We start from the raw sequence: 144,179 nt of genomic DNA, 5'->3' as shown, positions 1-144,179 counted from the left end.
AGAAGAGCAAAACAGTCTTGAAAAAGAAGAAAAAATGAGTACTAACAATTTCTCATTTGAAAGCTTACAACAAAGCTACAGTAATCAAGATAATGTTGTAGTGGCGTAAGGATTGACAGCTGGATCAACGAATCCATTCGAATTCAGAGTCCAGAAATAAACCTTATATTTATATGGTCGATTGCTTTAGAAAAGGCTGCCAAGACAACTCGGGGGAAACAATAGTCTTTTCAGGAAATGATGCTGAAACAAGTAAACAACCACATGGAAAGGAACAAAGTGGACCCCTTCCTCACATGATCTACAGGTATTAATTCAAAGGGATTTAAACCTAAGAGAATTACAACCACAACTAGAAGAAAACACAGAAGCAGATCTTCATGACCTTGGATTAGCCTAGGGGTCTGCCAAAAGCAAAAGCAAGAAAAAAAGAGATAAATCTGACTTCATCAAAATTAAAAACTATGGAGCTTTAAATGAAAACATCAAAGGGACAAGACAACCCAAAGACTGGGACAAAATGTTGGCAGATTTGTATCTGAGAAGGAACATAAAACCTTTTTACAACTCAATAATAATTGATTTTTAAGAAATAACCCAATTTGAAAAATGAGGGTAAAGGATCTGAGCAGATACTTCTCTGAAAAAGATATGCAAATGGCCAAAAAGCAGACAAAAAGATGCCTAACATCATAACCATTAGGGAAATGGGAATCAGAAACTTCACAGGAAACCACACCCAACCCTCCAAGATGGCTGTGGGCACCAAGACAGAGGACACCCAGTGTTGGCAAAGACTAGGAGAAATCAGAACCTTCGTGCAGTGTTGGTAGAAGCGTGGGATGGATCAGCCACTTTGGAAAGCATTCTGGCAGTTCCTCAAAACGCTAGACACAGAGTTATCATCTAGCCTGGAAGTTCTGCTCCTGGGTTTCTACCCAACAGAAATGAAAACACAGAATTACCAGAAAAAGAAACTAGGAAGATGATCCCACCTGAAGTTGCATCAAAAAGAACAAAATAACCCAGGAAGAAACTTCACCAAGAGGTGAAACCCTATATACTGAAAACTACAAGACATTAAGGAAAGAAACTGAAGACAAGACACGTAAATGGAAAGACATTCCATGCTCAAAGATTAGAATAGTGTGAAAATGCCACACTTCCCCAAAACATCTACAGATTTGATGTAATTCCTATCAAAATTCCAATTTCATTTTTCACAAAAATAGAACAAAGGATCCAAAAATTTGTATGAAGCCACAAAAGACTCTGAATAGCCAGAGCACTCTAGGGAAAGAAGAACAATGATAAAGGCATCACACTCGCTGATTTCAGACTATTACAAAGCTAGAGTACTCAAAACAATCTAGTATTGGCATAAAAGCAGACACACAGAGCACCAGAACAGAAGAGAGAGCCCAGAAGATAACCCACACATCAGTGGCCCAGTAACTTCTGACTAAGGAGCCAAGAATATACAAGGGAGAAAGAACAGTTTCTTTAATAAACGGTGGTGGGAAAACTGGACAGCCACTTGCAAAAGAATGAAACTGCACCACTATCTTACACCATACAAAAGAATTAACTCAAAAGAATATAAGACTTGAAACCATAAAACTCTTAGCAGAAAACACAGGGAAAGGCTACCTGACATAGGTCTTTGTAATGATTTATTTAACCTGATACCAAAAATAAAAACCAAAAAAAAAAAAAAAAAAAGTGGGACTACATCGAACTAAAAAGCTTCCAAACAGCAAAGGAAACTATCAACAAAATAAGGCAACCTACTGTATGGGAAAACATTTGCAAATCATATACGGGATAAGGGGTTATTTATCCAAAATATAAAGAACTCGTGCAACTCAAAAGCAAAACAACAAAACAAAACCACAAAACAAAACAAAACAACAAAAAAACCCACAAACAATCTAATTTAAAAATAGGCACATCCAAATAGACATTTTTCTAAAGAAGACATACAGATAGGTCAACATGAACATGAAAAGTTGCTCAACATCATTAATCATCAGGGAAATGCAAATCAAAACCACAGTGAGATACCACTTCACACCTGTTAGAATGGCCATTATTAAACAGACAAGAATGAACAAGTTTTGGTGAAGATGTGAAGAAGACGAAAACTCTTGGGCATTGTTACTGGGAGTATAAATTGGTGCGGCCACTATGGAAAACAGTACAGAAGACACTCAAAAAAATTAAAAATAGAACTACCATATGGTCCAGCAATTCCCCTTCTGAGTATTTATCCGAGGAAACTGAACACACTAACTGAAACAGGTATGTGCACCCATGTTCACTGCAGGATTATCTACAACAATGAAAATATAGAAACAACCTAAGTGCCCATCAGTGGATGAATGGATAAAGAAATTGTCGTAGGTAAACACAATGGAATACTACTCAGCCAGAATAAAGAATGAAATCTTTCCAGCTGCCAAATGGATGAACCTTTAAGGCATTCTGTGAAGTGAAACAGGCCAGACAGAGAAAGACAAATACTATCCATCACTTACTTGTGGAACTTCAAACAAAACCAAAACAAAAAACTGACCTCCTAGATAGAACAAATGGGTGATTGCCAGACGTAGGGTGTTGGAGGTGGGAGAAATGGGTGAAGAGGTTAGAAGGAAAAAGAAAACAAGCCCAATTACATCTTTTTATTGTAAGTAAGCTGAACCCACAATGTGGCTCAAAGTCATAACTGTGAGATCAAGAGTCTCATACTACACTGACCGAGCCAGCCAGGTAACCCAAATTATAGCATCATCCAAAGCGCAATGATTTGAGAAAGGCTAAAGTAATTTAATCTACAATATTTTGAGGGTTATGTATGTATTTGGTAAACTTAAAAAAGAAAGAACACAGACTTCAGAGTCCCACACTCAGGTCTGTATCTGGTTCTAATATTTACTATGACATTGAGCAAGTCACTTAACTTCTTCTTTTTGTTATTTTATTTATTTATCTGTGAGAGAGACACATACAGAGAGTGAGCAAAAGCAGGGGTAGAGAGAGAGGGAGAAGCAGACTCCCCACTGAGCAGGGTACCCAACACAGGGCTCAATCTCAGGACCCTGGGATTATGACCTGAGCCAAAACCAGAAGCTTAACCAAATGAGCCACCCAGGTGCCCCTACTTAACCTCTCTTGTGCCTGTGTTTCCCCAGCTCTGAGGATAATATGAAAATTTACTTTTAGGATAGCTTTTGTTTTTAATTTTCTTTAAGAAAAAATTGTTTTTAGAATTAAATGAGGTAGAGGTCACATAGAATACTCCTACAACAGTAAGCCCTCAATAAATATTATTATTTTTTAAAATCTTATTCTGGGGGTGCCTGGGTGGCACAGTCAGTTAAGCAGCTGACTCTTGATTTTGGCTCAGGTCATGATCCCAAGGTCCTGGGACAAAGCCCCACATCGGACTCTGCACTCAGCAGGGAGTCGGCCTGAGGATTCACTCTCTCCCTCTGCCCCTGCCCCTCCCCTCTCGCATACATGCCTGTGCATGCTCTCTCTCCCTAAAGTAAATACATGTGTCAAAAAAAAAAAATCTTATCCTGATCATTTGGCTGTGGTATAATCAAAAGCAGTATAACTTTTCATATTTGGGTGTTATCTATAGTTTACAAAGCACTTTTATACACATTCTCTTATCTGAGTCATGAGATGGTCCTCGGAGAAGAATTTGTTGTTTTTATTTTATAGAGGAAAAAAAAAAAACAGACTAAGAGAAGGGGTATGTTTTGTTCAAGGCTGCAGAGGTAACGCATGATCTTCTGATTCTCAGTCTAACCAAGGAGAAAAAAAATCCAAACATTGTAACAAGAGCCAAAGAAGGGAATTACATAATGATAAAGGAATCAATCCAAACAGAGGATGCAACATTTGTAAATATTTACCCACCCAACAGAGGAGCAACTAAATATGTAGAGCATATATGAACACACCTCAAAGGAGAAATCAGCAGCAATACCATGGGGGACTGTCACACCTCACTTGTATCAATGGATAGACCATCCAGACAGAAGATCAATAAGGAAACATCAGCCTCAGACAACTAGGTAATTAGATGGAGTTAAGAGATACATACAGAAGCCTCCGTCCAAATACAGCACATGGGATACACTCCTCTCAAGTGCACATAGAACATTCTCCAAGCTAGACCATATGTTAGGCCACACAAGTCAATAAATTCAAGAAGCCTACAATTTTCCAAAATGATGACTGAAATCAAATCAAGCATCTTTTCCAAACACAGTGGTATGGAATGAGAAATCAATTACAAGAAGAAAACTGGAATTTCACAAACATGCAGATTAAACAACATGCTACTGAATAACCAGTGGGTTTGTGAGCAAACCACAAGAGAAACCAAGAAATACTTTGAGACAAATGAAGATGGAATACAACATAGCAAAATTTATGGAATGCAGCAAAATGGGTTCTAAGAATGCTGCACTTGGCTGGCCTAGACGGCGGAGCATTGGGACTCTTGATCTTGTGGTTGCAAGTTTGAGTGCCCCATTGGGCATGGAGTTCAATATATTTGTTTTTAAATGTTTCATTTACTACTGGATCACGAGGGCAGAATTCGAGATAAGCGATACCGTAAGACGAAACAACATTAGAATTATTGGGATCCCAGAAGAAGAAGAAAGAGAGAGAGGGGCAGAAGGTATACAGGAGCAAATTACACCAGAGAACTTCCCTAATTTGAGGAAGGAAACAGGCATCAAAATCCAGGAGGCACAGAGAACCCCTCTCAAAATCAATAAAAATAGGTCTACACGCCAACATCTAATAGTAAAATTTACGAGTCTCAGAGACAAAGAGAAAATCCTGAAAGCGGCTCGGGGGAAGAGATATGTAACCTACAATGGCAGAAACGTTAGATTGGCAACAGACCTATCGACAGAGACCTGGCAGGCCAGAAAGGACTGGCAGGATATATTCAGAGCACTAAATGAGAAAAATATGCAGCCAAGAATACTCTATCCAGCTGGGGTGTCATTGAAAATTGAAGGAGAGAGAAAAAGCTTCCAGGACAAACAAAAACGAAAGGAATTTGCAAACACAAAACCAGCCCTACAGGAAATCTTGAAAGGGGTCCTCTAAGCAAAGAGAGAGCCTAAAAGCAACATAGACCAGAAAGGAACACAGACAATATACAGTAACAGTCACCTTACAGGCAATAACAATGGCACTAAATTCCTATCTTTCAATAGTTACCCTGAATGTAAATGGGCTCAATGCCCCAATCAAAACACACAGTCTATCAGATTGGATTAAAAAACAAGACCCATCGATATGGTGTCTGCAAGAGACTCAATTTAGACCCAAAGACACCCCCAGATTGAAAGTGAGGGGGTGGAAAACCATTTGCCATGCTAATGGACACCAAAAGAAAGCTGGGGTGGCAATCCTTATATCAGACAAAATAGATTTTAAACCAAAGACTGTAATAAGAGATAGGGAAGGACACTATATCCTACTTAAAGGGTCTATCCAACAAGAAGATCTAACAATTGTAAATATCTATGCCCCTAACATGGGAGCAGCCAATTATATAGGGCAATTAATAACAAAAGCAAAGAAACACATCGACAACAATACAATAATAGTGGGGGACTTTAACACCCCCCTCACTAAAATGGACAGAATATCTAAGCAAAAGACAACAAGGAAATAAAGACTTTAAATGACACACTGGACAAAAGGGACTTCACAGACATATTCAGAATATTCCATGCCAAAGCAACGGAATACACATTCTCCTCTAGTGCCTATGGAACATTCTCCAGAATAGATCACATCCTTGGTCATAAATCAGGTCTCAACTGGTACCAAAAGATTGGGATCATTCTCTGCCTATTTTCAGACCACAATGCTTTGAAACTAGAACTCAATCACAAGAGGAAAGTCGGAAAGAACTCAAATACATGGAGGCTAAAGAGCATCCTACTAAAGAATGAGTGGGTCAACCAGGAAATTAAAGATGATTTTAAAAAATTCGTGGAAACCAATGAAAATGAAAACACAACTATTCAAAATCATTGGGATGCAGCAAAGGCAGCCCTAAGAGGAAAGTACATGGCAATACAAGCCTTTTTCAAGAAACAAGAAAGTGGCTCAGTTGGTTAAGCGACTGCCTTCAGCTCAGGTCATGATCCTGGAGTCCCAGGATCGAGTCCCGCATCAGGCTCCCTGCTCAGCAGGGAGCCTGCTTCTCCCTCTGACCCTCGTGCCCTCTCATGTGCTCTCTGTCTCTCTCATTCTCTCTGTCTCAAATAAATAAATAAAATCTTAAAAAAAAAAAAAAAGAAACAAGAAAGGTCTCAAATACACAACCTAACCCTACACCTAAAGGGGCTGGAGAAAGAACAGCAAATAAAGCCTAAGCCCAGCAGGAGAAGAGAAATAATAAAGATCAGAGCAGAAATCAATGAAATAGAAACTAAAAGAACAGTAGAAAAGATCAACGAAACTAGGAGCTGGTTCTTTGAAAGAATTAACAAAATTGATAAACCCCTGGCCAGACTTATCAAAAAGAAAAGAGAAATGACCCAAATAAATAAAATCATGAATGAAAGGGGAGAGATCACAACCAACACCAAAGAAATACAAATAATTATAAGAACATATTATGAGCAACTCTATGCCAGCAAATTCGATAAGCTGGAAGAAATGGATGCATTCCTAGAGATGTATCAGCTACCAAAACTGAACCAGGATGAAATAGAAAACCTGAACAGACCTATAACCACTAAGGAAATTGAAGCAGTCATCAAAAATCTCCCTACAAACAAAAGCCCAGGGCCATATGGCTTCCCACGGGAATTCTACCAAACATTTCCAGAAGAATTAATACCTATTCTTCTGAAACTGTTCCAAAAAATAGAAATGGAAGGAAAACTTCCAAACTCATTGTATGAGGCCACCATTACCTTGATCCCAAAACCAGACAAAGACCTCATCAAAAAGGAGAATTACAGACCAATATCCCTGATGAACAAGGATGCAAAAATTCTCACCAAACTACTAGCCAATAGGATCCAACAGTACATTCAAAGGATTATTCACCACAACCAGGTGGGATTTAACCCTGGGCTGCAAGGTTGGTTCACCATCCGCAAATCAATCAACGTGATACAATACATTAACAAAAGAAAGAACAAGAATCATATGATCTTCTCAATAGATGCACAAAAATCATTAGACAAATTACAGCATCCTTTCTTGATCAAAACTCTTCAGAGTATAGGGATAGATGGTACATACTTCAGTATCATAAAAGCCATCTATGAAAAACCTATAGTGAATATCATTCTCAATGGGGAAAAACTGAGAGCTTTCTCCCTAAGGTCAGGAACGCGGCAGGGATGTCCTCTACAACGACTGCTATTCAACATAGTATTCGAAGTCCTAGCCACAGCAATCAGACAACGAAAAGAAATCAAAGGCATCCAAATCGGCAAAGAAGAAGTCAAACTCTCACTCTTTGCAGATGATATGATACCTTATGTGGAAAACCCAAAAGACTCCACCCCAAAACTGCTAGAACTCATACAGGAATTCAGTTAAGTCGCAGGATATAAAATCAATGCACAGAAGTCAGTGGCATTCCGATACACCAACAAGACAGAAGAAAGAGAAATGAAGGAGTCAATCCCATTTTCAATTGCACCCAAAACCATAAGATACCTAGGAAGAAATCTAACCAAAGAGACAAATGACCTGTACTCAGAAAACTATAAAATACTCATGAAAGGAACTGAGGAAGACACAAAGAAATGGAAAAACGTTCCATGCTCATGGATTGGAAGAACAAATATTGTAAAGATGTCAATGCTACCTAGAGCAATCTACACATTCAATGCAATCCCCACCAAAATACCATCCACTTTTCTCAAAGAAATGGAACAAATCATCCTAAAATTTGTATGGAACCAGAAAAGACCCCGAATAGCCAGAGGAATGTTGAAAAAGAAAAGCAAAGCTGGCGGCATCACAATTCCGGACTTCCAGCTCTATTACAAAGCTGTCATTATCAAGACACTATGGTACTGGCACAAAAACAGACACATCGATCAATGGAACAGAATAGAGAGCCCAGAAGTAGACCCTCAACTCTATGGTCAACTCATCTTCGACAAAGCAGGAAAGAATGTCCAATGGCAAAAAGACAGTCTCTTCAACAAACGGTGTTGGGAAAGTTCGACAGCCACATGCAGAAGAATGAAATTGGACCATTTCCTTACACCACACACAAAAATAGACTCCAAATGGTTGAAAGACCTCAATGTGAGACAGGAGTCCATCCAAATCCTAAAGGAGAACACAGGCAGCAACCTCTTCGACTCAGCCTCAGCAACTTCTTCCTAGAAACATTGCCAAAGGCAAGGGAAGCAAGGGCAAAAATGAACTATTGGGTCTTCATCAAGATAGAAAGCTTTTGAACAGCGAAAGAAACAGTCAACAAAACCAAAAGACAACCGACAGAGCGGGAGAAGATATTTCCAAATGACATATCAGATAAAGGGCTAGTATCCAAAATTATCAAACTCAACACCCAAAGAACAAAGAATCCAATCAAGAAATGGGCAGAAGACATGAACAGACATTTTTCCAAAGAAGACATCCAAATGGCCAACAGACATATGAAAAAGTGCTCAACATCGCTCGGCATCAGGGAAATCCAAATCAAAACCTCAATGAGATACCACCTCACACCAGTCAGAATGGCTAAAATTAACAAGTCAGGAAAGGACAGATGTTGGCAGGGATCCAGAGAAAGGGGAACCCTCCTCCACTGTTGGTGGAAATGCAAGCTGGTGCAGCCACTCTGGAAAACAGTATGGAGGTTCCTCCAGAAGTTGAAAATAGATCTATCATATGATCCAGCAACTGCACTGCTGGGTATTTATCCCAAAGATACAAATGTAGGGACCCGAAGGGGTACATGCACCCCGATGTTTATAGCAGCAATGTCCACAATAGCCAAACTGTGGATAGAGCCAAGATGTCCATCGACAGATAAATGGATAAGGAAGAAATGGTATATATATACAATGGAATATTATGTAGCCATCAAAAGGAATGAGATCTTGCCATTTGCAACGAGGTGGATGGAATTGTAGGGCATTATGCTGAGCGAAATAAGTCAAACAGAGAAAGACATGTATCAAATGACCTCACTGATATGAGGAATTCTTAATCTCAGGAAACAAACTGAGGGTTGCTGGAGTGGGGGGTGGGATGGGATGACTGGGGGATAGACATTGGGGAGGGTATGTGCTCTGGTAAACCTTGGGAATTGTGCAAGACGGTTGAATCTCAGATCTGTACCTCTGAAACGAATAATTCAATATATGTTAAGAAACAAAAAAAAAAAAAAAAGAAGAAAAAGATATCAGAAGGGGAAGAATGAAGGGGGGTAAATTGGAGGGGGAGATGAACCATGAGAGATGATGGACTCTGAAAAACAAACTGAGGGTTCTAGAGGGGAGGGGGTGGGAAGATGGTTTAGCCTGGTGAAGGGTATTAAATAGGGCACATTCTGAATGGAGCACGGGGTGTTATGCACAAACAATGAATCATGGAACACTACATCTAAAAATAATGATGTATGGTGATTAACATAACAATAAATTTTTTTTTAAAAAATTAAAAAACAGTGGTTCTAAGACGGTAATTTATAGTGATGCAGGCGTAAATCAAGAAACAAGAATCGTCTCAAATAAGCGGCCTAACTTTCCACCTCAAGGAACCAGAAAAAGAACACGGAAGCCCAAATTTAATAGAAGAAAGGAAGTAACATCTCAAACAAATAAATCAAATACAGACTATGAAGGCAATAGAAAGATCAACAAAAGAGCTGGTTCTTTGAAAAGAAAAAAGCTGAGGGCGCCTGGGTGGCTCATTTGGTTAAGTGACTGTCTTCGGGTCAGGTCATGATCCTGGAGTCCCGGGATTGAGTCCCGCATCGGGCTCCCTGCTCAGCAGGGAGCCTGCTTCTCCCTCTGACCCTCCCGCCCTCTCATGTGCTCTCTGTCTCTCTCATTCTCTCTGTCTCAAATAAATAAATAAAATCTTTAAAAAAAAGAAAGAAAGAAAAGAAAATAGCTGACAAATTTTCAGCTAGCCTCAAGGTAAAAAAAAAAAGAATGAGTACACATAATCAGAAATGAAAAAGATGTTTCCATTGATACCATAGACAAAGGCTCATAAGAGACTACTGTGAACAATTACACCCCGACAAGTTTGACCGTCCAAAAGGAAAGGATAAATTCCAAGAAACACACAACCTTCCAAGAATGAATCATGAAGAGACAAATTCTGAACAGACCAATTACCAGTAGGAAAAAAAAATGAGTAATTAAAAACCTCTCAACAGTCAGGAGTCCAGATGGCTTTCCTGGTGAATTCTACCAAATTTTCAAAGAAAAATGAATACCAATCCTTCTCAAACTTTTCCACAAATACAAGAGGAAGGAATGCTTCTCAACTCCTTTTAGGAGGCCAGCATTGCCCTTATCAAACCCTACCAAAATACCACAAGAAAAGAAAATTACAGACCCATATCTGTGATGAACATAGATATAAAAATCCTCAACAAAATAACAGCAAACGAAATTCAACAATACAGGAAGAAGTATGAACAAGTCAGATTTATTTCAGGGATGCAAGGGGGGTTCAACATCCACAAATCAATCAAAGAAATAGGCCACATTAACAAAACAAAGGGTAAAAATCATATGATCTTCACCAATGCAGAAAAAGCATCTGACAAAACCCAACACCCATTTTGATAAAAGCTCTCAACAAAGCAGGTATACAGAGAATGTAACTCAACCTAATAAAGGCCATACCTGAGAAGCCACGTCCTATGCAAGAGTGAAAGCCGAAAGCTTCTCCTCTAAGACCAGGAACAAGACAAGGATGCACACTCTCGCCACTTCTATTCAACATACAGTTGGCCCTTGAACAATGCAGGGATTAGGGTTGCCAACCCCTGTGCAGTTGAAAATCTGAGAATACTTTTGAGTCACCCAAAACTGAACTACTAATATCCTACTGTTGACCACAAAAGTTATCAGGAACACAAAGATTTGATTCAGAGATATTTTGAATGTTATATGTATTATAGACTGTATTCTTACAACAAAGTAAGCTAGAGAAAAAGAGTGTGATTAAGAATATCCTGATGGAGCTTGGGGCTCAGTTATTAAGCGTCTGCCTTTGGCTCAGGTCATGATCCCAGGATCCTGGGATCGAGCCCCGCATTTGATCCAAAGACTGTGGGGAGCCTCCTTCTTCCTTTCCAACTCCCCCTGCTTGTGTTCCCTCCCTTGCTGTGTCTCTCTCTGTCAAAAAATAATAGTGTGGAGGTTCCTCAAAAATTTAAAAATAGAGGTACCCTATGACCCAGCAATTGCACTACTGGGTATTTGCCCCAAAGACACAGATGTAGTGAAAAGAAGGGCCATATGCACCCCAATGTTCATAGCAGCAATGTCCACAATAGCCAAACTGTGGAAAGGGCCGAGATGCCCTTCCACAGATGAATGGATAAAGAAGATGGGGTCCATATATACAATGGAATATTACTCAGCCATCAGAAAGGATGAATACCCACCTTTTACATCAACATGGATGGGACTGGAGAAGATTATGCTAAGTGAAGTAAGTCAAGCAGAGAAAGTCAATCATCACATGGTTTCACTAATTTGTGGAACATAAGGAAAAACATGGAGGACATTAGGAGAAGGAAGGGAAAAATGGGGGGGGGATTGGAGGGAGAGATGAACCATGTAAGACTATGGACCTGAGAAACACACAGGGTTTTAGAGGGGGGTGGGGGGGATTGGTTAGCCCAGTGATGGGTATTAAGGAGGGCACGTACTGCATGAAGCACTGGGTGTTATACGAAAACAATGGACCGTGGATCACTACATCAAAAAGTAATGATGTATTGTATGGTGACTAACATAACATAATAAAATTAAAAAAAAAAAAAGAAAAACAAATAAATAAATTCTTTAAAAAAAAAATCCTGATGAAGCTAGAGTGTATTATGCTAAGCAAAATAAGTGAGTCAGAGAAAGACGAATACCATGTGATTTCACTCCTAAGGATTTAAGAAACAAAACAGATCAACAAATGGGAGGGGGAATACAAAGAACAGAGAGGGAAACAAACTGTAAGAAACTCTTGATGCTGGAAAACAGAGATTTGACAGAGGGGAGGTGTTTGGGGGATGGTCTAGCTGGGTGATGGGATTAAGGAGGGCACTGTTATGATGAGTAGTAGGGGTTGTAAGCAAGTCATGAATCACGGAATTCTCCTGAAACCAATATTGCACTGTATGTTAAGTAAGTAGAATATAAATAATCATTTTAAAAGAAAAAAAAATTCAAAAGGACAATACCTTTACAAGCAATGCCTGTATTTACTGAATAAAAAATGTATTAAGTGGACCACACAATTCAAACCGACGATGGACAACGGTCAATTATACTACTGGAAATCCCAGCCAGAGCAATTACACAAGAAAAATAAAGAAATAAAATACATCCAAATTGGAAAGGAAGAAGTAAAGGTCATTATATTCAGGGGCGCCTTGGTGGCTCAGTTGGTTAAGGGACTGCCTTCGGCTCAGGTCATGATCCTGGAGTCCCGGGATCGAGTCCCGCATCGGGCTCCCTGCTGGGCAGGGAGTCTGCTTCTCCCTCTGACCCTCCTCCCTCTCATGCTCTCTGTCTCTCATTCTCTCTGTCTCAAATAAATAAATAAAATCTTTAAAGAAAAAAAAAAAAAGGTCACTATATTCAAATGACATTTTATATGTAAAAAAACCCTAAAAACAACATGAAAAAAACTATTAAACAGATTCAATAAAGTTGCAGGATAAAAAGTACATAAAAATATGTTCCATTTTTATATACTAATAATGAACAGGAAAATAAATTTAAAAAATAATATTTAAAACTGCATCAAAAAAAAAAAAACACAAAAAACACTTAAAGATAAATTTAACCAAGGAGGTGAAAGCCTATATACTGAAAACTGTAAGACACTAAGGAAAGAAACGGAAGACAACACAAGTAAATCGACATTCCATGCTCATGGATTAGAAGAATTAAGTGTTAAAATGTCTATACTACCCAAAACCGTCTAGAGATTGAATGCAATTCTTACCAAAATTCGAAACACATTTTACAGACATAAGGCAAAGAATCTTTAAAATTTGTATGGAGGGGCGCCTGGGTGGCTCAGTTGGTTAAGCGACTGCCTTCGGCTTAGGTCATGATCCCAGAGTCCCGGGATCGAGTCCCACGTCAGGCTCCCTGCTCAGCAGGGAGTCTGCTTCTCCCTCTGACCCTCCCCCCTCTCATGCTCTCTATCTCATTCTCTCTCTCAAATAAATAAATAAATAAATCCTTTAAAAAAAAAAAAAAGATAAGTATCCAGTACATATAAAGCACTCTTAGACTCAATAACTACAGCAAAAAAACAAAGTGGTTAAAAAGTGGGAGGATTATCCAAATGGACATTATCCAGAGAAGACATCCAGAGAGCCAACAGGGACGTGAAAAGATGCTCAACATCATGAATCATCAGGGAAATGCAAATCAAAACAACAATGGGATAGCACCTCACACTGGTTAGAAAACTTAGTATCAAAAAGATGAGAAATAACACATGTTAGCAAGGATGTGGCCGAAAGGGAACCCCAGTGAGCTGTTGGTGGGAACGTAGGTAGGTGCATCCACTGTGGAAAAGAGTATGCAGGCTCCTCAAAACATTAAAACTAGAACGAGCCTACAATCCAGCAATTTTTCTCCTGGCCATTTAGCCAAAGAAAACAAAAACACCCATTTGAAAAGATATCTGAACCCCCATGTTCACTGCAGCATTAATCATAACAGCTAAGATAGGAGGACAACCTACATGTCCACGGAGGGATGAATCGATAAGGAAGATGTGGTGTATGTAGACGCTGCAATACTCTTTAGCCATAACAAAAAACGAAATCGTTCTTTTTACAGCAACATGGATGGACCCTGAGGGCACGATGCTAACTGAAAGAAGTCAGAGACAAATACTCTATGACAACACATTTATATGGAATCTAAAAACACCAAAAAACTGAGCTTAAAGATACAGCAGTCAGATTGGTGGTTGACAGGCAGGGGGATGGGTGTGAAATGGGTGACAGGGGTCAAAGGTTCAAACTTACAGGTATAAAGTCAGTCAGTCACAGGATGTAACGTACAACATGGCGGCTATATTTAATAACACTGTATTACAAGCTTCGAATTTGTAAAGAGAGTGATCTTACAAGTTATCCTAAGGAAAAGGTCTTGTAAAACACTCCAAGACAAAACTGGATTTAAACAGGTAAGCCGTACACCATTGTTCAGGGGACTCAGAAAGTGCAGGGACCTGCCCAAATCTGTGCGGGAAACTGCCCTCCTGTTCCTAACAGAGGCTAAAGGAGAGCTTTGTACACTGGTGAGTGCGTGCACAGAACAGCATGTAAAGTGCCGGGCTCCTCTCTACCCAGAGCAGTGGGCACTGCATCCCGTTTATGGGTACAGGAAGAAGCAGGGAGTTCCTGGGAGATACTGAAGAAGTTGAGGAAGAACAAGGCAGGGTGTATGGAAAGTGCCTTACCGGTTTTCCAAATCCCTGGGCATGTTCCATCTTGTAGGTGTCTTTTGAGATGCTACCAAAGGTCGCCGCTGCGGTCTACTCAGGCTCTTGCGGCTGGGCAGCCAACTTCTTTAACTCACTGGCAACCTCTGAGTCATCACTGTCTCTTGACCGTCATTCTAGGGGGAGAGGAGCACATAAAATGGGTCTCATTTCTCTCAGTTGGGATGGTCTGTCAGCTCTTGATCTGAATCACTAACCAACACCGTTACATCTGTGCCCATAAAGCACTGCGAGGGAATAAAGACTACGACGGTAACAGAAATAGAGAATACTTATCCCTCTGTATTCCCCTGTGTTAGGCCCTATTCTAAGCTGTAAGGTGCAGAGTCAAGCAGAGAGGCATGAGGGTTTCGGATACGCCCCAATCATGGAGAGGTTGGAAGCACAGGTTTTGGAGCTGCAAAGACAAGGGATTGAAATCTGGTTCCAAGCATTATCTGCGTCTCTAAGACTCAGAGGCCTATCAGGATCCTAGCCCATGGAGATGTGCAAACTGATAAAGGGTGTAGAATGCTTAGCCAGCGCCAGGCACAGAGCAGCTCCTCAATTAACTCACGATGATAATCATGAGGATGGCAATCACGGTGTTCCTTCCCCGGTGCTAGCAATAACAATAACTAATACTTCTGTGATATTAATCCCAAAGACTCGTACTGCACTTATCTCGAGCCAGGAACCATGATTTACATTGATTTTGGAAATGGGTTCTGTGTACTACTTCACTAAATCCCCAAAACAAGCCTATATAGGTCTCTTTGCAGGCCCATCTCTCAGATGAGAATTCTGAGGCCTGGCGATTACCTATCTTGCTCAAGGTCACACAGCTGGAAGTGGAATAAGAGGAATGACAACCTGTACTCTGAACCAGTCTAGAGGAAACCCATTACCTACATTAAATCTGCACCATAACCCTAAGGTTTTGCTGTTCTGCCCACTTTACAGATGGAGAGACTGAAGCTCAGGCCCAGGGCAGAGGCCGAACTCAACTGGCCTCCCCAATGGGAGGAAGCAGGACTTGGCACGCCGCCTCAGGCTCAGCCTCTGGGTCCTGGGTGGCCCCCTGTGTGCCCTGCAGATACCAGGCTGAGGGGCACCTCTTCCTCGGAACCGCAGCATGCTAGGGTTCCAAGGACGCCGCTGCCCCCGGCTCTCTCTGCTCCCAGCCATACCGCCACAGCCCCCAGCTACCGCCACTGCCCCCAGCTTCCGCCACTGACACCCGCTGCCCATCGCAGACGCTGCTGCTGACCGCCGACATGGCTGGCCCACGCTGCCGCCCTCTGCCGCCTGCTGCTTGCTGGCGCTGGCTGCCCAGCGCTGACCCTGCCCATACCACCACCGGGCCGCTGCCCCCGCCAGCTGCTGCCAGTTACCGCTGCCTACCGCCCCAGCCACCTGCCCGCCACCGCTTCCTTCCGCTGCCGCCTGCCACCCTTGCCTGTATCCCCTTGCCTCCGCCTGCCTGCCCGCACCCCCTGCTGCCATTTACCGCTGTCTACCGCCGCCACCTGCAGCCTGCCACCTGCCACCTCCTCTGCTGCCACGAGCCTCCGCTGCCTAAACTCGACGGTGCCTGCCAACGCTGCCAACCTACCACCGCCAACTGCTGCCGCTGCTCCCTGCAGCCCGCTTGCCTCCGCTGCCTGCGGCCACTACCGCCTGCTTCCCACACTGCCTGCCTCCACTGTGGCCCGCCTCCCCCTGCCACCTGCCCCCACCTGCCGCCGCTTTCTGCCACCGCTTATGGCTGGTTGCGATTATCAGCCGCCGCTTCCTGCCTGGGCCCTGGGGCCTGCAGCCCGCCACGGCCTGCTGCTGCTTACCTACCACCGCCGCCTGCTGCCACTTACCATTACCCGCCACGCCAGCCCAAGGCCACCACACGCCTATTGCTGCCGCCTACCTAACGCTGCTGCCTGGCCCTGCTGCCTGCCGCCGTTTCCTCCCGCCGCTTACCACTGCCTGCCCCCGTCTGCCACCTCTTGCCGCCGCCGCCCCCTGCCTGCCCCTAGCCGGGGTCTGCCGGCCGCCACTACCTGCCCCCACCACCTGCCCGCCGCCGCTTCCTGTGGCCACTGCCTGTTGCCACCTGCGGCTTCTGCGTACCCCCAGTGCTGCAGCCTGCCTGCAACTGTCTGCCACCTGCCTGCTGCAGCCTGCCTGCCCCCGCCCCCTGCCGCCACCGCCGCCTGCTACCTCTTGTCCCCGCGGCCCCCTGCCTGCCTCTGGCCGTGGCCTGCAAGCCGCCGCCACCTGCCCCCACCACCTGCCCGCCGCCGCTTCCTGCCGCCACCACCTGTTGCCACCTGCGGCTACTGCGTACCCCCAGTGCTGCAGCCTGCCTGCAACTGTCTGTCACCTGCCTGCTGCAGCCTGCCTGCCCCCGCCCCCTGCCGACGCCGCCGCCTGCTACCTCCTTCCACCGCCCGCCGCCCTTGCCTGCCTGCCGCGGCCGCCTGCCTGCGTGCCGTTGCTTACCACAGCCTGCCACCGCTTCCTGCTGCCGCCTGCAATCGCCTACCGCCGCCGCCCACTACACTTGCCTGCCGCTACCTGCCTCCCTGCCCCCACCGCTTACTGCCGCGCCCTGCCTCCCTGCCCCCACCGCTTACTGCCGCCCCCTGCCTCCACTGCCGCCCCCTGCCTCCACTGCCTCCACCGCCTCCCGCTGCCACATTCTGACCCCCACTAACCCGGCACCTACCGCTGCCGCCACCCGCTGCTGATACTCCTTCTGCTGCCTCTGCTGCCCGGAGCTTCCGCTGCTGCCCAATGCTGAAGGCAACTGACGCCAGCACTACTGCTGACGCCGCCGACGCTGCCGACCCCGCCGCGTAACCCGACTATGCCCGCCGGCACCTCCGGCGCCCCTCCCCACGCTGACACACGCTGCCGCCGCTGACCCGCCTGCTGCTGACCCCGCCCCTATCGCGGCGCCTGCTTCCCCCGCCGGTGACTCCGGCTGAAGCCAATGGCACCTGCTGCTGAGGCTGCCACACACTGCCGCTCGATGACCCGGGGCTGCCCAAAGCTGGCACCCCTGCAGCCCTTGCCGCCCCTGCAGCGGCTGCAGCCGAAGACGCCACACACTGGTGCTGTCACCGCTGCCACCTCTGCTGCTACCCGCTGCCGCCTGCCACCGACTGCCACCGACTGCCTGCCGCTGCCTGCCGCCACTGCCCACCAGTGCTGCCACCGCCGCCTGCCACCGCCTGCCTGCTGCCGCCACCAGTCAGTACTACCACTGCCGTCTGCCACTGCCGCCCCCTGCTGCCGCTTACCTCTGCCTGCCGCCGCCACCTGCCTTCTGCCAACCACCGCTCTTGCGTGCGCCCGCCGCCTGCTGCCCGCCGGCATCCGTGGCCGCCTGCCTGCCTCCGCATCCTGCCGCCGCCTGCCGCCGCCGTCTGCTGCCGCAGCCTGGCTCCACCGGGCCCAGCTACCTAACACCGAGGATGCATGCCAACGCTGCCTGCGTACCCCCACCGCTGCCGGCACCGCCTGCCTACCGCTGCCACCTGCCAATTGCCACAGCTGCCGTCTGCCTAATGCTGCTGTCTGCCGCCTGCCTGCCCCCGCCGACTGCCTGCTGCCGCCGCCTGCTATGTCCTGGCACCACCCGCGGCCCTTGCCTGCCGTGGCCTGCCTGCCAGCCGCTGCTTACTGCAGCCTGCACCTGCTACCTCCTACCTGCCGCCTCCGCCTGCCTACCGCTGGCACCTGGAACCGGCTGCCCGCACTGCCGGCCGCCACTGCAGCCTCCCTCCTCCTGCCACCTTCCCCCGCCGCCTGCCTCCGCTGTCTTCCGCCGATTCCTGCCACCGCCACCTGAAACCGCTGTGGCCGCTTCCTGTTGCCGCCTGCCTGCCGTTTGCCGGCTCTTGCCTGCCTGCGGCGCCAGGTGCCTGTGCCTCACCGCTTCCTGCCGCCCCTGCCTCCACCGCCTCCCGCTGCCACATACCGACGCCCACTATCCCGGCACCTACCGCTGCCGCCACCCGCTGCTCATACGGCTGCTGCCTCTGCTGCCGGGAGCTTCCGCTGCTGCCGAACGCTGACTCCGACTGACGGCCAGCACTACTGCTGCCGCCGCTGACACCACTGATGCCACCGTGTTCCCCGCAGGTGCCCGCCGGCGCTTCCGACACCCCTCCCCACGCTGACCCACGCCGGAGCCTCCTAGCCTCGCACAGGCACCATGCTCCTCAACATGGGCACGCTGCTCAGCCCATGAGAGCGCCAGGCCAGGCCTCCCAGAAGGCGGGGGCACCCGGAGCTTACCGGCCTCGCCGACGAACACCTCCACGGGCGCGCTACTGGGCTCTCGCCGATGATGTTGTAGGCCGTCAGGATGACGTCGTAGCACCGGTGTTTCTCGGAGCTACAGGTGGAAAGAGACAGGGGTCAGCTGGCCTGGGAACACCTCGCTCTTCCCACTCCTGGAACATTTAGCTTTGCTGGGCCCTTGTAAATCTTACCTTCCCTTGTGTCCTCGGTGAAATCCCTTTTCCCTGACAACCTATCTCAAATGGCTCCTCCTCCGTGAAGCCCCCCCTGATCGCCACACTGGGTGCAAGTCCCCAAAGCCCAGGAGCTCTCCATGGGCCACCCCTCTCCGTGCACACCTGGGCTGCCACAGAGACCTGTCCACCCCAGTGGCTGTGCCCCCTGGAGGTGAGCCCCATCTCCTCTGGCCCTCCAGGGCATCTCCCACCCAGGTTTGTGGCAGCCTCACTGGGGGCGGGGCGTGCAGTGAGTGCTCTGCATGCCAGATCACCCCTATTCTGCCCTGACTCAGACCTAAGCTGGAAGCCCCGTGGTCCCTCCAATGTCAGGTGGCAATGAAGGGCGGGCCTAGGGTAGGGCAGGTGCTCATTTGACATTTTGACACACTGTGGAACATGAATGGTGGTAGCCAGGCCCTGAATCTCAGAATTGAAACCACACCAGGATGCACACAGAGATGCCCAGCTCACATTCTCCCTCCCGTCAATTTCTGTTGGTTAATTAGTCTGGGGAGGGCTGCAGCAGCCAGAGTGCAGGCCAGGGGGCCAGGGGCTCTGGGTCCCGGGTCTCCTCTGGAATACTCAGCAAATAAGGACAAGAACCGCTCAAGCTGTGACCAGACAGATGGACAAAGGGCACGCCCATGACCCCTGGCTGCAACAGGGCGGTGATGCTTGTCCAGAGATGGATGCACGCTGAATTCTCAGTGATGCCTACACAGCCGCTGTCTATAGGATGCCACCAGCATCTTAGGAAATGCTGTCCTGGTCTCAGAGTAGAGGCCACAGCTTTGTTGTACGAAAACTGCTCTGTTGTGGGTTGAACTGTGTCCTCCAAAAAGATACGTTGGTGTTCTAACCCCTGGTACCTGTGGATGCCAGCTTATATGGACACAGGGTTTTGCAGACCTTGCAGTTAAGAGCAAGTCACAGTGCAGTAGGAAGCACCCTAATCCAGGGACTGGTTTCTTTTTTGGAGGGCAATTTGGTTTTATTTATCAAGGTTTTCAATGCACTTGCCTTTTAACCCAACAATTACACTTCTAGAAATCTACCTGACATAAATGCATGTATAGAGTCCTGGGTCCTACAAATACAAGCTAAACCTACCAATGCCCCCAAAACCCCAAAACAAAGCATCGAGGGGTCTTTTCAATGACACCTAAGTCAAGAGGACTACCTTCAACCTTGAGGTCACTAACAGCAAAGCTGCTTATAAATGTAACTGCAAACTCTGGACAGATGAACATGAGCAAGGTATTATAATAGCTAATTCACATGGGGAGCCCAAGTGTTCCACATGATCCATTGCTGAACATGAAGAAAGGCATATTTTGAGAAGCAATTTAGGATCCAGCAATCCTTTGACAAATAGTGAGGCAATAAGGCGATCCAAACATCCTGAGAAGAGGAGAGAAATTTGGACACACCACTGGGAGGGCGTCCTGTGAGCACAGAAGCAGAGACTGGAGCCATGTTTGCAATGTTGTGACTTGTAAGAAGAATATCTATTTAGCCATTCAGATGAGAAAACTTGTTTCTCATATACACGTCTTTGTCCAGAGTGACAAAGGTGTCTCTTGTCATGTTAATGAGGATGTGGGCTGGTCACCAGGACAACCAACGTTGTGATCAGAGGGTTGGAACTTTTGGTCCCACCCATGACTTCTGAGGACGGGAGAGGGGCTGGAGGTTCAATCAATGGCCAATGGCCAATGCTTTCATCAGTCTAGCCTATGGAATGAAGCCTCCACAAGAACCCCAGAGGACAGGTTCGGCCTGATGTGTGGAAGTAGAGAGAGCAATGGGCTGCAATGCCTGGAAGGTGGCCAGAAGGTGGCAAGAGCTCAGTGCACGCCGGCCTCTTTTGCCTTCTATCTTTGGTAGGTTTCAGATCAGCCCTTTGGATTGTTTTTCAAGCACTCTGGGTTCAACCCCTGCCTCACTTAAACCATCTGCTCTAGATCTTGTCCTAGAGTGATCACACGCGGGGACACCGGCTCACACTCTGAGCAAGGCCATGGCACCACGTGGACGGTGCTGGCCCTTGGGTGCTTCCCAAGAGGCCACCAGGTGGGCGCCAGGGCACAGAGAGGGGAAGGGCCTTGCCTAAGGTCACACAGCTCCAGAGCCTGGCGCTAGGCACTCCCACATGGGAGGTAGGACAGGCCATCTCTCCGAGCGCACCCGTTGGCTCTGCGTGCAAGTGCCTTCCTGTCCTCCTCTTCCCTCAGACCTCTGGGTCTGGCCCTGACCTCCACACCTGGAATTGGGGTGGCCTTGGTTAGGGAGCCTGCTGAGGCAGATTCCACAGCGAGGCTGAAGGGCATGTCAGGGGCTTGCCGAGATGGGAACTCACAGAAGATTGGTGTGGGAAAAGGGGGTCGGGGGGGGGGGTCTATGAAGGGTGTTCACATCACTGCCCCCACAGCAGGAAATGACTGAATCTGTCTGGGCCCCCACTTCTTCTGTAGAACTGGGGCTCACAGAGCTTTGTTCCCCAGGCTTTGGTGAGGATAAACCAAGACAATGTACAATAAGCATCTCGCCAGTGTTTGCAACAGAAGCGGCGTCCATGAAGACAGATCTCCCTACGACTGCTCCACAGGAAACTTTAATGAGCACCTGCTCAGCTGGGCACATGGTTTTGAACATCAGAGACCAAGTGCCTGGCTTCAGGGAGCTGCCCTCCAACACAGTGACTCAGAGCCAGTTACACAACCTTTCTGAGCCAGTTACACAACCTTTCTGAGCCGAGTCTCTAGCATTAAACCGGGGACATTCCTGCCTGGCTGATAAATGTCAGGCTGTGTAGACACGCGACGGTACAGGGCCTGACCTGGACGTCGTGGACCATGCAAGTTCCCGGCTCCGTTTCCTGCCCAGCTCTCCTCCCTGTAGCACCACGACAGTGGACTTGGGCCTCGGGTCTTACCTCTCTTCTCAGTGGTGACGACGGGGGCCTACAGCAGCTTGCCCAGCCCTGCCTCATCTTGGCCGGCAGCCTGAAGATGTATGCCGACTCCAGGGCCAGCTTGGTGCCCATGAACTGCCTCACCATGGCACCCACCTCCACAGTGGTGAACGTGCTGGGGCTACTGCCGGCCAGGCGGTGGCGATCTGGTACCCCGCGGGGTGGACAGGAGGGCCATGCGTCAGTGACATCACCCTCAAATGGCACAGGAAACCTTCCTCTAGCCCCTCAAACGGCACGGAGTGCCTTCCCCTCTCTGTTCTGCTCACCACATACTTGTTGACAGGCCACACGCCTTGATGGGAACCTGGGCCCCTGGACGCCGGGACTGCATCTATCTTGGCCTCCCCCCAAAGCCCTTGCCTTGCCCAGGGCAGGCACTCAGGGAAGATGACATGAATGGAGTGGCAGGGTTTCAGGGCCCCACCAACATTGGTGAAGGATTCTCTTCTCTCAGGAGGGCCTGATTTTCAGATTTCACAATAATGACTTGGCCATTTTCGAACACGGACAGGGATCAAATGATCATTCTGTAATCCCCCCAGCAATGCAAAGCAGCTTGCAGGGGTGTATCCCTACACTGGCTTCAGGCCCCTGCTGGTGAGATGATCTTGTTCCAGGTCTCACAATTTCACCCCAGGGCACACGATCTACCCACAGCTCACAGCCAGATGCTATGGGTGGGGCTGGGCTACCGTGCAAAGAGAGATGTTCTGTCTCGTTCTATGACCTCCCCTAGCACAAAGTAAATCCCAACCAGAAAATCACCATGTGAAGCACCGAGACCTGCGTACCCCTTCATTTTTTAACACCAAGAGTAAGTACCAACTTAGGAAATTACCAGAGGTTCCTGAACACAGGATTCTCACTAGAATTTTGCAAATGTAACAGGTTTCAGGCCATGCCATTTGTTCCATTTGGTGTTTTTTTGACGGGCACCACCTGGGCCACGATGTGGGGCATTGACGGGTCCCCTGTGACAGGCGCCACGAACACAAGTGAGAAGTGGGAGGGAACGATGGCTATTGCAGAGCAGGGGCATCCGTGGGGCACAGCCTGGGGTCCCCCTTGGTCAGCAATCACACGGCCCTCCTGCTCCCCTTCCCCAAGCCACTCACCTCGCTCTCGCTGAGAACAGTCACACCAAGGCTATTCAAAACCACGATTTCTAGTTGGCTAACATATCACAATGGACACACCAAAACAAAGGCTCAAAGGAACTATTGTGAAGAGTACACAGCAACAATTTGGACAACCTCAAAGAATCAGAGCTTTATTTATTCATATTTATGTTATACGTTTTTATTTCAATTCTAGTTCCTTGCGGCACCTGATGGCTCAGTCGGTTGAGCATCCAACTCTTGGTTCCGGCTCATGCTATGGTCTCAGGGGCATGTGACTGAGCCGCAGGCCAGGCTCCAAACTCAGCATGGAGTCTTCTTGAGACTCTCTCTCTCCTCCTCTCCCTCTACCCCTCCTGCTGTCCATGGTCTCTCTCTCTCTCATAAAAATAAAATCTTAGGGGCGCCTAGGTGGCTCAGTCATTAAGCGTCTGCCTTTGGCTCAGGTCATCATCCAGGGTCCTCGGATCGAACCCCACATGAGGCTCCCTGCTCGGCGGTAAACCTGCTTCTCACTCCCCTAATCCCCCTGCTGGTGTTCCCTCTCTTGTTGTGTCTCTCTCTGTCAAATAAATAAAGTCTTAAAAAAAAAAACAAAAAAAAATAGAAAAGAAAATCTTAAAAATAATAAATAAATAAATTCGAACTAGTGACATACAGAGTACAGTATTAATTTCAGGAATAGAATTCAGTGATTCAACACTTACATAAAGCACCCAATGCTCGTCATATCAGCAATTTACAACCTCCCAAAAACCAAGTTCCAGGACCAGATGCCTTTACTGGTGAATTCTTCCATTCAGGGAAGAATTCATACCAATCCTTCTCAAACATTTCCAAAAAACAGAAGAGAAAGCTTCCAAAATCATTTCCTGAGTCCAACATTATCCTGATACCAAATCCAGACAAGGACACCCCAAGAAAATAAAATTACAGGCCAATATCCATGATGAACACAGAGGCAAAATGTTCAACAAAATACTAGCAAACCAAGTTCACCAATATGCTGAAAGGATCATATGCTATGATCCTGGGATTTGTTCCAGGAATGCAAGGAGGGTTCACACGTGCACATCAACCCAAGTGATCCATCACGTTAACAAACTGAAGAATAAAAATCATGCTACCATCTTGAGAGATGCACAAAAAGCATTTGAAAAAACTCAATATCCATTGACGGTCAATATTCTCAACAGAGTGAGTGGAGCGGGAACATACCTCAACATGATAAAGGCCATACAGGACAAGCCCACAGATAACATCACATCCAATAGAGAAAAGTTTCAGCTGTAACTATTTCCTCTAAGATCCTCTACATTAGGAACTTGCCTGGTCTTTCCTCGCCACTTTTATTCAACATAGTATCGGAAAACCTAGGCAGAGCAATTATGCAACAAAAATAAACAAGGCATCTAAATTGGAAAGGAAAAAGTAAACCTTTCACTATTTGCAGATGGCAGGCAGAGTATATAAGGAAAACCTTAAAGACTCCACAGAAAAATTGTTCGAAATAACGACTGAATTCAATAAAGGTACAGGATCCAATATCAATATACAAAAATCTGTTGCATGTCTATACACTAATAACGAACTATCAGAAAAAGAAATTGGGAAGATCATCCCACGTGAAGTTGCATCAAAAAGAATAAAATACCCAGAAAGAAACTTCACCAAGACGTGAAAGCTTATACTGAAAACTACAAGATGTTAAGGAAAGAAAACGAAGACAACACATGGAAATGGAAAGATACTCCATGCTCTTGGATTAGAAGAAATCATGGTGTTAAATTCTCCACACTTCCCCAAACCATCTACAGATTCAATGCAATTCTTATCAAAATTGTAATTCTATTTTTCACAGAAATATAACAAAGGATCCAAAAACTTGTATGAAGCCACAGAAGACTCTGAATAGCCAGAGCAATCTAGAGAAAGAAGAACAACGCTAAAGGCATCACACTCACTGATTTCAGATTATTGCAAAGCTAGAGTATTCAAGACAATCTAGTGTTGGCAAAAAAACAGACACACACAGAGCACCAGAACAAAAGAGAGAGCCCAGAAGGAAACCCACCCATCCAAGGTACAGTACCTTATGACCAAGGAGCCAAGAATATACAAGGGGGAAAGAACAGTCTCTTTAAACAACAAGGCTGGGAAAAGTGGACAGTCACATGCAGAACAACGAAACCACACCACTATCTTACACTACACAAAAAATTAACTCCAAATGCATTCAAGAATTGAATATAAGACCTGAAACCCTAAAACTCTTAACAGAAAACACAGGGAAAAGCCACTTGATAGAGGTCTTGGTAGTGATTTTTTAACCTGATACCAAAAGTAAAAACAATTAAAAAAAGTGTGGGATGACATCAGCAAGGAAACCATCAACAAAATAAAAAGGCAACCTACTGTATGGGAAAACATTTGCAAATCATATATCTGATAAGGGGTTAATATCACTCATGCAACTCAACAGCAAAACAAAACAAAACAATCGGGAAAAGAAAAAAAACAAGAAAAAAAACAGAAACAAAACAAAACCAAAAAACCCACAAGCAAACTAATTTAAAAATAGGGAGATCTTGAGATACCACCTTCCACCAGTTAGAATGGCCAAAATGGACAGGGAAAGAAACAACAAATGTTGGAGAGGTTGTGGAGAAAGGGGAACCCTCTTACACTGTTGGTGGGAATGCAAGTTGGTACAGCCACTTTGGAAATCAGTGTGGAGGTTCCTCAAAAATTTAAAAATAGAGCTCCCCTATGACCCAGCAATGGCACTAGTGGGTATTTACCCCAAAGACACAGATGTAGTGAGAAGAAGGGCCATATGCACCCCAATGTTCATAGCAGCAATGTCCGCAATAGCCAAACTGTGGAAAGAGCCGAGATGCCCTTCAACAGATGAATGGATAAAGAAGATGTGGTCCATATATACAATGGAATATTACTCAGCCATCAAAAAAGATGAATACCCAACTTTTACATCAACATGAATGGGACTGGAGGAGATTATGCTAAGTGAAACAAGTCAAGCAGAGAAAGTCAATTATCATATGGTTTCACTTATTTGTGGAACATAAGGAATAGCATGGAGGACATTAGGAGAAGGAAGGGAAAAATGGCCGGGGGGAATTGGAGGGAGAGATGAACCATGAGAGACTATGGACCTGAGAAACAAACAGGGTTTTAGAGGGGAGGGGGGAGGGGGGATTGGTTAGCCTGGTGATGGGTATTAAGGAGGGCACGTACTGCATGGAGCACAGGGTGTTATACGAAAACAATGGATCGTGGATCACTACATCAAAAACTAATGATGTATTGTATGGTGACTAACATAACATAATAAAATTAAAAAGAAATAGGAAGATCCAAATAGACATATTTCTAAAGAAGAGATACAGATGGTCAACACGAACATGAAAAGATGCTCAACATCATTAACCACCAGGGAAATGCAAATCAAAACCACAATGAGACACCACTTCACACCTGTTAGAATGGCCATTTTCAAACAGACAAGAAATGACAAGTTTTGGTGAAGATGTAAAGAAGACAAAAACTCTTGTGCACTGTTAGTGGGAATATAAGTTGGTGCAGCCACGATGGGACACAGTACAGACGATCCTCAAAAAAATTAAAAAGAGAACTCCTGTAAGATCCAGGAATTCCCCTTCTGAGTATTTATCCGAAGAAAACGAAAACATTAACTCAAAAAGGTATATGCACCCCTGTGTTCACTGCAGGGTTATGTACAAGGAAACTAGAAACAACCTAAGTGCCCATGAGTGGATGAATGAATAAAGAAATTGTGGTAGATACACACACTGGATACTACTCAGCCAGAATAAAGAATGGAATCTTTCCACTTGCACCATGGCTGGACCTTGAAGGCATTCTGCTAAGTCAAGCAGGCCACACAGAGAAAGTCAAATACTATCCATCACTTACTTGGAGAACCTTAAATGAAACAAAACAAAAACGAAAAAACTGAGCTCCTAGACAGAACAGATGGGTGTTTGCCAGAGGTAGGGGGTTGGAGGTGGGAGAAATGGGTGAAAGGGTCAAAAGGAAAAAGAAAACAAGCCCAATTACAACATCTTTTTATTTTAATTAAGTAAGCCGTACGCACAAATTGCTCAAACTCATAACCCTGAGATCGAGTCACATATTCCACTGACCGAGCCTGCCAGTTGCCCTCAATTATAATGTCTGAGCCGAAGGCAGAAGCTTAACCGACTGAGCCACCTAGGGGCCCCTACTTAACCTCTCTTCTGCCTGCGTTTCCCAAACTCTGAGGATCATAGGAATATGTACTTTTAGAATAGGTTCTATTTTTCATTTTTTTAAGAATTGATTTTAGAATTAAATGTGATAGAGGCCACTTAGAATAGGACTTACAACAGTAAGCCCTCAAAAAAAATTGCTTTTTAAATCTTATTCCGCGGTGCCTGGATGACACAGTCAGTTAAGCAGCTGACTCTTGCTTTTGGGTCAGGTCATGGTCCCAAGCTCCTGGGATAGAGCCCTGCATCGAGCTCCGCACTCAGCAGGGATTCGCTCTCTCCCTCTGCCCTTGCCCCACCCCTCTCTAACACATGCCTGTGCATTCTCTCTCTCTCTCTCTCTCTCTCTTCTCAAGTAAATAAATATGTCTAAAAAAAAATCTTATCCTGAACATTTGGCTGTTGCATAGTCATGAGCATTACAACTTTTTATATTTGGGCAGTACCCATACTTCAGAAAAGACTTTTACAGTACATTCTCTTATTTGAGTCATGAGATAGTCCTAGGAGAAAAATTTATTATTTCTACTTTACAGAGAAAAAAAAAAAACAACAGACTGTGTTTTGTTCAAGGTTGCAGCTAAAAAATGATCTTCTGATTCTCAGTCTAATGCAGGAGAAAAAAAATCCAAACACTGTTATCAAGAGCCAAAGAAGGGCATTACATAATGATAAAGGAATCAATCCAAAAAGAGGATGCAACATTTGTAAATATTTACCCACCCAACAGAGGCGCAACTAAATATGTAGAGCATATATATACACATCTCAAAGGAGAAACCAGCAGCAATACCGTGGGGGACTTTCATACCTCACTTATATAAATGGAATCATTAGCCTCAGACAACAAGGTAATTAGGGACTTAACAGATACATACAGAAGCGGCCGTCCAAAAGTAGCACATGGGATCCACTCCCTCTCAAGTGCACATAGAACACTCTCCAAGCTAGACAATACGTTAGGCCACAAGACAAGACAATAAATTCAAGAAGCCTAGAAATTTCCAAAATGATGACTGAAATCAAATCAAGCATCTTTTCCAACCACAGTGGTATGGAATGAGAAATCAATTACAAGAAGAAAACTGGAAATTCACAAACATGCAGATTAAACAACATGCTACTAAATGGGTCCCTGAGCAAACCACAAGAGAAACCAAGAAATACTTTGAGACAAATGAAAATGGAATACAACATAGCAAAATTTATGGAATGCAGCAAAAGGGGTTATGAGAATGGGACACCTGGCTGGCTTAGACGGTAGACCGTTGTGACTCTTGAACTTGTGGTTGAGTTTGAGCCACACACTGGGCATAGAACTCACTTTATTTTTAAAAAATATTTCATTTATTTATTTGACAGAGAGAGAGAGAGATTGAGCACAAGCAGGGGGAGCTGCAGGCAGTGGGAAAGGGAGAAGCAGGTTCCACCCGCTGAGCAGGGAGCCCAATGCAGGTGTTGATCCCAGGAACCTAACATCATGACTTGAGCCCAAGGCAGACACTTAACTGATTGAGCCACCCAGGCACCCCTCAGAGCTTACTTTAAAAAAAAAATGGTTCTAAGAGGGACGTTTATAGTGATACAGGCCGAACTCAATAAACAAGAAACATCTCGAGGGCGCCTGGGTGGCTCAGTCGTTAAGCGTCTGCCTTTGGCTCAGGTCATGATCTCAGGTTCCTGGGATCGAGTCCCACATCAGGCTCCCTGCTCAGCGGGAAGCCTGCCTCTCCCTCTCCCACTCCCCCTGCTTGTGTTCCCTCTCTCGCTGTGTCTCTCTCTGTCAAATAAATAAATAAAATCTTAAAAAAAAAGAAACATCTCGAATAAGCAAACTGACTTTCCACCTCAAGAAAACAGAAAAAAAAAATGGAAGTCCAAAGTTACTAGAAGAAAGGAAGTAACCTATCAGAACAGAAATAAATCAAATACAGACTATGAAGACAATGGAAAGATAAAAAAAGACAACAGGAAGATTAACAAAAGAGCTGGTTCTTTGAAAAAAAACAAAGCTGACAAATTTTCAGCTAGACTTAAGGTAAAAAAAGAATGAGGACTCACAATCAGAAATGAAAGAGATCTTCCCACTGATATCACAGATATACAAAGGCTCATAAAAGGCCACTCGAACAATTACACCCCAACAAGTTAGACAATCTAGAGGAAAAGGATAAATTCCGAGAAACATACAACCTTACAAGACTGAATACTGAAGAGACAGAAAATCTGAACAGACCAATTACCCATAGGGAGATTAAATAAGTAATCAAAAACCTCTCAATACACAGAAGTCCAGGACCATGTGGCTTTCCTGGTGAATTCCACCGAATTTTCAAAGAAAAATGAATACCAATCCTCAAACTTTCCACAAAAAACAAGAGGAAGGAATGCTTCCCAACTCCTTTTAGGAGGCCAGCACTGCCCTTATCAAAACCTACCAAGATGCCACAAGGAAAGAAAATTACAGATCAGTATCTGTGATGAACATAGATATAAAAATCCTCAACAAAATAACAGTAAACCAAATTCAACAATACAGGAAGAGGTATGAAAAATATTTCAGGGATGCAAGGGGGGGTTCAACATCCACAAATCAAAGTAATAGGCCGCATTAACAAAATGAAGGATAAAAATCATATGATCATCTCAACCAATGCAGAAAAAGCATCTGACAAAATGCAACAGCCATTTTGATAAAAGCTCTCAACAAAGCAGGTATACAGAGAATGAAACTGAACATAACAAAGGCCATACCTGAGAAGCCACATCCTATGCAATGGTGAAAGCCAAAAGCTTCTCCTCTAAGATCATGAACAACACAGGGATGCCCACTCTTGCCACTTTTATTCAACATACAGTTGGCCCTTGAACAATGCAGGGATTAGGACTGCCAAAACCCTGTGCAGTTGAAAATCTGAGTATACTTTTGACTCACCCAAAAGTGACCTGCTAATAGCCTTCTTTTGACCAGAAACTGTACCTCTAACCCAATGAGTCGATTAACACATACTGTATATGTTATCTGTATCATAGACTGTATTCTTACAACAAAGTAAGCTACAGAAAAACAATGTGATTAAGAAAATCCTTATAGAGCTAGAGTGTATGATGCTCAGCAAAATAAATCAGAGAAAGGCGAATACCATATGATTTCACTCCTGTGGAAATTAAGAAACAAAACAGATCAACAAATGGGAGGGGGAATACAAAGAACAGAGAAGGAAAAAGTATAAAAGAATCTTTTTTTTAAACTTTTTTATTGTTATGTTAATCACCATACATCCTTAGTTTTTCATGTAGTGTTCCATGATTCGTTATTTGCATATAACACCCAGTACTCCATGCAGAATGTGCCCTCTTTAATACCCATCAACAGGGTAACCCATCCTCCCACCCCCTCCCCTCTAAAACCCTCAGTTTGTTTTCCAGAGTCCATCGTTTCTCATGGTTCATCTCCTCCTCCGATCCCCCCCTTCATTCTTCCCCATCCTGCTATCTTCTTTTTTTTCTTTAACATATAATGTATTACTTGTTTCAGAGGTACAGATCTGTCATTCAACAGTCTTGCACAATTCACAGCGCTCACCATAGCACATACCCTCCCCAATGTCTATCAGCCAGCCTCCCCATCCCTCCCACCCCCACCACTCCAGCAACCCTCAGTTTGTTTCCTTAGATTAAGAATTCCTCATATCAATGAGGTCATATGATTTATGTCTTTCTCTGATTGACTTATTTCGCTCAGCATAACACTCTCCAGTCCTATCCATGTCGATGTAAATGGCAAGATCTCATTCCTTTTTATGGCTGCATAATGTTCCATTGTATATATATATCACTTGTTCTTTATCCATTCATCTGTCGATGGACATCTTGTCTCTTCCCTCAGTTTGGCTATCGTGGACATTGCTGCTATAAATATCTGGGTACATGTACCCCTTGGGCTCCCTACATTTGTATCTTTGGGGTAAATACCCAGTAGTGCAATTGCTCGTTCATATGGTAGCTCTATTTTCAACTTTTTGAGGAACCTCCATACTGTTTTCCAGAGTGGTTGCACCAGCTTGCATTCCCACCAACAGTGGAGGAGGGTTCCCCTTTCTCCGCATCCCCGCCAACATCTGTCATTTCCTGACTTGTTCATTTTAGCCATTCTGAGTGGTGTGAGGTGATATCTCACTGAGGTTCTGATTTGGATTTCCCCGATGCTGAGCGATGTTGAGCACTTTTTCATACATCTATTGGCCACTTTGTTGTCTTCTTTGGAAAAATGTCTCTTCATGTCTTCTGCCCATTTCTTGATTGGATCATTTGTTCTTTGGGTGTTGGGTTTGATAAGTTCTTCATGGATTTTGGATACTAGTCCTTTATCTGATATGTCATTTGCAAATATCTTCTCCCATTATGTCAGTTGTCTTTTGGTTTTGTTGACGTATCTTTTGCTGTTCAAAAGGTTTTTATCTTGATGAAGTCCCAATAATTCATTTTTGCCCTTGCTTCCCTTGCCTTTGGCGATGTTTCTAGAAGCTGCTGTGGCTGGGTCAAAGAGGTTGCTGCCTGTGTTCTCCTTTAGGATTTGGATGGACTCCTGTCTCACATTGAGGTCTTTCAACCATTTGGAGTCTATTTTTGTGTGTGGTGTAAGGAAATGGTCCAATTTCATTCTTCTGCATGTGGCTGTCCAATTTTCCCAACACCATTTGTTGAAGAGACTGTCTTTTTGCCACTGGACATTCATTCCAGCTTTGTCGAAGATGAGTTGACCATAGAGTTGAGGCTCCATTTCTGGGCTCTCTATTCTATTCCATTGACGTATGTCTCTGTTTTTGTGCCAGTACCATACTGTCTTGATGATGACAGCTTTGTAATAGAGCTGGAAGTCTGGAATTGTGATGCCGCCGGCTTTGCTTTTCTTTTTTCAACATTCCTCTGGCTATGCGGGGTCTTTTCTGGTTCCATACAAATTTTAGGATGATTTGTTCCATTTCTTTGAGAAAAGTGGATGGTATTTTGGTGGGGATTGCATTGAATGTGTAGATTGCTCTAGGTAGCATTGACATCTTTACAATATTTGTTCTTCCAATCCATGAGCATGGAACGTTTTTCCATTTCTTTGTGTCTTCCTCAATTCCTTTCATGAGTATTTTATAGTTTTCTGAGTACAGATCATTGCCTCTTTGGTTAGATTTCTTCCTAGGTATCTTATGGTTTTGGGTGCAATTGAAAATGGGATTGACTCCTTCATTTCTCTTTCTTCTCTCTTGGTGGTGGTGTATAGGAATGCCACTGATCTATGTGCATTAATTTTATACCCTGCCACTTTGCTGAATTCCTGTATGAGTCCAGGCAGTTTTGGGGTGGAGTCTTTTGGGTTTTCCACATAAGGTATCATATCATCTGCAAACAGTGAGAGTGTGACTTCTTTTCTGATTTGGATGCCTTTGATTTCTTTTCGTTGTCTGATTGCTGTGGCTAGGACTTCTAATACTATGTTGAATAGCAGTGTTCATAGTGGACATCCCTGCCGTGTTCCAGACTATAGGGGTAAAGCTCTCAGTTTTTCCCCATTGAGAATGATATTTGCTGTGGGTTTTTCATAGATGGCTTTTATGATATTGAGGTATGTACCCTCTATCCCTATACTCTCAAGAGTTTTGATCAAGAAAGGATGCTGTACTTTGTCCAATGCTTTTTCTGCATCTATTGAGAGGATCATATGTTTTTTGTTCTTCCTTTTATTAATGTATTGTATCACACTGATTGATTTGCAGATGTTGAACCACCTTGCAGCCCAGGGATAAATCCCACTTGGTCAGGGTGAATAATCCTTTGAATGTACTGTTGGATCCTATTGGCTAGTAGTTTGGTGAGAATTTTTGCATCCTTGTTCATCAGGGATATTGGTCTGTAATTCTCCTTTTTGATGGGGGCTTTGTCTGGTTTGGGGATCAAGGTAATGCTGGCCTCAAAAACGAGTTTGGAAGTTTCCTTCCATTTCTATTTTTTGGAACAATTTCAGAAGAGGTATTAATTCTTCTGGAAATGTTTGGTAGAATTCCCGTGGGAAGCCATCTGGCCCTGGGCTTTTGTTTTTGGGAGATTTTTGATGACTGCTTCAATTTCCTTAGTGGTTATAGTTCTGTTCAGGTTTTCTATTTCTTCCTGGTTCATTTTTGGTAGTTGATACATCTCTAGGAATGCATCCATTTCTTCCAGGTTATCAAATTTGCTGGTATAGAGTTGCTCATAATATGTTCTTATAATTGTTTGTATTTCTTTGGTGTTGGTTGTGGTCTCTCCTCTTTCATTCATGATTTTATTGATTTGGGTCATTTCTCTTTTCTTTTTGACAAGTCTGTCCAGGGATTTATCAATCTTTTTAATTGTTTCAAAGAACCAGCCCCTAGTTTCGTTGATCTGCTCTACTGTTCTTTTGGTTTCTATTTCATTGATTTCTGCTCTGATCTTTATTATTTCTCTTCTTCTGCTGGGTTTAGGCTTTATTTGCTCTTTTTTTCTCCAGCTCATTTAGGTGTAGGGTTAGGTTGTGTACTTGAGACCTTTTCGTTTCTTGAGAAAGGCTTGTATTGCTATGTACTTTCCTTTAGGACTGCCTTTGCTGCATCCTAAAGATTTTGAATAGTTGTGTTTTCATTTTCATTGGTTCCCATGAACTTTTTAAATTCTTCCTTAATTTCCTGGATGACCCATTCATTCTTTAGTAGCATGCTCTTTAGCCTCCATGTATTTCAGTTCATTCCAACTTTCCTCTTGTGATTGAGTTCTAGTTTCAAAGCACTGTGGTCTGAAAATACGCAGGGAATGATCCCAATCTTTTGGTACTGGTTGAGACCTGATTTATGACCTAGGATGGGTTTTATTCTGGAAAATGTTCCATGGGCACTAGAGAAGAATGTGTATTCCGTTGCTTTGACATGGAATATTCTGAATGTGTCTGTGAAGTCCCTTTTGTCCAGTGTGTCATTTAAAGTCTTTATTTCCTTGTTGTCTTTTGCTTAGATGATCTGTCCATTTCAGTGAGAGGGGTGTTAAAGTCCCCCACTATTATTGTATTGTTGTTGATGTGTTTATTTGCTTTTGCTATTAATTGCCTTATATAATTGGCTGCTCCCATGTTAGGGGCATAGATATTTACAATTGTTAGATCTTCTTGTTGGATAGACCCTTTAAATAGGATATAGTGTCCTTTCTCATCTCTTATTACTATCTTTGGTTTAAAATCTAATTTGTCTGATATAGGGATTACCACCCCAGCTTTCTTTTGGTGTCCATTAGCATGGCAAATGGTTTTCCACCCCCTCGCTTTCAATCTGGGGGTGTCTTTGGGTCTAAAATGAGTCTCTTTCAGACACCATATGGATGGGTCTTGTTTTTTAATCCAATCTGATAGACTGTGTCTTTTGATTGGGCCATTTAGCCCATTTACATTCAGGGTAACTATTGGACGGTATGAATTTAGTGCCATTGTTATTGCCTGTAAGGTGACTGTTACTGTATATTGTCTGTGTTCCTTTCTGGTCTATGTTGCTTTTAGGCTCTCTCTTTGCTTAGAGGACCCCTTTCAAGATTTCTTGTAGGGCTGGTTTTGTGTTTGCAAATTCCTTTAGTTTTTTTGTTTCTCCTGGAAGCTTTTTATCTCTCCTTCTATTTACAGTTATTGCTTAGCGGGATATAGTGTTCTTGGCTGCATATTTTTCTCGTTTAGTGCTCTGAATATATCCTGCCAGTCCTTTCTGGCCTGCCAGGTCTTTGTGGATAGGCCTGTTGCCAATCTAATGTTTCTACCGTTGTAGGTTACATATCTCTTCTCCCGAGCTGCTTTCAGGATTTTCTCTTTTTCTCTGAGACTCGTAAATTTTACTATTAGATGTCAGGGTGTTGACCTATTTTTATTGATTTTGAGAAGGGTTCTCTGTGACTCCTGGATTTTGATGTCTGTCTCCTTCCCCAAATTAGGGAAGTTCTCTGCTATAATTTGCTCCAGTATACCTTCAGCCCCTCTCTCTCTTTCTTCTTCTTCTGGGATCTCAATTATTCTAATGTTCTTTCGTCTTATTGTATCGCTTATCTCTCGAATTCTGCCCTCGTGACCCAGTACTTGTTTATCTCTCTTTTTCTCAGCTTCTTTATTTTCCATCATTTGGTCTTCCATATCACTGATTCTGTCTTCTGCCTCATTTATCCTAGCAGTGAGTGCCCCCATTTTTGATTGCACCTCATCAATAGCCTTTTTGATTTTGACTTGGTTAGATTTTAGTTCTTTTACTGCTCCAAAAAGGGTTTCTCTAATAACATCCATGCTTTTTTCAAGCCCAGCTAGTATCTTTAAAGTCATGTTTCTAATCTCTCGATCCAACATCATACTAATGTCCGTATTGATTAGGTCCCTGGCAGTCAGTACTACCTCTTGTTCTTTTTGTTGAGGTGATTTTTTCCATCTTGTCATTTCATCAGACTCTAGGTGTCAGGAGAATTGGTGAATGAGAGAACAAAATGCCAACAGGGTAACAACGTCCCCAGAAAGTATACTCTAAACAAATCAGAAAAGCCCTAAGCTGGGGGAAAAGAAAGGGAAAAAAAGAAAGAAGAAAAAGAAAAAGATAAAAACAAACAAAAACAGAACAAAACAAAAAAAAATAAAAACCAGAATATGATCAAATATGATCAGGCTGGTGCATAGATTAATATCACACACTAGATTATGGGTGTATTTTGTTTTGTTAGAAGAAAGTGCTTCCCAAATTTTAAAGAAAGAAAAACTTATATATGCACAAAAATAAGGGTTGATATAATGAAGGGATGGAATATGACTGTAAAGATGAAAATTATAAAAAATTTTATAAAAGGAATTGATAAGAAGTTGTTTGAAAAAAGAAAGAAGAGGATTAAAAAAAGAAAAGAAAAGGGAGAGAATGTGATCAAGCAGGAGACTAGAACAAAGCCATACACTAGAGATTTAGGGTATATTTTGATCTGTTAGAAAAAACGATCTCAAAAATTTAAAGACAGAACAACTTATATATATATGCCAAAAATAAGGGTAACTACTATGAAGGGATAGAATATGACTCTAAATGAAAAATAAAAATGTTTTTTAAAAGAGGGATTGATAAGATGTTGGTTGAAAAAGGGAAAAAGAAAAATACAAAAAAAAAAAGACAGTTAAAAAATTAACTTTGAAAGCCTAAAGAATCATGGTAAAAAAGCCATGGATTCTATGTACATATTCCCCTAGCGCTGGAGTTCTGCCGTTCTCATGTTCCGAAAACTTGGTCTTGGCTGGCTGTTCTTGCTGATCTTCTGGGGGAGGGGCCTGTTGCCGTGGTTCCCAAATGTCTTTGCCGGGGGCAGAATTGCCCCGCCCTTGCCCGGTCCGGGCTAAGTAATCTGCTTGGGTTTGCTCTCGGGAGCTTTTGTTCCCTGCAAGCCTCCGTACAGCTTTGGAGGACGAGAGATAAAATGGTGGCCTCCCAATCTGCGCCACGGAGGAGCCAAGACCTTGGGGCACCTCTCCTCCGTGCGCCCCCAGAGAAAAGCAGTCAATCACTCCCATCTCCCTGGTCTCCTGCCACGCTCCATGCTCACCCAGCCTGTGACCGAGCATTTCTATCCCTGGCACCCGACCCCGTGTGGAGTCTCCAGACCCAGCAGATCCCTGTGGTGCGCTCCCACGCCACTCCTCCCAGGGAGGAAGGGGAGTCTCCCTGGATCTGCCGCTTGTTGGGTCCCTGTTGGAGGAGCAGTGTCCCGACTGTGCCACGGATCACGGTTTATGGCAACCCCGAGCTGAGAGCCCTCACCTCGGCTCCGTCTCTGCAGCCGGCTTCCCCGCTCCTATACCTGGGAGCTCTGCCGCACTCAGGCACCCCCGGTCTTTCTGTGACCCTGAGGGTCCTGGGACCACACTGTCCTGCGAGGGTTCCACCCCCTGCTTAGCCACTGGAGCAACATCCCTCAGTGGAGCCGACTTCTAAAAGTTCCGATTTTGTGCTCCGGGGCTCTATCACTTGCCAGAAGCGGCCAACGGAGGCCCCCTCCCCCACTGTCTATCCTCCCGAATATCGCCTCGGATTCACTTCTCCGCACGTCCTACTTTCCAGAAAGTGGTCGCTTCTCTGTTCAGAGAGTTGTTGCTATTCTTTTCTTTGATCTCCTGTTGAGTTTGTAGGTGTCTAGAATGGTTTGATCCCCATCCACCTGAATTCCTGAGACCAGACGATATCCAGGTCTCCTACTCCTCTGCCATCTTGCTTTGCCCCCCCATAATAATAGTTGAATAGTAGGAGACCTCAACATTCCACTCAGCAATAGACTGTCTAAGCAGAAGATCAACAAAGGAACAAGAAATTTGAATGACACACTTGACCAGATGGACTTCAGGGATACATACAAACATTCCATCCTAAAACAATAGACTACTCCTTTTTCTCCAACACACATGAACTTTCCCAGAATAGACCACATACAGGGTCACAAATCAGGTCTCAAATGATACCAAGAGACTGAGAATTATTCCCTGCATATTGTCAGACCACAATGCTTTGATAATGAAACTCAATCACAAGAAAAAAATGAGATGAAATTCAAACACATGGAAGCTAAAGACCACCCTGCTTAAGAATGTTTGGGTCAACCAGGAAATTAAAGAAGAACTTAAACAATTCATGAAAACCAATGAGAAAGAAAACACATCAGTCCAAAACCTATGGGATACTACTAAGGTAATCCTAAGGGAAAATACTTTGCCACCCAAGCCTCACTCAAAAAAGCAGAAAAATCCTGAATGCACAAGCTAACCTTACACCTAAAGGAACTGGAGAAAGAACAGCAAATAAAATCTAAACCAAGCAGGAGAAGGGAAATCAAGATTAGAGCAGAGATCATTGAAATAGAAACCAGAAAAACAGTAGAGCACATCAGTGAAACTGCTTCCCAGGTTGTCTACATAGTCAAGAAATTGATATCAAAATCCCAGCTGCCTTTTTTTTTTATTCCCAGAAATTCACATAATCATCCGAAAATGCACATGGACATTAATGGGGCCCAGAAGAGCAAAACAGTCTTGAAAAAGAAGAAAAAATGAGTACTAAGAATTTCTCATTTGAAAGCTTACAACAAAGCTACAGTAATCAAGATAATGTTGTAGTGGCGTAAGGATTGACAGCTGGATCAACGAATCCATTCGAATTCAGAGTCCAGAAATAAGCCTTATATTTATATGGTCGATTGCTTTAGAAAAGGCTGCCAAGACAACTCGGGGGAAACAATAGTCTTTTCAGGAAATGATGCTGAAACAAGTAAACAACCACATGGAAAGGAACAAAGTGGACCCCTTCCTCACATGATCTACAGGTATTAATTCAAAGGGATTTAAACCTAAGAGAATTACAACCACAACTAGAAGAAAACACAGAAGCAGATCTTCCTGACCTTGGATTAGCCAAGGGGTCCGCCAAAAGCAAAAGCAAGAAAAAAAGAGATAAATCTGACTTCATCAAAATTAAAAACTATGGAGCTTTAAATGAAAACATCAAAGGGACAAGACAACCCAAAGACTGGGACAAAATGTTGGCAGATTTGTATCTGAGAAGGAACATAAAACCTTTTACAACTCAATAATAATTGATTTTTAAGAAATAACCCAATTTGAAAAATGAGGGTAAAGGATCTGAGCAGATACTTCTCTGAAAAAGATATGCAAATGGCCAAAAAGCAGACAAAAAGATGCCTAACATCATAACCGTTAGGGAAATGGGAATCAGAAACTTCACAGGAAACCACACCCAACCCTCCAAGATGGCTGTGGGCACCAAGACAGAGGACACCCAGTGTTGGCAAAGACTGGGAGAAATCAGAACCTTCGTGCAGTGTTGGTAGAAGCGTGGGATGGATCAGCCACTTTGGAAAGCATTCTGGCAGTTCCTCAAAACGCTAGACACAGAGTTATCATCTAGCCTGGAAGTTCTCCTCCTGGGTTTCTACCCAACAGAAATGAAAACACAGAATTACCAGAAAAAGAAACTAGGAAGATGATCCCACCTGAAGTTGCATCAAAAAGAACAAAATAACCCAGGAAGAAACTTCACCAAGAGGTGAAACCCTATATACTGAAAACTACAAGACATTAAGGAAAGAAACTGAAGACAAGACATGTAAATGGAAAGACATTCCATGCTCAAAGATTAGAATAGTGTGAAAATGCCACACTTCCCCAAAACATCTACAGATTTGATGTAATTCCTATCAAAATTCCAATTTCATTTTTCACAAAAATAGAACAAAGGATCCAAAAATTTGTATGAAGCCACAAAAGACTCTGAATAGCCAGAGCACTCTAGGGAAAGAAGAACAATGATAAAGGCATCACACTCGCTGATTTCAGACTATTACAAAGCTACAGTACTCAAAACAATCTAGTATTGGCATAAAAGCAGACACACAGAGCACCAGAACAGAAGAGAGAGCCCAGAAGATAACCCAAACATCAGTGGCCCAGTAACTTCTGACTAAGGAGCCAAGAATATACAAGGGAGAAAGAACAGTTTCTTTAATAAACGGTGCTGGGAAAACTGGACAGCCACATGCAAAAGAATGAAACTGCACCACTATCTTACACCATACAAAAGAATTAACTCAAAAGAATATAAGACTTGAAACCATAAAACTCTTAGCAGAAAACACAGGGAAAGGCTACCTGACATAGGTCTTTGTAATGATTTATTTAACCTGATACCAAAAGTAAAAACCAAAAAAAAAAAAAAAAAAGTGGGACTACATCGAACTAAAAAGCTTCCAAACAGCAAAGGAAACTTCAACAATATAAGGCAACCTACTGTATGGGAAAACATTTGCAAATCATATACGGGATAAGGGGTTATTTATCCAAAATATAAAGAACTCGTGCAACTCAAAAGCAAAACAACAAAACAAAACCACAAAACAAAACAACAAAAAACCCCACAAACAATCTAATTTAAAAATGGGCACATCCAAATAGACATTTTTCTAAAGAAGACATACAGATAGGTAAACATGAACATGAAAAGTTGCTCAACATGATTAATCATCAGGGAAATGCAAATCAAAACCACAGTGAGATACCACTTCACACCTGTTAGAATGGCCATTATTAAACAGACAAGAATGAACAAGTTTTGGTGAAGATGTGAAGAAGACGAAAACTCTTGGGCATTGTTACTGGGAGTATAAATTGGTGCGGCCACTATGGAAAACAGTACAGAAGACACTCAAAAAAATTAAAAATAGAACTACCATATGGTCCAGCAATTCCCCTTCTGAGTATTTATCTGAGGAAACTGAACACACTAACTGAAACAGGTATGTGCACCCGTGTTCACTGCAGGATTATCTACAACAATGAAAATATAGAAACAACCTAAGTGCCCATGAGTGGATGAATGGATAAAGAAATTCTCGTAGGTAAACACAATGGAATACTACTCAGACAGAATAAAGAATGAAATCTTTCCAGCTGCCAAATGGATGAACCTTTAAGGCATTCTGTGAAGTGAAACAGGCCAGACAGAGAAAGACAAATACTATCCATCACTTACTTGTGGAACTTCAAACAAAACCAAAACAAAAAACTGACCTCCTAGATAGAACAAATGGGTGATTGCCAGACGTAGGGTGTTGGAGGTGGGAGAAATGGGTGAAGAGGTTAGAAGGAAAAAGAAAACAAGCCCAATTACATCTTTTTATTGTAAGTAAGCTGAACCCACAATGTGGCTCAAAGTCATAACTGTGAGATCAAGAGTCTCATACTACACTGACCGAGCCAGCCAGGTAACCCAAATTATAGCATCATCCAAAGCGCAATGATTTGAGAAAGGCTAAAGTAATTTAATCTACAATATTTTGAGGATTATGTATGTATTTGGGAAACTTAAAAAAGAAAGAACACAGACTTCAGAGTCCCACACTCAGGTCTGTATCTGGTTCTCCTATTTACTATGACATTGAGCAACTCACTTAACTTCTTCTTTTTATTATTTTATTTATTTATCTGTGAGAGAGACACATACAGAGAGTGAGCAAAAGCAGGGGGAGAGAGAGAGGGAGAAGCAGACTCCCCACTGAGCAGGGTACCTGACACAGGGCTCAATCTCAGGACCCTGGGATTATGACCTGAGCCAAAAGCAGAAGCTTAACCAAATGAGCCACCCAGGTGCCCCTACTTAACCTCTCTTGTGCCTGTGTTTCCCCAGCTCTGAGGATAATATGAAAATTTACTTTTAGGATAGCTTTTGTTTTTAATTTTCTTTAAGAAAAAATTGTTTTTAGAATTAAATGAGGTAGAGGTCACACAGAATACTCCTACAACAGTAAGCCCTCAATAAATATTATTATTTTTTAAAATCTTATTCTGGGGGTGCCTGGGTGGCACAGTCAGTTAAGCAGCTGACTCTTGATTTTGGCTCAGGTCATGATCCCAAGGTCCTGGGACAAAGCCCCACATCGGACTCTGCACTCAGCAGGGAGTCGGCCTGAGGATTCACTCTCTCCCTCTGCCCCTGCCCCTCCCCTCTCGAATACATGCCTGTGCATGCTCTCTCTCCCTAAAGTAAATACATGTGTCAAAAAAAAAAAAATCTTATCCTGAACATTTGGCTGTGGTATAATCAAAAGCAGTATAACTTTTCATATTTGGGCGTTATCTATAGTTTACAAAGCACTTTTATACACATTCTCTTATTTGAGTCATGAGATGGTCCTCGGAGAAGAATTTGTTGTTTTTATTTTATAGAGGAAAAAAAAAACAGACTAAGAGAAGGGGTATGTTTTGTTCAAGGCTGCAGAGGTAACGCATGATCTTCTGATTCTCAGTCTAACCAAGGAGAAAAAAAATCCAAACATTGTAACAAGAGCCAAAGAAGGGAATTACATAATGATAAAGGAATCAATCCAAACAGAGGATGCAACATTTGTAAATATTTACCCACCCAACAGAGGAGCAACTAAATATGTAGAGCATATATGAACACACCTCAAAGGAGAAATCAGCAGCAATACCGTGGGGGACTGTCACACCTCACTTGTATCAATGGATAGACCATCCAGACAGAAGATCAATAAGGAAACATCAGCCTCAGACAACTAGGTAATTAGATGGAGTTAAGAGATACATACAGAAGCCTCCGTCCAAATGCAGCACATGGGATACACTCCTCTCAAGTGCACATAGAACATTCTCCAAGCTAGACCATATGTTAGGCCACACAAGTCAATAAATTCAAGAAGCCTAGAATTTTCCAAAATGATGACTGAAATCAAATCAAGCATCTTTTCCAAACACAGTGGTATGGAATGAGAAATCAATTACAAGAAGAAAACTGGAATTTCACAAACATGCAGATTAAACAACATGCTACTGAATAACCAGTGGGTTTGTGAGCAAACCACAAGAGAAACCAAGAAATACTTGGAGACAAATGAAAATGGAATACAACATAGCAAAATTTATGGAATGCAGCAAAATGGGTTCCAAGAATGCTGCACTTGGCTGGCCTAGACGGTGGAGCATTGGGACTCTTGATCTTGTGGTTGCAAGTTTGAGTGCCCCATTGCGCATGGAGTTCAATATATTTGTTTTTAAATGTTTCATTTACTACTGGATCACGAGGGCAGAATTCGAGAGAAGCGATACCGTAAGACGAAACAACATTAGAATTATTGGGATCCCAGAAGAAGAAGAAAGAGAGAGAGGGGCAGAAGGTATACTGGAGCAAATTACACCAGAGAACTTCCCTAATTTGAGGAAGGAAACAGGCATCAAAATCCAGGAGGCATAGAGAACCCCTCTCAAAATCAATAAAAATAGGTCTACACCCCAACATCTAATAGTAAAATTTACGAGTCTCAGAGACAAAGAGAAAATCCTGAAAGCAGCTCGGGGGAAGAGATATGTAACCTACAATGGCAGAAACGTTAGATTGGCAACAGACCTATCGACAGAGACCTGGCAGGCGAGAAAGGACTGGCAGGATATATTCAGGGCAATAAATGAGAAAAATATGCAGCCAAGAATACTCTATCCAGCTGGGCTGTCATTGAAAATTGAAGGAGAGAGAAAAAGCTTCCAGGACAAACAAAAACTAAAGGAATTTGCAAACACAAAACCAGCCCTACAGGAAATCTTGAAAGGGGTCCTCTAAGCAAAGAGAGAGCCTAAAAGCAACATAGGCCAGAAAGGAACACAGACAATATACAGTAACAGTCACCTTACAGGCAATAACAATGGCACTAAATTCCTATCTTTCAATAGTTACCCTGAATGTAAATGGGCTCAATGCCCCAATCAAAAGACACAGTCTATTAGATTGGATTAAAAAACAAGACCCATCCATATGGTGTCTGCAAGAGACTCATTTTAGACCCAAAGACACCCCCAGATTGAAAGTGAGGGGATGGAAAACCATTCACCATACTAATGGACACCAAAAGAAAGCTGGGGTGGCAATCCTTATATCAGACAAAATAGATTTTAAACCAAAGACTGTAATAAGAGATAGGGAAGGACACTATATCCTACTTAAAGGGTCTATCCAACAAGAAGATCTAACAATTGTACATATCTATGCCCCTAACATGGGAGCAGCCAATTATATAGGGCAATTAATAACAAAAACAAAGAAACACATCGACAACAATACAATAATAGTGGGGGAATTAACACCCCCCTCACTAAAATGGACAGAATATCTAAGCAAAAGACAACAAGGAAATAAAGACTTTAAATAACACACTGGACAAAAGGGACTTCACAGACATATTCAGAATATTCCATGCGAAAGCAACGGAATACACATTCTCCTCTAGTGCCTATGGAACATTCTCCAGAATAGATCACATCCTTGGTCATAAATCAGGTCTCAACCGGTACCAAAATATTGTGATCATTCCCTGCCTATTTTCAGACCACAATGCTTTGAAACTAGAACTCAATCACAAGAGGAAAGTCGGAAAGAACTCAAATACATGGAGGCTAAAGAGCATCCTACTAAAGAATGAGTGGGTCAACCAGGAAATTAAAGATGATTTTAAAAAATTCGTGGAAACCAATGAAAATGAAAACACAACTATTCAAAATCATTGGGATGCAGCAAAGGCAGCCCTAAGAGGAAAGTACATGGCAATACAAGCCTTTTTCAAGAAACAAGAAAGTGGCTCAGTTGGTTAAGCGACTGCTTTCAGCTCAGGTCATGATTCTGGAGTCCCAGGATCGAGTCCCGCATCGGGCTCCCTCCTCAGCAGGGAGCCTGCTTCTCCCTCTGACCCTCGTGCCCTCTCATGTGCTCTCTGTCTCTCTCATTCTCTCTGTCTCAAATAAATAAATAAAATCTTAAAAAAAAAAAAGAAACAAGAAAGGTCTCAAATACACAACCTAACTCTACACCTAAAGGAGCTGGAGAAAGAACAGCAAATAAAGCCTAAGCCCAGCAGGAGAAGAGAAATAATAAAGATCAGAGCAGAAATCAATGAAATAGAAACTAAAAGAACAGTAGAAAAGATCAACGAAACTAGGAGCTGGTTCTTTGAAAGAATTAACAAAATTGATAAACCCCTGGCCAGACTTATCAAAAAGAAAAGAGAAATGACCCAAATAAATAAAATCATGAATGAAAGGGGAGAGATCACAACCAACACCAAAGAAATACAAACAATTATAAGAACATATTATGAGCAACTCTATGCCAGCAAATTCGATAACCTGGAAGAAATGGATGCATTCCTAGAGATGTATCAGCTACCAAAACTGAACCAGGATGAAATAGAAAACCTGAACAGACCTATAACCACTAAGGAAATTGAAGCAGTCATCAAAAATCTCCCCACAAACAAAAGCCCAGGGCCAGATGGCTTCCCACGGGAATTCTACCAAACATTTCCAGAAGAATTAATACCTATTCTTCTGAATCAGTTCCAAAAAATAGAAATGGAAGGAAAACTTCCAAACTCATTGTATGAGGCCACCATTACCTTGATCCCCAAACCAGACAAAGACCTCATCAAAAAGGAGAATTACAGACCAATATCCCTGATGAACAAGGATGCAAAAATTCTCACCAAACTACTAGCCAATAGGATCCAACAGTACATTCAAAGGATTATTCACCACAACCAGGTGGGATTTATCCCTGGGCTGCAAGGTTGGTTCACCATCCGCAAATCAAACAACGTGATACAATACATTAACAAAAGAAAGAACAAGAATCATATGATCTTCTCAATAGATGCACAAAAAGCATTGGACAAATTACAGCATCCTTTCTTGATCAAAACTCTTCAGAGTATAGGGATAGAGGGTACATACTTCAGTATCATAAAAGCCATCTATGAAAAACCTATAGCGAATATCATTCTCAATGGGGAAAAACTGAGAGCTTTCTCCCTAAGGTCAGGAACGCGGCAGGGATGTCCTCTACAACGACTGCTATTCAACATAGTATTCGAAGTCCTAGCCACAGCAATCAGACAATGAAAAGAAATCAAAGGCATCCAAATCGGCAAAGAAGAAGTCAAACTCTCACTCTTTGCAGATGATATGATACCTTATGTGGAAAACCCAAAAGACTCCACCCCAAAACTGCTAGAACTCATACAGGAATTCAGTTAAGTTGCAGGATATAAAATCAATGCACAGAAGTCAGTGGCATTCCTATGAAAGAGAAGAAAGAGAAATGAAGGAGTCAATCCCATTTTCAATTGCACCCAAAACAATAAGATACCTAGGAAGAAATCTAACCAAACAGACAAAGGACCTGTACTCAGAAAACTATAAAATACTCATGAAAGGAATTGAGGAAGACACAAAGAAATGGAAAAACGTTCCATGCTCATGGATTGAAAGAACAAATATTGTAAAGATGTCAATGCTACCTAGAGTAATCTACACATTCAATGCAATCCCCACCAAAATACCATCCACTTTTCTCAAAGAAATGGAACAAATCATCCTAAAATTTGTATGGAACCAGAAAAGACCCCGAATAGCCAGAGGAATGTTGAAAAAGAAAAGCAAAGCTGGCGGCATCACAATTCCGGACTTCCAGCTCTATTACAAAGCTGTCATTATCAAGACACTATGGTACTGGCACAAAAACAGACACATCGATCAATGGAACAGAATAGAGAGCCCAGAAGTAGACCCTCAACTCTATGGTCAACTCATCTTCAACAAAGCAGGAAAGAATGTCCAATGGCAAAAAGACAGTCTCTTCAACAAATTGTGTTGGGAAAGTTCGACAGCCACATGCAGAAGAATGAAATTGGACCATTTCCTTACACCACACACAAAAATAGACTCCAGATGGTTGAAAGACCTCAATGTGAGACAGGAGTCCATCCAAATCCTAAAGGAGAACACAGGCAGAAACCTCTTCGACTCAGCCTCAGCAACTTCTTCCTAGAAACATTGCCAAAGGCAAGGGAAGCAAGAGCAAAAATGAACTATTGGGTCTTCATCAAGATAAAAAGCTTTTGAACAGCAAAAGAAACAGTCAACCAAACCAAAAGACAACCGACAGAGTGGGAGAAGATATTTGCAAATGACATATCAGATAAAGGGCTAGTATCCAAAATTATCAAACCCAACACCCAAAGAACAAAGAATCCAATGAAGAAATGGGCAGAAGACATGAACAGACATTTTTCCAAAGAAGACATCCAAATGGCCACAGACACATGAAAAAGTGCTCAACATCGCTCGGCATCAGGGAAATCCAAATCAAAACCTCAATGAGATACCACCTCTCACCAGTCAGAATGGCTAAAATTAACAAGTCAGGAAAGGACAGATGTTGGCAGGGATCCAGAGAAAGGGGAACCCTCCTACACTGTTGGTGGAAATGCAAGCTGGTGCAGCCACTCTGGAAAACAGTATGGAGATTCCTCCAGAAGTTGAAACTAGATCTACCATATGATCCAGCAACTGCACTGCTGGGTATTTATCCCAAAGATACAAATGTAGGGACCCGAAGAGGTACATGCACCCCGATGTTTATAGCAGCAATGTCCACAATAGCCAAACTGTGGATAGAGCCAAGATGTCCATCGACAGATAAATGGATAAGGAAGAAATGGTATATATATACAATGGAATATTAGTTAGCCATCAAAAGGAATGAGATCTTGCCATTTGCAACGAGGTGGATGGAATTGGAGGGCATTATGCTGAGCGAAATAAGTCAAACAGAGAAAGACATGTATCAAATGACCTCACTGATATGAGGAATTCTTAATGTCAGGAAACAAACTGAGGGTTGCTGGAGTGGGGGGTGGGATGGGAAGACTGGGTGATAGACATTGGGGAGGGTATGTGCTCTGGTAAACCTTGGGAATTGTGCAAGACGGTTGAATCTCAGATCTGTACCTCTGAAGCGAATAATGCAATATATGTTAAGAAACAAAAAAAAAAAAAAGAAGAAGAAGATATCAGGAGGGGAAGAATAAAGGGGGGGAAAGTGGAGGGGGAGATGAACCATGAGAGATGATGGACTCTGAAAAACAAACTGAGGGTTCTAGAGGGGAGGGGGGTGGGAGGATGGTTTAGCCTGGTGATGGGTATTAAATAGGGCACATTCTGAATGGAGCACGGGGTGTTATGCACAAACAATGAATCATGGAACACTACATCTAAAACTAATGATGTATGGTGATTAACATAATAAAAATTTTAAAAAAAATTTAAAAAATTTTAAAAACAGTGTTTCTAAGACGGTAGTTTGTAGTGATACAGGCGTAAATCAAGAAACAAGAATCGTCTCAAATAAGCGGCCTAACTTTCCACCTCAAGGAACCAGAAAAAGAACACGGAAGCCCAAATTTAATAGAAGAAAGGAAGTAACATCTCAAACAAATAAATCAAATACAGACTATGAAGGCAATAGAAAGATCAACAAAAGAGCTGGTTCTTTGAAAAGAAAAAAGCTGAGGGCGCCTGGGTGGCTCAGCTGGTTAAGTGACTGCCTTCGGGTCAGGTCATGATCCTGGAGTCCCGGGATCGAGTCCCGCATCGGGCTCCCTGCTCAGCAGGGAGCCTGCTTCTCCCTCTGACCCTCCCGCCCTCTCATGTGCTCTCTGTCTCTCTCATTCTCTCTGTCTCAAATAAATAAATAAAATCTTTAAAAAAAAGAAAGAAAGAAAAGAAAAAAGCTGACAAATTTTCAGCTAGCCTCAAGGTAAAAAAAAAAAGAATGAGTACACATAATCAGAAATGAAAAAGATGTTTCCATTGATACCATAGACAAAGGCTCATAAGAGACTACTGTGAACAATTACACCCCGACAAGTTTGACCGTCCAAAAGGAAAGGATAAATTCCAAGAAACACACAACCTTCCAAGAATGAATCATGAAGAGACAAATTCTGAACAGACCAATTACCAGTAGGGAAACAAAATGAGTCATTAAAAACCTCTCAACAGTCAGGAGTCCAGATGGCTTTCCTGGTGAATTCTACCAAATTTTCAAAGAAAAATGAATACCAATCCTTCTCAAACTTTTCCACAAATACAAGAGGAAGGAATGCTTCTCAACTCCTTTTAGGAGGCCAGCATTGCCCTTATCAAACCCTACCAAAATACCACAAGAAAAGAAAATTACAGACCCGTATCTGTGATGAACATAGATATAAAAATCCTCAACAAAAGAAGAGCAAACGAAATTCAACAATACAGGAAGAAGTATGAACAAGTCAGATTTATTTCAGGGATGCAAGGGGGGTTCAACATCCACAAATCAATCAAAGAAATAGGCCCCATTAACAAAACAAAGGGTAAAAATCCTATGATCTTCTCCACCAATGCAGAAAAAGCATCTGACAAAACGCAACACCCATTTTGATAAAAGCTCTCAACAAAGCAGGTATACAGAGAATGTAACTCAACCTAATAAAGGCCATACCTGAGAAGCCACGTCCTATGCAAGAGTGAAAGCCAAAAGCTTCTCCTCTAAGATCAGGAACAAGACAAGGATGCACACTCTCGCCACTTCTATTCAACATACAGTTGGCCCTTGAACAATGCAGGGATTAGGGTTGCCAACCCCTGTGCAGTTGAAAATCTGAGAATACTTTTGAGTCACCCAAAACTGAAATACTAATATCCTACTGTTGACCACAAAAGTTATCAGGAACACAAAGATTTGATTCAGACATATTTTGAATGTTACATGTATTATAGACTGTATTCTTACAACAAAGTAAGCTAGAGAAAAAGAGTGTGATTAAGAAAATCTTGATGGAGCTTGGGGCTCAGTTATTAAGCGTCTGCCTTCGGCTCAGGTCATGATCCCAGCGTCCTGGGATCGAGCCCCGCATTGGATCCAAAGACTGTGGGGAGCCTCCTTCTTCCTTTCCAACTCCCCCTGCTTGTGTTCCCTCCCTTGCTGTGTCTCTCTCTGTCAAAAAATAATAGTGTGGAGGTTCCTCAAAAATTTAAAAATAGAGGTACCCTATGACCCAGCAATTGCACTACTGGGTATTTGTCACAAAGACCCAGATGTAGTGAAAAGAAGGGCCATATGCACCCCAATGTTCATAGCAGCAATGTCCGCAACAGCCAAACTGTGGAAAGAGCCGAGATGCCCTTCAACAGATGAATGGATAAAGAAGATGTGGTCCATATATACAATGGAATATTACTCAGCCATCAGAAAGGATGAATACCCACCTTTTACATCAACATGGATGGGACTGGAGAAGATTATGCTAAGTGAAGTAAGTCAAGCAGAGAATGTCAATTATCACATGGTTTCACTTATTTGTGGAACATAAGGAAAAACATGGAGGACATGAGGAGAAGGAAGGGAAAAATGGGGGGGGGGATTGGAGGGAGAGATGAACCATGAAAGACTATGGACATGAGAAACACACAGGGTTTTAGAGGGGGGTGGGGGGGATTGGTTAGCCCAGTGATGGGTATTAAGGAGGGCAAGTACTGCATGAAGCACTGGGTGTTATACGAAAACAATGGACCGTGGATCACTACATCAAAAAGTAATGATGTATTGTATGGTGACTAACATAACATAATAAAATTAAAAAAAAAGAAAAAGAAATAAATAAATTCTTTAAAAAAAAAAATCCTGATGAAGCTAGAGTGTATTATGCTAAGCAAAATAAGTGAGTCAGAGAAAGACGAATACCATGTGATTTCACTCCTAAGGATTTAAGAAACAAAACAGATCAACAAATGGGAGGGGGAATACAAAGAACAGAGAGGGAAACAAACTGTAAGAAACTCTTGATGCTGGAAAACAGAGATTTGACAGAGGGGAGGTGTTTGGGGGATGGTCTAGCTGGGTGATGGGATTAAGGAGGGCACTGTTATGATGAGTAGTAGGGGTTGTAAGCAAGTCATGAATCACGGAATTCTCCTGAAAGCAATATTGCACTGTATGTTAAGTAAGTAGAATATAAATAATCATTTTAAAAGAAAAAAAAATTCAAAAGGACAATACCTTTACAAGCAATGCCTGTATTTACTGAATAAAAAAGGTATTCATTGGACCACACAATTCAAACCGACGATGGACAACGGTCAATTATACTACTGGAAATCCTAGCCAGAGCAATTACACAAGAAAAATAAAGAAATAAAATACATCCAAATTGGAAAGGAAGAAGTAAAGGTCATTATATTCAGGGGCGCCTGGGTAGCTCAGTTGTTTAAGCGACTGCCTTCGGCTCAGGTCATGATCCTGGAGTCCCGGGATCGAGTCCCGCGTCGGGCTCCCTGCTGGGTAGGGAGTCTGCTTCTCCCTCTGACCCTCCTCCCTCTCATGCTCTCTGTCTCTCATTCTCTCTGTCTCAAATAAATAAATAAAATCTTTAAAGAAAAAAAAAAAAGTTCACTATATTCAAATAACATTTTATATGTAAAAAAACCCTAAAAACAACATGAAAAAAACTATTAAACAGATTCAATAAAGTTGCAGGATAAAAAGTACATAAAAATATGTTCCATTTTTATATACTAATAATGAACAGGAAAATAAATTTAAAAAATAATATTTAAAACTGCATCAAAAAAAAAAACAACACAAAAAACACTTAAAGATAAATTTAACCAAGGAGGTGAAAGCCTATATACTGAAAACTGTAAGACACTAAGGAAAGAAACGGAAGACAACACAAGTAAATCGACATTCCATGCTCATAGATTAGAAGAATTAAGTGTTAAAATGTCTACACTACCCAAAACCGTCTAGAGATTGAATGCAATTCTTACCAAAATTCGAAACACGTTTTAAAGACATAAGGCAAAGAATCTTTAAAATTTGTATGGAGGGGCGCCTGGGTGGCTCAGTTGGTTAAGCGACTGCCTTCAGCTTAGGTCATGATCCCAGAGTCCCGGGATCGAGTCCCACGTCAGGCTCCCTGCTCAGCAGGGAGTCTGCTTCTCCCTCTGACCCTCCCCCCTCTCATGCTCTCTATCTCATTCTCTCTCTCAAATAAATAAATAAATAAATCCTTAAAAAAAAAAAAAAAAGATTAGTATCCAGTACATATAAAGCACTCCTACACTCAATAACTACAGCAAAAAAACAAAGTGGTTAAAAAGTGGGAGGATTATCCAAATGGACATTATCCAGAGAAGACATCCAGAGATCCAACAGGGACGTGAAAAGATGCTCAACATCATGAATCATCAGGGAAATGCAAATCAAAACAACAATGGGATAGCACCTCACACTGGTTAGAAAACTTAGTATCAAAAAGATGAGAAATAACACATGTTAGCAAGGATGTGGCCGAAAGGGAACCCCAGTGAGCTGTTGGTGGGAACGTAGGTACGTGCATCCACTGTGGAAAAGAGTATGCAGGCTCCTCAAAACATTAAAACTAGAACGAGCCTACAATCCAGCAATTTTTCTCCTGGCCATTTAGCCAAGGAAAACAAAAACACCCATTTGAAAAGATACCTGAACCCCCATGTTCACTGCAGCATTATTCATAACAGCTAAGATAGGAGAACAACCTACATGTCCACGGAGGGATGAATCGATAAGGAAGATGTGGTGTATGTAGACACTGCAATACTCTTTAGCCATAACAAAAAACGAAATCGTTCTTTTTACAACAACATGGATGGACCCTGAGGGCACGATGCTAACTGAAAGAAGTCAGAGACCAATACTCTATGACAACACTTTTATATGGAATCTAAAAACACCAAAAAACTGAGCTTAAAGATACAGCAGTCAGATTGGTGGTTGACAGGCAGGGGGATGGGTGTGAAATGGGTGACAGGGGTCAAAGGTTCAAACTTACAGGTATAAAGTCAGTCAGTCACAGGATGTAACGTACAACATGGCGGCTATACTTAATAACACTGTATTACAAGCTTCGAAGTTGTAAAGAGAGTGATCTTACAAGTTATCCTAAGGAAAAGGTCTTGTAAAACACTCCAAGACAAAACTGGATTTAAACAGGTAAGCCGTACACCATTGTTCAGGGGACTCAGAAAGTGCAGGGACCTGCCCAAATCTGTGCGGGAAACTGCCCTCCTGTTCCTCACAGAGGCTAAAGGAGAGCTTTGTACACTGGTGAGTGCGTGCACAGAACAGCATGTAAAGTGCTAGGCTCCTCTCTACCCAGAGCACTGGGCACTGCATCCCGCTTAGGGGTACAGGAAGAAGCAGGGAGTTCCTGGGAGATACTGAAAAAGTTGAGGAAGAACAATGCAGGGTGGATGGAAAGTGCCTTACCGGTTTTCCAAATCCCTGGGCATGTTTCATCGTGTAGGTGTCTTTTGAGATGCTACCAAAGGTCGCCGCTGCTGTCTACTCAGGCTCTTGCGGCTGGGCAGCCAACTTCTTTAACTCACTGGCAACCTCTTAGTCATCACTGTCTCTTGACCGTCATTCTAGGGGGAGAGGAACACATAAAAAGGGTCTCATTTCTCTCAGTTGGGATGGTCTGTCAGCTCTTGATCTGAATCACTAACCACCGCCGTTACATCTGTGCCCATAAAGCACTGCGAGTGAATAAAGACTACGATGGTAACAGAAATAGAGAATACTTATCCCTCTGTATTCCTCTGGGTTAGGCCCTATTCTAAGCTGTAAGGTGCAGAGTCAAGCCGAGAGGCATGAGGGTTTCGGATACGCCCCAAACATGGAGAGGTTGGAAGCACAGGTTTTGGAGCTGCAAAGACAAGGGCTTGAAATCTGGTTCCAAGCATTACCTGCGTCTCTAAGACTCAGAGGCCTATCAGGATCCTAGCCCACGGAGATGTGCAAACTGATAAAGGGTGTAGAATGCTTAGCCAGTGCCAGGCACAGAGCAGCTCCTCAATTAACTCACGATGATAATCATGGGGATGGCAATCAAGGTGTTCCTTCCCCAGTGCTAGCAATAACAGTAACTAATACTTCTGTGATATTAATCCCAAAGACTCTTACTGCACTTATCTCGTGCCAGGAACCATGATTTACATTGACTTTGGAAATGGGTTCTGTGTACTACTTCACTAAATCCCCAAAACAAGCCTATATAGGTCCTCTTTGCAGGCCCATCTCTCAGATGAGAATTCTGAGGCCTGGCGATTACCTATCTTGCTCAAGGACACACAGCTGGAAGTGGAATAAGAGGAATGACAACCTGTACTCTGAACCAGTCTAGAGGAAACCCATTACCTACGTTAAATCTGCACCATAACCCTAAGGTTTGGCTGTTCTGCCCACTTTACAGATGGAGAGACTGAAGCTCAGGCCCAGGGCAGAGGCCGAACTCACCTGGCCTCCCCAATGGGAGGAAGCAGGACTTGGCACTCCGTCTCAGGCTTGGCCACTGGGTCTGTGTGGCCCCCTGTGTCCCCTGCAGATACCAGGCTGAGGGGCACCTCTTCCTCGGAACCGCAGCATGCTAGGGTTCCAAGGACGCCGATGCCCCCGGCTCCCTCTGCTCCCAGCCATACCGCCACTGCCCCCAGCTACCGCCACTGCCCCCAGCTACCGCCACTGACACCCGCTGCCCATCACAGACGATGCTTCTGACCGCCGACGCGGCTGGCCCACGCTGCCGCCCTCTGCCGCCTGCTGCTTGCTGGCACTGACTGCCCAGCGCTGACCCTGCCCCTACCGCCACCGGGCCGCTGCCCCCGCCAGTTGCTGCCAATTATCGCTGCCTACCGCCCCAGCCACCTACCTGCCGCTGCCGCCTGCCACCCTTGCCTGCATCCCCTTGCCTCCGCCTGCCTGCCCCTTTCCCCTGCCGCTGCCTGCTACCTCCTTCCACCGCCCGCCGCCCTTGCCTGCCTGCCGCGGCCGCCTGCCTGCGTGCCGTTGCTTACCACAGCCTGCCACCGCTTCCTGCCGCCGCCTGCAATCGCCTACCGCCGCCGCCCACCACACTTGACTGCCGCTACCTGCCTCCCTGCCCCCACCGCTTACTGCCGCCCCCTGCCTCCACTGCCTCCACCGCCCCCCGCTGCCACATACTGACCCCACTAACCCGGCAACTACCGCTGCCGCCGCCCGCTGCTGATACTCCCACTGCTGCCTCTGCTGCCCGGAGCTTCCTCTGCTGCCCAACGTGGAAGCTGACTGGCGCCAGCAATACTGCTAACGCCGCTGACGCCGCTGACGCCGCTGACGCCGCTGACGCCGCTGACGCCGCTGACGCCGCTGACGCCGCCGCGTAACCCGACTCTACCCGCCGGCGCTTCCGGCGCCCCTCCCCACGCTGACCGTCGCTGCCGCCGCTGACCCGCCTGCTGCTGACCCCGCCCCTATCGCGGCGCCTGCTTCCCGCGCCGGTGACTCCGGCTGAAGCCAATGGCACCTGCTGTTGAGGCTGCCACACACCGCCACCCGATGACCCGGGGCTGCCCAAAGCTGGCGCCCCTGCAGCCCTTGCCGCCCCTGCAGCCGCTGCAGCCGCAGACGCCCCCCGCTAGTGCTGTCACCGCTGCAACCTCTGCTGCTGCCCGCTGCCGCCTGCCACCGACTGCCACCGCCTGCCTGCCGCTGCCTGCAGCCACTGCCCACCAATGCTGCCACCGCCGCCTGCCACTGCCTGCCTGCTGCCGCCACCAGTCAGTACTACCACTGCCGTCTGCCACTGCCGCCCCCTGCTGCCGCTTACCTCTGCCTGCCGCCGCCACCTGCCTTCTGCCACCCACCGCCCTTGCCTGCGCCTGCAGCCTGCTGCCCGCCGGCATCCATGACCGCCTGACTGCCGCCGCCGCCGTCTGCTGCCACAGCCTGGCTCCACCGGGCCCAGCTACCTAACCCCGAGAATGCATGCCAACGCTGCCTGCCTACCCCCACCGCTGCCGGCACCACCGGCCTACCGCTGCCACCTCCCTAATGCTGCTCTCTGCCACCTGCCTGTCCCCGCCGCCTGCCTGCTGCCGCCGCCTGCTATATCCTTGCACCACCCGCGGCCCTTACCTGCCGTGGCCTGCCTGCCAGCCACTGCTTACTGTAGCCTGAACCTGCTACCTTTTACCTGCCGCCACTGCCTGCCTACCGCTGGCGCCTGCAGCCCGCTGCCCCCACTGCCTGCCTCCGCTGCAGCCTGCCTCCTCCTGCCACCTTCCCGCGCCACCTGCCTCCGCTGTCTGCCACCGCTTCCTGCCACTGCCGCCTGACACCGCTGCCGGTTGCCCGCCACGGCCCGCTGCCGCTTCCTTACCACCGCCGCCTGCTGCCGCTTACCACTGCCCGCCACCGCAGTCCGCCACCAACGCATGCCTACTACTGCCGCCTCCCAACAGTTGCAATTCCCGCCTTCCTAACACTGCTGCCTGCGGCCACCACCTGTCCCCGCCAACCGCCTGCCACTGCTTCCTGCCACCACCGCCTGTTGCCATCTGCGGCTACTGCCACCAGCCTCCGCTGCCTAACCTCGACGATGGTTGCCAACGTTGCCTGCCTACCGCCGCCACCTGCTGCCGCTGCCCCCTGCAGCCCGCTTGGCCCCACCGCCAGCCGCTGCCACCTGCCGCCGCTGCTGTCTGCTGCCCTCACTGCCTGCCCCCGCTGCGGCCCGCATCCCCCTGACACCTGCCCCTGCCGCCGCTTTCTGCCACTGCTTACGGCCGGCTGCGACTGTTAGCCGCCGCTTCCTGCCTGGCCCCTGCTGCCTGCAGCCCGCCACGGCCTGCAGCACCGCCGCCTACCCCCGCCTACTGCCACTTACCACTACCCGCCACGGCAGCCCCCCGCCAGCACATGCCTACCGCTGCCGCCTACCTAACGCTGCTGCCTGGACCTGCGCCTGCCGCCGCTTACCACTGCCTGCCCCCGTCTGCCACCTCTTGCCGCCGCCGCCCCCTGCCTGCCCATAGCCGGGGCCTGCCGGCCGCCACTACCTGACCCCACCACTGCCCGCCGCCACTTCCTGCCGCCACTGCCTGTTGCCACCTGCGGCTACTGCGTACCCCCAGTGCTGCAGCATGCCTGCAACTGTCTGCCAGCTGCCTGCCGCAGCCTGCCTGCCCCCGCCCACTGCCGCCGCCGCCGCCTGCTACCTCCTTCCACCGCCCGCGGCCCTGGCCTGCCTGCCGCCGCCGCCTGCCTGCCTGCCGCTTCTTACCCAAGCCCGCCACCGCTTCCTGCCGCCGCCTGCAATCACCTACCGCCGCCGCCCACCACACTTGCCTGCCGCTACCTGCCTCCCTGCCCCCACCGCTTACTGCCGCCCCCTGCCTCCCCTGCCTCCACCGCCTCCCGCTGCCACATACTGACCCCCACTAACCCGGGACCTACCGCTGCCGCCGCTCGCTGCTGATACTCCTGCTGCTGCCTCTGCTGCCCAGAGCGTCCGCTGCTACCCAACGCTGAAGCCGACTGATGCCAGCACTACTCCTGACGCCGCGAACGCCGCGGACGCCGCTAACGCCGGGGACGCCGCCGCGTAACCCGCAGATGCCCGCCGGCGCTTCCGGCGCCCCTCCCCACACTGACCCACGCTGCCAACGCTGACCCGCCTGCTGCTGACCCCGCCCCTATCGCGGCGCCTGCTTCCCCCGCCCGTGACCCCGGCTGAAGCCAATGCCACCTGCTGCTGAGGCTGCCACACACTGCCACCCAATGACCCGGGGCTGCCCAAAGCTGGCGCCCCTGCAGCCCTTGCCGCCCCTGTAGCCACTGCAGGCGAGGACGCCACCCGCTGGTGCTGTCACCACTGCCACCTCTGCTGCTGCCCGCTGCCACCTGTCACCGACTTCCACCACCTGCCTGCCGCTGCCTGCCACCGCCTCCTGCCACCGCATGCCTGCTGCCGCCACCAGTCAGTACTACCACTGCCGCCCCCTGCTGCCACTTACCTCTGCCTGCCGCCGCCACCTGCCTTCTGCAACCCACCGCCCTTGCCTGCGCCCGCCGCCTGCTGCCCGCCGCATCCGTGGCCGCCTGCCTGCCACCGCCGTCTGCTGCCGCAGCCTGGTTCCACCGGGCCCAGCTACCTAACCCCGAGAATGCATGCCAAAGCTGCCTGCCTAACCCCACCGCTGACAGCACCGCCGGCCTAACGCTGCCACCTGCCAATCGCCACAGCTGCCGCCTGCCTAATGCTGATGTCTGCCACCTGCCTGCTGCCACCACTTGCTATATCCTTGCACCACCCGCGGCCCTTACCTGCCGTGGCCTGCCTGCCAGCCGCTGCTTACTGCAGCCTGCACCTGCTACCTCTTACCTACCGCCACTGCCTACCGCTGGCGCCTGCAGCCCACTGCCCCCACTGCCTGCCTCCGCTGCAGCCTGCCTCCTCCTGCCACCTTCCCGCGCCACCTGCCTCTGCTGTCTGTCACCGCTTCCTGCCACTGCCTCCTGACACCGCTGCCGCTGCTTCCTGTTGCCGCCTGCCTGCCGCTTGCCGGGGCTTGCCTGCCTGCCGCCCCAGCTGCCTGCGTCCCACCGCTTCCTGCCGCCGACGCCTGCTACCTCCTCGCACCGCCCGCCTCCCTTGCTTGTGGCTGCCTGACTGCCAGCCACTGCTTACCACAGCCTGCCCGCGCTGCTGCCTGCTGCCACTGTCGCCTGCCCTGCCGCCTGCCTTCACTTCCTGCCGCCGCTTCCTGTCACCACCTGCCGCCGCCGCTGCCCCCTGCCCCGCCGCTTGCCTTCGCTTCCTGCCGCCGCTTCCTGTCACCGCCTTTCGCCGCCAATGCCCCCTGCCCCGCCGCCTGCCTTCGCTTCCTGCCGCCGCTTCCTGTCACCACCTGCCGGCCCGCTGCCACTGCCGCCTGCCTTCGCTTCCTGCCGACGCTTCCTGCCACCTCCTGCTGCCAAGGTGCCTGCCCCGCCGCCTGCCTTCACTGTGTCACTGTACCAGCACCGCGTGGACAAACCACATGGGACACATTGACTGTTTTCATAGCTCCCCCTCTTCCTGATGCAATGGCCACATTTAGATGGAAAATACTACTTCAATACGTGAAAGAAGAACCATCAAGGGCGGCATTCTAGCAAGTGATTTAAGAGAAGGGGGAAAGGACTAGGCCACTCTTCTCTCCCCTTCTCTCTGGGAGGACTGGTGTGATCTTGGGAATTTGCTAGAACAGCTCAGGGAACTCCTGGAAAGAACAGCTGCATCTTCTGTCGATCAGCACTCACATCTGGGACTGCCTAGAGTTGGAGAAGGCCCAGTTCTCCAGGTGAGCACCTGTTTGCACCATTCGCCATGTCACCACCTGAACAGGCTGATGTCAACGTCCTCACATTTAAAAGAAGGATGAGCATCATGACACCAACTTCATAAAGCTGTCATGAGACCTGAAAGCCCCCACAAAACTCTTAACACAGACGCTGGCATATTGTGTGTGCTCAAGAGATACTAACTCTTATGATCATTACTAATAACATATTAAAGTTTTCCACGACTAGAACCTTCCACAGATCTTGTTTTTTTCCGGAATCGGTCATGGGTATTATATTTGACCAAAGATATACATTTAGGAGATAGTTTCCAAGGGGTGAAGATGCATTGTGTCCATAAAACAGTTTTCTGCTGGAGCCCACATAGCCTTGCCTGCTTCAAATGCAGTGGGTAGCTCATGTCTGCTCTAGAGATTAGAAACACTACATGGGGAGCTTAAGGACCCCATGGTTCTGATTGTGTGACCTCCTGGAACAGAAAGTCATTCAACCTACTAAACCTCAGATTCCTCAACATCGCAATACACTTTACCGGATAATCTTAGAGATCCTCTCCAGGCAAAAATTCCAGTTCAACAGTTTTATAACCCAAGCTTTGGAGAATTTGTCTGCCATGTTTGCTCCTCTATTCCCAATCCCTGCCACAGAGAAGACACTAAATAAGCATTTGTAGAGTAAAAACATGGATAAATAAAAAAGATCCACTTGAAAAAATAAATCCAATTGATCCTTTTCCTCTTGAAGAAAAAAAAAAATTCATTAATTAGATACTTCCAAAATTTAATATTTCTGTCTATTTTGTTGTGCTGCCCATGTATTAACTGTGTAAAGCAATAATAATGCCTTCTTTTTTTTAATTTATTTTTTTATTCTTATGTTAATCCCCATACATTACATCGTTAGTTTTAGATGAAGTGTTCCATGATTCATTGTTTGTGCATAACACTCAGTGCTCCATGCAGAATGTGCCCTCCTCAATACCCACCACCAGGCTAACCCATCCTCCCACCCCCTCCCCTCTAGAACCCTCAGTTTGTTTTTCAGAGTCCATTGTCTCTCATGGTTCGTCTACCCCTCCGATTTCCCCCGCTTTATTCTTCCCCTCCCGCTACCTTCTTCTTTTTTTTTTTTCTTAACATATATTGCATTTGTTTCAGAGGTACAGATCTGAGACTCAACAGTCTTGCACAATTCACAGAGCTTACCAGAACACATACTCTCCCCAGTGTCTATCACCCAGTCACCCCATCCCTCCCAACCCACCCCCCACTCGAACAACACTCAGTTTGTTTCCTGCGATTAAGAATTCCTCATATCAGTGAGATCATAGGATACATGTCTTTCTCTGTTTGACTTATTTCACTCAACATAGTACCCTCCAGTTGCATCCACGTCGTTGCAAATGGCAAGATCTCATTCCTTTTGATGGCTGCATAATATTCCATTGTATATATATACCACCTCTTCTTTATCCATTCATCTGTCGATGGACATCTTGGCTCTTTCCACAGTTTGGCTATTGTGGACATTGCTGCTATAAACATCGGGGTGCATGTACCCCTTCGGAACCCTACCTTTGTATCTTTGGGGTAAATACCCAGTAGTGTAATTGCTGGATCATAGGGTAGCTCTATTTTCAACTTTTTGACGAACCTCCATACAGTTTTCCAGAGTGATAATGCCTTCTTTTTTTAAAATTTAAATTCAATTAGCCAACATATAGTACATCATTAGTTTTTCGTGTAGTGTTCAATGACTCATTAGTTGCATATAACACCCAATGCATATCACAACACGTGCCCTCCTTAAAAATCCCATCACCCAATTACCCCATCCCCCCACCCACCTCCCTTTCCACAACCCTCAGTTTTTTTCCTGGAGTCAAGAGTCTCTCACGGTTTGTCTCCTTCTCTGATCTTTCCTCCCTTCCCCTATGATCCTCTGCATTGTTCCTTATATTCCACTGCCTTCTTGGGCTTACAGTGAATACAATAAAATATAGTTCAGCAATGATATGTAGATTGTGGGAGTAGTAAATGAAGTTAAAGTATTCTAGTGTCCTCATATTTTCTGGGAAAAGATCAGAGGCTCTAATTTATATTTGTCTGTAGTAAGTCAAAGGCATACTTTTTACCTTTGATTGCAGTTACTAAAAGAATAGTAAGTGAATGTATTACTTCTGTAGTGCATTGAATGGTGGCCCGCAAAATGATATGTCAACATCTTAACTCCTGGAGCCTGTGAATGTGATCATATTTAGATATAGAGTACACAGATGTAATTAAGTTAAGGATATTGAGAGATCATTGTAGATTGCCCAGGTGCACACTAAATCCAATGATAGGTGTCCTTCTAACAAACAGAAGAAGATGGACGCACAAAAGGGAACACTATGGGACAGCAGAGTCAGAGATTAGAGTGACAATGTCACAAGCCAAAGAATGAGAACAGACACCAGAACTGAAGAGGCAAAGAAGGATTCCCTCCTAGAATGGCTGGAGGGAGCATGGCCCTGCTGACTCCTTGACTTCATGCTCTTGGCCTCCAGAACTGTGTTCAAGCCACCGTGTTTGTAATAATTGATTATAGCAGCCATAGGAAATTGAGAAGTCTTTTATTTTAATTTTTTTCTCTTTCATTATTCAACCAATTTCTTACTTTATCAACTTTTTTTAAAATCTTTTTTTTCATTTTTACACTTACATTTTATCCTTTCATTGTATTTAATTTTATTTTTGTATATATATAAGTTTTTCTTTCTTTACAATTTTGGGATGCAGTTTCTTCTAACAAATAGACCAAAATACACCCAGAATTTAGCATATGGTTCTCTTCTCTTCACCTATCTGATCGTATTCTCTCTTTTTTGTCTTTGTTTTGTTTTGTTTTCTTAAAGTCATTTTTGTACTTTCATCTTTACACTTACATTCTATCCTTTCAATGTATTTAATGTTATTTTTGTATATATATGTTATTCTTTCTTTATAATTTTGAGATGTAGTTTCTTCAAACAAACTGAACAAAATACGCTCAGGATATAATGTATAGCTCTGTTCTGTTCACCTGTTTATATTCCTGTCTTCTTTTTTTCATTTTTTTCTTTTTTAATTTTCATGTCTACAGTTACATTCTATTCTTTCACTGTATTTTATTTTATTATTGTACACACATAAGTTTTTCTTACTTTACAATTTTGGGATCTAGTTTTCTAACAAACAGACCAAAATACACACAGGATCCAGTGTATTGCTCTATTCTGTTCACCTCTGGTTATATTCTCCTTTTGATTCTTTAATTTCAATTTTTTTTTTTTTTAGTTTAAGATCTCTCCTGATTTGTTTAGTGTATATTTCTCTGGGGTCATTGCTGTCATTGTGGTATTTTGTTCTTTCATTCATCTATTCTTCCTGGACAAAATGGTCTAAGACAGAAAAACTCACCTCAACAAAAGAGAACAAGAGGCAGTACTGACTTCCAAGGACCTAATCAGTATGGAGGTAAGTAAGATGTCAGAACTAGAGTTCAGAATAATGATTATAAAGATAATAGATGGGCTTGAAAAAAGCATAGAAGACACTACAGAATCTCTTTCTGGAGAAATGAAAGAACTAAAATCTGCGCGTGTTGAAATCAAAAAGGCTATTAATGTGATGCAATTAAAAATGGAGGGAGATCCCTGGGACATTTGCAGACAGGACCAGGAGTCCCTGAAGCCAAGGGAAACTTCAGATCAGGAGAACGGGCCTCGCCCGGGAAGGAGGCCTGAACACTTTGCCCTGATTGTCTTGTGCGCACGGACGGACGTGACCTGGCCCTGCCTTGAGCCCCTAGGTTTGCTGTAGTGCCAGGTGGGCCTGAGTGGCTGGGCTCCGGGCCGGGATCAGCCCTTCCCACCTCCCCCAGGGCTTGTGTGATTGAGACAACTTTCTACTTCATGGCAAAGTCAGGGGCAACTGTTTTCTGGAACCTGGCTGGCCTCCCCTCCCCCAGCCCAACTGCTCTGCCCTGGTTGCCGGGCACCGTTGACCTCATAGGTGGAACTCTCCACAGGATTCTCAGTGGTCCGTTGTGGCCACAGGACTCTGGCACTTGGAGACAGAGCTGTGGAGCCTGACGCAGCCATGGAGGGCGCCCTCTTGGCCACCAGATCCACTTGCCAGCTGGTGTTGGAGCACCTGTGGGGGGGCGCTGCAGCTGATTTCTGAAAGCTGGGGACACACCCCGAGTCTCCCCGTGTTGCCCTGTGCGGTGCTCATATGGACTGTGCTGCTGGTTCTCCTAGTGAAGAGACAACTCACTCGAAGAAGCGCGAAGGCACTGGGCCACAGGGGCTCTGCCCGCCATGAAGTGTGTGGAGCCCGCCGTGAGGAGAGTGGCCCAACCACACAAGCCGAGGCCGCCCTCAGGCCGCCCGCGGTGGTGGCCAGTCCTCCCTTGTTACAAGCCCTGTGCTTGTCGGCAATGAACACAGAACTGAGCAGGCTGGTGGATAGGGACACTGTCAACTTTTTGAGGAAGGTACTGAAGGAACTGGACCAGCCTCCCGACCTGCCCCAGGTCCCTAGGGAAAAACCCATCCTCAGAACATCGGAGAAGGATGGAAAACAGCTTCTGACGAAAAGAACGAAGGATCAGAGTGAAAACACTCCTTTTCCAGAAGGTCCCGAACCGCTCAACCAAGAAGTTTCGAGATGGAGGCAGAAAGGGCAGGAGAAGGAGGAGGAAGAAAGGCTGGAGCCGTCGAAGGCATGCATGGAGCTGGTCCCGAAAGATCAAGCCAGCCAGTCCCCGTCCAGGGCCGGACCCGGGCTGCAGGCCATCCCCCCGCCTGACCTCCCTGCAGAGCACAACGGTGCTGGGACCCAGGGAGTCCAGCCAAAGAGGGGAGCAGGAAATGGTGATCAGCCCGCCCATCGGGCAGCAGTGGATCTGAAGGGCGTCCCTGAGGATGCTGGCTGCCCTGGGTCCCCTCCAAGTCCCGAAGGGGAACAGCAACACAGAGCCAGACGACTGTGGGCAGAAAGGCAAGAGATCGTGGAGCTGACACGACAAATCCACAGCCTGCAAACCCAGGAAGCCTCTTTGCAGAAGGAAACTTCACAGCTGGACAAGGAGATTCAGCCGCTGAAGCTGAAACTTCAGAACCCCCTGGATGAACAGGAGCAATACATCCTGCAACTTGACCGAAAAGCGTTTCAGGCGCAAGCTCAGTGCTTGGAAATGAAGAAGAAACTGGCCAGCGTGCACAGAGAAATGAACTTCACGTGCCAGATTCGCAACCTCTACAAGAAGATGGCCCAAGACCTGGGCAAAGAGCTGGAGAGAACCACCTCCTACTATCATCGCAAGCTGGTCCTCTTCCATCAGGACAGAGTCGCGAAGAGCTGGGTGGTGGCTGCATCCAGAGAGAGGGAGTTCCAGGAGCTAAGGAAAGAGAATGATCACTTGAGGCGGATGCTAGCCGGTGTGGAGTCCAGCTGCCGGCCTGTCCTGAGGGACCCTCTTGGTCCTGCTGCTCCGCCCACAGCCCACGCAGGCTGGGAAGTGTCAGGGGGTACCCGGGGTCATCAGGCCCCCAGGGGGGATGGGAGGTCCACCGTGAGGGCCCCGGGACCCGGAGTCGCCAGCAAGGGTGACCGGGCTCAGGGCAGCCGGGCTCTGAGCAGCCAAAGCCCGGCTCAGCATCTGCGCAGAGCTCCGTGAAGAACGTCTGATGGCTCTCTCTCTAGTGAAACGGCTACCATTTCGGAACTGATGCCACAGTGACTCTCTGCAGGATAGCGGTGGAACCCCATCACAGACTGTGTAACTAGAGCTTTGTCCACATTGTCATGAATACATAGCTTCCCTGCCGGACGCTTTAGAACTCTCGGCTGTAGGTATGGTGGTCGGATTTAAATTAATGCCACTGGGACTGAAGACATCCTCTATTGTGGACATAGACAGAGACTTTCAAACAAGACCATTTCTGTGCTCTAGGACTAGGGTTACAGTTCCGCAGAAATAACTCAGTATTTATGTGATTGCCTTAAAAAAAGAGAGCAGAAAAACCTTAAACAAAACATCTCACTCAAACTGTATGAAAGAGTTTGTGCTGTCTTAAATTCAAATTTTAGTCCTAAAACTCATATTTTAGTCCTAAATTCAAATTTTAGTCCTAAATTCAAATTTTAGTCTTAAATTCAAATTTTAGTCCTAAATTCACATTTTAGTCCTAAGTTCATATTTTAGTTCTGAATTCATATTTTAGTCCTAAATTCATAGCAATAGTTTAGTCTTAAATTTATAGATAGGAAAACTTAGGAATTTGCAACCATTTCTTCCTTGTTCTGCAATTTTTTTCTTCTTAGCCTCTGTTGTTTTGTTTAAGATACTGTTTGTTGTTTAACATTTGTGAATTTTATGCAGTCAAAATACAAACTTTTCTCCTGATAACAAGCATACACTCCCATGCACGTGGACGCGTGCACACGCACACACCCCAGGATGCAAACCTAGACTATTGTAGTTGTTTTATGAATTCATATTTTAGTCTTTAATTCTTATTTTAGTCCTAAATTCATGGGATTAATTTAATCTTAAACTTATAGATAGGAAAGCTTAAGAATCTGCAACCATTTCTTCCTTGTTCCGTGATTTTTTTCTTAATCTTTGTTGTTTTGTTTATGATACTATTTATTGTTTAACACATATATTTTAAGCAGTCAAAATACAACGTTTTCTCCCGAAGACAAGCATACACTCCCATGCACGTGGACACGTGCACACGCGCACACCCCAGAATGCAGAATCTAGACTATTGTAGTTGTTTTTTGAGTACCTGGAAAATGTAAAAATAGAATTGACAATTTCATTAATTGCTTGTAGATAAATAAATTACTGAAAGGAAAAAAACGTGTGTGTGCAATGTGTAAAGAGAGGAAAGTCTCCTTGATCTTCTGCACAGAGAGCAGAGTCTCCAAATGGACCAGGGAAGATCCCAGGCAGAAGCGCTTCTCCCACAGGGTCTGGAGGAAGAGGCCAGGGGACAGTCCCCAGCTGAAGCAGGGAGTAGGGCAGGACCAAGGAGGGGGCTCCCAGCCTCCAGCCACAGGGGGAGGTGGTCCCACCCCTGGGCCTGGAGGGAGGACAGGGAGGTGGCATCTGCTGAGCCCAGTGGGGGGCTGTCCCAGGAATGGTGCAGGGCCGCCCCCAGAGGGCCTGGAGAGCAGACAGGAGTCAGCCTTGGGCACAGGGCAGACAGAAGAGGGTTCAGGAGCAATTTGGAGAACGACCCGCAATCATGACTCTCTTTGACCCAAAGTGTGCCTGTGTGTGTTACTGCCTGCATTTGCGCCCACATATGTAGTGAGAATCTCTGCAGCTTCTACGATGTCTTTGGCACTGGGCCGCCGTGGCTCTCTAACTGTCCCTGCTACAGGCTGGGGTGGGGTGGCAGGGCAGGGGGGCTCTCTGGAGGAGGTGGCCTCTGAGCTGAACACTGATGGATAAGCAGCGGTTATCAGTGGTGCTTTCACACTTGAAAGAGCATGTGAAAATCTTGGAGACCTTGTTACAGAAAGATTTTGATTTCAAGTTGTGGAGCTGAGAGCTTGCACGGCCCCCACGTGAGCTCTATGCTGGGACCAGACATGGAGTAGGAAGGATCCTTAGATGATGATGGGCTAGGAGCGAGTGGGGGCAGGTGGATGGCGCAAAGGCATTTCCGGCAGAAGGCACACACAGGCAAAACCACGGGACACAAAACAGCCTAGTCTGGTGAGCAAGGCAAGGTTGTGCAGTTAGCTTTCTGGAGCCCAGAAACTCAACGCTGGGAGGGTGCGAACAGGAGTCGGAATAGATGCACACCCTGTGCACATGTACTGTTCCCAATTACGCTGTCCAGGGCTCCTGTCCTAACGGGCAATCTTGTCCCGCTAGAGAACCTCTCTCCTGACTCACAAGCACCTAGAATACTCTAATCTTGGGGTGCCAACGGCCATCATGTTGCTTTTGGAAATCCTCCGAGAACATAAGCTATCACAGAGAAAACAGTAGAGCCAAAAGACAGCAAGAAACAAAATCCTGATACCTGGACCCTTGATCCAGCTGTTCCTGAAGCTTCTTTCCGAGTCTCAGAAAGGACCTAACCTGAGTCCCCTTTGAGGCTTAAGCAGGTTGAGATAAGTTTCTACCACCTGCATATGAAAGAATCCTGCTGGTTATATTTTATAATAGTTCTGCTGATAGCAAACCCTGTCTTCAGGAGAAGGCACTGTCCAAAGTCACAGAGTCCATCAGAACAGACAAGGTGAGACAGCTCACAGGTTCAGTTGGCCACACTCAGGCTCCTACCTTACAAGTATAAGGACAGTGACAAGCTTCCCTGTTTCTGGCACTGCAGGGCATTCTCCCTCTGGGGTCCCTCACTGCCCATGACAGTTGTCCTCTCCCTGGGTGGGCATGGGGACATTGTTGTGCTCAGCTCCCAGGCAGGGTTCTCAAAGCCAAACCCCACCCCATCCTGAGGTTCATGACATCATAGTGAGGACACTAAATCCCCAGGCTCTGCCATCCCTTGACATAAAACCCCACCCGAACTCTTGTCTAACCACCAAAGGTTGACCCTCTGGGAAACAGTGTGAGTGACTGTGCCCTGGGTTAGGCTTAGAAGGGTCCTCCATCCATTGCTAGATTGACAAATCGAGGGTGCTCCCTCACCCAGGACTCACGGGCTGCGCACCCTCCTGGAAGGGCAGGCTGTTCCTACCCCTCCCAGAGCGACAAGCCTACTACCGGGCTTCTGATGGACCCCAAACTATCGGGTGAGGAGGAAAGGCTGCTGGCCACCCACAGGCCCTGTGTGTAAGATGCTTTGACGTGAATAACCCAGACCCATGGAGGGAAGGACAGGACCCTGTGGGAGCTGGGGAACCATGATGGACACGAAACACAATCACCATGGCAACGTGCTCTCTAGCCCTGGCCTCCTCACCTAGTCCTGGCCCCTGTCCTTTCCAACGTGTGGCCTGAGGTTCTCTCTAGGGTGTGGTCACCGGAGTTCTTTCTGCCTCATGCAGAACGAGGTGACAGATGCACCCATTTGGTGCTTGGTGCCCGTACGGGCTTGAATAACATCCCCTCAGATTCATGTCTGCCTGGAGCCTCAGAAAGTGAGCTTATTTGGAAATAGGGTCTCTGGAGACATAATTAGTTGAGATGAGGTCATACTGGGCTATGGCACAGGCCTGATCCAACACGACTGGTGTCCTTACAGGCGGAGCGGGCGGACTCAGACTGGCAGGAGGGAAGCCGGGTCAGCCGGGGACAGGGACTTCGGTGAAGCAGCTTCGAGCCCAGAAATGCCCTGCTTGGCCGCAGCGCCCAGAAGCTGGGACAAAAGCATGGAAAGGATGTCCCTTTGGGCCTCCAGAAGGGACGGAACCTGACGGACCCTGATTTCAGAACTGTGGCCTCCAGAACAGTGAGAGAATACAGTTCTGGGGTCTCAAGCTGCCTGGTTTGGGGTGTTTTGCAAGAGCAGTCACTGCAAACGAATGCGGTGCCACAGAGCCCTCAAAATGCAGGCCTTGCAAATGCTCAGAGCTGGAATCCAAGGAGCCCGAAGCTGCGGGGAAAGGAAAGACGTGTGTCTGTCTGACGTGCACCCCTCCTGCTTCTAGGGACAGATGTCGCCAGACAAATGGCCCCGAACCATTGAGCCCCTCCTCTTGGATACTGATGTGAGAAGTCACCCCCTAGGGAGCCCATCATGACCTGGACCCATGACCCTGGGTGCAGAGTTAGCCTCCGGGAGTGACACCGCAGCTGCGGGCTGGAGACCACCCCAGTGGTTGCTCTGCGGACTGAGCAAGAGTGACGGGCAGGAAGGCACGCGGGAATGCTCGCCTGCCGCCCTCCAACCTCTGTCTTATTCTTCCAGAGGTTGCTTTGTTTGGGGTGTGTTCCCAGGAGGGGGTTGGAGACTCTGTCCCATGGCTTCCACTTCTGGGCAGCCCCCACTGTCAGTGCGGAGTGCACTAAGTCAGCCCCTCGTGGGAAAAGCGTTTGTGGACCTGCCATTCCAACACGACACCATCCAGCACTTGGGGCACCAGCGCCCCCCAAGCAGTGGTGGGGGAGGGACAGGGACACTTCTGATGGGACTCCAGCCCTCCACAACCACATGAACCACGATCTCAGCACGTGTGAAGCCGTCAGACCGTAACGGAGTGTTGCGGGAACAGAGTGTGGCCGACGACCCGAATCACCCGCTAGCAATCTTTCGCCCTGCTTCAAGACCAGAGGGGGCTGCATTCACTGTCCTTCCTTCACGTCTGTGGTCCTGCATCCACCAGCACCCTGTACATCACAGGGTGGGGGTCCTTTCCTGTCTGGGGCATGCCAGGGTTCCTGGTGTTTGCTCTGCAGAGTCAGGCTTGGGTTCACCTAGAAAGGTCTTGGCCCTGTGGCTTTGTCTACCTGGATGCTACTGGGACAAGTGACACTGTGGAGACCCTTCCCCCACTACATGCAACTTTGAGTGAAGGAGAAGGCTCTTGATTGTCACCAGTGCATGGAGCAGCATCAGCCTGGGCCAGGGGTTCCTTCATTGGGCTTAAGACATGTCTTAAGACATGTCCCCATCAGAGATCAGGCTGGAGAGTCAGGTGAACCACCAGTTAGTCCCCTCAGCTTTGAAGAAAGGGGACAGGAAGGCAATGGAGAGGCGAGGATATGAGGAGGGTATAAGAAGGGGAGAGAATGGGTTACTATGGAGAATTTTACCACAGATGCACAATTACATTCTAAAAATTTGCTTTTTCTGATGGCAAAGCCTAAAAGGTATCCTAGTTAAAACTTTACTCTGCAAAAGAGAAATTAAGAACCGGTCCCATTTACAATTGCACCAAAAAGAATAAAATACCTCAGAATAAACTTAACTAAGGAGATGAAAGACTTTACTCTGAAAACAACAAAACACTGATGAAAGAAATTGAAGAGGACACAGACAAATAAAGATATTCCATGCTCATGGGTTGGGAGAAAAAATATTATTAAAATGTCCATACTACCCAAAGCAATCTACAAATTCAATGCAATCCCTATCAAAATGTCAACAGCATTTTTCACAAAACTAGAACAAATAGTCCTAAAAATGTGTATGGAACTGAAAAAAAAAAAAAAAAAAAAAAAAAACATCACCACAACAAAAAAAGCCCTGAATAGCCAAAGTAGTCTTAAAGAAGAACAAAGCTGGAAGTATGACAATCCCAGATTTCAAGATATACTATAAAGCAATAGTAATCAAAATGCCATGGTACTGGTACAAAAATAGACACATAGATCAATGGAACAGAATGGAGAGCCCAGAAATAAACCCACATTTATATGGTCAGTTAATCTTCGACAAAGCAGGAAAGAATATCCAGTGGGGAATAAAGTCTCTTCAACAAATAGTGTTGGAAAAACTGGACAGCAATGTGCAAAAGAGTGAAACTGGACCTCTTTTTTACACCATACACAAAAATAAATTCAAAATGAGTTAAAGACCTAAATGTGAGACCTAAAACCATAAGAATCCTAGAGGAGGGCACAGGCAGTAATGTCTCTGACATCAGGGGTAGCAACATTTGCTAGATGTGTCCCCTGAGGCAAGAGAAACAAAAGCAAAAATACACTAGTGGGACTACATCAAAATAAAAGCTTCTGCACAGCAAAGGAAACGACCAACAAAACTAAAAGACAATCTACTGAATGGGAGAATGTATTTGTGAGTGACAAATCCAACAAAGGGTTAGGATCCAAAATATATAAAAAACAGATACAACTCAAAAAACACCCAAAAAACAAATAATCCAATTAAAAATGGACAGAAGACATAAACAGACATTTTTCCAAAGAGGGCATACAGTTGGCCAACAGACACATGAAAAGCTGCTCAATATCACTCACCATCAGGGAAATGCAAATCAAAACCACAAGGAAATATCACCTCACACTGTGAGGATGGCTAAAATCAAAAAGGCAAGAAACAACAAATGTTGGTGAGGATGTGGAGAAAAAGGAACCCCCGTGCACTATCGGTGGGAATGCAAACTGGTGCAGCCTCTGTGGAAAACAATATGGAGGGTCCTCAAAAAATTAAAAATAGAATTACCATATGATCCAATAATGCCAATACGGGGTAATTACCCAATGAATACGAAAAAACTAATTTGAAAAGATACACGTACCTCTAGGCTTACTTCAGCATTATTTATAAGAACCAAATATGGATGGATGGATAAAGAAGATGTGTTATGTATGTATGTACACACACACACACACACACACACACAAATGTAAATGGAATATTATTCAGCCATAAAAAGGAAATGAATCTTGCCATTTACAACAACACAGTTGGATCTAGACAGTATAATCCTATGTGAAATAAGTGGGTCAGAAAAAGACATATGATTTCACTCATATGGAAAATTTAAGAAACAAAACAAACCAAGAGAAAAGGAGAAAAACAACAACAACAAAAAACCAAACTCTTGAATATAGAGAACAAACAGAGGGTTAGCAGAGGGGAGGAAGTTGGGGGAAGGGGGAAATAGAGGATGGGGACTAGGGAGTACACTTGTCCTGATGAGCACTACATTGTACACCTGAAATTAATATAGCACTCGATGTTCACTAACTGGAATTAAAAAATATATATATTGGCATAAGGTTCAAAGCCAAATGGATTCCCAGTATCTTTTCTTTAATAGTTTTACTTTTTATTGAGATATACACCATTTCTACTGTAGGTGCTCAAATCTTAGGGGCACTTAACTGTTCAGTGTCCTTTTACATACGTCTACAGCCATGTAAGCAACTCCCAGAGCAAGATGCAGAACATTTTCGGGCCCAGAAAGACTAATCGCTCAATAACTAATCGCCCAACCCTAGAGGTAACTGCTGCTCTGACCTTTGGCACATGTCACTACACTTAAAATTTAGAGATGGAATCATACACTCTGCATTCTAGGACCTGCTTTCTTGAGCTCAATATTGAGTCTATGACATGTCCTTGTGTATAGCAATAGTTTGGGGTTTTGTATTGTTGCATACTGTCCCATTACGTGACTATAGCACAATTAGTTTAATTTCTTCTGCAGCTGGTGACCACTTGGGTTGTTTTGTGTTTGGGGCTATTAGAAACAAAGGTGCTATGACCATCCTGGTGGCCAGAGCCCTCACTTGTCCTGAGTACACACCCAGGGATGCCGGCCACGGACATCTGCATGCTCAGCTGTACTAGACACGGCCATGCTATTTCCCAACGCTGTGCCACTCCCCCCAGCAGCCTTCCCGGACGGGAGCTGCAACCATCCCCCGTCGTTGTCACACTTGGTGCCAATCTTTTCCATTTTAGCCATTCTGATGGGTGCGCAAGGGTATCTTACTATAGGCTTAATTTGCACTTTCCTGTTGGCTAATAATGTTGGGCACCCTTCCCTATGCTTATTGGCCTCTTGGTTTCCTCTGTTACAGGGGTCTGCATGTTTTTCTGTAAGGGTCTGACGGTAAACATCTTTGGTTTACAGGTCAGATGGTCTCCACTCCAGCCACGCAGCCCTGACGGTGTAGGGGAAAGCAGCATTGACGATGTATGAACGAACGGGCATGGCTGTGTTCCAATGAAACTTTATTTATAAAACAGCCTGAAGGGTTGGATTTGGTCTCCCGGGCCTTCATTTCCCGACCCCTACTCTAGAGTAAAGCCTCTGCTGAGGACGTTTGTCCATTGCAAAATGAGTTTGTTATTTTTTTTTATTCTTATGTTAATCCCCATACATTACGTCATTAGTTTTAGATGAAGTGTTCCATGATTCACTGTTTGTGCACAACACCCAGTGCTCCATGCAGAATGTGCCCTCCTCAATACCCACCACCAGGCTAACCCATCCTCCCACCCCCCTCCCCTCTAGAACCCTCAGTTTGTTTTTCAGAGTCTATCATCTCTCATGGTTCCTCTACCCCTCGGATTCCCCCCGCTTCATTCTTCCCCTCCCGCTACCTCCTCCTTCTTTCTTCTTCTTCCTCCTCCTCCTCCTCCTCCCCCTCCCCCTCCCCCTCCTCCTTCTTCTTCTTCTTCTTCTTTTTTTTTTTCTTAACAGATATTGCATTATTTGTTTCAGAGGTACAGATCTGAGATTCAACAGTCTTGCACAATTCACAGCGCTTACCAGAGCACAAACCCTCCCCAGTGTCTATCACCCAGTCACCCCATCCCTCTCAACCCACTCCAGCAACATTCAGTTTGTTTCCTGCGATTAAGAATTCCTCATAAAAATGAGTTTGTTATTAATCTGTACAAGTTATCTATAAGTTCTGGATCCCAGTCTTGTACTACTAATCACTTATTATGTTCTAGAAATTAGAAGAAATCATGGTACTATATCAGACCATTTCGATAGCTTTGTCCTCGATGTTTCCACATGAGGGCCCTCAGGGAGGAGATGACAGTTGTCGCAGGGAGCCTTCCTCTTGACACGGGGACCCAGGAGACCTGTCCACTGCTGTATCATCCGAGTGGCAGACGGTGCCACACAGCAACCCAGAGCCCTGTGTCTCTCTGCCCCCTACCGCAGATCGCCATGTGTGATGGGCTACAGGATAAACGGCCCTGACTTGTTAAAAGGCACACATTTCCCAAAAGGAACAGAAACAGTATGGATAATGAATGTATATGCCACAGGGCTTTTTTCTTCTGAAGGAAATTTTCCAGTCCTTCCGATCGAAGATGGTCAAAGTGGGGGAGCTCGTAGGGACCCCCTTGCCATTTTTAGCCAAAAGCTTGATGGGCTGGGCATCGGCTGACAGAGGGCTGGAGGGGAAATGGGCCCCCATTCGAAGACCGGCCTGGAAGGGCTGCTACTGGAAATCTGGTCAGGTTCTGCGCACCAGGATGAGACCTTGAGGTCCTTGGGGGCGGGGGTTGGTCAGAGGACTTGTCACTCAGGCCCCAACAAGCCAGCTGCACAGCTGGGATGAGAACCCAGATTTCCCAAGTCCAAAGTCTTCCTCACATCTTCCCTTTATCTAAGTAACTCTGACTTTGCCAGGTGAATCATAATGTGAGCTGCATAGAAACTGACAGGTATTTTGTCTTTTCCTCCGCCATACCCACGTCAGTAAGAGCATCCAAAGACTGAGGAGCCCCATTTATAGAACAAACGGATCATAAGGAAATGAGTAGGAGGTGGTCTGATTATGTCCTGCATAGACGGTTTGGTGCTCATCCCACCCATCCCTCCCTCTCAAGTGTCCCCTCAAGATGGACAGGGTGGCTCGATGCCCAGCATCAGTCAAGACCCTGGGCCAAGAGGAGACTCGCGCTATCAGACTTCTTTCCTTTGTACGTTACTAACGTCGTGGAGGTACCACAGTTTGTGTCCTTCACAGGTGCTCTAATCACAAAGAGATACATCAAAATACGGGAACTTGTCTCATCCAACCTGGCCTTAGATGACCAACTACTCTTACTTTCAGTTTTACCTGATTCCAAATATACAGCTCCTTAGGAACGTAGGAAAGCTGTTCCCAGTCCCTAACTGTGGGATTTATCAGTCATGCATTGTTTATTCTTGCTCAATTTGGGACATCATTTCTGGGAAAGGACTTTCAGGACTGAATAAATCTGTGTCATTTTCCTAGCAGTAATTCTTCTTTGGGCATGCCCTCCTTTCACACCAAAGTGGGGTTATGGGAAGTTTGGGTCAACAAAACTCTTGTGAGTAATTAGTATCCAATTAGCCCAAGGTTTCATGTCTGTGGGAGTCAAGGCCTCTTTCTCCAACCTCTGGGAAGAATGAAGTAGGTCAGGCCTCTGTTTAAAATCAAGGCCCATGCTGACTGCCCACCCATTTTACTAGTTGCTATTAGGGCCTGGACATCTACAGAAAGCGACTCAGTACTTTTGTTGGCCCTCACTGCCAGTGGAAGGTCAAGACTGGCCCCCAGTGACCTAAGTCCTTCCTCTCTATGTCCGTCTTGTAGGAGGTTCCAGCATCACCGAGAATCTTCATCCTGGCCCAGAGGGAAGGACACGACACTGCTCTCTGGGTGAAAGATCATGACGTCCTTCCCATCATCAGCCTGTTTCAAATGATGAATCTGGAGTGAGAGCCTCTCTACTGACAAGAGTTTGTGCCTCATTTACCTTTCCAATCTTTGTATTATGAAAATGTTCAAATATGCAAAAAAGCTAAAAGAAGAACACAACGAACATTTGTATACCTACCCTTAGATTCACCAATTGTCCAAATTGTGCTGCACCATTGGAAAGTAAGTTACACCTTAAATACTTCTGCATGATTTCCTAGGAATAAGTACATCCTTTAATACAACCAAAGTAACATTAGGATGAAGAATTTATCTATTTCTTTTAAGTTATTGAATTAATTGGAGTGAAATTGCTCATAATGTTTCTTTCTTATCCTTATAAAGTCTATAGGATCTGTAGTGATGCTTCTATTTCATTCCTGAGGTGGTAAATTGTGTCTTCTCTCTCTTTTTCTGAATAAATCTGGTTAGATCAATCAATTTCATAGATTTTTTTCTCAGAGGAACTGCTTATGGGATTCTTTTTCTCTTTTTAAAATTTTGCATTTCATTGATATCTCCTTTTATGTTTATTATTCCATCTTTTTGGGGAGGGTTAGTTGTTTTGTTTTGGTTTTTGGTTTTTTTTTTTTTTTTGTCATTTCTAACAGCTTAAGGTAGAAGTTCAGATTATTAAAAACTGTATCCTAATCTTATCTTTTGCTTCTAAATATTCTTCGTCCCCTTGTGATTTCTTCTCTGACACATGGATTCTCTAGAGGTATGTTGTTTAACTCTCAAATATTCAGGAGTTTGGAACTATATATCCTTGTTCAACACTTGTCATTGTCTATCTTTTCTCCTTTTATGTTTGCCATTCTAGTGCAGGTGAAGTACTATCTCAGTGGTTTTGATTTGCATCTCCTGAAAGACTAATGAGGCTTAGCGTGTTTTCATGTGTTTCTTCCCCATTTGTGTATCTTTTTATAGAAATGTCTATTTACTGGAGTGCCTGGGTGGCTCAGTTGGTTAAGTGTCTGCTTTTGGCTCAGGTCATGATCTCAGGGTCCTGGGATCAAGCCCCGAGTTGGTCTCTCTGCTCAGCAGAGAGTCTGCTTCTCCCTCTTACTCTCCTTCTGTGTGCTCTCTCTCTCTCAAGTAAGTAAATGTCTATTCACATCTTTTTTTAGTTGAAGTATATGTTGCTCTACTGTTTATTTGCAAGTGTTCTTTGTATATTCTGGACACAAGTCTTTTATCAGACACATGATATGTGAATATTTCTTTCCATTCTGTGGGTTGTCTTTCCACTTTCTTGATTTTGTCCTTTGAAGCACAAATTTTTTAGTTTTGATGAAGTCCACTTTATCTGTTTATTCTTTTGTCCCTTGTGTATTTTGGTATTGTATCTAAAAAACTATTGCCGAATTCAAAGTTACAAAACTGTCTTACGTTTCTTTCTAAGAGTTTTATAATTTTAACTTATTTTTAGTTCTAATTTTGAGCTGTTTTTGGTGTGTAGTATAAGGAAAAGGTCCACATTTATTCTTTTGCATGTCGACATCCAGTTGTGCCCTTGATCATTCATTATGCCAAGAAAAAAATTTCCTCTGATATATAAATGAAAAGCTTTCTAATTTTTTAAAGTCATAGGACGTTACCTCTAGAATTCTGTTTACAGGTACTTAGTCCAAATGCTCTCAAACAGGTCAACTGATGTATCCAAGGCCATCCAGGCACCAATCCTGGTCTCAGCTTATGCTCTAGGATCTGCACCAACCCTGATCCTCATTGTGCTGGTATTTGGAGATGGGGCCTTTGAGAGGCAATTAAGTGGAGAGAGTGGAACCCTTGTGATGGAATTAGTGCTCTTATAACAAGAAGCAGGAGAGCTCTTGCTTCCTCTCTCTCTCCACCATGTGAGGACACAGCAAGGAGGCCACCATCTATAAATCAAGAAAAGAGCTCTCCCAAGAACCCTACTGCCCTGGCACCCTAATCTCAGACTTTCAACCTCCAGAATAATGACAAATACATTTTTGTTGTTTACACCATCCACTCTATTGTCATTTGTTATGGCAGCCTAAACTAAGAGCCAGCTACATAAAAATGTCTTTGCTTCTCTTGTCTTTAAAATGGGGTAACCACATTTACCCATCATTTTGGGGAAGATTAATTGAAATGAAATATATCAAGCCCTGAGTCCACTGATGTGCTTGGTCAATGGAGCATAACCCTGGCATGACCCAAGGGTGGGAGATGTTGCTCATGAGCTGGATGACAGATCATCACTGATTACTTAGCTCAGGGGGGCTCCTTCTTGAAGCATCCCCCATCCCCCAGGGGCTCTCTAAAATTGGCAAGATCCCAGTCTTGGCTGATAAAGCCTAAAGATTCCTAAGTCACACTCCCTGCCTCCTGGGGACATAGGCAAATAACCCTGAGACATGTCATTTTAACCCTTCTTCTGCTCCTCCTGCTGGAGGGGCAGCACGGTCAGTCCCACTAGGGACGATCATTCACTCTGTATATGCTCTCTCCTGCTGCTCCACTCAGGCCACCATCCAGCTCTGCAAGTACTCTCTCCTATCTGTCCAGACTCCCTTACTTGAGTGGCGGAGAACAGGCCCAAATCATTATCCACTTGGCCTATTGCAATCACCTCTTAGCGGGTGGCCACACCCTCAAGTCCTCCCCAGTTTCTAACCCCTTATTACACTGCCACTTGAGCAACCTTCCAAAGTCTGTGTAAAGTGTGATCCTGATAGCTTCTGCTCTCAGAAGACACCATTCTCCATTTCTACCATTGGAAATCATCATGGGGCCATTATTCTGAGAGAGAAACTTGACAAGTCTACCAGAGGATCCCTTTTCCTTTCATTCCAAAATCTATGCTTTGTGGTATGTCTCTCAGGCCCTTGGTGCCCTTCCCTGCTGATGCTGCAGTTCACCTTGCCACCCCTCATGGAATTTCAGGCTTTTCCCAAACTAAACTAGATGGACCCTCCTTATAAAACCAGCTATGCCCTGCCTCTTGGCCTTCCCTTGTCACTTTCCCTGCACCTAGTTTATCCTTGCCTCTCATCTTCACCCACATAACACATATGCCTAACACATACGCTATTGTCTCGACTCAGGGTCTCCTTCTTTCAGAAGGCCCTTCTTGGGGCCCCAACAGACTTAAGGGCCCCTCTCATGGTCCCACAGTCTGAGCCCTTGACAAGTCCTTACTAGCTGGCCAACTGCCTTATCAGAGGACAAACTTCTTGTGCATTACTACTCACTGCAGCCCTAGACTTAGCACCACACTGTCAGTGAGTGCAACTCTTCTTAAATACATGTCAGTAGGTGGGGGGACCTTGGTTTGGGAACTAGCTGGGTAGAATGCAGACATGCTCGCCATGTCAGAAGAACTGTTGAATGGGCAGGAAGGCAGCCAGGGGGACAGATCAAAGAGTCTCCTGGGAGAAAACTCAAACTGTGGGAGAGTTTCCAGCTACAAGCTGTTTTATGCTATTATTTGTTGAAGTGATCACCTTCACTTTCCAGAAGTCTCAGATAAGAGGCTGGGGTGGCTGGGATTCCTGGGTGGCTTAGTCGTTAACTGTCTGCCTTCGGCTCAGGTCATGATCCCAGGGTCCTGGGATCGAGTCCCCACATTGGCTCCCCGCTCGGCGGGAAGCCTGCTTCTCCCTCTCCCACTCCCCCTGCTTGTGTTCCTGCTCTCGCTGTCTCTCTCTCTGTCAAATAAATAAATTAAAAAATCTTAAAAAAAAATCCATGTCAGGTATAATCTGGAATCAGAATAGAGATTCCTATCATGTTGGACATGACCTACCAATTAATTTGAGTCTTGATCGCCCCACTCTCACATTGACTTCCAAGATCATGCATCATTCTCAACAACACACAAACATACTTTCAAATCGCCTTTCTTTAAAAACCCCTTCCCTAGACTCTACATCCTCTCCAACTGCTGCTCTATTCCTCTGACATCACAACTACTCTGAAGAGTTGTGTAAATTCACTCTTTGCTTTCTCACTACATATGCTCCCTCCAAACTGCTCCATTCAGGATTTTAGAAACTAACTCTGATTAAGGTCACCTACAACTTCCATCTCACCAAGTCTAATGTTGAATTCTCATACTGCACCTCATTAAAACTCTTCTCGGTATTGGACACAATAATCACTCCCTCCTCTTTCACCTGACTATAAGAGGACCACACTCTCCAGACTGTTTTCCCACAATCTCAGTTCACTGTCTGGTAGTTGTTCTTCTTCCAGACCTCTGAGCACTCGCATAGTCTTGACTGTTTTCCTTGGGCTGTTCCTTTGAACTTACATCAGGTCCTGACTTTAATCCTCTTAATCCTAGAAGCAATTCTCAATTACCCTAATATCCCAGTTTTCCTAAGAGCATAGAGGGCTTTATTCCTGGACCTCGCCTCCAACAACACTTATACTCCAGGTAATATTTTCCAGTTGCATTCCCTCAGTTACCATCTATATGTTGATGGCTCCCCAATTTGCATCCCCGTCCTCAACCTTTCCCCTGAATTCTAGACTTGTAGAGCCAAACACCTACTTGACACCGCCAACTTGGATGTGTTTGCATACACAGGCCAAACTCATGACAAAACAATCCAAAAACGTTTCCTTATCTCCTCTTTAGCTTGCAAAGTTCTATTTCTCTCCCTCTTTCATGTACTTCTTCTTGGCAAGCCAAAAAGCTGAGTCTGGGAACTTTATCTACCAGGCTCATCTAACTTTCAGTTTCGGGTTGCATCCGTGTTCTGCTACTAAAGAGCCCTAGTGTGAAATTTTGAAGGTCGAGGAGAAATAGAATATATTCTGCTTCCCCATGTGTCAACATTCGATATGAAAGCTTTGGCAGATGTGAGTCTTTGTAGTAGCCTCTGGGTGCTCCACTGTGATAACTGCTCTCAGTACTATGGGCCAGCTGTGACCATCACCACCAATATCCTGTACTTTATTAATCTCTGGGTGGAAGCAACAACTTCTATATTCACTGGACCAGCAGTGATGGCAGAACTGAATGTCACTGGCCCTTCCCCTAACTTGTGTTTCCTCAGCTCTTTCAACATTTTTGTAAGCACTCAAATCCCTATATTAAATCTCTTCCTGCTTAAAAGACCTAGAGCAGTTTCTTTTTCCCTGTTTGAATGCTCACAGATATGGTTCCCCATCTTCTCAATTAACAACACCAACATTTACCCACTTGCAAAGAGCAAAAATTTAGGAGGCATCCTTGACTCTTTGTTTTTCTCTTTATATCTTGCAATCAATCCAGGAAAAAGTCAGCCTGGATAGTCCTCCAAAATATATGCTGAATCCCACTCCCTCACACCTCAAGTATAAGATCCAAACCCCTTACTTCAGCCTACAAGGTCTTGAAACACTAACCTTCACCCACTTTAATGAACTCAGCCCCTCAGCTCTCTCCTTGCTCCAGCTGTAATGATCTCCTTAATTTTTCATGAATACGCCAAGTTAATCCGCACCCAGTGTGTATTTAATATTTTCTGTGCCTAGATTCCTTTATCTCTATACCTTCCTGTGGCTTCTTCTTCCAGTTCATTTAGGTCTCTGTTCAAAAACTTCCTCCTCAGATAAGACTTTCCGAATTCCCCATCCAAAAGAGCCCCTCAAACACCCTTTCTATGCTCCTTTAACCTGTTTATCACTATCTGAAATTGCATTGTCTATTTACAAAATATCTTTGGGGCTAACTATGCCCTCCACTAGAATGTTTGCTCTAAGAGGGCTTGGTCAGCTAGTTCACCACTGTACCCATTCCTTATATTTGTACCTAGCACTTGGTGGACATTCTATAAAAAGTGGTTGAATGCATAATTGGATGGCCTTGCTCCTCTGTTCAGAGAACTTGAGCTTTCCAAGAGGCACAGTTAGCTGATTTCCTCAGGATATTCTCTCCATTAGCTAGTCACAATCATAAGACCCTGGTGAATTCAAAGAGAAACTTGCACAACTACAAAGTTATTGAAGACACAGACCACTTTCCTGACATATACCTAAACTCTTAATAGGGATTCAGCTGAAAATGAAGAAAATCCATTTAAATGTTCCTCATAAGCATTTTCTCTATGCATGGGTTTTAAAAGTTATTTATAATAGCATATAGGACATCAATACATAACATCTTTAAATTGAAAGACATGGCCCACGTTTCCTTGGCAGGAGTCCACCTAATGGATCAACCTTTGATAAGCAAATGCATATCATGTGTCAAGATCAATGCTACATGCTATATGTGTGAAGTGATGGGCAATGGAAAGTCAGCAAAGAACAGAGAGCAAAGGAAAAATACAAGTTAAGAAATAAAATGATCTAAAGGCCAATGAAACTTATTTGACTGCCAATTTTCTGCCTTGGCAGAATTATTTCAGAGAAGCCAAAAATAGCAGGGGAGATTTGAAAGGCATTAAGCAAGAAGTTCAGAATGAAATGCAAGAGGCATGACTTCCAAGAGCTAGTGAATAATGATATATTTGCATTTTTAACTATTCCCCACCACCACCAAGGGTGTAATTGCTTCCATATAGAAGCTCCTTGATACCAGCCCAAGATGCTAAACTGTGTCTATTTACATGGATACTGATGATCTCACTGCTCAAGGCTGTAACTATTGGAGGAGCTGTACCATGTGATCTCCGCTAAGCAAGGCAGGGAAGATGCTTCCTACACAAAGAATTGTTGAAAAAAGTCCTTTGCCATAAACAAAGAAGCAAAGTGAAGTGGGCCACATAATACATAGTATTAATTAAATATGTATATATATAATTATACATAAATACATAATATGAATAACTGTGGAAGTTATTAATTGTGTTCTCCAAGTATGATTTCTCCCCCTCTAGGCACATCATCATTTTTTTTTTCCTGCTTCCTTAAGGCTCTACTTGACTACTTAAGAATTTCCAGCCAATAATGTCTAAGTATAAACAATATAGTCATCACTGCAGGATAACTAGATCTACCCTATCTGAGTGCCAGATATCTTGTTAAGCATTTTACATTTATTAACTCATTAATTCTCACAATAACCCTATGAGGTAGATAGTTTATTATCTCCCCTTTACAGATGAGGAAACTGAGGCCTAGAGTAGTTAAGTAGTTTTCCCATGGTCAAAATCCACCAAGTGGCAGAGCTTAGATTTGAACCCATGGAGTCAGGCCTCAGCACCTATGCTCTCAATCACACAAATGATGAGAAGGCCTTTAGTTTGTGCAAGGAAGCAAAGTGAAGTCATCTGTTTGGGGAGAAACATATTTATATATGACAGTCAACCCAGGGGTCCATGGGGTCCTCTTATCATAGAGTTATCAGGGACTGTACTAAAGTCTTATTTTATGAATGGAACTGTACTAGTCAGTGTTTCTCTCTCTCTCTGAGAAAGAAAAGAAAAGAAAAGAAAAGAAAAGAAAGAAAGAAAGAAAGAAAGAAAGAAAGAAAGAAAGAAAGAAGAATGAAACAAAGAAAGAAAGAAAGAAGAAAGAAAGAAAGAAAGAAGAAAGAAGGAAAGAAAGAAAGAAAAAGAAAGAAAGAAGAAAAAAGAAAGAGAAAGAGAGAAAGAAAAAGAAAGAATGAAAGAAAAGAAATTGAGGAAGAAAAAAAAAGAGAGAGAGAAAGGTCTATTAGAAGGAATTGCCTCACCCAGTTATGGAGGCTGACAAGTCTAAAACTGCAGTGTGCAGACACAGGAGAGACAATCATGCAGATGAAGTCCAAAAGCAGCCTTCTGTGGAATTTTCTCTTACTCAGAAAAGCTGCTCTTTTTGTTCTAGTCAGGCCCTCAACGGTTTGGATAAGGCCCACCCACATTATGGACGTCAGTCTGCTTCAGCCTAAGTTCATCAATTTAAATGTTAGTCTCATACAAAAGAGCCTTCTAAGCTGACACATAAAATGGACCATCACAGGAATATAGGACCTAGAGGGGTTGAGTCAATAGTCCAAGTTTACATGACAAAGCCAACATCAGAGCTCAGACCTTCTGGTTCCCCAGTCAGTATGATCCTAACACACACTGTCTCCCTGTGAAACCGTGAGACCCATGTGCCACACTTGAGGAAAGAGGTAAGGAGGGAGTGAAGGTGCCCTGTTTAGCTCTGCTGTCTAATGGCAAGAACACAAAGGAGCTTTAATTCCTTCTTATCAATTCTTTTGTAGTTGATGCATCAAATGGAAGTTTTGATAAATAGCAATGGTCTGTTATTTACTGCTTCGAGAAATGGAAACAGAGGAACCACAAAATGTGGCTTAAAATTAGGTAAGGCATATGATTTTTTCCAAGCTGTAGCATTTTTGTTTAGGAGAACTGATGTTTGACCCCCTCAACTAAGAAAGACCGGATCCAGCCCACAATAAGGAGTAGGAGACAGACTGCATTTGAGCTCATCTGAAAATTGCATTTTAATCGCTTCTTTTATCTTAGACTCTCCTGACTTCTTAATTCTTATCTAAATGATATTTCTTGTCCCCCTGCCACATGCCACACTTTATGACATTACCAAAGCAGGTGTCAAACATTGTGCTTGGTGTAACATTGACCAACAACTCAGATGCTCAGAAACATATCATCTCGCTCAAGGTTAAAGGCATTGTTCCCTCTCCTATACATGCAAGATATGTGTATGGACGTGAGCTGGATAAACCTCAAAGCATAGACTGTTTGTATAGACATGATGCAACCAGGAAGTCTGAGAACTGAAAGTTTCAAGAGGTTTATCCAAAGTCAACCAATTTTTCCTTAAGATCCCCATTGCCAGATTATTTGCATGCCAATAACTACTAAATGGTGCGCTTTCTGGGTACAAAACACTGCTGAGCACTTTCCAAGTATTGATTCCTTTCTCTCATACATCCCCCAGGTCGTTATGATTATCCCCAGTTTATACATGTGGCAACTGAGATGCAAAGAGATTAAGTGACTAGCTCAATGTCACCCCAACTAGCAAATGTTGGAGCCAGAAACCTATCTTCTCATCATCTAGACTGGGGGTTAGCAAACATTCCCTGTGAAGGGCCAGATAGTAAATATTTCAGGCTTTGTGGACCACACATTCTCTATTGCAACTTCTCAGCTCTGCTATTATAGCAAGAAAGCCACAGAAAACACGTGAATGAATGAGCATGGATGTGTTCCAGTAAGTGTTTTATGGACACTTGTCAGTCACACAAAACCAGCAGCTGCCTGGATCTGGCCCATGGGCGATGGTTTGCCAAACCTTCACCGAGACCATCACAGGTTCTGACTTGACAAAGAACTGCAGAATGAATCTAGGAATTCGGAGTGAAACGTGTCATTTCTCAAACCATGAGAGACTATGGACTCTGAAAAACAAACTGAGGGTTCTAGAGGGGAGGGGGGTGGGGGGATGGGTTAGCCTGGTGATGGGTATTAAAGAGGGCACGTTCTGCATGGAGCACTGGGTGTTATACACAAGCAATGAATCATGGAACACTACTTCAAAAACTACTGATGTTATGTATGGTGATTAGCATAACATAATAATAAAAAAAAAGAAACATGTCATTTCTACCAGCCAATCATAAAGCTGTAATTATCAAGTAAAATATTGGAAAGAAAGACCTTATCTCCACTTAAAAATGGATTTAAGTACCAGAGAACAGGCAGCTGAGATGTTCGGGTGTGTGTGTGGAGCAAGGTGAGTTTGACTTTGGGCCTAAAGTTCTACTCACAGATGTCTGTGCTGGGAAGAGAAAGCAGAGGGGTTGGGTGGGAAATGGCAGCACCATTCAGAAGGCAAGTGCAAGATAATGCCCTCTGGTTTTTCTCTTTCTTCCTCAGTTCTAGCAAGACTAATACAAGAATGTCCCCTTGCCTTCCCCACAGTGACTAAAGTAAATGAGACATTGAAGAAGTTCAAGAGGCGGATGGAGGTGCCTATGTGTAGGCAGAGGCCAGCTCTACTTTCTGGGCAAAGGAGTCCATTCAGTCTTTGGGTTTTAAAGCCCTGGGCTCCCAGGGAGCAGTTGGGGTGCCACCATAGGAGAGAGGGGTAACAGGAAACTTATTATCCCAGTGGGTTAAGTACTAAAGGCTGAAACCCTCTGGGTCAAATCATGGTGTCCCATTAGCAGAGCTTAGCTCTGAGGCACATCATTCACCCTGGAAGATACACAATGGTCTGGTCAGTGGTTGCCCCGCAGAGACTTTCAGGTGGATGGAACCAGCGGTGAACCCAAGCCATGTGACTGCTAGCACCAATCCAAGCCCAGCTTCGTGGGTGGGGTTTGATTAAGTTTGGCCCATTTGGATCAGGTCAACCCCACCAAGTTCCTGAGCAATTTGCAGAGGAGAGAGCCTCAAGAGGGAGATGTTGGACTTTCAGACAAGATGGCCCTTTGAAGGGCGAATCCATTTTTAGTTAGGAAAGAAAATGAATAGATGGGAAGTGTTTGCACCCAAGCTCTGGGAAGCCTTCACTGGGTTATCTGAGGACTAAGTGAGATCCTGTATTTGGAGACTTCCTCCTGTGGCCTGATGTGCCCCGGGGTATAAAAACTGTTCACCTCCATGCTCCCCACTTGGACATTCTCTACCCGTTAAGGAAGAGAGAACCCCATACAGGCTCTGCAGATTGACTCCTTGAGTCTCTGGGTTTTGAGACTGGCCCTCACTTACTGGGCCCCCTACAGGGGCAGACCTACGCTGCCAGTTGGCAAGTCTATCTTCTCTTTGCCTTCTGCCTTCAGTGCTAGCCCTTAGCACACCTTCTTGGAACACCGAACTCCTCCCCTCTGCACACAGACATCTCCGTGCCCTTACATCCTCGAGCCCCAGGACTCCCAGATTCCCAGCTGGGATAAGAGGGCAGCTGAAAGTCCAGCTGAGGGACTAGTTACCCAAAAGCAGGTGGACAGGGTGGGGCACCGGTGGAGTGAGACCCTGGACGTGGGGCCCAAGGGACTGCACCTGGTGCCGTGTGAAGCGGGGGAAAGGTAGCACCCTGTTCTGCGGACACTGCCCTCTCTGTTCTTGTTGACTATCTGGAGGGCTGGGGAGAAGGGGCTGGTCTAAGGTCTATCTCATCATTCTGGTTATCAACAGTAGGAAACTTAGCAACATGAGTAGAGGAAATCAAAAGTAATATGCACTTGAAACTTTTTGAAATTGCTTATCATCTCTGCCTCATTACCAAGAAGCATAATCATGATTACTGACAGCCACTAAGTGTCACAATTGCTTCTTTTCCCAGTGTCCTGTATTCCCAAATCACCATCTCAAGACTTGCGGTTGCAGCTCTGATGAACGGGGCCGTCTCTACAAGCTGTACACGCACTTTTGCATTATCTCTAGATGACCGCTCTTGAAGGACCTACTGTCTTCTCTTAATGAGAAGAGCTCCTGGATCTCTTGTCAGCCTGGATCTTCCAGGTCACCGTCTTAGCATTTCTTTGTATTCTGACGCTCTGACTCCTGGGGCCTTGCCAACCTGGAGACACTGTCCCTCACAGGGCTGGCCAATTCCTAGAGATGATAGATGATTCACCTGCAAGCACACTTTCCATATGTAAGCCAACCAATACAGAGCCCATTCCCAACCACCTCTTTGACTGGGCTCTCACACTCTGGGCCACTATCCCCTTACACAGATGCCCCTGGGGTCAAGAACCAGACAACTAGAGACAACCCCTACACCCCAGAGCCCACCAAAATTATTCAAGCCAGCCAATCCTATGCCTGCTTATTCTGCTTCACCTGTTCCTTCCCATGGAAACCACAATAAGGCTCTTGCCCACATCCTTGTCTGACGTTCTGCCTCCTGAGGGACCCCATTGCTTCCCATATGGCCCTGCATGGCGTGGCATGGCCTCTCTTCTTGGAACTGTGAGTGACACTCATCTTTTCAATGGCAGTCATCTGATCTGCTGGCTTCACCGTATTTGAATAATAATAAAATCTACATTTTAAAATAGTCAAGTCCCCAACAAATGCCACAGATCTTCCTGCTCCTGTAAAAACTGAAAATGACCCAAACCTTCACGCATTAAAGATGTTCTAGCACACATATGCAAAGAAATGGCCCGGAGGGGGAGACATGGGCTTTTTTTTTTTTTATGTTATGTTAGTCACCATACAGTACATCATTAGTTTTTGATGTAGTGACCCATGATTCATTGTTTTCGTATAACACCCAGTGCTCCATGCAATACGTGCCCTCCTTAATACACATCACCGGGCTAACCCACTTTAGAGTCAGATTCTCGGGGAGCCTGAGGTTGTCTCCTGCCCTTCTGCTTTGGAGCTGGGTGGTTACTGCACCTCTCTGTGCTTCAGGCCCCTCGTTTGCAAATAGGAGGCTCAACTGGATTTCAACTGAAAAAAACCTGATACTTCAAAAGTTTTTATCATGCAATAAACACTCAAGATGATTATTTTTGCTGGCAACATTACTCTTCTTCAATAAGTAGTTACCCATATTTTTTTTTAACCAATAGGCCCAATCTTATCTGAATGAAGATTGTCATTTTCCCCTTTTCTTCAACTATTCTCTTAAACATTTGATTTGCATATGGTCATTAGAAAGGGTATAGACCTCATTAATCATTAAGGCTTCAAAACCTTTGGGTTAGAATTTGACTGGAGCCTCAAGCAGTGTTTTCCTAACTTGAAAGTTAAGGCAGCCAAGAACACCTCAGCGGACAGACCCCAGCTTGAGAAGCACAGCATTAAAAATTAAATACTGTCCACAGGGGTGATTTCTTCATGCTGACAGAATCTTAAAGCCAACAAATGGGGGCCAAACACAAATGAGGGCCCTGAAATATCACAGGAATGCATGAGGCTATTACCCAAATAATTCATGTTATGAACATAAATATGTAGAGCTAGATGGAATCTAAAGGAAGAAAAAAAAAAAAAACCTTCTCAAAGAGAGAGTCCCCAGGGATAGTTATAAAGTAGTTTTAAAGTAATTCAAATCATCTTGAAGATGAAAAAAAAAAAAAAGAAAAAAACGAGGTGAAGCCTCTGCAAATAGACCTTTTCCTTCTGGACGCACAACTTTTCTTTTTTTTTTAATTTAATTTAATTTTATTATGTTATGTTAGTCACCATACAATACATCATTAGTTTTTTTTTTTTTTTTTTTAAGATTTTATTTATTTATTTGACAGAGAGAGACACAGCGAGAGAGGGAACACAAGCAGGGGGGGTGGGAGAGGGAGAAGGAGGCTCCCTGCAGAGTAGGGAGCCCGATGCGGGACTCGATCCTAGGACCGTGGGATCATGACCTGAGCTGAAGGCAGTCGCTTAACCAACTGAGCCACCCAGGCGCCCTAGTTTTTTTTTTTTTTTTTTTTTTTAATTGCACTTTGTTTTATTGTACTTCACAGATAATGTGCTTTTTACAAATTGAAGGTTTGTGGCAAAACTGTATGGAGAAAATCTATTGGTGCCATTTTCCCAATAGCAATTGCTTACTTCCTGTCTCTGTGTCACATTTTGGTTATTCTCATAATACTTCAAACTTTTTTTAAATTTTATTATGTTATGTTAATCACCGTACATTACGTCTTTAGTTTTTGATGTAGTGATCCATGACTCATTGTTTTTGTATAACACCCAGTGCTCCATGCAGTACGTGCCCTCCTTAATACCCATCACCGGGCTAACCCATCCCCTCACCCACTCCCCTCTAAAACCCTCCGTTTGTTTCTCAGAGTCCATAGTCTCTCATGGTTCATCTCTCCCTCCGATTTCCCCCCTTCCATTTTCCCTTCCTTCTCCTAATGTCCTCCATGCTATTCCTTATGTTCCACAAATAAGTGAAACCATATGATAATTGACTTTCTCCTCTTGACTTATTTGACTTAGCATAATCTCCTCCAGTCCCATCCATGTTGATGCAAAAGTTGGGTATTCATCCTTTCTGATGGCTGAGTAATATTCCATTGTATATAAGGACCACATCTTCTTTATCCATTCGTCTGTTGAAGGGCATCTCGGCTCTTTCCACAGTTTGGCTATTGCGGACATTGCTGCTATGAACATTGCATATGGGGTGCATATGGCCCTTCGATTCACTACATCTGTGTCTTTGGGGTAAATATTCAGAAGTGGATGCACAACTTTTCTTAAATCAGCGTTCTGGACTAAAGAATTTATCCAGCTTCCATATTATAAACGTTAAGTCTTGGGCATGACAAGTGACTAAATCAACAGCGAGAAAAGATTTGCTCCTCCCCCACTGACACCTATAGTCTCAGCGTCATGGGCATGTCACCTGTGTGCTCACCCAGGGCATGTGCTCAAAGGCCTCCACACTTGATTTATCCCTGCTATCTTGAAAGTCTTACACTTTTTGAACAATGTGCCTGCATTTTCATTTTGCATTGGGCCCCTCAAACTATGCAACCAATCCTGTTCATCCCCACTTACTGCCCAAGGGGTGAAGGGTACAACCCAGGCGGAGAGCCGCCCTGGGAGGCTGCCTTGGGAAATGTGGAGGGCCATCAAGGCACCCTGACAGGAGGCTGGCTCTTCAGAGAACCACCTTCTGGTAGAAATATAATGAGCAAATTTAAAATCATTAAAAATTTAGCAGATACCAGCTTAGAAAAGATGAGGCACCCTACCAGCTGCCTGTTCTCTCTTGTTTATCTTGGCATTTGATTCTTTATTTGGTAGCAAATTAATCTGGGTAGTGATCCCTATCGTAAGTCTTCTGAGTGGTTGAAAGGGCTGATTTTATTACAAGAGATGAATTCTTGGATGCCTGTGGCCTGTTGGAAGATACAGAGCAGGCAGAGCAAATACATTCTGTTCTTTACAAGGTCAGTGTTCCAGAGAACTATTGTCTTGTATCTAAACAAACAACATAGGCGATTCCAGCTCCAAGCCCCTTCTCTTTATCTTTGGCATTGGAAACAGCAACTGGGATCACGCTGGTAATCACTGATCAGACAGGGAACAGACACAGAGACAAAGTTTGCTCTTAGCACCTCCCCAACTCTTTCCAGGGTCCCTGTTTCCTTTTTGTAAGATGCCTCTAATCCTCAGGTCCCCCTTTGCTCAGATACTGCTGTTGGCTCTCTGATGCTCCCTTCCTCCGTCGGTTGCCTGAGTGCCCTTCCACCTCCCACTTGCCAAGCCCTGCAACCTGTAACCTCAGGACTCCACCCTCAGCCCCTCGTCCCTGGAAAACACTAAGCAAACAGGACAGCTGAGGACTGATGACGTGGCAATGGCAATCAAGGAATGCTTGCATTTCACAAGAGGAGACTCCCGGATACAGAATCTGTAAGCACTGTTCCAGACGTGGGGGGTTCTAGGGGTACTTCCTTCCACACGTGACAAGGACATGATCCGGAGTAAGATGAGCTGGGAGAAAGGCTGTCGAGATCTACTTAAAATAATATTATATTTTGTTAAATGTTTGAAAACTTACATTATCAGAGGGAAAAAATGATGGTTTCTTCCACTGAGACTGTCTCAATACATCTCATTGCACGAGTTTTGCTAGCAACTGAGAGAAACTGGTGGGTCTCCAGGGGTGTGGCCTAGCTTCCCAAAGACATATCTCAGTGGCATTGGTGTATTTGCTCCACTGGTTTCTTACTTAAAATAAAAACAAGAAAATTAACTGTTGGTGGGAATGCAAGCTGGTGCAGCCACTCTGGAAAATAGTATGGGAGTGCCTCAAAAAGTTGAAAATAGAGCTACCATATGGTCCAGCAATTACCCTTCAGAGTATTTATCCGAGGAAACTGAACACACTAACTGAAACAGGTATGTGCACCCGTGTTCACTGCAGGATTATCTACAACAATGAAAATATAGAAACAACCTAAGTGCCCATGAGTGGATGAATGGATAAAGAAATTGTCGTAGGTAAACACATTGGAATACTACTCAGCCAGAATAAAGAATGAAATCTTTCCAGCTGCCAAATGGATGGACCTTTAAGGCATTCTGTGAAGTAAAACAGGACAGACAGAAACAGACAAACACTATCCATCACTTACTTGTGGAACTTCAAACAAAACCAAAACAAAAAACTGACCTCCTAGATAGAACAAATGGGTGATTGGCAGAGGTAGGGTGTTGGAGGTGGGAGAAATGGGTGAAGAGGTTAAAAGAAAAAAGAAAACAAGCCCAATTACAACATCTTTCTATTGTAAGTAAGCTGAACCCACAATGTGGCTCAAACTCATAACTGTGAGATCAAGAGTCTCATACTACACTGACCGCGCCAGCCAGGTAACCCAAATTATAGCATCATCCAAAGCGCAATGATTTGAGAAAGGCTAAAGTCATTTAATCTACAATATTTTGAGGGTTATGTATATATTTGGTAAACTTAAAAAAGAAAGAACACAGACTTCAGAGTCCCACACTCAGGTCTGTATCTGGTTCTAATATTTACTATGACATTGAGCAAGTCACTTAACTTCTTCTTTTTATTATTTTATTTATTTATCTGTGAGAGAGACACATACAGAGAGCGAGCAAAAGCAGGGGGAGAGAGAGAGGGAGAAGCAGACTCCCCACTGAGCAGGGAACCCGACACCGGGCTCAATCTCAGGACCCTGGGATTATGACCTGAGCCAAAAGCAGAAGCTTAACCAAATGAGCCACCCAGGTGCCCCTACTTAACCTCTCTTGTGCCTGTGTTTCCCCAGCTCTGAGGATAATATGAAAATTTACTTTTAGGATAGCTTTTGTTTTTAATTTTCTTTAAGAAAAAATTGTTTTTAGAATTAAATGAGATAGAGGTCACATAGAATACTCCTACAACAGTAAGCCCTCAATAAATATTATTATTTTTTTAAAATCTTATTCTGGGGGTGCCTGGGTGGCACAGTCAGTTAAGCAGCTGACTCTTGATTTTGGCTCAGGTCATGATCTCAAGGTCCTGGGACAAAGCCCCACATCGGACTCTGCACTCAGCAGGGAGTCGGCCTGAGGATTCACTCTCTCCCTCTGCCCCTGCCCCTCCCCTCTCGAATACATGCCTGTGCATGCTCTCTCTCCCTAAAGTAAATACATGTGTCAAAAAAAAAAAAAAATCTTATCCTGAACATTTGGCTGTGGTATAATCAAAAGCAGTATAACTTTTCATATTTGGGCGTTATCTATAGTTTACAAAGCACTTTTATACACATTCTCTTATTTGAGTCATGAGATGGTCCTCAGGGAAGACTTTGCTTTTATTTTATAGAGGAAAAAAAAAAAACAGACTAAGAGAAGGGGTATGTTTTGTTCAAGGCTGCAGAGGTAACGCATGATCTTCTGATTCTCAGTCTAACCAAGGAGAAAAAAAATCCAAACATTGTAACAAGAGCCAAAGAAGGGAATTACATAATGATAAAGGAATCAATCCAAACAGAGGATGCAACATTTGTAAATATTTACCCACCCAACAGAGGAGCAACTAAATATGTAGAGCATATATGAACACACCTCAAAGGAGAAATCAGCAGCAATACCGTGGGGGACTGTCACACCTCACTTGTATCAATGGATAGACCATCCAGACAGAAGATCAATAAGGAAACATCAGCCTCAGACAACTAGGTAATTAGATGGAGTTAAGAGATACATACAGAAGCCTCCGTCCAAATGCAGCACATGGGATACACTCCTCTCAAGTGCACATAGAACATTCTCCAAGCTAGACCATATGTTATGCCACACAAGTCCATAAATTCAAGAAGCCTAGAATTTTCCAAAATGATGACTGAAATCAAATCAAGCATCTTTTCCAACCACAGTGGTATGGAATGAGAAATCAATTACAAGAAGAAAACTGGAATTTCACAAACATGCAGATTAAACAACATGCTACTGAATAACTAGTGGGTCTGTGAGCAAACCACAAGAGAAACCAAGAAATACTTGGAGACAAATGAAAATGGAATACAACATAGCAAAATTTATGGAATGCAGCAAAATGGGTTCCAAGAATGCTGCACTTGGCTGGCCTAGACGGCGGAGCATTGGGACTCTTGATCCTGTGATTGCAACTTTGAGTGCCCCATTGGGCATGGAGTTCAATATATTTGTTTTTAAATGTTTCATTTACTACTGGATCACGAGGGCAGAATTCGAGAGAAGCGATACCGTAAGACGAAACAACATTAGCATTATTGGGATCCCAGAAGAAGAAGAAAGAGAGAGAGGGGCAGAAGGTATACTGGAGCAAATTACACCAGAGAACTTCCCTAATTTGAGGAAGGAAACAGGCATCAAAATCCAGGAGGCACAGAGAACCCCTCTCAAAATCAATAAAAATAGGTCTACAACCCAACATCTAATAGTAAAATTTACGAGTCTCAGAGACAAAGAGAAAATCCTGAAAGCAGCTCGGGGGAAGAGATATGTAACCTACAATGGCAGAAACGTTAGATTGGCAACAGACCTATCGACAGAGACCTGGCAGGCCAGAAAGGACTGGCAGGATATATTCAGAGCAATAAATGAGAAAAATATGCAGCCAAGAATACTCTATCCAGCTGGGCTGTCATTGAAAATTGAAGGAGAGAGAAAAAGCTTCCAGGATAAACAAAAAATAAAGGAATTTGCAAACACAAAACCAGCCCTACAGGAAATCTTGAAAGGGGTCCTCTAAGCAAAGAGAGAGCCTAAAAGCACCATAGACCAGAAAGGAACACAGACAATATACACTAACAGTCACCTTACAGGCAATAACAATGGCACTAAATTCCTATCTTTCAATAGTTACCCTGAAAGGAAATGGGCTCAATGCCCCAATCAAAAGACACAGGCTATCAGATTGGATTAAAAAACAAGACCCATCGATATGGTGTCTGCAAGAGACTCATTTTAGACCCAAAGACACCCCCAGATTGAAAGTGAGGGGGTGGAAAACCATTTACCATACTAATGGACACCAAAAGAAAGCTGGGGTGGCAATCCTTATATCAGACAAATTAGATTTTAAACCAAAGACTGTAATAAGAAATAGGGAAGGACACTATATCCTACTTAAAGGGTCTATCCAACAAGAAGATCTAACAATTGTAAATATCTATGCCCCTAACATGGGAGCAGCCAATTATATAAGGCAATTAATAACAAAAGCAAAGAAACACATCGAAAACAATACAATAATAGTGGGGGACTTTAACACCCCCCTCACTAAAATGGACAGAATATCTAAGCAAAAGCCAACAAGGAAATAAAGCCTTTAAATGACACACTGGACAAAAGGGACTTCACAGACATATTCAGAATATTCCATGCCAAAGCAACGGAATACACATTCTTCTCTAGTGCCCATGGAACATTCTCCAGAATAGATCACATCCTAGGTCATAAAGCAGGTCTCAACCGGTACCAAAAGATTGGGATCATTCCCTGCCTATTTTCAGACCACAATGCTTTGAAACTAGAACTCAATCACAAGAGGAAAGTCGCAAAGAACTCAAATACATGGAAGCTAAAGAGCATCCTACTAAAGAATGAGTGGGTCAACCAGGAAATTAAAGAAGATTTTAAAAAATTCGTGGAAACCAATGAAAATGAAAACACAACTATTCAAAATCATTGGGATGCAGCAAAGGCAGCCCTAAGAGGAAATTACATAGCAATACAAGCCTTTTTCAAGAAACAAGAAAGTGGCTCAGTTGGTTAAGCGACTGCCTTCAGCTCAGGTCATGATCCTGGAGTCCCAGGATCGAGTCCCGCATCGGGCTCCCTGCTCAGCAGGGAGCCTGCTTCTCCCTCTGACCCTCGCGCCCTCTCATGTGCTCACTGTCTCTCTCATTCTCTCTGTCTCAAATAAATAAATAAAATCTTAATAAAAAAAAAAGAAACAAGAAAGGTCTCAAATACACAAACTAACCCTACACCTAAAGGAGCTGGAGAAAGAACAGCAAATAAAACCTAAGCCCAGCAAGAGAAGAGACATAATAAAGATCAGAGCAGAAATCAATGAAATAGAAACTAAAAGAACAGTAGAAAAGATCAACGAAACTAGGAGCTGGTTCTTTGAAAGAATTAACAAAATTGATAAACCCCTGGCCAGACTTATCAAAAAGAAAAGAGAAATGACCCAAATAAATAAAATCATGAATGAAAGGGGAGAGATCACAACCAACACCAAAGAAATACAAACAAGTATAAGAACATATCATGAGCAACTCTATGGCAGCAAATTAGATAACCTGGAAGAGATGGATGCATTCCTAGAGATGTATCAACTACCAAAACTGAACCAGGATGAAATAGAAAACCTGAACAGACCTATAACCACTAAGGAAATTGAAGCAGTCATCAAAATCTCCCCACAAACAAAAGCCCAGGGCCAGATGGCTTCCCACGGGAACTCTACCAAACATTTCCAGAAGAATTAATACCTATTCTTCTGAAACTGTTCCAAAAAATAGAAATGGAAGGAAAACTTCCAAACTCATTATATGAGGCCACCATTACCTTGATCCCAAAACCAGACAAAGACCCCATCAAAAAGGAGAATTACAGACCAATATCCCTGATGAACAAGGATGCAAAAATTCTCACCAAACTACTAGCCAATAGGATCCAACAGTACATTCAAAGGATTATTCACCACAACCAAGTGGGATTTATCCCTGGGCTGCAAGGTTGGTTCACCATCCACAAATCAATCAACGTGATACAATACATTAACAAAAGAAAGAACAAGAATCATTTGATCTTCTCAATAGATGCAGAAAAAGCATTTGACAAAGTACAGCATCCTTTCTTGATCAAAACTCTTCAGAGTATAGGGATAGAGGGTACATACTTCAGTATCATAAAAGCCATCTATGAAAAACCTAAAGCGAATATCATTCTCAATGGGGAAAAACTGAGAGCTTTCTCCCTAAGGTCAGGAACGCGGCAGCGATATCCACTACTACGACTGCTATTCAACATAGTATTCGAAGTCCTAGCCACAGCAATCAGACAACGAAAAGAAATCAAAGGCATCCAAATCGGCAAAGAAGAAGTCAAACTCTCACTCTTTGCAGATGATATGATACCTTATGTGGAAAACCCAAAAGACTCCACCCCAAAACTGCTAGAACTCATACAGGAATTCAGTTAAGTCGCAGGATATAAAATCAATGCACAGAAGTCAGTGGCATTCCTATACACCAACAAGACAGAAGAAAGAGAAATGAAGGAGTCAAGCCCATTTACAATTGCACCCAAAACCATAAGATACCTAGGAAGAAATCTAACCAAAGAGACAAAGGATCTGTACTCAGAAAACTATAAAATACTCATGAAAGGAATTGAGGAAGACACAAAGAAATGGAAAAACGTTCCATGCTCATGGATTGGAAGAACAAATATTGTAAAGATGTCAATGCTACCTAGAGCAATCTACACATTCAATGCAATCCCCACCAAAATACCATCCACTTTTCTCAAAGAAATGGAACAAATCATCCTAAAATTTGTATGGAACCAGAAAAGACCCCGAATAGCCAGAGGAATGTTGAAAAAGAAAAGCAAAGCTGGCGGCATCACAATTCCGGACTTCCAGCTCTATTACAAAGCTGTCATCATCAAGACAGTATGGTACTGGCACAAAAACAGACACATCAATCAATGGAACAGAATAGAGAGCCCAGAAGTAGACCCTCAACTCTATGGTCAACTCATCTTCGACAAAGCAGGAAAGAATGTCCAATGGCAAAAAGACAGTCTCTTCAACAAATGGTGTTGGGAAAATTGGACAGCCACATGCAGAAGAATGAAATTGGACCATTTCCTTACACCACACACAAAAATAGACTCCAAATGGTTGAAAGACCTCAATGAGAGACAGGAGTCCATCCAAATCCTAAAGGAGAACACAGGCAGCAACCTCTTCGACCTCAGCCTCAGCAACTTCTTCCTAGAAACATTGCCAAAGGCAAGGGAAGCGAGGGCAAAAATCAACTATTGGGTCTTCATCAAGATAGAAAGCTTTTGAACAGCGAAAGAAACAGTCAACAAAACGAAAAGACAACCGACAGAGCGGGAGAAGATATTTGCAAATGACATATCAGATAAAGGGCTAGTATCCAAAATTATCAAACTCAACACCCAAAGAACAAAGAATCCAATCAAGAAATGGGCAGAAGACATGAACAGACATTTTTCCAAAGAAGACATCCAAATGGCCAACAGACACATGAAAAAGTGCTCAACATCGCTCGGCATCAGGGAAATCCAAATCAAAACCTCAATGAGATACCACCTCACACCAGTCAGAATGGCTAAAATTAACAAGTCAGGAAAGGACAGATATTGGCAGGGATCCAGAGAAAGGGGAACCCTCCTACACTGTTGGTGGAAATGCAAGCTGGTGCAGCCACTCTGGAAAACAGTATGGAGGTTCCTCCAGAAGTTGAAAATAGATCTATCATATGATCCAGCAACTGCACTGCTGGGTATTTATCCCAAAGATACAAATGTAGGGACCCGAAGGGGTACATGCACCCCGATGTTTATAGCAGCAATGTCCACAATAGCCAAACTGTGGATAGAGCCAAGATGTCCATCGACAGATAAATGGATAAGGAAGAAATGGTATATATATACAATGGAATATTATGTAGCCATCAAAAGGAATGAGATCTTGCCATTTGCAACGAGGTGGATGGAATTGGAGGGCATTATGCTGAGCGAAATAAGTCAAACAGAGAAAGACATGTATCAAATGACCTCACTGATAATGAGGAATTCTTAATCTCAGGAAACAAACTGAGGGTTGCTGGAGTGGGGGGTGGGATGGGATGACTGGGGGATAGACATTGGGGAGGGTATGTGCTCTGGTAAACCTTGGGAATTGTGCAAGACGGTTGAATCTCAGATCTGTACCTCTGAAACGAATAATTCAATATATGTTAAGAAACAAAAAAAAAAAAAAAAAGAAGAAAAAGATATCAGGAGGGGAAGAATGAAGGGGGTAAATTGGAGGGGGAGATGAACCATGAGAGATGATGGACTCTGAAAAACAAACTGAGGGTTCTAGAGGGGAGGGGGGTGGGAGGATGGTTTAGCCTGGTGATGGGTATTAAATAGGGCACATTCTGAATGGAGCACGGGGTGTTATGCACAAACAATGAATCATGGAACACTACATCTAAAACTAATGATGTATGGTGATTAACATAACAATAAAAATTTTTTAAAAAAATTAAAAAACAGTGGTTCTAAGATGGTAGTTTATAGTGATACAGGCATAAATCAAGAAACAAGAATCGTCTCAAATAAGCGGCCTAACTTTCCACCTCAAGGAACCAGAAAAAGAACACGGAAGCCCAAATTTAATAGAAGAAAGGAAGTAACATCTCAAACAAATAAATCAAATACAGACTATGAAGGCAATAGAAAGATCAACAAAAGAGCTGGTTCTTTGAAAAGAAAAAAGCTGAGGGCGCCTGGGTGGCTCAGTTGGTTAAGTGACTGCCTTCGGGTCAGGTCATGATCCTGGAGTCCCGGGATCGAGTCCCGCATCGGGCTCCCTGCTCAGCAGGGAGCCTGCTTCTCCCTCTGACCCTCCCGCCCTCTCATGTGCTCTCTGTCTCTCTCATTCTTTCTGTCTCAAATAAATAAATAAAATCTTTAAAAAAAAGAAAGAAAGAAAAGAAAAAAGCTGACAAATTTTCAGCTAGCCTCAAGGTAAAAAACAAAAGAATGAGTACACATAATCAGAAATGAAAAAGATGTTTCCATTGATACCATAGACAAAGGCTCATAAGAGACTACTGTGAACAATTACACCCCGACAAGTTTGACCGTCCAAAAGGAAAGGATAAATTCCAAGAAACACACAACCTTCCACGAATGAATCATGAAGACACAAATTCTGAACAGACCAATTACCAGTAGGGAAACAAAATGAGTAATTAAAAACCTCTCAACAGTCAGGAGTCCAGATGGTTTCCTGGTGAATTCTACCAAATTTTCAAAGAAAAATGAATACCAATCCTTCTCAAACTTTTCCACAAATACAAGAGGAAGGAATGCTTCTCAACTCCTTTTAGGAGGCCAGCATTGCCCTTATCAAACCCTACCAAAATACCACAAGAAAAGAAAATTACAGACCCGTATCTGTGATGAACATAGATATAAAAATCCTCAACAAAATAACAGCAAACGAAATTCAACAATACAGGAAGAAGTATGAACAAGTCAGATTTATTTCAGGGATGCAAGGGGGGTTCAACATCCACAAATCAATCAAAGAAATAGGCCACATTAACAAAACAAAGGGTAAAAATCGTATGATCTTCTCCACCAATGCAGAAAAAGCATCTGACAAAACGCAACACCCATTTTGATAAAAGCTCTCAACAAAGCAGGTATACAGAGAATGTAACTCAACCTAATAAAGGCCATACCTGAGAAGCCACGTCCTATGCAAGAGTGAAAGCCGAAAGCTTCTCCTCTAAGATCAGGAACAAGACAAGGATGCACACTCTCGCCACTTCTATTCAACATACAGTTGGCCCTTGAACAATGCAGGGATTAGGGTTGCCAACCCCTGTGCAGTTGAAAATCTGAGAATACTTTTGAGTCACCCAAAACTGAACTACTAATATCCTACTGTTGACCACAAAAGTTATCAGGAACACAAAGATTTGATTCAACATATTTTGAATGTTATATGTATTTTAGACTGTATTCTTACAACAAAGTAAGCTAGAGAAAAAGAGTGTGATTAAGAAAATCCTGATGGAGCTTGGGGCTCAGTTATTAAGCGTCTGCCTTCGGCTCAGGTCATGATCCCAGGGTCCTGGAATCGAGCCCCACATTGGATCCAAAGACTGTGGGGAGCCTCCTTCTTCCTTTCCAACTCCCCCTGCTTGTGTTCCCTCCCTTGCTGTGTCTCTCTCTGTCAAAAAATAATAGTGTGGAGGTTCCTCAAAAATTTAAAAATAGAGGTACCCTATGACCCAGCAATTGCACTACTGGGTATTTGTCCCAAAGACCCAGATGTAGTGAAAAGAAGGGCCATTTGCACCCCAATGTTCATAGCAACAATGTCCGCAATAGCCAAACGGTCGAAAGAGACGAGATGCCCTTCAACAGATGAATGGATAAAGAAGATGTGGTCCATATATACACTGGAATATTACTCAGCCATCATAAAGGATGAATACCCACCTTTTACATCAACATGGATGGGACTGGAGAAGATTATGCTAAGTGAAGTAAGTCAAGCAGAGAAAGTCAATTATCACATGGTTTCACTAATTTGTGGAACGTAAGGAAAAACATGGAGGACATTAGGAGAAGGAAGGGAAAAATGGGGGGGGGATTGGATGAGAGATGAACCATGAAAGACTATGGACCTGAGAAACACACAGGGTTTTAGAGGGGGGTTGGGAGGATTGGTGAGCCCAGTGATGGGTATTAAGGAGGGCACGTACTGCATGGAGCACTGGGTGTTATACGAAAACAATGGACCGTGGCTCACTACATCAAAAAGTAATGATGTATTGTATGGTGACTAACATAACATAATAAAATTAAAAAAAAAGAAAAAGAAATAAATAAATTCTTTAAAAAAAAAAATCCTGATGAAGCTAGAGTGTATTATGCTAAGCAAAATAAGTGAGTCAGAGAAAGACGAATACCATGTGATTTCACTCCTAAGGATTTAAGAAACAAAACAGATCAACAAATGGGAGGGGGAATACAAAGAACAGAGAGGGAAACAAACTGTAAGAAACTCTTGATGCTGGAAAACAGAGATTTGACAGAGGGGAGGTGTTTGGGGGATGGTCTAGCTGGGTGATGGGATTAAGGAGGGCACTGTTATGATGAGTAGTAGGGGTTGTAAGCAAGTCATGAATCACGGAATTCTCCTGAAACCAATATTGCACTGTATGTTAAGTAAGGAGAATATAAATAATCATTTTAAAAGAAAAAAAAATTCAAAAGGACAATACCTTTACAAGCAATGCCTGTATTTACTGAATAAAAAATGTATTAAGTGGACCACACAATTCAAAACGACGATGGACAACGGTCAATTATACTACTGGAAATCCCAGCCAGAGCAATTACACAAGAAAAATAAAGAAATAAAATACATCCAAATTGGAAAGGAAGAAGTAAAGGTCATTATATTCAGGGGCGCCTGGGTGGCTCAGTTGGTTAAGGGACTGCCTTCGGCTCAGGTCATGATCCTGGAGTCCCGGGATCGAGTCCCGCATCGGACTCCCTGCTGGGCATGGAGTCTGCTTCTCCCTCTGACCCTCCTCCCTCTCATGCTCTCTGTCTCTCATTCTCTCTGTCTCAAATAAATAAATAAAATCTTTAAAGAAAAAAAAAAAGGTCACTATATTCAAATGACAGGAAGAAGCAGGGAGTTCCTGGGAGATACTGAAGAAGTTGAGGAAGAACAAGGCAGGGTGTATGGAAAGTGCCTTACCGGTTTTCCAAATCCCTGGGCATGTTCCATCGTGTAGGTGTCTTTTGAGATGCTACCAAAGGTCGCCGCTGCTGTCTACTCAGGCTCTTGCGGCTGGGCAGCCAACTTCTTTAACTCACTGGCAACCTCTGAGTCATCACTGTCTCTTGACTGTCATTCTAGGGGGAGAGGAGCACATAAAATGGGTCTCATTTCTCTCAGTTGGGATGGTCTGTCAGCTCTTGATCTGAATCACTAACCAACGCCGTTACATCTGTGCCCATAAAGCACTGCGAGGGAATAAAGACTACGACGGTAACAGAAATAGAGAATACTTATCCCTCTGTATTCCCCTGTGTTAGGCCCTATTCTAAGCTGTAAGGTGCAGAGTCAAGCAGAGAGGCATGAGGGTTTCGGATACGCCCCAATCATGGAGAGGTTGGAAGCACAGGTTTTGGAGCTGCAAAGACAAGGGATTGAAATCTGGTTCCAAGCATTATCTGCGTCTCTAAGACTCAGAGGCCTATCAGGATCCTAGCCCATGGAGAAGTGCAAACTGATAAAGGGTGTAGAATGCTTAGCCAGCGCCAGGCACAGAGCAGCTCCTCAATTAACTCACGATGATAATCATGAGGATGGCAATCACGGTGTTCCTTCCCCGGTGCTAGCAATAACAATAACTAATACTTCTGTGATATTCATCCCAAAGACTCGTACTGCACTTATCTCGAGCCAGGAACCATGATTTACATTGATTTTGGAAATGGGTTCTGTGTACTACTTCACTAAATCCCCAAAACAAGCCTATATAGGTCCTCTTTGCAGACCCATCTCTCAGATGAGAATTCTGAGGCCTGGTGATTACCTATCTTGCTCAAAGTCACACAGTTGGAAGTGGAATAAGAGGAATGACAACCTGTACTCTGAACCAGTCTAGAGGAAACCCATTACCTACGTTAAATCTGCACCATAACCCTAAGGTTTTGCTGTTCTGCCCAATTTACAGATGGAGAGACTGAAGCTCAGGCCCAGGGCAGAGGCCGAACTCAACTGGCCTCCCCAATGGGAGGAAGCAGGACTTGGCACGCCGCCTCAGGCTCAGCCTCTGGGTCCTGGGTGGCCCCCTGTGTGCCCTGCAGATACCAGGCTGAGGGGCACCTCTTCCTCGGAACCGCAGCATGCTAGGGTTCCAAGGACACCGCTGCCCCTGGCTCTCTCTGCTCCCAGCCATACCGCCACAGCCCCCAGCTACCGCCACTGACACCCGCTGCCCATCGCAGATGCTGCTGCTGACCGCCGACGCGGCTGGCCCACGCTGCCGCTCTCTGCCGCCTGCTGCTTGCTGGCGCTGGCTGCCCAGCGCTGACCCTGCCCGTACCACCACCGGGCCGCTGCCCCCGCCAGCTGCTGCCAGTTACCGCTGCCTACCGCCCCAGCCACCTGCCCGCCACCGCTTCCTTCCACTGCCGCCTGCCACCCTTGCCTGCATCCCCTTGCCTCCGCCTGCCTGCCCGCACCCCCTGCTGCCATTTACCGCTCTCTACCGCCGCCACCTGCAGCCCGCCACCTGCCACCTCCTCTGCTGCCACCAGCCTCCGCTGCCTAAACTCGACGGTGCCTGCCAACGCTGCCAACCTACCGCCGCCAACTGCTGCCGCTGCTCCCTGCAGCCCGCTTGCCTCCGCTGCCTGCGGCCACTACCGCCTGCTTCCCACACTGCCTGCCCCCACTGTGGCCCGCCTCCCCCTGCCACCTGCCCCCACCTGCCGCCGCTTTCTGCCACCGCTTATGACTGGCTGCGATTATCAGCCGCCGCTTCCTGCCTGGGCCCTGGGGCCTGCAGCCCGCCACGGCCTGCTGCTTCTTACCTACCACCGCCGCCTACCACCGCCTGCTGCCACTTACCATTACCCGCCACGCCAGCCCACGGCCACCACACGCCTATCGCTGCCGCCTACCTAACGCTGCTGCCTGGCCCTGCCACCTGCCGCCGCTTCCTCCTGCCGCTTACCACTGCCTGCCCCCGTCTGCCACCTCTTGCCGCTGCCGCCCCCTGCCTGCCCCTAGCCGGGGCCTGCCCGCCGCCACTACCTGCCCCCACCACCTGCCCGCCGCCGCTGCCTGTCGCCACTGCCTGTTGCCACCTGCGGCTACTGCGTACCCCCAGTGCTGCAGCCTGTCTGCAACTGTCTGCCACCTGCCTGCCGCAGCCTGCCCGCCCCCGCCCCCTGCCGCCACCGCCGCCTGCTACCTCTTGTCGCCGCGGCCCCCTGCCTGCCTCTGGCCGTGGCCTGCAAGCCGCCGGCACCTGCCCCCACCACCTGCCCGCCGCCGCTTCCTGCCGCCACCACCTGTTGCCACCTGCAGCTACTGCGTACCCCCAGTGCTGCAGCCTGCCTGCAACTGCCTGCCACCTGCCTGCCGCAGCCTGCCTGCCCCCGCCCCCTGCCGCCGTCGCCGTCTGCTACCTCCTTCCACCACCCGCCGCCCTTGCCTGCTTGCCGTTGCTTACCACAGCCTGCCACCGCTTCCTGCCGCCGCCTGCAATCGCCTACCGCCGCCGCCCACCACACTTGCCTGCCGCTACCTGCCTCCCTGCCTCCACCGCTTACTGCCGCCCCCTGCCTCCACTGCCTCCAACGCCTCCCGCTGCCACATACTGACCCCCACTAACCCGGCACCTACCGCTGCCGCCGCCCGCTACTGATACTCCTGCTGCTGCTTCTGCTGCCCGGAGCTTCCGCTGCTGCCCAACGCTGAAGCCGACTGACACCAGCACTACTGCTGCCGCCGCTGCCGCCACTGACGCCGCCGCGTAACCCGCAGATGCCCGCGGCGCTTCCGGCGCCCCTCCCCACGCTGACTCACGCTGCCGCCGCTGACCCGCCTGCTGCTGACCCCGCCCCTATCGCGGCGCCTGCCTCCCCCGTCGGTGACTCCGGCTGAAGCCAATGGCACCTGCTCTTGAGGCTTTCACACACCGCCGCCCAATGACCCGGGGCTGCCCAAAGCTAGCGCCCCTGCAGCCCTTGCCGCCCCTGCAGCCGATGCAGCCGCAGACCTCACCCGCTGGTGCTGCCACCGCTGCCCCCTCTGATGCTGCCCGCTGCCGCCTGCCACCGCCTGCCACCGCCTGCCTGCCGCTGCCTGCCGCCACTGCCCACCAGTGCTGCCACCGCCGCCTGCCACCGCCTGCCTGCTGCCGCCACCAGTCAGTACTACCACTGCCGTATGCCACTGCCGGCCCCTGCTGCCGCTTACCTCTGCCTGCCGCCGCCACCTGCCTTCTGCCACCCACCGCCCTTGCCTGCGCCTGCAGCCTGCTGCCCGCCGGCATCCGTGACCGCCTGCCTGCCGCCGCCGTCTGCTGCCGCAGCCTGGCTCCACCGGGCCCAGCTACCTAACCCCGAGAATGCATGCCAACGCTGCCTGCCTACGCCAACCGCTGCCGGCACCGCCGGCCTACTGCTGCCGCCTGCCTAATGCTGCTGTCTGCCACCTGCCTGCCCCCGCCGCCTGCCTGCCGCCGCCGCCTGCTATATCCTTACACCACCCGCGGCCCTTACCTGCCATGGCCTGCCTGCCAGCCGCTGCTTACTGCAGCCTGCACCTGCTACCTCTTACCTACCGCCACTGCCTACCGCTGGCGCCTGCAGCCCACTGCCCCCACTGCCTGCCTACGCTGCAGCCTGCCTCCTCCTGCCACCTTCGCCCGCCACCTGCCTCCTCTGTCTGCCGCCGCTTCCTGCCACTGCCGCCTGACACCGCTACCGCCGCTTCCTGTTGCCGCCTGCCTGCCGCTTGCCGGGGCTTGCCTGCCTGCCGCCCCAGCTGCCTGCGTCCCACCGCTTCCTGCCGCCGCCGCCTGCTACCTCCTTGCACCGCCCGCCTCCCTTGCTTGTGGCTGCCTGACTGCCAGCCACGGCTTACCACAGCCTGCCCGCGCTGCCGCCTGCTGCCACTGCCGCCTGCCTTCGCTTCCTGCCGGGGCTGCCTGCTACTACCTACCACCACCGCCTGTCTGCCAACCCTGCCTGCCGCCGCCCGCCGTCCTTGCCTGTGTCCCCCTGCCTCCGCCTGCCTGCCCGCAACCCCTGCCGCCGCTTACCGCTGCCTACCGCCGCCACCTGCCGCCACCACCACCACCACCTGCCTACCGCGGCCGCTTGCAGCCCGCTGCCGACGTTGCCTGCCACCGCCTGTCTGCCCCGACTGCCCGCTGCCCGCTACAGCCCACTGCCACTTCCCTACCACCGCCGCCTGCTGCCGCTTACCACTGCCCGCCACCGCAGCCTGCCACCACCGCATGCCTACTACTGCCGCCTCCCAACAGCTGCAATTCCCGCCTTCCTAACACTGCTGCCTGCGGCCACCACTTGTCCCCGCCACCCGCCTGCCACTGCTTCCTGCCACCACCGCCTGTTGCCATCTGCGGCTACTGCCACCAGCCTCCGCTGCCGAACCTCGACGATGCCTGCCAACATTGCCTGCCTACCGCCGCCACCTGCTGCCGCTGCCCCCTGCAGCCCGCTTGCCCCCACCGCCTGCCGCTGCCGTCTGCTGCCCTCACTGCCTGCCGCCGCTGCAGCCCGCCTCCCCCTGCCACCTGCCCCTGCCACCTGCCGCCGCTTTCTGCCACCGCTTACAGCCGGCTGCGACTGTCAGCCGCCGCTTCCTGCCTGGCCCCTGCACCCTGCAGCCCGCCACGGCCTGCTGCTGCTTACCTACCACCGCCGCCTACCCCCGCCTGCTGCCACTTACCACTACCCGCCACGGCAGCCCACCGCCACCACATGCCTACCGCTGCCGCCTACCTAACGCTGTTGCCTGGCCTGCCGCCTGCCGCCGCTTCCTCCCGCGGGTTACCACTGCCTGCCCCCGTCTGCCACCTCTTGCCGCCGCCGCCCCCAGCTTGCCCCTAGCCGGGGTCTGCCGGCCGCCACTACCTGCCCCCACCACCTGCCCGCCGCCGCTTCCTGCCGCCACTGCCTGTTGCCACCTGCGGCTATTGCGTACCCCCAGTGCTGCAGCCTGCCTGCAACTGTCTGCCACCTGCCTGCCGCAGCCTGCCTGCCCCCGCCCCCTGCCGCCACCGCCGCCTGCTACCTCTTGCCTCCGCGGCCCCCTGCCTGCCTCTAGCCGTGGCCTGCAAGCCGCCGCCACCTGCCCCCACCACCTGCCCGCCGCCGCTTCCTGCCGCCACTGCCTGTTGCCACCTGCGGCTACTGCGTACCCCCAGTGCTGCAGCCTGCCAGCAACTGTCTGCCACCTGCCTGCCGCAGCCTGCCTGCCCCCGCCCCCTGCCGACGCCGCTGCCTGCTACCTCCTTCCACCGCCCGCCGCCCTTGCCTGCCTGCCGCGGCCGCCTGCCTGCCTGCTGTTGCTTACCACAGCCTGCCACCGCATCCTGCCGCCGCCTGCAATCGCCTACCGCCGGCGCCTGTCTGCCAACCCTGCCTGCCGCTGCCCACCACACTTCCCTGCCGCTACCTGCCTCCCTGCCCCCACCGCTTACTTCCGCCCCCTGCCTCCACTGCCTCCACCGCCTCCCGCTGCCACATACTGACCCCACTAACCCGGCACCTACCGCTGCCGCCGACCGCTGCTGATACGCCTGCTGCTGCCTCTGCTGCCTGGAGCTTCCGCTGCTGCACAAAGCTGAAGCCGACTGACGCCAGCGCTACTGCTGCCGCCGCTGACGCCGCTGACGCCACTGACGCCACTGACGCCACCGCGTAACCCGCAGATGCCCGCGGCGCTTCCGGCGCCCCTCCCCACGCTGACTCACGCTGCCGCCGCTGACCCGCCTACTGCTGACCCCGCCCCTATCGCGGCGCCTGCTTCCCCCGCCGGTGACTCCGGCTGAAGCCAATGGCACCTGCTGCTGAGGCTACCACACACCGCCGCCCAATGACCCGGGGCTGCCCAAAGCTAGCGCCCCTGCAGCCCTTGCCGCCCCTGCAGCCGATGCAGCCGCAGACTCCACCCGCTGGTGCTGCCACCGCTGCCACCTCTGCTGCTGCCCGCTGCCGCCTGCCACCGCCTGCCACCGCCTGCCTGCCGCTGCCTGCATCCACTGTCCACCACTGCTGCCACCGCCGCCTGCCACCGCCTGCCTGCTGCCGCCACCAGTCAGTACTACCACTGCTGTCTGCCACTGCCGGCCCCTGCTGCCGCTTACCTCTGCCTGCCGCCGCCACCTGCCTTCTGCCACCCACCGCCCTTGCGTGCCTGCCGCGGCCGCCTGCCTGCTTGCCGTTGCTTACCACAGCCTGCCAACTCTTCCTCCCGCCGCCTGCAATCGCCTACCGCCGCCGCCCACTACACTTGCCTGCCGCTACCTGCCTCCCTGCCCCCACCGCTTACTGCCGCGCCCTGCCTCCACTGCCTCCACCGCCTCCCTCTGCCACATACTGGCCCCACTAACCCGGCACCTACCGCTGCCGCCGCCCGCTGCTGATACTCCTGCTGCTGCCTCTGCTGCCCGGAGCTTCCGCTGCTGCCCAACGCTGAAGGCGACTGACGCCAGCACTACTGCTGACGCCGCCGACGCTGCCGACGCAGCCGCGTAACCCGACTATGCCCGCCGGCACCTCCGGCGCCCCTCCCCACGCTGACCCACGCTGCCGCCGCTGACCCGCCTGCTGCTGACCCCGCCCCTATTGCGGCGCCTGCTTCCCCCGCCGGTGACTCCCGCTGAAGCCAATGGCACCTGCTGCTGAGGCTGCCACACACTGCCGCCCAATGACCCTGGGCTGCCCAAAGCTGGCGCCCCTGCAGCCCTTGCCGCCCCTGCAGCCGCTGCAGCCGCAGACGCCACCCGCTGGTGCTGTCACCGCTGCCACCTCTCCTGCTGCCCGCTGCCGCCTGCCACCGACTGCCACCGCCTGCCTGCCGCTGCCTGCCGCCACTGCCCACCAGTGCTGCCACCGCCACCTGCCACCGCCTGCCTGCTGCCGCCACCAGTCAGTACTACCACTGCCGTCTGCCACTGCCGCCCCCTGCTGCCGCTTACCTCTGCCTGCCGCCGCCACCTGCCTTCTCCAACCACCGCTCTTGCGTGCACCCGCCGCCTGCTGCCCGCCGGCATCCGTGGCCGCCTGCCTGCCTCCGCATCCTGCCGCCGCCTGCCACCGCCGTCTGCTGCCGCAGCCTGGCTCACCGGGCCCAGCTACCTAACCCCGAGGATGCATGCCAACGCTGCCTGCCTACCCCCACCACTGCCGGCACCGTCTGCCTACCGCTGCCACCTGCCAATTGCCACAGCTGCCGTCTGCCTAATGCTGCTGTCTGCCGCCTGCCTGCCCCCGCCGACTGCCTGCCCCCGCCGCCTGCTATGTCCTGGCACCACCCGCGGCCCTTGCCTGCCGTGGCCTGCCTGCCAGCCGCTGCTTACTGCAGCCTGCACCTGCTACCTCCTACCTGCCGCCTCCGCTTGCCTACCGCTGGCACCTGGAACCGGCTGCCCGCACTGCCGGCCGCCACTGCAGCCTCCCTCATCCTGCCACCTTCCCCCGCCGCCTGCCTCCGCTGTCTTCCGCCGCTTACTGCCACCGCCACCTGAAACCGCTGTGGCCGCTTCCTGTTGCCGCCTGCCTGCCGTTTGCCGGCTCTTGCCTGCCTGCGGCGCCAGCTGCCTGCGTCCCACCGCTTCCTGCCGCCCCTGCCTCCACCGCCTCCCGCTGCCACATACCGACGCCCACTATCCCGGCACCTACCGCTGCCGCCACCCGCTGCTCATACGGCTGCTGCCTCTGCTGCCGGGAGCTTCCGCTGCTGCCGAACGCTGACTCCGACTGACGGCCAGCACTACTGCTGCCGCCGCTGACACCACTGATGCCACCGTGTTCCCCGCAGGTGCCCGCCGGCGCTTCCGACACCCCTCCCCACGCTGACCCACGCCGGAGCCTCCTAGCCTCGCACAGGCACCATGCTCATCAACATGGGCACGCTGCTCAGCCCCTGAGAGCGCCAGGCCAGGCCTCCCAGAAGGCAGGGGCACCCGGAGCTTACCGGCCTCGCCGACGAACACCTCCACGGGCGCGCTACTGGGCTCTCGCCGATGATGTTGTAGGCCGTCAGGATGACGTCGTAGCACCGGTGTTTCTCGGAGCTACAGGTGGAAAGAGACAGGGGTCAGCTGGCCTGGGAACACCTCGCTCTTCCCACTCCTTGAACATTTAGCTTTGCTGGGCCCTTGTAAATCTTACCTTCCCTTGTGTCCTCGGTGAAATCCCTTTTCCCTGACAACCTATCTCAAATGGCTCCTCCTCCGTGAAGCCCCCCCTGATCGCCACACTGGGTGCAAGTCCCCAAAGCCCAGGAGCTCTCCATGGGCCACCCCTCTCCGTGCACACCTGGGCTGCCACAGAGACCTGTCCACCCCAGTGGCTGTGCCCCCTGGAGGTGAGCCCCATCTCCTCTGGCCCTCCAGGGCATCTCCCACCCAGGTTTGTGGCAGCCTCACTGGGGACGGGGCGTGCAGTGAGTGCTCTGCATGCCAGATCACCCCTATTCTGCCCTGACTCAGACCTAAGCTGGAAGCCCCATGGTCCCTCCAATGTCAGGTGACAATGAAGGGCGGGCCTAGGGTAGGGCAGGTGCTCATTTGACATTTTGACACCCTGTGGAACATGAATGGTGGTAGCCAGGCCCTGAATCTCAGAATTGAACCCACACCAGGATGCACACAGAGATGCCCAGCTCACATTCTCCCTCCCGTCAATTTCTGTTGGTTAATTAGTCTGGGGAGGGCTGCAGCAGCCAGAGTGCAGGCCAGGGGGCCAGGGGCTCTTGGTCCCGGGTGTCCTCTGGAATACTCAGCAAATAAGGACAAGAACCGCTCAAGCTGTGACCAGACAGATGGACAAAGGGCATGCCCATGACCCCTGGCTGCAGCAGGGCGGTGAAGCTTGTCCAGAGATGGATGCACGCTGAATTCTCAGTGATGCCTACACAGCCGGTGTCTGTAGGATGCCACCAGCATCTTAGGAAATGCTGTCCTGGTCTCAGAGTAGAGGCCACAGCTTTGTTGTACGAAAACTGCTCTGTTGTGGGTTGAACTGTGTCCTCCAAAAAGATACGTTGGTGTTCTAACCCCTGGTACCTGTGGATGCCAGCTTATATGGACACAGGGTTTTGCAGACCTTGCAGTTAAGAGCAAGTCACAGTGCAGTAGGAAGCACCCTAATCCAGGGACTGGTTTCTTTTTTGGAGGGCAATTTGGTTTTATTTATCAAGGTTTTCAATGCACTTGCCTTTTAACCCAACAATTACACTTCTAGAAATCTACCTGACATAAATGCATGTATAGAGTCCTGGGTCCTACAAATACAAGCTAAACCTACCGATGCCCCCAAAACCCCAAAACAAAGCATCGAGGGGTCTTTTCAATGACACCTAAGTCAAGAGGACTACCTTCAAGCTTGAGGTCACTAACAGCAAAGCTGCTTGTAAATGTAACTGCAAACTCTGAACAGATGAACATGAGCAAGGTATTATAATAGCTAATTCACATGGGGAGCCCAAGTGTTCCACATGATCCGTTGCTGAACATGAAGAAAGCCATATTTTGAGAAGCAATTTAGGATCCAGCAATCATTTGACAAATAGTGAGGCAATAAGGCGATCCAAACATCCTTAGAAGAGGAGAGAAATTTGGACACACCGCTGGGAGGGCGTCCTGTGAGCACAGAAGCAGAGACTGGAGCCATGTTTGCAATGTTGTGACTTGTAAGAAGAATATCTATTTAGCCATTCAGAGGAGAAAACTTGTTTCTCATATACACGTCTTTGTCCAGAGTGACAAAGGTGTCTCTTGTCATGTTAATGAGGATGTGGGCTGGTCACCAGGACAACCAACGTTGTGATCAGAGGGTTGGAACTTTTGGTCCCACCCATGACTTCTGAGGACGGGAGAGGGGCTGGAGGTTCAATCAATGGCCAATGGCCAATGCTTTCATCAGTCTAGCCTATGGAATGAAGCCTCCACAAAAACCCCAGAGGACAGGTTCGGCCTGATGTGTGGAAGTAGAGAGAGCAATGGGCTGCAATGCCTGGAAGGTGGCCAGAAGGTGGCAAGAGCTCAGTGCACGCCGGCCTCTTTTGCCTTCTATCTTTGGTAGGTTTCAGATCAGCCCTTTGGATTGTTTTTCAAGCACTCTGGGTTCAACCCCTGCCTCACTTAAACCATCTGCTCTAGATCTTGTCCTAGAGTGATCACACGCGGGGACACCGGCTCACACTCTGAGCAAGGCCATGGCACCACGTGGACGGTGCTGGCCCTTGGGTGCTTCCCAAGAGGCCACCAGGTGGGCGCCAGGGCACAGAGAGGGGAAGGGCCTTGCCTAAGGTCACACAGCTCCAGAGCCTGGCGCTAGGCACTCCCACATGGGAGGTAGGACAGGCCATCTCTCCGAGCGCACCCGTTGGCTCTGCGTGCAAGTGCCTTCCTGTCCTCCTCTTCCCTCAGACCTCTGGGTCTGGCCCTGACCTCCACACCTGGAATTGGGGTGGCCTTGGTTAGGGAGCCTGCTGAGGCAGATTCCACAGCGAGGCTGAAGGGCATGTCAGGGGCTTGCCGAGATGGGAACTCACAGAAGATTGGTGTGGGAAAAGGGGGTCGGGGGGGGGTCTATGAAGGGTGTTCACATCACTGCCCCCACAGCAGGAAATGACTGAATCTGTCTGGACCCCCACTTCTTCTGTAGAACTGGGGCTCACAGAGCTTTGTTCCCCAGGCTTTGGTGAGGATAAACCAAGACAATGTACAATAAGCATCTCGCCAGTGTTTGCAACAGAAGCGGCGTCCATGAAGACAGATCTCCCTACGATTGCTCCACAGGAAACTTTAATGAGCACCTGCTCAGCTGGGCACATGGTTTTGAACATCAGAGACCAAGTGCCTGGCTTCAGGGAGCTGCCCTCCAACACAGTGACTCAGAGCCACCCTGGGCCAGTTACACAACCTTTCTGAGCCGAGTCTCTAGCATTAAACCGGGGACATTCCTGCCTGGCTGATAAATGTCAGGCTGTGTAGACACGCGACGGTACAGGGCCTGACCTGGACGTCGTGGACCATGCAAGTTCCCGGCTCCGTTTCCTGCCCAGCTCTCCTCCCTGTAGCACCACGACAGTGGACTTGGGCCTCGGGTCTTACCTCTCTTCTCAGTGGTGACGACGGGGGCCTACAGCAGCTTGCCCAGCCCTGCCTCAACTTGGCCGGCAGCCTGAAGATGTATGCCGACTCCAGGGCCAGCTTGGTGCCCATGAACTGCCTCACCATGGCACCCACCTCCACAGTGGTGAACGTGCTGGGGCTACTGCCGGCCAGGCGGTGGCGATCTGGTACCCCGCGGGGTGGACAGGAGGGCCATGCGTCAGTGACATCACCCTCAAATGGCACAGGAAACCTTCCTCTAGCCTCTCAAATGGCACGGAGTGCCTTCCCCTCTCTGTTCTGCTCACCACATACTTGTTGACAGGCCACACGCCTTGATGGGAACCTGGGCCCCTGGACGCCGGGACTGCATCTATCTTGGCCTCCCCCCAAAGCCCTTGCCTTGCCCAGGGCAGGCACTCAGGGAAGATGACATGAATGGAGTGGCAGGGTTTCAGGGCCCCACCAACATTGGTGAAGGATTCTCTTCTCTCAGGAGGGCCTGATTTTCAGATTTCACAATAATGACTTGGCCATTTTCGAACACGGACAGGGATCAAATGATCATTCTGTAATCCCCCCAGCAATGCAAAGCAGCTTGCAGGGGTGTATCCCTACACTGGCTTCAGGCACCTGCTGGTGAGATGATCTTGTTCCAGGTCTCACAATTTCACCCCAGGGCACACGATCTACCCACAGCTCACAGCCAGATGCTATGGGTGGGGCTGGGCTACCGTGCAAAGAGAGATGTTCTGTCTCGTTCTATGACCTCCCCTAGCACAAAGTAAATCCCAACCAGAAAATCACCATGTGAAGCACCGAGACCTGCGTACCCCTTCATTTTTTAACACCAAGAGTAAGTACCAACTTAGGAAATTACCAGAGGTTCCTGAACACAGGATTCTCACTAGAATTTTGCAAATGTAACAGGTTTCAGGCCATGCCATTTGTTCCATTTGGTGTTTTTTTGACGGGCACCACCTGGGCCACGATGTGGGGCATTGACGGGTCCCCTGTGACAGGCGCCACGAACACAAGTGAGAAGTGGGAGGGAACGATGGCTATTGCAGAGCAGTGGCATCCGTGGGGCACAGCCTGGGGTCCCCCTCGGTCAGCAATCACACGGCCCTCCTGCTCCCCTTCCCCAAGCCACTCACCTCGCTCTCGCTGAGAACAGTCACACCAAGGCTATTCAAAACCACGATTTCTAGTTGGCTAACATATCACAATGGACACACCAAAACAAAGGCTCAAAGGAACTATTGTGAAGAGTACACAGCAACAATTTGGACAACCTCAAAGAATCAGAGGTTTATTTATTCATATTTATGTTATACGTTTTTATTTCAATTCTAGTTCCTTGCGGCACCTGATGGCTCAGTCGGTTGAGCATCCAACTCTTGGTTCCGGCTCATGCTATGGTCTCAGGGGCATGTGACTGAGCCACAGGCCAGGCTCCAAACTCAGCATGGAGTCTTCTTGAGACTCTCTCTCTCCTCCTCTCCCTCTACCCCTCCTGCTGTCCATGGTCTCTCTCTCTCTCATAAAAATAAAATCTTAGGGGCGCCTAGGTGGCTCAGTCATTAAGCGTCTGCCTTCGGCTCAGGTCATCATCCAGGGTCCTCGGATCGAACCCCACATGAGGCTCCCTGCTCGGCGGTAAACCTGCTTCTCACTCCCCTAATCCCCCTGCTGGTGTTCCCTCTCTTGTTGTGTCTCTCTCTGTCAAATAAATAAAGTCTTTAAAAAATAAATAAATAAATAAAAGAAAATCTTAAATAAATAAATTCGAACTAGTGACATACAGAGTACAGTATTAATTTCAGGAATAGAATTCAGTGATTCAACACTTACATAAAGCACCCAATGCTCGTCATATCAGCAATTTACAACCTCCCAAAAACCAAGTTCCAGGACCAGATGCCTTTACTGGTGAATTCTTCCATTCAGGGAAGAATTCATACCAATTCTTCTCAAACATTTCCAAAAAACAGAAGACAAAGCTTCCAAAATCATTTCCTGAGTCCAACATTATCCTGATACCAAATCCAGACAAGGCCACCCCAAGAAAATAAAATTACAGGCCAATATCCATGATGAACACAGAGGCAAAAATGTTCAACAAAATACTAGCAAACCGAGTTCACCAATATGCTGAAAGGATCATATGCTATGATCCTGGGATTTGTTCCAGGAATGCAAGGAGGGTTCACACGTGCACATCAACCCAAGTGATCCATCACGTTAACAAACTGAAGAATAAAAATCATGCTACCATCTTGAGAGATGCACAAAAAGCATTTGAAAAAACTCAATATCCATTGACGGTCAATATTCTCAACAGAGTGAGTGGAGCGGGAACATACCTCAACATGATAAAGGCCATACAGGACAAGCCCACAGATAACATCACATCCAATAGAGAAAAGTTTCAGCTGTTACTATTTCCTCTAAGATCCTCTACATTAGGAACTTGCCTGGTCTTTCCTCGCCACTTTCATTCAACATAGTATCGGAAAACCTAGGCAGAGCAATTATGCAACAAAAATAAACAAGGCATCTAAATTGGAAAGGAAAAAGTAAAACTTTCACTATTTGCAGATGGCAGGCAGAGTATATAAGGAAAACCTTAAAGACTCCACAGAAAAATTGTTCGAAATAACGACTGAATTCAATAAAGGTACAGGATCCAATATCAATATACAAAAATCTGTTGCATGTCTATACACTAATAACGAACTATCAGAAAAAGAAATTGGGAAGATCATCCCACGTGAAGTTGCATCAAAAAGAATAAAATACCCAGAAAGAAACTTCACCAAGACGTGAAAGCTTATACTGAAAACTACAAGATGTTAAGGAAAGAAAACGAAGACAACACATGGAAATGGAAAGATACTCCATGCTCTTGGATTAGAAGAAATCATGGTGTTAAATTCTCCACACTTCCCCAAACCATCTACAGATTCAATGCAATTCTTATCAAAATTGTAATTCTATTTTTCACAGAAATACAACAAAGGATCCAAAAACTTGTATGAAGCCACAGAAGACTCTGAATAGCCAGAGCAATCTAGAGAAAGAAGAACAACGCTAAAGGCATCACACTCACTGATTTCAGATTTTTGCAAAGCTAGAGTATTCAAGACAATCTAGTGTTGGCAAAAAACCAGACACACACAGAGCACCAGAACAAAAGAGAGAGCCCAGAAGGAAACCCACCCATCCAAGGTACAGTACCTTATGACCAAGGAGCCAAGAATATACAAGGGGGAAAGAACAGTCTTTTTAAACAACAAGGCTGGGAAAAGTGGACAGTCACATGCAGAACAACGAAACCACACCACTATCTTACACTACACAAAAAATTAACTCCAAATGCATTCAAGAATTGAATATAAGTCCTGAAACCCTAAAACTCTTAACAGAAAACACAGGGAAAAGCCACTTGATAGAGGTCTTGGTAGTGATTTTTTAACCTGATACCAAAAGTAAAAACAATTAAAAAAAGTGTGGGATGACATCAGCAAGGAAACCATCAACAAAATAAAAAGGCAACCTACTGTATGGGAAAACATTTGCAAATCATATATCTGATAAGGGGTTAATATCACTCATGCAACTCAACAGCAAAACAAAACAAAACAATCGGGAAAAGAAAAAAACAAGAAAAAAAACAGAAACAAAACAAAACCAAAAAACCCACAAGCAATCTAATTTAAAAATAGGGAGATCTTGAGATACCACCTTACACCAGTTAGAATGGCCAAAATGGACAGGGAAAGAAACAACAAATGTTGGAGAGGTTGTGGAGAAAGGGGAACCCTCTTACACTGTTGGTGGGAATGCAAGTTGGTACAGCCACTTTGGAAATCAGTGTGGAGGTTCCTCAAAAATTTAAAAATAGAGCTCCCCTATGACCCAGCAATGGCACTACTGGGTATTTACCCCAAAGACACAGATGTAGTGAGAAGAAGGGCCATATGCACCCCAATGTTCATAGCAGCAATGTCCGCAATAGCCAAACTGTGGAAAGAGCCGAGATGCCCTTCAACAGATGAATGGATAAAGAAGATGTGGTCCATATATACAATGGAATATTACTCAGCCATCAAAAAGGATGAATACCCAACTTTTACATCAACATGGATGGGACTGGAGGAGATTATGCTAAGTGAAACAAGTCAAGCAGAGAAAGTCAATTATCATATGGTTTCACTTATTTGTGGAACATAAGGAATAGCATGGAGGACATTAGGAGAAGGAAGGGAAAAATGGCCGGGGGGAATTGGAGGGAGAGATGAACCATGAGAGACTATGGACCTGAGAAACAAACAGGGTTTTAGAGGGGAGGGGGGAGGGGGGATTGGTTAGCCTGGTGATGGGTATTAAGGAGGGCATGTACTGCATGTAGCACAGGGTGTTATACGAAAACAATGGATCGTGGATCACTACATCAAAAACTAATGATGTATTGTATGGTGACTAACATAACATAATAAAATTAAAAAAAAATAGGAAGATCCAAATAGACATATTTCTAAAGAAGAGATACAGATGGTCAACACGAACATGAAAAGATGCTCAACATCATTAACCACCAGGGAAATGCAAATCAAAACCACAATGAGACACCACTTCACACCTGTTAGAATGGCCATTTTCAAACAGACAAGAAATGACAAGTTTTGGTGAAGATGTAAAGAAGACAAAAACTCTTGTGCACTGTTAGTGGGAATATAAGTTGGTGCAGCCACGATGGGACACAGTACAGACGATCCTCAAAAAAATTGAAAAGAGAACTCCTGTAAGATCCAGGATTCCCCTTCTGAGTATTTATCCGAAGAAAACGAAAACATTAACTCAAAAAGGTATATGCACCCCTGTGTTCACTGCAGGGTTATGTACAAGGAAACTAGAAACAACCTAAGTGCCCATGAGTGGATGAATGAATAAAGAAATTGTGGTAGATACACACACTGGATACTACTCAGCCAGAATAAAGAATGGAATCTTTCCACTTGCACCATGGCTGGACCTTGAAGGCATTCTGCTAAGTCAAACAGGCCACACAGAGAAAGACAAATACTATCCATCACTTACTTGGAGAACCTTAAATGAAACAAAACAAAAACGAAAAAACTGAGCTCCTAGACAGAACAGATGGGTGTTTGCCAGAGGTAGGGGGTTGGAGGTGGGAGAAATGGGTGAAAGGGTCAAAAGGAAAAAGAAAACAGGCCCAATTACAACATCTTTTTATTTTAATTAAGTAAGCCGTACACACAAATTGCTCAAACTCATAACCCTGAGATCGAGTCACATATTCCACTGACCGAGCCTGCCAGTTGCCCTCAATTATAATGTCTGAGCCGAAGGCAGAAGCTTAACCGACTGAGCCACCTAGGGGCCCCTACTTAACCTCTCTTCTGCCTGTGTTTCCCAAACTCTGAGGATCATAGGAATATGTACTTTTAGAATAGGTTCTATTTTTCATTTTTTTAAGAATTGATTTTAGAATTAAATGTGATAGAGGCCACTTAGAATAGGACTTACAACAGTAAGCCCTCAAAAAAAATTGCTTTTTAAATCTTATTCCGGGGTGCCTGGATGACACAGTCAGTTAAGCAGCTGACTCTTGCTTTTGGGTCAGGTCATGGTCCCAAGCTCCTGGGATAGAGCCCTGCATCGAGCTCCGCACTCAGCAGGGATTCGCTCGCTCCCTCTGCCCTTGCCCCACCCCTCTCTAACACATGCCTGTGCATTCTCTCTCTCTCTCTCTCTTCTCAAGTAAATAAATATGTCTAAAAAAAAATCTTATCCTGAACATTTGGCTGTTGTATAGTCATGAGCATTACAAATTTTTATATTTGGGTAGTACCCATACTTCAGAAAAGACTTTTACAGTACATTCTCTTATTTGAGTCATGAGATAGTCCTAGGAGAAAAATTTATTATTTCTACTTTACAGAGAAAAAAAAAAAAACAACAGACTGTGTTTTGTTCAAGGTTGCAGCTAAAAAATGATCTTCTGATTCTCAGTCTAATGCAGGAGAAAAAAAATCCAAACACTGTTATCAAGAGCCAAAGAAGGGCATTACATAATGATAAAGGAATCAATCCAAAAAGAGGATGCAACATTTGTAAATATTTACCCACCCAACAGAGGCGCAACTAAATATGTAGAGCATATATATACACATCTCAAAGGAGAAACCAGCAGCAATACCGTGGGGGACTTTCATACCTCACTTATATAAATGGAATCATTAGCCTCAGACAACAAGGTAATTAGGGACTTAACAGATACATACAGAAGCGGCCGTCCAAAAGTAGCACATGGGATCCACTCCCTCTCAAGTGCACATAGAACACTCTCCAAGCTAGACAATACGTTAGGCCACAAGACAAGACAATAAATTCAAGAAGCCTAGAAATTTCCAAAATGATGACTGAAATCAAATCAAGCATCTTTTCCAACCACAGTGGTATGGAATGAGAAATCAATTACAAGAAGAAAACTGGAAATTCACAAACATGCAGATTAAACAACATGCTACTAAATGGGTCCTTGAGCAAACCACAAGAGAAACCAAGAAATACTTTGAGACAAATGAAAATGGAATACAACATAGCAAAATTTATGGAATGCAGCAAAAGGGGTTATGAGAATGGGACACCTGGCTGGCTTAGACGGTAGACCGTTGTGACTCTTGAACTTGTGGTTGAGTTTGAGCCACACACTGAGCATAGAACTCACTTTATTTTTTAAAAATATTTCATTTATTTATTTGACAGAGAGAGAGAGAGATTGAGCACAAGCAGGGGGAGCTGCAGGCAGTGGGAAAGGGAGAAGCAGGTTCCACCCGCTGAGCAGGGAGCCCAATGCAGGTGTCGATCCCAGGAACCTAACATCATGAATTGAGCCCAAGGCAGACACTTAACTGATTGAGCCACCCAGGCACCCCTCAGAGCTTACTTAAAAAAAAAAAAAATGGTTCTAAGAGGGACGTTTATAGTGATACAGGCCGAACTGAATAAACAAGAAACATCTCGAGGGCGCCTGGGTGGCTCAGTCGTTAAGCGTCTGCCTTCGGCTCAGGTCATGATCTCAGGTTCCTGGGATCGCGTCCCACATCAGGCTCCCTGCTCAGCGGGAAGCCTGCCTCTCCCTCTCCCACTCCCCCTGCTTGTGTTCCCTCTCTCGCTGTGTCTCTCTCTGTCAAATAAATAAATAAAATCTTAAAAAAAAAAGAAACATCTCGAATAAGCAAACTGACTTTCCGCCTCAAGAAAACAGAAAAAAAAAAATGGAAGTCCAAAGTTACTAGAAGAAAGGAAGTAACCTATCAGAACAGAAATAAATCAAATACAGACTATGAAGACAATAGAAAGATAAAAAAAGACAACAGGAAGATTAACAAAAGAGCTGGTTCTTTGAAAAAAAAACAAAGCTGACAAATTTTCAGCTAGACTTAAGGTAAAAAAAGAATGAGGACTCACAATCAGAAATGAAAGAGATGTTCCCACTGATATCATAGATATACAAAGGCTCATAAAAGGCCACTCGAACAATTACACCCCAACAAGTTAGACAATCTAGAGGAAAAGGATAAATTCCGAGAAACATACAACCTTACAAGACTGAATCCCGAAGAGACAGAAAATCTGAACAGACCAATTACCCATAGGGAGATTAAATAAGTAATCAAAAACCTCTCAATACACAGAAGTCCAGGACCATGTGGCTTTCCTGGTGAATTCCACCAAATTTTCAAAGAAAAATGAATACCAATCCTCAAACTTTTCCACAAAAACAAGAGGAAGGGATGCTTCCCAACTCCTTTTAGGAGGCCAGCACTGCCCTTATCAAAACCTACCAAGATGCCACAAGAAAAGAAAATTACAGATCAGTATCTGTGATGAACATAGATATAAAAATCCTCAACAAAATAACAGTAAACCAAATTCAACAATACAGGAAGAAGTATGAAAAATATTTCAGGGATGCAACGGGGGGTTCAACATCCACAAATCAAAGTAATAGGCCGCATTAACAAAATGAAGGATAAAAATCATATGATCATCTCAACCAATGCAGAAAAAGCATCTGACAAAATGCAACAGCCATTTTGATAAAAGCTCTCAACAAAGCAGGTATACAGAGAACGAAACTGAACATAATAAAGGCCATACCTGAGAAGCCACATCCTATGCAATGGTGAAAGCCAAAAGCTTCTCCTCTAAGATCATGAACAACACAGGGATGCCCACTCTTGCCACTTTTATTCAACATACAGTTGGCCCTTGAACAATGCAGGGATTAGGACTGCCAAAACCCTGTGCAGTTGAAAATCTGAGTATACTTTTGACTCACCCAAAAGTGACCTGCTAATAGCCTTCTTTTGACCAGAAACTGTACCTCTAACACAATGAGTCGATTAACACATACTGTATATGTTATCTGTATCATAGACTGTATTCTTACAATAAAATAAGCTACAGAAAAACAATGTGATTAAGAAAATCCTTATAGAGCTAGAGTGTATGATGCTCAGCAAAATAAATCAGAGAAAGGCGAATACCATATGATTTCACTCCTGTGGAAATTAAGAAACAAAACAGATCAACAAATGGGAGGGGGAATACAAAGAACAGAGAAAGAAAAAGTATAAGAGAGTCTTTTTTTAACTTTTTTATTGTTATGTTAATCACCATACATCCTTAGTTTTTCATGTAGTGTTCCATGATTCGTTATTTGCATATAACACCCAGTACTCCATGCAGAATGTGCCCTCTTTAATACCCATCAACAGGGTAACCCATCCTCCCACCCCCTCCCCTCTAAAAACCTCAGTTTGTTTTACAGAGTCCATCGTTTCTCATGGTTCATCTCCTCCTCTGATCCCCCCCTTCATTCTTCCCCATCCTGCTATCTTCTTTTTTTTCTTTAACATATAATGTAATACTTGTTTCAGAGGTACAGATCTGTCATTTAACAGTCTTGCACAATTCACAGCGCTCACCATAGCACATACCCTCCCCAATGTCTATCAGCCAGCCTCCCCATCCCTCCCACCCCCACCACTCCAGCAACCCTCAGTTTGTTTCCTTAGATTAAGAATTCCTCATATCAATGAGGTCATATGATTTATGTCTTTCTCTGATTGACTTATTTCGCTCAGCATAACACTCTCCAGTCCTATCCACGTCGATGTAAATGGCAAGATCTCATTCCTTTTTATGGCTGCATAATGTTCCATTGTATATATATATCACTTGTTCTTTATCCATTCATCTGTCGATGGACATCTTGTCTCTTCCCTCAGTTTGGCTATCGTGGACATTGCTGCTATAAATATCTGGGTACATGTACCCCTTGGGCTCCCTACATTTGTATCTTTGGGGTAAATACCCAGTAGTGCAATTGCTCGTTCATATGGTAGCTCTATTTTCAACTTTTTGAGGAACCTCCATACTGTTTTCCAGAGTGGTTGCACCAGCTTGCATTCCCACCAACAGTGTAGGAGGGTTCCCCTTTCTCCGCATCCCCGCCAACATCTGTCGTTTCCTGACTTGTTCATTTTAGCCATTCTGAGTGGTGTGAGGTGATATCTCACTGAGGTTCTGATTTGGATTTCCCCGATGATGAGCGATGTTGAGCACTTTTTCATACATCTATTGGCCACTTTGTTGTCTTCTTTGGAAAAATGTCTCTTCATGTCTTCTGCCCATTTCTTGATTGGATCATTTGTTCTTTGGGTGTTGGGTTTGATAAGTTCTTCGTGGATTTTGGATACTAGTCCTTTATCTGATATGTCATTTGCAAATATCTTCTCCCATTATGTCAGTTGTCTTTTGGTTTTGTTGACGTTTCTTTTGCTGTTCAAAAGGTTTTTATCTTGATGAAGTCCCAATAATTCATTTTTGCCCTTGCTTCCCTTGCCTTTGGCGATGTTTCTAGAAGCTGCTGTGGCTGGGTCAAAGAGGTTGCTGCCTGTGTTCTCCTTTAGGATTTGGATGGACTCCTGTCTCACATTGAGGTCTTTCAACCATTTCGAGTCTATTTTTGTGTGTGGTGTAAGGAAATGGTCCACTTTCATTCTTCTGCATGTGGCTGTCCAATTTTCCCAACACCATTTGTTGAAGAGACTGTCTTTTTGCCACTGGACATTCATTCCAGCTTTGTCGAAGATGAGTTGACCATAGAGTTGAGGCTCCATTTCTGGGCTCTCTATTCTATTCCATTGACGTATGTCTCTGTTTTTGTGCCAGTACCATAGTGTCTTGATGATGACAGCTTTGTAATAGAGCTGGAAGTCTGGAATTGTGATGCCGCCGGCTTTGCTTTTCTTTTTTCAACATTCCTCTGGCTATGCGGGGTCTTTTCTGGTTCCATACAAATTTTAGGATGATTTGTTCCATTTCTTTGAGAAAAGTGGATGGTATTTTGGTGGGGATTGCATTGAATGTGTAGATTGCTCTAGGTAGCATTGACATCTTTACAATATTTGTTCTTCCAATCCATGAGCATGGAACGTTTTTCCATTTCTTTGTGTCTTCCTCAATTCCTTTCATGAGTATTTTATAGTTTTCTGAGTACAGATCATTGCCTCTTTGGTTAGATTTCTTCCTAGGTATCTTATGGTTTTGGGTGCAATTGAAAATGGGATTGACTCCTTCATTTCTCTTTCTTCTCTCTTGGTGGTGGTGTATAGGAATGCCACTGATCTCTGTGCATTAATTTTATACCCTGCCACTTTGCTGAATTCCTGTATGAGTCCAGGCAGTTTTGGGGTGGAGTCTTTTGGGTTTTCCACATAAGGTATCATATCATCTGCAAACAGTGAGAGTGTGACTTCTTTTCTGATTTGGATGCCTTTGATTTCTTTTCGTTGTCTGATTGCTGTGGCTAGGACTTCTAATACTATGTTGAATAGCAGTGTTCATAGTGGACATCCCTGCCGTGTTCCAGACTATAGGGGTAAAGCTCTCAGTTTTTCCCCATTGAGAATGATATTTGCTGTGGGTTTTTCATAGATGGCTTTTATGATATTGAGGTATGTACCCTCTATCCCTATACTCTCAAGAGTTTTGATCAAGAAAGGATGCTGTACTTTGTCCAATGCTTTTTCTGCATCTATTGAGAGGATCCTATGTTTTTTGTTCTTCCTTTTATTAATGTATTCTATCACACTGATTGATTTGCAGATGTTGAACCACCTTGCAGCCCAGGGATAAATCCCACTTGGTCAGGGTGAATAATCCTTTGAATGTACTGTTGGATCCTATTGGCTAGTAGTTTGGTGAGAATTTTTGCATCCTTGTTCATCAGGGATATTGGTCTGTAATTCTCCTTTTTGATGGGGGCTTTGTCTGGTTTGGGGATCAAGGTAATGCTGGCCTCAAAAACGAGTTTGGAAGTTTCCTTCCATTTCTATTTTTTGGAACAATTTCAGAAGAGGTATTAATTCTTCTGGAAATGTTTGGTAGAATTCCCCTGGGAAGCCATCTGGCCCTGGGCTTCTCTTTTTGGGAGATTTTTGATGCCTGCTTCAATTTCCTTAGTGGTTATAGTTCTGTTCAGGTTTTCTATTTCTTCCTGGTTCATTTTTGGTAGTTGATACATCTCTAGGGATGCATCCATTTCTTCCAGGTTATCAAATTTGCTGGTATAGAGTTGCTCATAATATGTTCTTATAATTGTTTGTATTTCTTTGGTGTTGGTTGTGGTCTCTCCTCTTTCATTCATGATTTTATTGATTTGGGTCATTTCTCTTTTCTTTTTGACAAGTCTGTCCAGGGATTTATCAATCTTTTTAATTGTTTCAAAGAACCAGCCCCTAGTTTCGTTGATCTGCTCTACTGTTCTTTTGGTTTCTATTTTATTGATTTCTGCTCTGATCTTTATTATTTCTCTTCTTCTGCTGGGTTTAGGCTTTATTTGCTCTTTTTTTCTCCAGCTCCTTTAGGTGTAGGGTTAGGTTGTGTACTTGAGACCTTTTCGTTTCTTGAGAAAGGCTTGTATGGCTATGTACTTTCCTTTAGGACTGCCTTTGCTGCATCCTAAAGATTTTGAATAGTTGTGTTTTCATTTTCATTGGTTCCCATGAACTTTTTAAATTCTTCCTTAATTTCCTGGATGACCCATTCATTCTTTAGTAGCATGCTCTTTAGCCTCCATGTATTTGAGTTCATTCCAACTTTCCTCTTGTGATTGAGTTCTAGATTCAAAGCACTGTGGTCTGAAAATACGCAGGGAATGATCCCAATCTTTTGGTACTGGTTGAGACCTGATTTATGACCTAGGATGGGTTCTATTCTGGAGAATGTTCCATGGGCACTAGAGAAGAATGTGTATTCCGTTGCTTTGACATGGAATATTCTGAATGTGTCTGTGAAGTCCCTTTTGTCCAGTGTGTCATTTAAAGTCTTTATTTCCTTGTTGTCTTTTGCTTAGATGATCTGTCCATTTCAGTGAGAGGGGTGTTAAAGTCCCCCACTATTATTGTATTGTTGTTGATGTGTTTATTTGCTTTTGCTATTAATTGCCTTATATAATTGGCTGCTCCCATGTTAGGGGCATAGATATTTACAATTGTTAGATCTTCTTGTTGGATAGACCCTTTAAATAGGATATAGTGTCCTTCCTCATCTCTTATTACTATCTTTGGTTTAAAATCTAATTTGTCTGATATAGGGATTACCACCCCAGCTTTCTTTTGGTGTCCATTAGCATGGCAAATGGTTTTCCACCCCCTCGCTTTCAATCTGGGGGTGTCTTTGGGTCTAAAATGAGTCTCTTTCAGACACTATATCGATGGGTCTTGTTTTTTAATCCAATCTGATAGACTGTGTCTTTTGATTGGGCCATTTAGCCCATTTACATTCAGGGTAACTATTGGACGGTATGAATTTAGTGCCATTGTTATTGCCTGTAAGGTGACTGTTACTGTATATTGTCTGTGTTCCTTTCTGGTCTATGTTGCTTTTAGGCTCTCTCTTTGCTTAGAGGACCCCTTTCAAGATTTCTTGTAGGGCTGGTTTTGTGTTTGCAAATTCCTTTAGTTTTTTTGTTTCTCCTGGAAGCTTTTTATCTCTCCTTCTATTTACAGTTATTGCTTAGCGGGATATAGTGTTCTTGGCTGCATATTTTTCTCGTTTAGTGCTCTGAATATATCCTGCCAGTCCTTTCTGGCCTGCCAGGTCTTTGTGGATAGGCCTGTTGCCAATCTAATGTTTCTACCGTTGTAGGTTACATATCTCTTCTCCCGAGCTGCTTTCAGGATTTTCTCTTTTTCTCTGAGACTCGTAAATTTTACTATTAGATGTCAGGGTGTTGACCTATTTTTATTGATTTTAAGAAGGGTTCTCTGTGACTCCTGGATTTTGATGTCTGTCTCCTTCCCCAAATTAGGGAAGTTCTCTGCTATAATTTGCTCCAGTATACCTTCAGCCCCTCTCTCTCTTTCTTCTTCTTCTGGGATCTCAATTATTCTAATGTTCTTTCGTCTTATTGTATCGCTTATCTCTCGAATTCTGCCCTCGTGACCCAGTACTTGTTTATCTCTCTTTTTCTCAGCTTCTTTATTTTCCATCATTTGGTCTTCCATATCACTGATTCTGTCTTCTGCCTCATTTATCATAGCAGTGAGCGCCCCCATTTTTGATTGCACCTCATCAATAGCCTTTTTGATTTTGACTTGGTTAGATTTTAGTTTTTTAATGCTCCAGAAAGGGTTTCTCTAATAACTTCCATGCTTTTTTCAAGCCCAGCTAGTATCTTTAAAGTCATGTTTCTAATCTCTCGATCCAACATCGTACTAATGTCCGTATTGATTAGGTCCCTGGCAGTCGGTACTACCTCTTGTTCTTTTTGTTGAGGTGATTTTTTCCATCTTGTCATTTCATCAGAGACTAGGTGTCAGGAGAATTGGTGAATGAGAGAACAAAATGCCAACAGGGTAACAACGTCCCCAGAAAGTATACTCTAAACAAATCAGAAAAGCCCTAAGCTGGGGGAAAAGAAAGGGAAAAAAAGAAAGAAGAAAAAGAAAAAGATAAAAACAAAAACAGAACAAAACAAAAAAAAATAAAAACCAGAATATGATCAAATATGATCAGGCTGGTGCATAGATTAATATCACACACTAGATTATGGGTGTATTTTGTTTTGTTAGAAGAAAGTGCTTCCCAAATTTTAAAGAAAGAAAAACTTATATATGCACAAAAATAAGGGTTGATATAATGAAGGGATGGAATATGACTGTAAAGATGAAAATTATAAAAAATTTTATAAAAGGAATTGATAAGAAGTTGTTTGAAAAAAGAAAGAAGAGGATTAAAAAAAGAAAAGGGAGAGAATGTGATCAAGCAGGAGACTAGAACAAAGCCATACACTAGAGATTTAGGGTATATTTTGATCTGTTAGAAAAAACGATCTCAAAAATTTAAAGAGAGAACAACTTATATATATATGCCAAAAATAAGGGTAACTACTATGAAGGGATAGAATATGACTCTAAATGAAAAATAAAAATGTTTTTTAAAAGAGGGATTGATAAGATGTTGGTTGAAAAAGGGAAAAAGAAAAATACAAAAAAAAAAAAAAGACAGTTAAAAAATTAACTTTGAAAGCCTAAAGAATCATGGTAAAAAAGCCATGGATTCTATGTACATATTCCCCTAGCGCTGGAGTTCTGCCGTTCTCATTCTTCGGTAAACTTGGTCTTGGCTGGCTGTTCTTGCTGATCTTCTGGGGGAGGGGCCTGTTGCCGAGGTTCCCAAATGTCTTTGCCGGGGGCAGAATTGCCCCGCCCTTGCCCGGTCCGGGCTAAGTAATCTGCTTGGGTTTGCTCTCGGGAGCTTTTGTTCCCTGCAAGCTTTCCGTACAGCTTTGGAGGATGAGAGATAAAATGGTGGCCTCCCAATCTGCGCCACAGAGGAGCCAAGACCTTGCGGCACCTCTCCTCTGTGCACCCCCAGAGAAAAGCAGTCAATCACTCCCATCTCCCTGGTCTCCTGCCACGCTCCATGCTCACCCAGCCTGTGACCGAGCATTTCTATCCCTGGCACCCGACCCCGTGTGGAGTCTCCAGACCCAGCAGATCCCTGTGGTGCGCTCCCACGCCACTCCTCCCAGGGAGGAAGGGGAGTCTCCCTGGATCTGCCGCTTGTTGGGTCCCTGTTGGAGGAGCAGTGTCCCGACTGTGCCACGGATCACGGTTTATGGCAACCCCGAGCTGAGAGCCCTCACCTCGGCTCCGTCTCTGCAGCCGGCTTCCCCACTCCTACACCTGGGAGCTCTGCCGCACTCAGGCACCCCCGGTCTTTCTGTGACCCTGAGGGTCCTGGGACCACACTGTCCTGCGAGGGTTCCACCCCCTGCTTAGCCACTGGAGCAACATCCCTCAGTGGAGCCGACTTCTAAAAGTTCCGATTTTGTGCTCCGGGGCTCTATCACTTGCCAGAAGCGGCCAACGGAGGCCCCCTCCCCCACTATCTATCCTCCCGAATATCGCCTCGGATTCACTTCTCCGCACGTCCTACTTTCCAGAAAGTGGTCGCTTCTCTGTTCAGAGAGTTGTTGCTATTCTTTTCTTTGATCTCCTGTTGAGTTTGTAGGTGTCTAGAATGGTTTGATCCCCATCCACCTGAATTCCTGAGACCAGACGAAATCCAGGTCTCCTACTCCTCTGCCATCTTGCTTTGCCCCCCCATAATAATAGTTGAATAGTAGGAGACCTCAACATTCCACTCAGCAATAGACTGTCTAAGCAGAAGATCAACAAAGGAACAAGAAATTTGAATGACACACTTGACCAGATGGACTTCAGGGATACATACAAACATTCCATCCTAAAACAATAGACTACTCCTTTTTCTCCAACACACATGAACTTTCCCAGAATAGACCACATACAGGGTCACAAATCAGGTCTCAAATGATACCAAGAGACTGAGAATTATTCCCTGCATATTGTCAGACCACAATGCTTTGAAAATGAAACTCAATCACAAGAAAAAAATGAGATGAAATTCAAACACATGGAAGCTAAAGACCACCCTGCTTAAGAATGTTTGGGTCAACCAGGAAATTAAAGAAGAACTTAAACAATTCATGAAAACCAATGAGAAAGAAAACACATCAGTCCAAAACCTATGGGATACTACTAAGGTAATCCTAAGGGAAAATACTTTGCCACCCAAGCCTCACTCAAAAAAGCAGAAAAATCGTGAATGCACAAGCTAACCTTACACCTAAAGGAACTGGAGAAAGAACAGCAAATAAAATCTAAACCAAGCAGGAGAAGGGAAATCAAGATTAGAGCAGAGATCATTGAAATAGAAACCAGAAAAACAGTAGAGCACATCAGTGAAACTGCTTCCCAGGTTGTCTACATAGTCAAGAAATTGATATCAAAATCCCAGCTGCCTTTTTTTTTTATTCCCAGAAATTCACATAATCATCCTAAAATGCACATGGACATTAATGGGGCCCAGAAGAGCAAAACAGTCTTGAAAAAGAAGAAAAAATGAGTACTAACAATTTCTCATTTGAAAGCTTACAACAAAGCTACAGTAATCAAGATAATGTTGTAGTGGCGTAAGGATTGACAGCTGGATCAACGAATCCATTCGAATTCAGAGTCCAGAAATAAACCTTATATTTATATGGTCGATTGCTTTAGAAAAGGCTGCCAAGACAACTCGGGGGAAACAATAGTCTTTTCAGGAAATGATGCTGAAACAAGTAAACAACCACATGGAAAGGAACAAAGTGGACCCCTTCCTCACATGATCTACAGGTATTAATTCAAAGGGATTTAAACCTAAGAGAATTACAACCACAACTAGAAGAAAACACAGAAGCAGATCTTCATGACCTTGGATTAGCCAAGGGGTCCGCCAAAAGCAAAAGCAAGAAAAAAAGAGATAAATCTGACTTCATCAAAATTAAAAACTATGGAGCTTTAAATGAAAACATCAAAGGGACAAGACAACCCAAAGACTGGGACAAAATGTTGGCAGATTTGTATCTGAGAAGGAACATAAAACCTTTTTACAAATCAATAATAATTGATTTTTAAGAAATAACCCAATTTGAAAAATGAGGGTAAAGGATCTGAGCAGATACTTCTCTGAAAAAGATATGCAAATGGCCAAAAAGCAGACAAAAAGATGCCTAACATCATAACCGTTAGGGAAATGGGAATCAGAAACTTCACAGGAAACCACACCCAACCCTCCAAGATGGCTGTGGGCACCAAGACAGAGGACACCCAGTGTTGGCAAAGACTGGGAGAAATCAGAACCTTCGTGCAGTGTTGGTAGAAGCGTGGGATGGATCAGCCACTTTGGAAAGCATTCTGGCAGTTCCTCAAAACGCTAGACACAGAGTTATCATCTAGCCTGGAAGTTCTGCTCCTGGGTTTCTACCCAACAGAAATGAAAACACAGAATTACCAGAAAAAGAAACTAGGAAGATGATCCCACCTGAAGTTGCATCAAAAAGAACAAAATAACCCAGGAAGAAACTACACCAAGAGGTGAAACCCTATATACTGAAAACTACAAGACATTAAGGAAAGAAACTGAAGACAAGACACGTAAATGGAAAGACATTCCATGCTCAAAGATTAGAATAGTGTGAAAATGCCACACTTCCCCAAAACATCTACAGATTTGATGTAATTCCTATCAAAATTCCAATTTCATTTTTCACAAAAATAGAACAAAGGATCCAAAAATTTGTATGAAGCCACAAAAGACTCTGAATAGCCAGAGCACTCTAGGGAAAGAAGAACAATGATAAAGGCATCACACTCGCTGATTTCAGACTATTACAAAGCTAGAGTACTCAAAACAATCTAGTATTGGCATAAAAGCAGACACACAGAGCACCAGAACAGAAGAGAGAGCCCAGAAGATAACCCACACATCTGTGGCCCAGTAACTTCTGACTAAGGAGCCAAGAATATACAAGGGAGAAAGAACAGTTTCTTTAATAAACGGTGCTGGGAAAACTGGACAGCCACATGCAAAAGAATGAAACTGCACCACTATCTTACACCATACAAAAGAATTAACTCAAAAGAATATAAGACTTGAAACCATAAAACTCTTAGCAGAAAACACAGGGAAAGGATACCTGACATAGGTCTTTGTAATGATTTATTTAACCTGATACCAAAAGTAAAAACCAAAAAAAAAAAAAAAAAAGTGGGACTACATCGAACTAAAAAGCTTCCAAACAGCAAAGGAAACTTCAACAAAATAAGGCAACCTACTGTATGGGAAAACATTTGCAAATCATATACGGGATAAGGGGTTATTTATCCAAAATATAAAGAACTCGTGCAACTCAAAAGCAAAACAACAAAACAAAACCACAAAACAAAACAACAAAAAACCCCACAAACAATCTAATTTAAAAATGGGCACATCCAAATAGACATTTTTCTAAAGAAGACATACAGATAGGTCAACATGAACATGAAAAGTTGCTCAACATCATTAATCATCAGGGAAATGCAAATCAAAACCACAGTGAGATACCACTTCACACCTGTTAGAATGGCCATTATTAAACAGACAAGAATGAACAAGTTTTGGTGAAGATGTGAAGACGACGAAAACTCTTGGGCATTGTTACTGGGAGTATAAATTGGTGCGGCCACTATTGAAAACAGTACAGAAGACAGTCAAAAAAATTAAAAATAGAACTACCATATGGTCCAGCAATTCCCCTTCTGAGTATTTATCCGAGGAAACTGAACACACTAACTGAAACAGGTATGTGCACCCGTGTTCACTGCAGGATTATCTACAACAATGAAAATATAGAGACAACCTAAGTGCCCATGAGTGGATGAATGGATAAAGAAATTGCCGTAGGTAAACACAATGGAATACTACTCAGCCAGAATAAAGAATGAAATCTTTCCAGCTGCCAAATGGATGGACCTTTAAGGCATTCTGTGAAGTAAAACAGGCCAGACAGAGAAAGACAAATACTATCCATCACTTACTTATGGAACTTCAAACAAAACAAAAACAAAAAACTGACCTCCTAGATAGAACAAATGGGTGAATGGCAGAGGTAGGGTGTTGGAGGTGGGAGAAATGGGTGAAGAGGTTAAAAGGAAAAAGAAAACAAGCCCAATTACAACATCTTTCTATTGTAAGTAAGCTGAACCCACAATGTGGCTCAAACTCATAACTGTGAGATCAAGAGTCTCATACTACACTGACCGAGCCAGCCAGGTAACCCAAATTATAGCATCATCCAAAGCGCAATGATTTGAGAAAGGCTAAAGTCATTTAATCTACAATATTTTGAGGGTTATGTATATATTTGGTAAACTTAAAAAAGAAAGAACACAGACTTCAGAGTCCCACACTCAGGTCTGTATCTGGTTCTAATATTTACTATGACATTGAGCAAGTCACTTAACTTCTACTTTTTATTATTTTATTTATTTATCTGTGAGAGAGACACATACAGAGAGCGAGCAAAAGCAGGGGGAGAGAGAGAGGGAGAAGCAGACTCCCCACTGAGCAGGGAACCCAACACCGGGCTCAATCTCAGGACCCTGGAATTATGACCTGAGCCAAAAGCAGAAGCTTAACCAAATGAGCCACCCAGGTGCCCCTACTTAACCTCTCTTGTGCCTGTGTTTCCCCAGCTCTGAGGATAATATGAAAATTTACTTTTAGGATAGCTTTTGTTTTTAATTTTCTTTAAGAAAAAATTGTTTTTAGAATTAAATGAGATAGAGGTCACATAGAATACTCCTACAACAGTAAGCCCTCAATAAATATTATTATTTTTTTAAAATCTTATTCTGGGGGTGCCTGGGTGGCACAGTCAGTTAAGCAACTGACTCTTGATTTTGGCTCAGGTCATGATCTCAAGGTCCTGGGACAAAGCCCCACATCGGACTCTGCACTCAGCAGGGAGTCGGCCTGAGGATTCACTCTCTCCCTCTGCCCCTGCCCCTCCCCTCTCGAATACATGCCTGTGCATGCTCTCTCTCCCTAAAGTAAATACATGTGTCAAAAAAAAAAATCTTATCCTGAACATTTGACTGTGGTATAATCAAAAGCAGTATAACTTTTCATATTTGGGCGTTATCTATAGTTTACAAAGCACTTTTATACACATTCTCTTATTTGAGTCATGAGATGGTCCTCGGAGAAGAATTTGTTGTTTTTATTTTATAGAGGAAAAAAAAAACAGACTAAGAGAAGGGGTATGTTTTGTTCAAGGCTGCAGAGGTAACGCATGATCTTCTGATTCTCAGTCTAACCAAGGCGAAAAAAAATCCAAACATTGTAACAAGAGCCAAAGAAGGGAATTACATAATGATAAAGGAATCAATCCAAACAGAGGATGCAACATTTGTAAATATTTACCCACCCAACAGAGGAGCAACTAAATATATAGAGCATATATGAACACACCTCAAAGGAGAAATCAGCAGCAATACCGTGGGGGACTGTCACACCTCACTTGTATCAATGGATAGACCATCCAGACAGAAGATCAATAAGGAAACATCAGCTTCAGACAACTAGGTAATTAGATGGAGTTAAGAGATACATACAGAAGCCTCCGTCCAAATGCAGCACATGGGATACACTCCTCTCAAGTGCACATAGAACATTCTCCAAGCTAGACCATATGTTATGCCACACAAGTCCATAAATTCAAGAAGCCTAGAATTTTCCAAAATGATGACTGAAATCAAATCAAGCATCTTTTCCAACCACAGTGGTATGGAATGAGAAATCAATTACAAGAAGAAAACTGGAATTTCACAAACATGCAGATTAAACAACATGCTACTGAATAACCAATGGGTCTGTGAGCAAACCACAAGAGAAACCAAGAAATACTTTGAGACAAATGAAGATGGAATACAACATAGCAAAATTTATGGAATGCAGCAAAATGGGTTCCAAGAATGCTGCACTTGGCTGGCCTAGACGGCGGAGCGTTGGGACTCTTGATCTTGTGGTTGCGAGTTTGAGTGCCACATTGGGCATGGAGTTCAATATATTTGTTTTTAAATGTTTCATTTACTACTGGACCACGAGGGCAGAATTCGAGATAAGCGATACCGTAAGACGAAACAACATTAGGATTATTGGGATCCCAGAAGAAGAAGAAAGAGAGAGAGGGGCAGAAGGTATACTGGAGCAAATTACACCAGAGAACCTCCCTAATTTGAGGAAGGAAACAGGCATCAAAATCCAGGAGGCACAGAGAACCCCTCTCAAAATCAATAAAAATAGGTCTACACGCCAACATCTAATAGTAAAATTTACGAGTCTCAGAGACAAAGAGAAAATCCTGAAAGCAGCTCGGGGGAAGAGATATGTAAACTACAATGGCAGAAACGTTAGATTGGCAACAGACCTATCGACAGAGACCTGGCAGGCGAGAAAGGACTGGCAGGATATATACAGAGCACTAAATGAGAAAAATATGCAGTCAAGAATACTCTATCCAGCTGGGCTGTCATTGAAAATTGAAGGAGAGAGAAAAAGCTTCCAGGACAAACAAAAACTAAAGGAATTTGCAAACACAAAACCAGCCCTACAGGAAATCTTGAAAGGGGTCCTCTAAGCAAAGAGAGAGCCTAAAAGCAACATAGACCAGAAAGGAACACAGACAATATACAGTAACAGTCACCTTACAGGCAATAACAATGGCACTAAATTCCTATCTTTCAATAGTTACCCTGAAAGGAAATGGGCTCAATGCCCCAATCAAAAGACACAGGCTATCAGATTGGATTAAAAAACAAGACCCATCGATATGGTGTCTGCAAGAGACTCATTTTAGACCCAAAGACACCCCCAGATTGAAAGTGAGGGGGTGGAAAACCATTTACCATGCTAATGGACACCAAAAGAAAGCTGGGGTGGCAATCCTTATATCAGACAAATTAGATTTTAAACCAAAGACTGTAATAAGAGATAGGGAAGGACACTATATCCTACTTAAAGGGTCTATCCAATAAGAACATCTAACAATTGTAAATATCTATGCCCCTAACATGGGAGCAGCCAATTATATAAGGCAATTAATAACAAAAGCAAAGAAACACATCGACAACAATACAATAATAGTGGGGGACTTTAACACCCCCCTCACTAAAATGGACAGAATATCTAAGCAAAAGACAACAAGGAAATAAAAACTTTAAATGACACACTGGACAAAAGGGACTTCATAGACATATTCAGAATATTCCATGCCAAAGCAAAGGAATACACATTCTTCTCTAGTGTCCATGGAACATTCTCCAGAATAGATCCCATCCTAGGTCATAAATCAGGTCTCAACTGGTACCAAAAGATTGGGATCATTCCCTGCCTATTTTCAGACCACAATGCTTTGAAACTAGAACTCAATCACAAGAGGAAAGTCGGAAAGAACTCAAATACATGGAGGCTAAAGAGCATCCTACTAAAGAATGAGTGGGTCAACCAGGAAATTAAAGAAGATTTTAAAAAATTCGTGGAAACCAATGAAAATGAAAACACAACTATTCAAAATCATTGGGATGCAGCAAAGGCAGCTCTAAGAGGAAAGTACATAGCAATACAAGCCTTTTTCAAGAAACAAGGAAGTGGCTCAGTTGGTTAAGTGACTGCCTTCAGCTCAGGTCATGATCCTGGAGTCCCAGGATCGAGTCCTGCATCGGGCTCCCTGCTCAGCAGGGAGCCTGCTTCTCCCTCTGACCCTCCCGCCGTCTCATGTGCTCTCTGTCTCTCTCATTCTCTCTGTCTCAAATAAATAAATAAAATCTTAAAAAAAAAAGAAAGAAACAAGAATGGTCTCAAATACACAACCTAACCCTACACCTAAAGGAGGTGGAGAAAGAATAGCAAATAAAGCCTAAACCCAGTAGGAGAAGAGAAATAAAAAAAGATCAGAGCAGAAATCAATGAAATAGAACCTAAAAGAACAGTAGAAAAGATCAACGAAACTAGGAGCTGGTTCTTTGAAAGAATTAACAAAACTGATAATCCCCTGGCCAGACTTATCAAAAAGAAAAGAGAAATGACCCAAATAAATAAAATCATGAATGAAAGGGGGAGATCACAACCAACACCAAAGAAATACAAACAATTATAAGAACATATTATGAGCAACTCTATGCCAGCAAATTCGATAACCTGGAAGAAATGGATACATTCCTAGAGATGTATCAACTACCAAAACTGAACCAGGATGAAATAGAAAACCTGAACAGACCTATAAACACTAAGGAAATTGAAGCAGTCATCAAAATCTCCCTACAAACAAAAGCCCAGGGCCAGATGGCTTCCCACGGGAATTCTACCAAACATTTCCAGAAGAATTAATACCTATTCTTCTGAAACTGTTCCAAAAAATAGAAATGGAAGGAAAACGTCCAAACTCATTGTATGAGGCCAGCATTACCTTGATCCCAAAACCAGACAAAGACCCCATCAAAAAGGAGAATTACAGACCAATATCCCTGATGAACAAGGATGCAAAAATTCTCACCAAACTACTAGCCAATAGGATCCAACAGTACATTACAAGGATTATTCACCACAACCAAGTGGGATTTATCCCTGGGCTGCAAGGTTGGTTCAACATCCGCAAATCAATCAACGTGATACAATACATTAACAAAAGAAAGAACAAGAATCATATGATCTTCTCAATAGATGCACAAAAAGCATTTGACAAAGTACAGCATCCTTTCTTGATCAAAACTCTTCAGAGTATAGGGATAGAGGGTACATACTTCTGTATCATAAAAGCCATCTATGAAAAACCTATAGCGAATATCATTTTCAATGGGGAAAAACTGAGAGCTGTCTCCCTAAGGTCAGGAATGCGGCAGGGATGTCCACTACTACGATTGCTATTCAACATAGTATTCGAAGTCCTAGCCACAGCAATCAGACAACGAAAAGAAATCAAAGGCATCCAAATCGGCAAAGAAGAAGTCAAACTCTCACTCTTTGCAGATGATATGATACCTTATGTGGAAAACCCAAAACACTCCACCCCGAAACTGCTAGAACTCATACAGGAATTCAGTTAAGTCGCAGGATATAAAATCAATGCACAGAAGTCAGTGGCATTCCTATACACCAACAAGACAGAAGAAAGAAATGAAGGAGTCGATCCCATTTACAATTGCGCCCAAAACCATAAGATACCTAGGAATCAATCTAACCAAAGAGACAAAGGATCTCTATTCAGAAAACTATAAAATACTCATGAAAGAAATTGAGGAAGACACAAAGAAATGGAAAAACGTTCCATGCTCATGGATTGGAAGAACAAATATTGTAAAGCTGTCAATGCTACCTAGAGCAATCTACACATTCAATGCAATCCCCATCAAAATACCATCCACTTTTCTCAAAGAAATGGAACAAATAATCCTAAAACTTGTATGGAACCAGAAAAGACCCGAATAGCCAGAGGAATGTTGAAAAAGAAAAGCAAAGCCGGCAGCATCACAATTCCAGACTTCCAGCTCTATTACAAAGCTGTCATCATTAAGACAGTATGGTACTGGCACAAAAACAGACACATCGATCAATGGAACAGAATAGAGAGCCCAGAAATAGACCCTCAACTCTATGGTCAACTCATCTTCGACAAAGCAGGAAAGAATGTCCAATGGCAAAAAGACAGTCTCTTCAACAAATGGTGTTGGGAAAATTGGACAGCCACATGCAGAAGAATGAAATTGGACCATTTCCTTACACCACACACAAAAATAGACTCCAAATGGTTGAAAGACCTCAATGTGAGACAGGAGTCCATCCAAATCCTAAAGGAGAACACAGGCAGCAACCTCTTCGACCTCAGCCTCAGCAACTTCTTCCTAGAAACATTGCCAAAGGCAAGGGAAGCAAGGGCAAAAATGAACTATTGGGTCTTCATCAAGATAAAAAGCTTTTGAACAGCAAAAGAAACAGTCAACAAAACCAAAAGACAACCGACAGAGCGGGAGAAGATATTTGCAAATGACATATCAGATAAAGGGCTAGTATCCAAAATTATCAAACCCAACACCCAAAGAACAAAGAATCCAATCAAGAAATGGGCAGAAGACATGAACAGACATTTTCCAAAGAAGACATCCAAATGGCCAACAGACACATGAAAAAGTGCTCAACATCGCTCGGCATCAGGGAAATCCAAATCAAAACCTCAATGAGATACCACCTCACACCAGTCAGAATGGCTAAAATTAACAAGTCAGGAAAGGACAGATGTTGGCAGGGATCCAGAGAAAGGGGAACCCTCCTACACTGTTGGTGGAAATGCAAGCTGGTGCAGCCACTCTGGAAAACAGTATGGAGGTTCTTCCAGAAGTTGAAAATAGATCTAGCATATGATCCAGCAACTGCACTGCTGGGTATTTATCCCAAATATACAAATGTAGGGGCCCGAAGGGGTACATGCACCCCGATGTTTATAGCAGCAATGTCCACAATAGCCAAACTGTGGATAGAGCCAAGATGTCCATCGACAGACAAATGGATAAGGAAGAAATGGTATATATATACAATGGAATATTATGTAGCCATCAAAAGGAATGAGATCTTGCCATTTGCAACGAGGTGGATGGAATTGGAGGGCATTATGCTGAGCGATATAAGTCAAACAGAGAAAGACATGTATCAAATGACCTCACTGATAATGAGGAATTCTTAATCTCAGGAAACAAACTGAGGGTTGCTGGAGTGGGGGGTGGGATGGGATGACTGGGTGACAGACATTGGGGAGGGTATGTGCTCTGGTAAACCTTGGGAATTGTGCAAGACGGTTGAATCTCAGATCTGTACCTCTGAAACGAATAATGCAATATATGTTAAGAAACAAAAAAAAAAAGAAGAAGATATCAGGAGGGGAGGAATGAAGGGGGGGAAATTGGAGGGGGAGAGGAACCATGAGAGATGATGGACTCTGAAAAACAAACTGAGGGTTCTAGAGGGGAGGGGGGTGGGAGGATGGTTTAGCCCGGTGATGGGTATTAAATAGGGCACATTCTGAATGGAGCACGGGGTGTTATGCACAAACAATGAATCATGGAACACTACATCTAAAACTAATGATGTATGGTGATTAACATAACAATAAAATTTTTTTTTAAATTTAAAAAATTTTAAAAAACAGTGGTTCTAAGACGGAAGTTTATAGTGATACAGGTGTAAATCAAGAAACAAGAATCGTCTCAAATAAGCGGCCTAACTTTCCACCTCAAGGAACCAGAAAAAGAACACGGAAGCCCAAATTTAATAGAAGAAAGGAAGTAACATCTCAAACAAATAAATCAAATACAGACTATGAAGGCAATAGAAAGATCAAAAAAAGAGCTGGTTCTTTGAAAAGAAAAAAGCTGAGGGCGCCTGGGTGGCTCAGTTGGTTAAGTGACTGCCTTCGGGTCAGGTCATGATCCTGGAGTCCCGGGATCGAGTCCCGCATCGGGCTCCCTGCTCAGCAGGGAGCCTGCTTCTCCCTCTGACCCTCCCGCCCTCTCATGTGCTCTCTGTCTCTCTCAATCTTTCTGTCTCAAATAAATAAATAAAATCTAAAAAAAAAAAAAAAGAAAGAAAAGAAAAAAGCTGACAAATTTTCAGCTAGCCTCAAGGTAAAAAAAAAGAATGAGTACACATAATCAGAAATGAAAGAGATGTTTCCATTGATACCATAGACAAAGGCTCATAAGAGACTACTGTGAACAATTACACCCCGACAAGTTTGACCGTCCAAAAGAAAAGGATAAATTCCAAGAAACACACAACCTTCCAAGAATGAATCATGAAGAGACAAAAATTCTGAACAGACCAATTACCAGTAGGGAAACAAAATGAGTAATTAAAAACCTCTCAACAGTCAGGAGTCCAGATGGCTTCCTGCTGAATTCTACCAAATTTTCAAAGAAAAATGAATACCAATCCTTCTCAAACTTTTCCACAAATACAAGAGGAAGGAATGCTTCTCAACTCCTTTTAGGAGGCCAGCATTGCCCTTATCAAACCCTACCAAAATACCACAAGAAAAGAAAATTACAGACCCGTATCTGTGATGAACATAGATATAAAAATCCTCAACAAAATAACAGCAAACGAAATTCAACAATACAGGAAGAAGTATGAACAAGTCAGATTTATTTCAGGGATGCAAGGGGGGTTCAACATCCACAAATCAATCAAAGAAATAGGCCACATTAACAAAACAAAGGGTAAAAATCCTATGATCTTCTCCACCAATGCAGAAAAAGCATCTGACAAAACGCAACACCCATTTTGATAAAAGCTCTCAACAAAGCAGGTATACAGAGAATGTAACTCAACCTAATAAAGGCCATACCTGAGAAGCCACGTCCTATGCAAGAGTGAAAGCCGAAAGCTTCTCCTCTAAGATCAGGAACAAGACAAGGATGCACACTCTCGCCACTTTTATTCAACATACAGTTGGCCCTTGAACAATGCAGGGATTAGGGTTGCCAACCCCTGTGCAGTTGAAAATCTGAGAATACTTTTGAGTCACCCAAAACTGAACTACTAATATCCTACTGTTGACCAGAAAAGTTATCAGGAACACAAAGATTTGATTCAGACACATTTTGAATGTTATATGTATTATAGACTGCATTCTTACAAGAAAGTAAGCTAGAGAAAAAGAGTGTGATTAAGAAAATCCTGATGGAGCTTGGGGCTCAGTTATTAAGCGTCTGCCTTCGGCTCAGGTCATGATCCCAGGGTCCTGGAATCGAGCCCGCATTGGATCCAAAGACTGTGGGGAGCCTCCTTCTTCCTTTCCAACTCCCCCTGCTTGTGTTCCCTCCCTTGCTGTGTCTCTCTCTGTCAAAAAATAATAGTGTGGAGGTTCCTTAAAAATTTAAAAATAGAGGTACCCTATGACCCAGCAATTGCACTACTGGGTATTTGCCCCAAAGACACAGATGTAGTGAAAAGAAGGGCCATGTGCACCCCAATGTTCATAGCAGCAATGTCCGCAATAGCCAAACTGTGGAAAGAGCCGAGATGCCCTTCAACAGATGAATGGATAAAGAAGATGTGGTCCATATATACAATGGAATATTACTCAGCCATCAGAAAGGATGAATACCCACCTTTTACATCAACATGGATGGGACTGGAGAAGATTATGCTAAGTGAAGTAAGTCAAGCAGAGAAAGTCAATTATCACATGGTTTCACTTATTTGTGGAACATAAGGAATAACATGGAGGACATTAGGAGAAGGAAGGGAAAAATGGGGGGGGGATTGGATGAGAGATGAACCATGAAAGACTATGGACCTGAGAAACACACAGGGTTTTAGAGGGGGGTTGCGGGGATTGGTGAGCCCAGTGATGGGTATTAAGGAGGGCACGTACTGCATGGAGCACTGGGTGTTATACGAAAACAATGGACCGTGGATCTCTACATCAAAAAGTAATTATGTATTGTATGGTGACTAACATAACATAATAAAATTTAAAAAAAAAAAGAAAAAGAAATAAATAAATTCTTTAAAAAAAAAATCCTGATGAAGCTAGAGTGTATTATGCTAAGCAAAATAAGTGAGTCAGAGAAAGATGAATACCATGTGATTTCACTCCTATGGATTTAAGAAACAAAACAGATCAACAAATGGGAGGGGGGATACAAAGAACGGAGAGGGAAACAAAGTGTAAGAAACTCTTGATGCTGGAAAACAGAGATTTGACAGAGGGGAGGTGTTTGGGGGATGGTCTAGCTGGGTGATGGGATTAAGGAGGGCACTGTTATGATGAGTAGTAGGGGTTGTAAGCAAGTCATGAATCACGGAATTCTCCTGAAACCAATATTGCTAAGTAAGTAGAATATAAATAATCATTTTAAAAGAAAAAAAAAATTCAAAAGGACAATACCTTTACAAGCAATGCCTGTATTTACTGAATAAAAAATGTATTAAGTGGACCACACAATTCAAACCGACGATGGACAACGGTCAACTATACTACTGGAAATCCCAGCCAGAGCAATTACACAAGAAAAATAAAGAAATAAAATACATCCAAATTGGAAAGGAAGAAGTAAAGGTCACTATATTCAAATGACATTTTATATGTAAAAAAACCCCTAAAAACAACATGAAAAAAACTATTAAACAGATTCAATAAAGTTGCAGGATAAAAAGTACATAAAAATATGTTCCATTTTTATATACTAATAATGAACAGGAAAATAAATTTTAAAAATCATATTTAAAATTGCATCAAAAAAAACCAAAAAACACTTAAAGATAAATTTAACCAAGGAGGTGAAAGCCTATATACTGAAAACTGTAAGACACTAAGGAAAGAAACGGAAGACAACACAAGTAAATCGACATTCCATGCTCATGGATTAGAAGAATTAAGTGTTAAAATGTCTATACTACCCAAAACCGTCTAGAGATTGAATTCAATTCTTAACCAAAATTCGAAACACGTTTTATAGGCATAAGGCAAAGAATCTTTAAAATTTGTATGGAGGGGCGCCTGGGTGGCTCAGTTGGTTAAGCGACTGCCTTCGGCTTAGGTCATGATCCCAGAGTCCCGGGATCGAGTCCCAAGTCAGGCTCCCTGCTCAGCAGGGAGTCTGCTTCTCCCTCTGACCCTCCACCCTCTCATGCTCTCTATCTCATTCTCTCTCTCAAATAAATAAATAAATAAATCTTTAAAAAAAAAAAAAGATTAGTATCCAGTACATATAAAGCACTCCTACACTCAATAACTACAGCAAAAAACAAAGTGGTTAAAAAGTGGGAGGGTTATCCAAATGGACATTATCCAGAGAACACATCCAGAGAGCCAACAGGGACATGAAAAGATGCTCAACATCATGAATCATCAGGGAAATGCAAATCAAAACAATGGGATAGCACCTCACACTGGTTAGAAAATTTAGTATCAAAAAGATGAGAAATAACATATGTTAGCAAGGATGTGGCCGAAAGGGAACCCCAGTGAGCTGTTGGTGGGAACGTAGGTAGGTGCATCCACTGTGGAAAAGAGTATGCAGGCTCCTCAAAACATTAAAACTAGAACGAGCCTACAATCCAGCAATTTTTCTCCTGGCCATTTAGCCAAAGAAAACAAAAACACCCATTTGAAAAGATATCTGAACCCCCATGTTCACTGCAGCATTATTCGTAACAGCTAAGATAGGAGGACAACCTACATGTCCACGGAGGGATGAATCGATAAGGAAGATGTGGTGTATGTAGACACTGCAATACTCTTTAGCCATAACAAAAAACGAAATCGTTCTTTTTACAACAACATGGATGGACCCTGAGGGCACGATGCTAACTGAAAGAAGTCAGATACAAATACTCTAAGACAACACTTTTATATGGAATCTAAAACCACCAAAAAACTGAGCTTAAAGATACAGCAGTCTGATTGGTGGTTGACAGGCACGGGGATGGGTGTGAAATGGGTGACAGGGGTCAAAGGTTCAAACTTACAGGTATAAAGTCAGTCAGTCACAGGATGTAACGTACAACATGGCGGCTATAGTTAATAACACTGTATTACAAGCTTCGAAGTTGTAAAGAAAGTGATCTTACAAGTTATCCTAAGGAAAAGGTCTTGTAAAACACTCCAAGACAAAACTGGATTTAAACAGGTAAGCCATACACCATTGTTCAGGGGACTCAGAAAGTGCAGGGACCTGCCCAAATCTGTGCGGGAAACTGCCCTCCTGTTCCTCACAGAGACTAAAGGAGAGCTTTGTACACTGGTGAGTGCGTGCACAGAACAGCATGTAAAGTGCTGGGCTCCTCTCTACCCAGAGCACTGGGCACTGCATCCCGCTTAGGGGTACAGGAAGAAGCAGGGAGTTCCTGGGAGATACTGAAGAAGTTGAGGAAGAACAATGCAGGGTGTATGGAAAATGCCTTACCAGTTTTCCAAATCCCTGGGCATGTTCCATCGTGTAGGTGTCTTTTGAGATGCTACCAAAGGTCGCCGCTGCTGTCTACTCGGGCTCTTGCGGCTGGGCAGCCAACTTCTTTAACTCACTGGCAACCTCTGAGTCATCACTGTCTCTTGACCATCATTCTAGGGGGAGAGGAGCACATAAAATGGGTCTCATTTCTCTCAGTTGGGATGGTCTGTCAGCTCTTGATCTGAATCACTAACCACCGCCGTTACATCTGTGCCCATAAAGCACTGCGAGTGAATAAAGACTACGACGGTAACAGAAATAGA

General features: G+C 45.1%; 2 protein-coding genes across 2 annotated transcripts; both read left to right on the top strand.

Moving 5' to 3' along the window:
* Positions 1-55,919: 55,919 nt before the first annotated feature.
* LOC135362475 (proline-rich protein 36-like) lies at positions 55,920-104,706 on the top strand. Its single transcript, XM_064577708.1, has 9 exons — positions 55,920-56,106; positions 56,168-56,539; positions 56,593-56,930; positions 56,973-57,251; positions 57,444-57,541; positions 57,772-58,204; positions 58,285-58,918; positions 102,988-104,316; positions 104,537-104,706. Exons 1-9 carry the CDS (start codon positions 55,920-55,922, stop codon positions 104,704-104,706), a joined length of 3,840 nt encoding a protein of 1,279 aa, XP_064433778.1.
* A 470-nt stretch (positions 104,707-105,176) lies between these two features.
* LOC135362474 (uncharacterized) lies at positions 105,177-109,324 on the top strand. Its single transcript, XM_064577707.1, has 6 exons — positions 105,177-106,640; positions 106,683-106,772; positions 106,900-106,989; positions 107,507-107,612; positions 107,725-108,328; positions 108,559-109,324. Exons 1-6 carry the CDS (start codon positions 105,177-105,179, stop codon positions 109,322-109,324), a joined length of 3,120 nt encoding a protein of 1,039 aa, XP_064433777.1.
* Positions 109,325-144,179: the final 34,855 nt, after the last annotated feature.

Source organism: Mirounga angustirostris, unplaced genomic scaffold (assembly GCF_029215605.1).
Source record: "Mirounga angustirostris isolate CCGP_5_RB_7025 unplaced genomic scaffold, mMirAng1.0.hap1 SCAF_14, whole genome shotgun sequence".
Lineage (NCBI taxonomy): Eukaryota > Metazoa > Chordata > Mammalia > Carnivora > Phocidae > Mirounga > Mirounga angustirostris.
The sequence above is the reverse complement of the archived record's forward strand: the minus strand, read 5'-3'. Positions and strand labels throughout refer to the sequence as shown.

Coding starts and splice junctions, on each gene's coding strand:
- LOC135362474 (XM_064577707.1), top strand. CDS start 105,177: ATGCCAACGCTGCCTGCCTACGCCAACCGCTGCCGGCACCGCCGGCCT. Junction 106,773..106,899: donor TTGCCACCTGCGGCTATTGC/GTACCCCCAGTG, acceptor GCCTGCCTCTAG/CCGTGGCCTGCAAGCCGCCG. Junction 108,329..108,558: donor GACGCTGCCGACGCAGCCGC/GTAACCCGACTA, acceptor CCGCCCCTGCAG/CCGCTGCAGCCGCAGACGCC.
- LOC135362475 (XM_064577708.1), top strand. CDS start 55,920: ATGCATGCCAACGCTGCCTGCCTACCCCCACCGCTGCCGGCACCACCG. Junction 57,542..57,771: donor AACGCCGGGGACGCCGCCGC/GTAACCCGCAGA, acceptor CCGCCCCTGTAG/CCACTGCAGGCGAGGACGCC. Junction 58,205..58,284: donor GCCGCCTGCCTAATGCTGAT/GTCTGCCACCTG, acceptor CCTGCCTGCCAG/CCGCTGCTTACTGCAGCCTG.